Here is a 144,179-nt window from a genome sequence, read left to right on the forward strand (position 1 = left end):
TGTAACTAAAATTGTATCCTTTTTAAGTCTGACAAAAGGTAAAAGCAATATAAACCAACTTCAGACTATTAGTTTTTGTAGCATTTATACAGGTTACACCTTAGTCTAAAGCAGAAAAAAATGATCATGCAAAAAAAAAAAGTTTTTTTTTTTTTTTTTTAAACCTAACCCTAAGCCTTACTGTAATCTCAAAACAGGACAAAAAATATTGAATATTGTTGAATATTTTTCTGAGGACAGACATTTATAATTATTACCTTTTCAGAATGATCTGATACTTTATGCTGATTATTTTTTGTGGACAAATATATATTAATAATTAAGTTAATGATTCATTTTTTTGTATACAGATCCCTACTTCAATCCCAAAAGAGGACACTTTATTTACTATTTTTCTGTGGACAAATATGTATTTGTAATTATTTCTTTTTGAGAAGAGGTCTGACATTTTGGATGACTTTTTGGATTATTTTTTGTGAGCAAATATAATTTCTTTTTTGTAACATCTCTTGCATGATCAAAAAGAAGACCGTTTTTTTTTTTTTTTTTGCGGACCGTTCCAAATGAGTAATCTTAATCAAAAATAAAATGAAAAAAAAGCAAAATTCCAAGTAAGACACTTCTGAAGCATATCAATTTGAATGAAGACAAAATGCGATGCTAATGAATTCATAGCAAGAAGACGCCACTTCCGAGGATCGGCCCCGCGGCGTCGACCTCGGCTACGGCGGCGGGACGCTAACGACGGGACGCCGGCACGAGCGCCGCACATCAAGCCACTTAGAGCGGCGCCCCGGCGGCGGCGGGCGACGGACAATGGCGGGGGGTCGCTCCGGCGAGGTCACCGGCGGGGTTCCCCACGCAAAACAAAAGTTCATTAAGTTTTGCAAATGAAATGGCTTCATTTGCCAAGAATGAAGATTTCACAACTTTATTTGCACATATACATATATATACATATATATATATATATATATATATATATATATATATATATATATTTTAAATGGTCTTACATTAGGTTTGGGGGGGTCATTTGAAGGTTTTATTAGATATTGCTTCTGTTATGCTGCATTTTAGTGCTTTATTTATTTTTAAATTGTAAAAAATAGACCTTAATTACATTTGATTGTTAGAAATAAAATGGCGTCTTTAGCAAAGAACAACTTTGTAAACTGGCCAATTTTGTGTTTTGAGTTTAGTTTTTTAACTGTTGTACATTTTCTTTACATTTACAGTATTTTTTTTCATTTTTCAATTTTTATTTCATTGTTTTGGTTTACGTTTTATATGAAATTTGGGGGTTATTTGGGGGACGTATGAGATTCCTTTTGCCTGGTTACATTGCAGGTCCGTTATTTTTAATCGTAAAATCAGATATATTAGATATGATTGGATATCTGACCTCGTCGGCAAAAAACTTCAGTAAGTGTTGGAAATAAAATGGCGTCATTAGGCGCCAAAAAACAATGTTGCTGCAAATTGGCTAAATTTAGGTTTTTTTGCATTTAGTTCCTTTTTTTTTTTAAATAATAAATGTTGTATATTCTCTTTCAATTTACAACAAAAACAATATTTAAAAAAAAAATCTTCTCAATGCTAGTGTTTAATTTTATTGTAACAATATACTCTAGATGATTTAGGGTTTATATATATCTTTTTTTTTTTTTTTTTTAGTGAACATTACATTTTTTTTGCCCCTCAAATGTTTCCCAAGCTCTTCTAGCATGCCTTCCTTCTCATACTTCATTTCCTGGGAGGCTGGCGGAGTCGCCTCTGGGGGACATTCGGGGGTGTTTGGGTCAGGGGGGGGGTGTTGATTTGACAGAGCACTTGTGACAATCCTGAGGACACCACAAGTGCCAGGCTCTCCATCCTGGAGGCCACATTGCAGGAGAGCAGATGAGCCGAGACCTCGGGCGGAGGAAATTGGGGGCGGAGGGAGGGGGGAATGGGGGTGCGGACACCGCTGCGGATGCACGCCGCCACCCAGAGGCCGACTTCTGCAACTCGAGCCCGTTTACGCCATGGCGGGGTGCTCACATTTTTGAAAACGTTTGTTTGGAGTGACAAACCCTTGTGACACTCTTTCTTCTTGTTAATGACACTAAATGCGGCTTTTTGCTCCATCTGGATGCAGATTGCGCCGAAGCTTCAGTGATTAGAAAATGCAAATAAAATGCGACAAAAAGTGGTTCCAATCCTATCTGCTAACATTTAGTGCAAAGTGTTTTTTTGGCAGACTAAAATGTCAGCTCTGATCATGTACATTGTGACAATTTGTCACACTGGCACTAAAAACAACATATCTCTGTTAACACCAGGAATTCAAAGTCAACAATCTGTGAACGATAACAACAGATGGCACTAAAGCACCTGACTAGAATATATTAACCAATCGGAAAGTCAGATGTGGAAACCGTGCAATCGACAACTCCGATCCAAAGATGCAACAGTAATGCAACGTATTTGCAATTTGCTATTGGTGCAAAAGAACATTTTTATAAAAGTAGTCGCCGGCTAGCGACAGTTGATGCTGGCTAGCATGCTAGCTCATTAAAAGCAAGCTAGTCGCCGGCCAGTGACATTTGATGCTAGCTAGTGACTTTAGATGCCAGCTAGCACGCTAACTCGTGAGAAGCTATCAAGCCACGTTAGATGCCACATAGCCAGCCGGCTACAGTAGACTCAAGCTAGCAACAATTGGCGCCGGCTAGCGACATCAGATACCAGCTAGCATGCTAGCTCATTAAAAGCTAGCTAGTCGCCGGCCAGCGACATTTGATGCTAGCTAGTGACTTTAGATGCCAGCTAGCACGCTAACTCCTGAGAAGCTATCAAGCCACGTTAGATGCCACATAGCCAGCCGGCTACAGTAGACTCAAGCTAGCAACAATTGGCTACAAGAATAAGAAATATTGAAAACGAAAAACAAGCACTCACAGATGCCGTAACGTTTATTTGCTATTATGTTTTGGATTGAGTTGAGCCTCCCTTTATTCTGTATTCTTTAAATTCATTTTGTTTTATCCGGCCTGGTTTTGATATGACTTAGTATTCCTCTAGTTTACGTCGCCATCTGTCGTAGCTTCTCCCACACGCTGCGAGGGTAGCGTATTAGCATTCCCATGTAACGGTTGACTTCCCGTCGTGCCCAAGCGTCGGGTTGACCCCAGTTGGAACACGCCGCCGCCCGCCGCTGTTACTCGCCTCCTCCCGTTGAGGCGCGTGGGCGAGCGAGTCAAGCGAACATAACCTCGTCAAACCTCCCGCGGACAAAGCCCTCCTCTCCCCGCTGGGACATCAGAGTCCGAGCCCCGAAGCGACCCCGCCTCGGCCCAGCGCCGGTCCCCCCCTCCCGCGGCTCGCCGTCACGCTGGGCACCGGGCCATCTCTTCTAAGGAATTGTGGGAATAAATGACGGCCATTATCACAGTCACCTGGGAGGACGCCGTGACGACTGAGAGCAGCGCGACAGGAAGCCATCTTGCGGGACTCATTAAAATTCATTTCGGGGCTTCCTCACCCAGGAAACTGCTTTTAATAAAAAAAGCTTTGTTATGCCTTTGTTCGATGTCAAAAGCGGACAAAAAGACGGAAACGTCTCATGCCGCCATCACGTCAAAACTATCTATGTGATAGACATATACGATTGGGCAATTGACTGACAACTTACCTTGTAAATGACACCTAGCCAAAGCAACTTCAAGAGCCACTCAGCCAACTGACTGATGACCAACTCACTACCTAACAACTAACAAGCTCGCTTAACTACGCAAATGAAACCAAATTTAACCGTCTTACTCTTTGATGACTGACTAAATTAAACGACTAAATGACTTTGAAAGGTGATAAGTAGTCGGCTGGTTAGTTATTCTGTTCATTTGAAATCTAGTTAATTGGTTACAATAGTTGACTAGTAGGTTAATGGATTGCTTTGCTATTCACCAGTTCTTCATTGGGACAGTTAATGTTAATCGGATATGTGGTTAGTTTTTTGGTGGTGGTTAAGATTATGGTTAACTAGTCGCTCAGTCAAGCAATTGGGTGGTTTGGGAGTTTGTAAAATAGTTATCAGCAATTTAGTTGTCATGAGATCATGCTCAGTTGGTAAGTGGGTTTAGTCATAATGGGGAATCAGTTGCATGTTGGTTAGATTTGTTTGTGTGTTAAGTTAATTGAACAACTAGTTGTTTAGTTTGTACATGTTAACTTGTAGGTTAATGTGTTGGTTTGACAGTACAGTACTTTGAGACATTTAATCTGCAGGTAGTTAGTTGGTTTAGTAGTCTTTTTGGCAATCGCTTACATTATCGGTGGTTAAGATAATGGTTAACTGGTTGGTTAATTTAATTGGTTTCTTAGTTGATTAACTTACTGATGACAACCATTTAACTCAGTGACTAGTTCACGGTTGGAAAGTGGGTTTAGTCCATTTCTAATGGTTTATCAGTGATCTTTGTTGATTACATTTTTTGGAGAGCAAGTTAACCCACATGCTGGGTAATTTGCACATTTAACTAGTAGGTTAAATGATTGTTTGCTATGCAAGTGACAGTCAACGGGACAGTTGGTTAATTGGTTTACTAAGATAATTAGCCATTTTGACAGTTACGTTATTGGTGATTAAGGTTTTGGTGTTCAAGATCGCAGTTAACTGGTCGGTTTGTTAATGACCTTTTTTGGTTTTAAAAACTAGTGTCAAGTGTTACGACCAAAATTGTACATCATTAACCAACAACACCCCCCAGGATAAACTGGTTCAACCAATTTGACAAGTGGTTGTTAAGTCTATTCTGTATTTTTGACCAAATAAAAATGTCTTCACACATAACACGGACAGGGCGCAAGCTAACCTTCCACCCGAGCGCTCTTTACTTACGTAACCTCGACGCTGGTGACGGGACCCTCGAAGAACGGCAAACACGTTAATCCAAAAAGCTGCACAACACGCAATCCAAGCCACTTGACGGTGCCAGCGTTGGTTTGTTTGTCCATCTGCGTGTCCGTCTGTTGGCGCCATCCGCCAAATTGGACTAGGTTGCAATCTCTGTCTTTTTTCGTCACCGCGTTGACCTGACATCCGTCAATATGACAGCACTGAGGGAAGACAGAATGAGGAAAAGTTTTGCTACGCAACAAGAAGCAAGCATTTAGACCAAGAAAAAAAAAAAAAGAATACAATGGTGGAAACTTATTAGTTGAATCTGTTCCTTAAGTCAATATATCAATGAACTGCATTAAAAATCATTTAAATAGGCATATTTGTTAATAAAAGCTTTTGTTGGGTTTATTTTCCATATTTATTTCCATTTATACACAAATATTTATGAAGCATGGAACAGGACAACCCTGCTGAAATTATTTTTTTAATCCTTTACTGCATTTTTTTTTCCGTAAAATACACTTGTTGAGAAAAATAACCAAATTGACTGGCGAGTGCGCAAATTTTTCAATTTTTCTGACGAGCCGTTGAACAACTTCACCCAAACATCAAGTATCTCCACAGTTACCTTTGCTGGGTTCAGTATAAAAGCCATTCATAAAATCTTTGCATGATCACTGTGTAAAAAAAGCTCAATAGTCGCACCCCCCCCCCCCCCCTAGAATTTTGCACATCTGTCTTTTTAATTCCATTTTCTGCCCAGCGTGGAAGTTCAAGGACATCGAGACATTCCATTTCCTCTCTTTCCCCCTTGCACTAGATTGGATTTTTTTTTTCCTTTTAAATCTCCTTCTAAGCAGAAGGAATTGCACAGGAACGACTCCTGAAGAAGAGCTATCGATTATAACAAACCTAATGTCTCCTCAAGGAGCGGGATCAATAGCGCTAAGCTGGCTCATATCTACTGCGTGTGTGAAGCTAACGCTTCCTGTTTAGAGGTCATCTGTGCACCGCGCACACACAAAGCGCACCGATCGTGCCTGTGCTGTCATTAATGCTTAAGGGTCATTGATTAGTGCAATCCCAGACTGTCAAAATGTTGCTCGATTAAAAAAAAAAAAAGTCTTTATGGCATAAAAATAGGCGCAAAAATAGACACAAAAAAACAAAATGATTGGGAAAAATAATAATCTATTTCATAATGATAGGATGTTAGACACACAAGCATTTTTTTTTGTCTAATTATATGTGGATATTGTCAACAGGCGTCCAGATATTCAGCCACAAGACTTGACTCCAGATGTTGCCTTTCAACCCTCCTGTTGTGTTTGTTAGACAGGAACAGCAGTGATCTCCGAGGGTCAATTTGACCCGGGGTGTATTTAGAAACACAAATGGATCACAATTGTGTATGATCCAAATCCAATTTTTTGTGTTAACCTGTGAATTATGTCCATTTTAACAAAAATAGTAAAATAGTGTCTTGGGTCAATTTGACCCGGAGGGCTGCATATAAACCTTATTCAATACCAGACTATTTTAGAGCTTCTCCAAGCCGAACATAGAAAACCTTAAAAAAAAAAAAAAAAAATCTATATAACTAGAAACCTGATATTGAATTTTTGGAATCCTTAGAAAAAAATATGAAAAAAAGGATGAAAATGTTTTTGGGAGTGAATGAGTTACTTGTAGTACTGTAGTATGCCATTAATAAAAAAAAAAAAAAAAAAAACAACTGTCAACATTATTGGGGAACTTTGATCTGGGATTAGTTTAAAAACATGCAATTAAAAAAAATACAACCGCCATTTATAATTTAACAGCAGCAACATTCTTGGGTTATTTTGATGCAAGACTTGCTCATTTATCAAAACATGCACATTAAAAAATGCGTATAACTGCCATTCATAATTGGACAGCAACAATATTCTTGGGTCATTTTGACCCGAATTTTGCTTATTCATCAAAAACAACATTCTTGGGTTATTTTGATGCAAGATTTGCTCATTTATCATAAACAAGAACATTAAAAACATGCGTATAACTGCCATTCATAATTATACAGCAACAAAATTCTTGGGTCATTTTGACCCAAATTTTGCTTATTCGTCAAAAACAACATTCTTGGGTTATTTTGATGCAAGATTTGCTCATTTATCAAAAACAAGCACATTAAAAAAATGCGTATAACTGCCATTCATAATTGGACAGCAACAATATTCTTGGGTCATTTTGACCCGAATTTTGCTTATTCATTTACAAAAAATGCATACAAATGCAATTTGAATGGGTTTTTAATGGATATGTTTGAAATGGGTCAGTTTGACCCACGCCATAAGGGGGGATTAAGGGGGGGGGGGGGGGGGGGGGGGGTCAAATCAAAATCATTATTTGCGCCGCCACTATTAATATAGGCAATCGAAAAAAGGGGGGAATTGGAGGGCATTAATTAGCCTGCGTGTATATTTTCACTATTTGCCATTTTAACAGTGAGGCTTCGCTGTACGTCGTAATTAAAATCCCTTTATTCTCATTACTCTTCCTAGGAGCTTAACTTGCAAATGAGGGAGAGTTCAGTCAGGGAACACACACATACACACACACACACTCTCTAAATGAGGCATGTGGGGGTGTAAAATGGAAATGTCGTCGCTGTAATATCAGCCTGCGCGACTCAGCACAATCCACAACTGCAGCAAAGTGTGAGTATCAACACTAAATTATTCATCAAAGGTGTTTTTATTTATTTGTTTTTAACAGTCATATTCTTTTCGGGCCGACGCAGTAAGGACAAAATTCTGATTGTTAGCAAGGCGCAGAAAAATAAGGCAGCTCACTAAATTGTTCAATTGACAGCCATGGGGTCTGTGGGCGGACACTTCAGCTGTTTTTACTGATCCGCCTTCATTCTGCCACTCGCATGCCATATGTTGGGCGTCGTTCAGTCCTACTCACTCTGCCGCTCAGCCATGTGCCAACTTGTATTGCTGATGACATTTTGTAATGCTTTTTGCCCAAACTATTCTGGTTTCAAAGTGTTCCGCTGCGGGAAAATTATTGCACTATTTTTCACAGTAGCAAAAATCTATCTTAAAAGTAGAATAACCGCAACAAAGATTGATAATGATAGGTGTTTAGAGTTATACTTCAAAAAGTTGCTCAATGACTGCGCCACCCTTCAAGTTCCCTCTCTAAGGTCTTGCAAATGCTCCTGGTGTATGGTGCAAAAGGACTGTGTTAAAACCTATAATTGAGAACTGTTTCTATGGAAACTTTTTTGTTTGACACATTCACTGCTGTTAACCGGCAGCTATATTAATCGCGAAAAAAACTGAGGGCTGGCGGGGACGGAGAGCTACAGACACCCAGTTAAGTCATGATTTACTTCATGGATGATCTACCTCATGTTGCAAGCCACCCAACCTCTCCCTTAAGGTGTACCTCCGGAAGTCTCAATTTGAGGTCTTGATTGTAAGAGAGAGCAATATTGTCAAATAAAAACCTTCTGATGTTCAGATTTTTGTGTTTAGTCCTGTATTTGTCAAAACAGTTTGCGCAAAATCATTCTAGATAGTTTTGATGGGCAGCGCCATTTTGGAAACTGATGCAACATCCAGTACAGTACTTGCTGTTATTGCTAATGGGTCAACAAGGTCCTGATCCTTGGAATGAAAAGGGCAAGATAAATTACGACCGGATGCAGTTTTATCCGATGAATCATTCGTGTGTATATATATATTTTCCCTCCGCGCTCCGGAGGCACATTTTAACTTTCACGTGGCTCCAATCTGCCGCTTGCATGTCAACTATTTGCCCGTCGTTTTGTATGCCACTTGTGCTGCATGCCATCTGCGTTCCTCTTATGCGTCTCCTGTGCGCCAATTTAATATATGCTCAAACACGGTCCTTTTGTCACCTGTGTATCTCAGTTTACTCACATGCGTCATATAAAGCCAAGATACTTTAACAACTGAACGCCATCTGTAAAGGAGAGGAAGAGCATTTCGATTGTTTTACGTTGTACTGAACATGCACCTGTTTCACCACACACGATCATGAACAAAGCATGGTTGCTATGTGAGGTACGCCAGTGCCCTCTGCTGGTTTTAACGTGCAACAACAGAGGGCAAAGTGGAAAAAAAACTGCAACTGCAAACGTGAACAAATAACCTCACTTTCTTGTGATGAGTGACGATCTATTCCAGGGGATTGCAATCGATCGTAATGGTGATGGTTGATGCAGTCAGGCTTCTTGTATTCTAGAACGAGAGCAAAGTTTAAGTCTACAAAATGTGGCGTTTTAATCACTGCGAGTTTAAACAAAAATGACCTGGTAGTTGGGCTTTTTCATAGTAGAGGTATTAAAACACCGCAAATATTCAGTGTAAAATATTGCTCATTCACACACAAAAAAAAACAGAGACTGTGTAAATTCAGTGAGCTTTATTTTATTTTTTTGAACAAAACTTTCAATTATTAAGCCCAATATTCATGACATTTTCTTTTTGTGCTGTTTTCAACTCAAATCTTTGTAAAATTAGCTTCACTGAAAATTCTGCCAATTGAATTCTGACCAAATTTCCATGGAAATCAAAATAAAAACTTAAAATTTGGAATTTTCCATTTGAATATCTTTCTTTGGGCAAAAGCAAAACAAAATCGAAAACAAGGGCAACTTTCATTTTCTTTTTCATCCACTCCACGAAATTGCGAAGAGCCGCACCCTGTGGTGTACTTAATGCATCGGCGGCATCCTCCTCGCCAGACGGTGATACTTTTAGTCGAATTGGACGCAAACCGTGTGTGCGCTTTGTTTTGAATTCGTCACCGCTGTCAAGGAGGATTCGTGTGCATAAGGGCAGCAAGCGAGCCAATTACCCCCCCCCCCCCCCCCTCCCCCCAATTTAAAACGACCTTAAAGAATGAGACCAATTTAGCTAGTAAACAAATCCAATTATTAAAGAATCTGGCAAGATGCTTTTGTCTCAGTCTCTAAGGTTCTCAACATGGCGACCGCCGGCAGTACTCGGCATCCCATCATCAATCCTTCTTCGAGTAGGACCCGCCTTCAAAACAAAAACAAGCCGGGAGTACTGCCGCAGGACGCCAGGCCGCAGACGGCTGCCAGGTGTCTGCAAAGTTTTGATCCCCCCGCTCGCTCACTCGCTGGTATTTATTTGAATATTTTGTTCAAAACATAAATCCCTCCCTCCCCCCCTCCCCGCCAGATTAGCCAAATTACATGATAGAACTTTAAGGGCCGACGTGAGACGCGAGCGAGCGAGGGGAAACGGCCGTTCAGACGCAGCGAGGGAGTGAGCGGGAACATTTGGTAAAGTCGCTGTTGGTCAGAACAGTCGGAAGAGCATCTCGCCACAAGAGGGAAACCAAACTTTCCACAAAAAAAAAAGCTCAGAGGAGCATTTTTGGAAAATCAGGACGTTAAGAGGACATATAACCAAACCCCCACACAGGAGAACAACAGGGAAGAAATTGAAGCCAGTAACTCAGTCCAAGTTTGCAGTCCAAGCCTTTTAGTCATCCGTCGCCGCCATTCCCCTTAGTTTTTTTTTTCTCTTTTTCAAGGATCCGCTACAGCAACAAGTTTGCGTTGGCGTGGCAGGTACAAAAAGCCGTCCGTGTTATTGCCTGAACTCAACTCTGTGCATTGCAAGTGCCAACCTGTGCCGGGTCGGTTTATTTTTTTTGTGTGTGCGTGTGAAGATGTTGTCGCGTAGTGATTTCCTGCTACATTTTTCTCCAGGTAAGAAGCGTCACTTATGCTTTTCCACACAACATTCTTGGATAAATCAAAAGTGGCTGCACTGCAAGGAAAGCTGCACTGCAGCGAGTCGGACGATCCGGTCCGATCCGGCGGTGGGGCGGGGGTGGAAATTGCGTGACTCGATTTCAGTGCAACTTGCAGTTATGACACTTGGCCTCAAAACTATTCATGCACAATGGGGGTCTTTTCTTTTTGATTCTAATTCTTCTGCCATTTCTAAAATTATAAATAATATCAGAGGCCAATAGGCAGTAATCAAAATAGTCTCCAGTGCCAACAAGTCCATGTGTGTGTGTGTGGGTGGGTTGCTATTGGTGCAGCCGGCCTTCTTGTTAACTTGCTTTAAAACAATCTTAAAATGAAAGTGTATTTACACAGGCTCACAGAGTTAAGTTTGGCCATCCTTAGGAAGATGAGCAGTTTGGGAAGGGGACAAAGGAGAGGGGGGGCAAAAAAAAAAAAAAAAACTCCACCGGTTGAGGAATCCTCTTGACTCAAGTTGTTGATTTGCTGCACCATCTGATTTTTGCCCTGCTGCTGAAGATGAGGAAAAAGTGTCGGGATTTTCTGAAAGCAAACTTCTTTTTCCAACTAAAAATAACGGACAGTCTGGCTTTCTTCTTCGCTAAAACGAACAAACAAAAACACTCCAGTATGTGTGTCCACTAGAGGGGGGAGGGGGGATCCAAGGTTGTCCTGCAATGTTAAGCCAGACTGAAGCGCAGCAGGCCCCCCGGACAAGCAGAAATGAAAAAGTGGTTATGATTGATGACGACGAGGGTTATTACTTCACAACGAGTTGGACTGCTTTCTTAAGGCACTTCATACAAAATGGTTCCAAAACAAGGAGGAAAAAAAAAATGGCAGATGACGTTGGGCGTTCATTTTTGGGACAGCCAGTTGGGGTTTTGGGTGCTGGCTTCATGTTAGATAGTGATTCACTTCTGCGCGCAGGGATATGCTGTCCACTTGGTCCCGCACTTTTCTCATGGGGTGGGGGTGTCTTCAGTGAAAGCGGTGCAGCATTGAGCCTTGTGAAAAGGGTTAAAGAGTTCTTCCACAACGCATCCAATTGACGTTCACATTCCTGACGAAGGCGTTACAAAAAAAAAAAAAAAAAGAACTGTATATCATGGGGGGGAAAAAAAAAAGGCTGGAGTGGGTGGGGGTCCCAAGGGGAATGGTGGATGGACTTCTCTGCAAATGCCAAAAAGAAAAAGTCAATATTAGCAGCCAACAATTAATGAACAACTAAATTGATTACTTTTGATGATTGATTGAATCACTTTGACACTTAGAATTGTCCAACTAATCAGAATTTCAGATAAGACAGCAAATATTAGACTTTAGGTCTTGTGTCAAAGAAAACTGATTATCATTGTGTTTGATTAACCCTTTACTGGGCACGTCGGCGGCTTTTGGCCGATAGCCTGAACAGGCAAAAACTGCCTTTTAGGTACACATTTTTCCTATATTTAAGTCCTAATTTACAAGGCAAGAATTTTCAGGATGTTTGAGAAATTTCGTTACGGACGTTTTGCCTGTTGAGGCTATTGGCTAAAAGTGGCCACCGAGACGAGGAAAGTTTTTTTTTTTTTTTTTTTTTTTTTTTTAATGCTAAATGTTGGTGTCCTGAAAAAAAAAAAAAAAAAAAAAAAAAAGAGAGAACCCTCCTGTGTTAGTACTAGTTAAGAGTCGTGGAGCACGCGTATACTCACTGGCTCATGGCTTAACTTCTTCGCCGCTCTCGCTGTGGTACTCCGCCACATATAAACTCTTGTCGATGATGCCTGGGATGGGCTTGATCTCAGTTCCCAGCTGTTCCTCGATGCCTTTCAGGTTGAAGCGATCGTCGTATGTGATCAGGTTGATGGCCAAACCCAAGTGTCCAAAGCGGCCTGTGTTGAACATGAGGTTTCATTGTACTTTTTTTTTCCCCCACTCGTTTTAGTAAAGGAGGTAAATGCTTCAGGTGATTTCTCACCAGATCTGCCAATGCGATGAAGATACGTCTCTCCCAGCTTCGGAAAATCAAAATTGATCACAACATTCACAGCTTGAATGTCTATACCTCTTGTGAAGAGGTCTGAAAGAGAAACAATGCCGCACATTGAGCATTCACGTTTGAATATTATAGCTAACAGTTTTGTCCCAATCAGGTCATGATGAAACTATGCAGCACACAATCAAAAAAATGATTATTACCTGATGTGACAGCAGGTGTCAGTCAAACATGTTTTACCTTAATCACAATTGTAGCTAATAAGAAAAAAAACGCTAAATTGTTCTGGCTTGCAGACACCTCCGGGTTCTCCTCAACTCGTTGAAAAATCAGTATTCACTAATCCAAGAGGGTGTTGCGACTCACCTGTGCAGACGAGATTTCGACATAGACCATTTCGGAAGTCGTGGAACACCCGGTTGCGATGTTCCTGAAAGAAAAACGGGGAGAATTGAGGTCAAAACCTCTCTTGCGATGACAATTTTAAGAGTGGCTGATAGGCTTCATTAGTTTCAAGCAACTGTAAATGGAAAGACAGAGAAGTGTATCCAAACCTGTCTCATCTTGGCATGGATGTAAAAACATGAGTAACCAAGCTGGGAGATCTTCTTGGCAAGGAGCTCCACTCTTTGAGAGGAATTGCAGAAGATTATAGACTGGTTGATCTGGAGCTAAAAGATAAACGAGACACAGGTCGTTACATTCAAACTAATGTGTTACATTGAAAAAGGCTGGGGCGATTGTTTGGTCCAAAACAAGCAACAGCTCGCCCATGCTAGTATACAATGTTGAAAAAAAGTTTTAAGTTTGCACTTTGTCATTCATTCAATGTGCTTCGCTACATTTGTTTACACAAGTATTTCATGCAAGGCAGACGTTTTGCTCTTCAATTCTATGAGGGAGTGGGGGTGTAATGTTAAATGCAAGCGAATACAAAAGTAAAACTTGTTTTAAATTTCATTTTTACTCTTTTTTTTTTTTTTTTTTTAAATAACTGAGCTTTGTGTAAAGTCGAACCAAAGTCAGTCTTACCCTGGAGAACAAGGTGTTGAGGCAATGCACTTTTTGCCTTTCGGTGACGTAGGCGTAATACTGAGTCACGCCCTTCAGCGTGAGCTCTTCCATGAGGTTGATCTCGTAGGGCTTCTGTAGGTGTGCGTTCTAAAACAAAAGTGAAAAGTGGTTTACAATAGAGGGAGCGAGAGCGAATTAGGGTGCGTTTGTCAAAAAATACCAACTGCCCTAAGAAAGAACCGTGGAAGCTTTACCAGCCTACTGGAGCTCAGTTATTAAAACTGTGACTAAAACCTAATCAAGACCTTTTCCGAATTCAAAGCAAGGCTGGTCTAAGTCCTAAGAGCTGCCTATTTTATTTACAAAGGACACCTTGTGGTGTGCTTTTGATCGTTCAGCAAGATCACGATTGGAGAACTTACCATAAACTTCTGCACGCTGAGGGGGAAGGTAGCAGAGTAAAGCAAAATCTGCCTCTGCTTGGAGAGGAAGCCCAGAATCTCTTCCATCATGACCACGAAGTCCTGAGACAAGAGTTTGTCAGCCTGTTGGCAAAGGAGAGAATGACCATAGATTAGATAAATAATTGGTGTGGGCTGGCAGAAAAAAAAAAAATACATCTCACCTCATCAAGAACAATCATCTGCACTTGACTGACTTTGGCCACTCCTTTCTTGATGAGATCTAAGATCCTCCCTGGGGTGGCGATGACCACATGAACTGGGAAAAGAATGATGACAAAGAAAAATTGTCAAACGCAATTTAGTCAGCAAGAGTCTCAAGCTGGTGTTAAAAAGCGTTACCGGTTTCGTCCAGTCTCATAATGTCATCGCGTAGGTTCGTTCCACCCGTGGTGGCCATCACCTTCACACCTCCCATGTGTTTGCTGACCTGGATACATATTTGGCTGACTTGTAGGGCCAGTTCTCTGGTGGGCACTATCACCAGTGCTGAGTAAATGAGAACAAAAGACTCAAAATTGTACATTTGTTGTTGAAAAAAAATAGCAAAAAAAAAAAGTGGGAAAATATTTTCTCTCAAATGCAAACTTTAAAGTTTACTTTTTGATTGATGGACCATATCATTATGTAATGAAAACTACACTAATCATTTTTACTTTAGCAATTGCAATAAATTGAGAAATTAAAAGAAAAATGTGAGATTATCGCAACAAAACTAATGCTGTAAAACAATTCATGTTAAACTCAAGCAATTCAATAAAACAAAAATTATACTCATGTTTTTTTTTAATAATTCATGGCCATGTTCCTAATCATATAAATTAACAAGTATGTAAAATTAAGTAGGTGTAAAAAGTCTACAAGTCAATTAGCAAATCACTTGAGAAAGTAAGTAAAATTTAAATGGACAAAGTCTATAATCAGGTAAGTTAATAATTTTTCAAGTACCACTAATACCTTGAACACATTTTTCCAGTTGCTGTCGACTGAAAACGACAACGTGCTTCAAAGCTCAGATAACGACCAATCACGGATCAGCTGGCGAGCGTCACATGACCAAACCCAGACCACAGGTTAGCCTTGAGCATGTGATAGCATTTTGTCAACTGCAAGTGGAAAATGTGTCTCGAAAACTATTAAATTACACATGAGGTTATTGAGCCCACAAAACAGACAAAACATGAACTTTTTACTGCTAAAGATGGCTAAATAAGTGCCAAACGTGCCAGACAAAAGAGCAAAGTGGTCTGTAGGCAGACATTCCTTCCTACCTTGTATGTAGTCCTTCTTCAGGTCAATCCGTTCAAGTAAGGGAATGAGGTAGGCTCCACTCTTCCCTGTGCCGTTCTTGGCTCTGGCCAAGATGTCCCTCCCCGACAGCGCAATGGGAATGCTTTCCTCCTACGGGCGCCACAAAATACTTTGATGACGCGCTCGCCACGCGACATGAAGATGCGCTTCTGGTACGGGGATTAACAACGGACCTGAATGGGAGACGGCTTTTCCCAGCCCATCTCAAATATGCCCATGAGCAGCTCCCTCTTTAGGCAGTAATCTTCAAACTCGTTGCCTTTTGTTGCCGTCACATCCTGTTGGAACGCCAGCGGACGCGTTCGTTAGCTCACCGCCGCACTCAATTTGTAATTGATCACGTGCGATCTTCAGGAATTCATTGGCAGTGTTTGCGCTCTTTCTGAAACACTCTTAAGATGCTCCCGAACCATATCTAAATTTAGTCTTATCGTCCGATTTATTTAATTTCTGTTTTTCCAGGGCATTTTTTTTACCTTCTAGTTTATGTGAAAATACGAATTGGAAGGGCAGCAAAAAAGCGCCGGAAAATATTACAATCGCTGAACTAATTTTGACAATTTGATTTGCTTTATAGCACATCACTAAATAGATCTGATCAGCACAATCACTTAAAATTTAGCAACTTGTCCCCCTTTTGTTTTTCAATATTTACAGCTAAGCTATGTTCTAATATCTGAGAATACTATAGTTGTAAATACACAAATTTTCTATTGGATGAAACTGTTTCAAAATAACCAAACATTCCAGAAGATAGTAATTAACTTCATACATTTTTCCATTTAAGATTTTTGGAAGATTTAAAGTTTAAGGATGATTGAAAAAACTACTGATAATACAAACCGAAGTTCTCATTCTCATGTCCTTTGGGGGCAATTTCAAATTTTTCTTCCAGTCATCTCCAGGCCTGTAAAAGTCCAAAGACCCATGAGGATCACATGAAAGCACACACTTGTCATGTTTCCAACTTTCCCCGACACCCAACTTACTTGATGACAGCGTTAGTCGTGGGGGCTGTCTGAGCATTACCATTGTTGATTATGCCTTTCATCTGGTTTAGCGGCTGTTGGGCGGCTCCGCCGCCGCCGCCGCCACCCGGCGCTCCGGCCGGCTTCACGGAGCCCCGTAGCTGTCCGTTCTGGTTCGACAAACCCAAGATAACTGGGTTCTCAGTCCTGGCAGTGCTCATGTTTCGTCCTTAGCTTCTCAGTCCAATAACGATGAACCTCAAATGAGGAATGAATCCACTCAGCTGGAAAAACTCACAATTAAAGGTAAGCCTTCCTTCTTGGGCGCGTTCGTTCTGTACAATGAGTCCACGTATTTATACCTGCCACTAACTACACAATATTGCCGTTTCTGGGACATGAAGTGAAAACGTCTCCTCAATGTTTTTGAGTCAATTTCCGTTCGGAATAGGGGGAGGGGGGGGGGCTTTAGCAGTTCAGTCTGCGTGAGCTTGGAGCCTGACGGCAGGTGTCTGGAATCCAAACTCTTGAGAGGGTTTAGCTGGCTTTCAAGAACGGGCAGACTTGTACGAGCTGGCCATCTCGTGGAGCTCCGAGCCGCTGCGTCCTCTTTGTCGATTTATAATCAACCCTAAAGCACAAAAGTAGTCAGTCATACAACACTAACAGATGAAACAAGTCAATCATGAGTAAAAGATGCACCCCCCCCAAAAAAAAAAAACTATGACATTAGCTGCTAACGGCTAACACCACAATAAGGATTTAAATATAATGGTAATACGTCCCAGACGATACCAAACGGGCTTTACCCTACAAAAGACATTACATAAGGTTATTCGAACAAGCTGGAGGGCAGTATGGGTCGGAAATCCCGGTTCAGCTTGCCCAAACTGGAATATTAATATTCATAATGACTTCAGCGAAATAAACAAAGTACTTCCTGTTTTTCCTACAAAACACTTCTTTGAAACCATCATTAAAAGGTATTTTCCCAACTCTGTGTGCGATGGTCTCCAACAGTTAGAAGCTAACAGCTAACTTGAATCCCTAAAGTCAAAAAAGGTGAAAACATGAAGTTACGTACACTAAGACAGTAAAAGAAAACACTTGACTATGTATCCGATGATACAAAATATCCTTTGATCATAAAAAAAAACATTAAATGTTCCAATGGAGTTCGGATAATAAACGATGACGTAGTAGCGGCTAGCACCTGATAATTAGCTTGGCCTTTAAGGGGAAGTCGCCGAAACACGAAAGCGTGTCTAATATTTTCTAGATTAAGAAAACAACGCGTGTTAAACGACGTTTAAGCACCATGTGTCCGCTTTCGTTTCTTTTTCCGAAACACGAACGACCAACGTCGTCTTGTGGTCGCTAGTTAGCTAGCTAGCTGATTGGCTAGCTGGCTAGCTAGCTAGCAAACGATGGCGAAATACGACATTAAATATTCCCAAACAACACGGCGTAGGTGACTTGGGTGTCCAGCAGATGATTAAACACGCACGTCGCATTCGAGTATACCCGCTCGTTACCTCAAATAAGCGAAGAAAATCGTCGTTTTTTGTTGTTTTTTTCTTATTTTTTTTTAAAGCTTTGTCAAATGGTAGCCGAGAGCACGAATGAGGCTTCTTCTCATCCGAGCCTGCAAGATGGCGTCCACTCGTATTTGAGCCCGCCTCCCACCGCCGCGATCAGCTGATTTCATTTCTAACCTTTTTAAAAATCAAACATAAAATAGATGTTTCGATCATTATCATATCACAAATGGTTTGGTAATACTTTTCGGAGAAGCGGAAACGTGTCAATTGGAGCCGTCGGGATTGTGTTATTTACACTTTAGCCGAAATGTGACGTCACGCGTGGCACGTGACAATTTTTGGCCAAGTTAACAACTGGAACGCGATAGGCTTGATCACTTTATACTTACAAAAAGCACCTGAAATTCATTTCAAAGCGCACAATTTCTTTTTAAAAATTTGATACCTGACTGCGTCTGTCAAAATGCATTACAAAGGCCACTTCATTAAGTACCGTAACCAAGTGTTTCCCAGCATTTAAAACAAGGCATGGTTTTACACTATAAAAATAAAAGGCAAAACACAACAATATCAGCACAAAAATAATAATGCATGATAATGCAATAATTATAACCAATTGTAATTCTTTCAACATACCAGTAGAGGGAGCCAATGTGCCACTAGTGCTCGTAACCAAACACGGAACAACCGTAAGCCAGTAGCCATCAACCGAGCAAAACGGTTTATTTCGTCTATCTTCATCTTTGTATCCGTTTGTATCAAATCCATCATAGTCACATCGTGATATTGATTCTTTTTAGTCTTTGTATCGAGCAGCTCATTGGCGATGATGGGGTTCAATCGCAAAGTGACACGTATCGCACTGGCTTTTAACTTACATGTCTTGGATTGTTGCTTTTGCTCTCACTTGCTTTTATCTGAGATATGCGACTTCTAATTCGACGATGGTCAACTAACAAGTGTGCAAACATTCATCTTGTGAAAGTCAGACATTAATTTCCGTGTACGTACTTTTATAATAACTGTATGTTTAAAATCATGGTTGGAACTATGCATCTTATTTTGTTACAAAAGCAGTTTTGAGTTTCAGACAAACACTTTCGATTCCTTTGTATGTTAAGCACATGTGAAGAAATTGACAATAAACTTGACTTTGACTTTAAACGCTCTGTTTTATTCCTATTAGTAGCTATGCATTAATTAGATCACTTAAACGCTTGTCTTCTCTTTCAAATTGTTGTTTTTTTTTTTAATTTATTTATGCAACTTGTGTATCAGATGCCACGGATGGATGGACATGCGTTTCAAACGGCTCATTCTTTAGATGTTTGCCACAAGAGTCCTCACACCAAAAGTTATTAAGGCTTTCATTTATTTGACTGTAACCTCGTCCCATTGTCTGTGTTTTATCAAACAGCAACCTCCGTCGCAAGTAAAATCCACCACAGAAATTCTCACGCTTCCATTTCTTTTGGACTTCTATCAAAACACAGATATACAGAATGAGAGTGCAAACAATCACAAATTGCATCTTATATACAGCAGGTATATATTATTTCATATATATATATATATATATATATATATCTATACCTATATATAGATATAGATATATATTCCTTTGCACAACAGTTTTGGTAGCTGGAGGAAAAAAATGGAAAAACATAGAAATTTTAGGCACTCCTTAACTGCCATGTGATTCTGGACAAACAAGCACATCTCAGAAATATACATACTTTACAGTTTCTTTGTATTTGCTTTTTTTTTTTTAAGAAAAGCTCTTCAGATTTTTATTATCGAACCATTTGACAGTGCTCTTAAATATGTCAATGTATAATTCAGTAGCAATCCATCACGGGGAACCTTGTTACTGATGTTTGTAATCCCGCCCAAAAAAAAAGACAAGCAAAAATGTTTAAAAAAAAATGTGCTAAATTTGTTCTCGTCATTTTGAAAAGGGATTCCAAAAGAAAAACTGATTTGTTATGTAATTGTTTATCAAAGCCCCTATTCCACTGAGGGGTAAACGCTGGCCACAAAGTAGCGGCTCTTGCTATCTTCTCAGGTTCATTCAAGGTCACCAGAGGGGGCCAAACTCAGATCTTGTTGCAAGGAAATGTTGACAGTTGAATGTATGGTGACCTTTTGGCCTCCTCTGAGGACCTTGAACCAACAGAAGATTAAAAGAGCCACGCAATTTGCAGATATTTACCGGTGTTACCCCACTCAACAGAATATGGGCTTTACGTGACCCAGAAAAAAAAAACCAGACAAAACCAGGCAGTGGTGCTGGTTTCCCATATTTAAATGTTGAGAGACCACAGGCCACGTCGCGTGGATCAAAAAGGCATGTTGGCCATACCGCCAGGCCCGTAACCGATGGAGCTGTCCAGGGACATCCCCCGCTGTCTGAGGGACTGAGGTCCCATCATTCCAGTCTGTGCGTGGGACGGGGCCATCAAAGGACCCTGAGGGGACATTAAAGCACCCTGGGGGCCAAAGGGGTCAACCGGGATGGGCATGTTGCGCTGCTTGGCCTGCATCATCATCATGTTCTGCCGCGCCATCAAATTGTGCTGGTGCTGCTGAGGTGACATCATTCCCGGGTAGGGCCCGGAGGGATGGTGGAGAAGGTTGTTGGCCATCATGGCTTGCTGTTGCTGAGGAACCGCGCCTGTCCTTCCCAACATGTGTCCCGGGGGGCACATGGGCCCCATCGCTCCCCGGGCGTCCCCCTGTAGGGCGGCCACGTTTTGGCCCAGACCGCCGTGCCCCTGGTGAGGCGGCATCTGCTGCTCGGCCATCATGTTCTGTAAATTGGCCAAGTGGGGGTTGGACGACGAGATGTGCGGAGGACCGGAGGAAGACAAGTGTTTGAGGAGATGCTGTTGGGAGCCGGGCCCCCGGTTCGGATTCTGGTGCGGTTCGCTCTTGGGGAAATACTGCAGAGTGCTGCTGGGTTTATCGGAGGGAATGATGCGCGACAGGTCGAACTCGGGAATCCCGGAGTGCGTCGGTCGTATGACCTCGCTCAGATCCGGGCCGTCGCCCATGGGAAGAGGCGGAAAGGACTCGGAGTGGTGAGCGTGGCGATGGTGGGGGTCTTTCCCAAGCAGGTGCAGCTGCTGATGTGGGAGAACGTCCTCGCCGGAGTGAGAAAAGTTCTGCGACATCCTGCCGACGGGCGAGCGTATCCGGGCCTGGGACGGCGGCTGCATGCGGGGGAAAGCCGCCATCTGGTTTTGAGACATGGGCGAAACATGGCAAGGACCGAGGTCATCGCTTCCTCCCGCCATCATGGCGGAACTCATAAGAGGAAGGCCCATCGGGTTCGGGGAAGACAGCACAGGTTCCGAGGCATCGTGGGACAGTTGCTGCTGACCTTGGCTGGGGATTCCCACGGGGCTTTGAGAATCACTCTGGGCGCCCATGGAGCTCTGGGACACCAAATTCTGGGACATCTGCGGGTTCCCAATGTTCCCTGTTGGAGTATCAAAACCAGTATGTTAGGATGAGACTGTAAATTAGGCCATCCGGATTCTGAACAAATCTCTCACGCGCTAATCTGCCTCATCAGCAGTCACTTTACCGCACGCCCACCTGCACCTTACAAATCCTGCACAGTGCAGGGAAGCTGCTAAATACGTATTTTGCACCTCATATGTATACAGTTTTTTCCACTCAATCTACTCTATAACATGCTTAGAATGTTAATCTATTCTAGTTCATTATTAACGCCCTTATTGCTCTATTACTGTTTTTGCTGTTGTTGTTTTATTGCCTACTTTATTATTTGCTCGATTGTGGAATGTAGCCTGCTCGGGGAAGTGAACAGAATAATTTTATTGTGTAGTATTACTATGTATATGACGAAAAAATTAAATCTTGAATACCCTACTGAAAATTCAACTAAATAATTGGGTATTCATCTTAAAATTGAAAATCCCTATCAAATAAAACACATAATATATTTAAAACTTCAATTTTTAGACAACATTTCTTAATAGGTAAATCAAAGATGTGCATAGCAGCGGACTATTCTATTCTTTGGAAACAGAAATTTGACTTATGGACAACAACAACAACCGTTCAAACTCATATAAATAAAGTTTAGTTACCGTTCAAGTTTGAAAAGTCACACCTAAATAAAAATATAAGATGCGTTAATACCTCCAATGCTGACACCGGGCAGAAGAGGTCGGTCAGGCAGCATCTCGTCGTCAGAAGTTGCTATTGTCTTGATTGCGTCGTGGTAAAGGGGGGTGGAACTGGGCAACGCGTATTTGGACATCTGAGACATGATCAGCGACAAAGGATTCTGTGTTTTCGGAACATCGGGCGAAGTTGCAAATGTCATACTGGGATTCATGGAGCCCGGTTGGCTACTCGGGGTGGAGTTGGAACTTCTGGGGGGCATTGATCGCCCTGCAAACACAACAAAAAGTATTAAAGTGAATGTTAGCGAAAGCATCAGAAAAAAAGTAACGCCAATCAGTGCGTTGTGAAAAATGTCATCATTTTGAATGTACCCGTCTCAGAATGACTCCCTCCGTTGCCCGGTGCTCTCACGCCAGTCGGACCGCCTGGACTTGAAGGATCGGTTTTGGGAGATATCCACGCAGGGGAGCCCATAGCCATGGCTGGGGACTTGAGTCGTCCAGGTGAGATGGATGGGGAGTGCAAGTCATGGTTCGAAGACCCCATAATCTGGGGCGATTTCATGGAAGAAGAGCAAGGCGTCCCTGCGCCGGAAGCGGGGGGAAGAGGCTGATGTGGGCCTGCGGGGGTGATAATGGAGGGCGATTTCTGGCCTGGAGCAGATGGAGAGGGAAGATGAGCCGATGACGGCTCTCTGTGAAGGGATGGCGAATTGAGCTGGTGAGGATGCTGGACCGTAGGGGCGCTAAGTGGGTGAACATTGACTGACAGGTCGGGTGGATGGCGAGGACCGGGACCCACGCCTCTGATATCTCCAGTCATCGGGATATGACTGAGCCGCGAAGTACCGCCCATGGGATGACGGCCCTCCTGCTCAGGCCCAAACATCTCTGGACCGGGCTGGTGAGGATATGCCCCTTCGCTCGGTCCGCCGGAGAAAGGGCCTCGCGCCGGAAAACGGAATGGTCCGTCAGGTCCTGAGACCATTCCCAAATTTCTTCTCTCATTTTGCGCCGCTCGAATTCTTGCCATCTCCCCGGGGCTGAAGAACTCACTAAAAGGTCCCGCTCTTCCTGGGGCCCTTTTGAGCTTTTGTGACAGAGTCATATGCTGCTGCGGAATATTCATCTGTGGGTTCATGTTGATTGAAAGGTTGCTCCCCAGAGGAGAGTCTATTAAATCTCTGATCTGGGGCCCTCCTCCCGGGGAGCACATCATATCCCGCGACCCATGAAAGTCCATAGCATCCCCTTGATTGGATGGCAGGCCCCTGACCATACCCATGTCGGAGAAGTGCGGGCCCCCAGGATTTTCCATCATTCTTGATCCCATATTAGCCTGTTGCTGTTGTGCGATGATCCGGTCAAGTTCAAACCTAGGAAGCCCCTGCATCTGCCGCTTCTCCGAAATGCGAAATAACTCCTCTCGAGTTAACAGATGCTCCGGGTCATCCTGCAAGTGTTGAGGGGGGTAGCAACCGTGGAACGGAGCACCGCCGTCCATGTTGTTGGGCATATTATCGAGCCAAATCCCTGGTCTTGTGGGCCTTTGGGGTCCTAGGCCGTCGACAGATAACATGCCCCCTGGACTTCCGGGAAACCCTGCTCCACCAGGTGGCCCTCTCTGCACATGTCCTGGAAACCTTGGACGCCCAGGTCCTTCCTGGTGCATGCCAGTCATCCGTACACTTCCGGGCATAGCGCCCCCCATCATATTTCCAGCAGTCCACTGTTGATCTCCAGGCTTGCTGTGGTATGGGGGAGGAGGTCCCCTGATCATCATGGGACCTCCATGCAAGCCCATTTCAGTCATCATCCTAAAGTGCTGCGGATTTTGCATTTCCTGTTGCCTCCTTTTCTCCTGGTAGTACTCTTCTTGGAGTTTCCGCCACGCAATTTGCTCTTGAGTCAGTCCCTCCGGTCCAAGTAAGGGGCCCATGTCAATGCCGGGTGACGATAGCTGATGATGAGGGTGCTGCGCTAGATTTTGCTGAGGGTTCATTTCAGGGCTGTGAGTGGCAGCGCCGAGCGATTGCGTCTGAGACATGATGGACTGCAGCGGTTCTTCAAATTTCTTCATGGCTCCCAGAGAGGCCAACGCCGAAAGCGCCATGCTACCGCTACTGCAATCTCCAGTGTTTGTACCGTTATCGCCGTCCTCAAGAACGCCGCCTCGATCGCTACTGCCGCTGTTAATGCCGGCGGAAGCGTTATTTGGAAGGTTACTGTTGGAGCCCCCCGTGTCGCCATGGGGGTCCCCTCTCTCTCCGGTACGTAATAATAACCTCTCAATGTCTCTCAGAGTCTGCAAAGAACGCTCCCTGTGCTCCAGCTGCTCCTTGGAAAGACCGGCTGCGTTCCCAGCGCCGCTTCTCTGTCCCGCGTCGCTCTGTAAATGCGCGGACAGAATGGAAGGACTCCCTGATGGAGAGAGACTAGCATTGGGAAGACCCTCGACGTGAACGGTTCCTGAGACAGGGCCTAAAGGGGTGCCTCTGCCATCTCCCTCTGGCCTATGGGAGTGAACGGAGTTACTAATGGGGAGGCCACCGTGTCTGCTCCGAGGGGAATCGCCGTCAGAGTGGCCCCCCGATGTCGGCGTTCCCACCGCCAACGAGGAGACGCCGCCTCCTGCCGAGCTGGGCCGCGGGGTTCCACTTTTGGATTTCGGGGTGCCCGCGGGCGGAGAGGTGCTGGGGTTCATCTTCTCGGCGATCCTTGACAGTGCGGCGCCCTGCGTCAAACCAAAATAGATGGTATTTAACGGAACACGTTTCTTCATGTACACGGTTCTTCATTTACATTACCAGTTGCATTTGCAACTTTTTGTCAATCAGTGCATGTGATAGTGAAAGTATATGAGTAGATTGATTAATTTGTCATTGGCTGACCTGGTCCAACTTTGTTCGTGGAACATTTTGCTGGTGAAACTGAAGAATGGAATCCATCTTTCCTTTCATTACAGCCTCTGCAGCACTGTTGAGGCAAAAAAGAAAGGATCGTGGCATACAGTCTCCATTTACATTTTATTACGTTAAAGCATAATATACATTTGTGAACGCTGGATTACCTGTTGGCCATGCTGGTTGTGAAGACATACAACAACTGCTGCGAAGACTGTGGTGCAGGAGGTCCTGGTTTCAGTCCAGGTCCTGGCCCACAAGCTATAACCGGCTCGGACGCGGCGGCCCCTGCAGGCGGATGCTCAGGTAGCCCCTGCCTGGGTCCTGGCAGCACTCGCTCTCCTAAAACAAACAAACAAACAAAAAAGAAAAACATTTCAAAGAATTACACTCATCCTGCAAAGTTCACCGGCTCTGTTGTAGCTACAGCAACACTAATAAAGCCACCTGTAAACTCATGGGGGGTTCTGTGAAGGTTCACCAATGTTCCCAGTTTTCTCCATTTGTGATTAATGGCCCTTAGCGTAGTTCCCTCGAGTCCCAAAACCTTGGAAATTAGCTAGTAACCGATTCCAGACATTTTGTTTCTCATGTTCTTGAATCTCCTTGGATTTTTGGCATCTTTGGCATGTTTCGTTTGAGCTTTTGTAGCCAACTATGATGTTCGAAAGGTACTATGTGAGGAATTTCTCCGTTCTAATAATCTGGTCGTGTTCAAGACTCGGGTGTGGCCAGCGCAACTGAACATAAGTTATTAAAAAGTGTATGTGCTTTGTGAGACATTTAAATCAAGCTGATGACCCCAAACTGAAAAAAAATCAAAACAAAAAAATCAAATCGAAAGCTGTAGAAGAAACACGCGTGAGTTCTGACTCACGTTGAGCCGTCGAGCGTGGCTTGTCTTCGTCATCCTCAGTGTCGGGTCCAGAGCACCACTCGTCGCCACTGTATGGCTGCTTCTTCTCCAGGACGCAACGACGCTTACTGCGTGTGACACCCTCTTTAACGCACATACAGAAATAAAATGGTGAGAATATTGTCCTCTCTTTAAAGCGGGGATTCTAATACCTTTTGGGTCCAAAATTTTTTGCAAAGATCCCCCATTGTCATCACACCAAATAAAAATGAATGACAAAGTGTCGCTGAATGCTCAAGAGATGAAAAAGGTTTTTTTTTTTAGGAGGAACAATGTCAGTCATAAGTTTTGAGGGGTTGAAAAGTTATGAGAAAAAAAGACAAGAACAAAGATTTATTTTGTCTAGTTAAAAAGTGGTCGCGTCATATTTTGTTGGTGTAAAAAGATGCCATGTAACAAAGTTTTATTTTTTCCAAGATAAATGTGTAATATTATACAGTATCAAAGTGAATTTAACAGGGAATGAAACTCATATTTCACCAAGTTTCGTTTCAAAATGGCCATTTTATTTTTGTACTATTATTTTTCTAGAAAACATGCCTTTCTATTTCTTCAGAGAACAAAATACGAGACATGCATGCATTTTCAAAACGTAGTTTTTCAGTTTTATTAGGCAACTGTTACCAACTCTATCGTCGTGTGACAGTTAAAATTCTAATAGTAATAAAAATAAAGGCAGTTTCAATGTGAAACAATTGAACTGACTTCATATTAGTTGATTTGAAATGAAAACATTCCACTTTTCAAAACGTAGTTTTTCAGTTTGATTAGGCAACTGTTACCAACTCTATCGTTGTGTGACAGTTAAAATTCTAATAGTAATAAAAATAAAGGCCGTTTCAATGTGAAACAATTGAACTGACTTCATATTCGTTGATTTGAAATGAAAACATTCCACTTTAGTACAGGCAGTACAGGATTAATACTCTCGATAGACAGCAGAGGGAGCTCCAACCAATTAAACGCCAGTGATGGCTTATTTTCCTGCCAATGTTATGTTGCCAAGGGCTACAAGATTCTTTTCACAATAAAGTCAGTGGTTGAGCCAATTTGTTTGCCTTGGTCACTGGCCTAGTCCTGCTTTTTGCAGCGCAGATGAAGGCAGGCTTGACCTTCATTTAAATTCAACGCTCGTTGATTCGGCTACAAAATCAAGGACAGTGGGACAAAAAGTGAAAGAAAACTAGATTTTTTTTTGTTTATCAAAGACATTCTGCTTGTAAACGTCACATGGTCAAACCTTGAATCTAGGTGAGCCATGATTGGTTGATAGCAGAGCCTTTAAAACATGCCTGCGGTGCTCAGGAAGAAGAATCCATAAGGTTAAGAAAAAAAAAATGCATCCAAACATGTTTTTGGTTTTGCTGGCTGTATTAAAGAAATCTTGTAAATGCTCGGGGAGACAATTTGCCGAGACAACACGCACGCAGCCGTACTTGACTCCAAAGAAAATGGTGCAATTTTCTTAGTTAGATTCTGATGAACGCAAGTCAGTCTCAAAATTTTCCAGTCAATACCGACAAAAGGTTTTTACCTCTGTCAATACTGACTGGAAAATTATGACATCTGTCATATCTAACCAAGAAAATGCTGCACGTTGAATGAGAGAGAACAGTTGTAATTTGCAAGCCAGTACAGCTACGTGCATGCTGTCTCAACAAATAGGGTCCCCGAGCTATTCTAACCACACTTTAACAAAGCAATTGAGAAAAAACATAATATTTGGATGCGTTTGTTGACAAAATATATATATGTCCTCCTGAGCTCCTCAGGAACACTTCAAGAAACTGTGAAGTCATCATGAGGCAAAATGGCCTCTAATGAAATGGATTATTGCTGATTAATGCATATTCCATAAAGCCAATATTAACCACAATGCCGTATTTAGACGAGTGGGCGTGCACGGAACTTATTATTGCAAAAACATTTAAGATTTGGATTTCCCCTTTAAATCTAAAGGATGATGATATTTGAAGCATTTTACTGTTGGACTTGGGAGACGCATGTGAGCCCAGAAACAAGTACACTAAACAGTAATCTTTTTCAACGAGGGGAACTGAAACCAGCTTGTGCCCTTGTGAGCGAGGACACCCGACGCGTTTTCATGTGAAACACGTCATCGGCGCTATCAGAAGCCTTGGGGGAGTGGAGGGAGGAAATTCTGGCGCTATGCTGAAAGGTCGGGGCATTTTCTGCGCTATTACGTCCACTTCCTGTCATGGAGGAGGTGAAGAAGGCGCGTCATGAGTTTTTTGCTTGATTAAAAGCGATAACAGGGCAAAAGTTGGTGAACTTTTGCGTTTTTTTTTTTCTTCCGGAATTTTAAACGGTTCCCAAGCGTCTAACTAAGACAAATTTTGCAAAATCTGTCTTACCTGCTTTGGCATCAGCCTCCAGGGTTTTAGCAGCGGCTTGCCGCGGTTCCCCGGCGTCCAAAGAGATGCTCCTCTCCCGCTTGCTTTTGGTTTTGAGCATTCCTCCGACGCTGCTCGGCGATTGGCCGGCGGCCTTGGGCGCGGGGTTGCTCTTGTTGACGCCGTGGCCGCCGGCGCCGAGGCGGCTCTTGGGGCCCGGGTGGCCGGCGGCTCCCTGCTGCTGTTGAGCCTGCAGGTTAACGGCGGCCATTTGAGCTCGTCCGTCACCGGTGACCTTGTTTGCCATGATAGGCCGGTTTATTGTCCGTGCGCATTTGATTGGCAGCTGAGCGAGGCTGAGGAGCGGCGTGGAAAAGACGTCGGCCAGAGCTCACATTTCGATCAGGCGACACTAGGGGAGAAACAGTCATTATTTTAGACCGCGGTCCTTTATTAACTTTTTCACAGATTGACTTTGAACCTTTATGAAGCGTGCAGGTAATGTTTTTAGTTGGATTTTATCATTCTTAGATACATATCAAACTAATGAATTTATAAACTATGGGGCGAAAACTAATAATTATTGCAATTATCCATTAGCTGTTGGTGATTTTGTCAATTAATCAATGAGTCGGACTTAAAAAAAAAAAAAAAACATGTTATGATCACTTTATTATTTCTCGAAATGACAAACACATTTTTTCCAATTACTGGTTTGGCAATGTCGGTAAACTAGGCTAAATCACTGATAATTGTTTTCCATAGTAAAAGCAGATGCTTTTTAATATCTTATTTTAACGATACAATCAGAATCAGTCTGCTTTCATAAGGGAATAAATCCGAAAATATTTACTGTCATGAGGCTAAAATGGATCAATTTGGACAATTTTAGGTCTGTAAAGGAATAATGGACCAAAAACTAGTAACATGATTATCGATTAGTTGTCAAATAATCAAATATTGCACCTCTAATGTACTGCAATAAATCTTTCTTCATATAATCACGTTAGTGTTGTGGTGCCATGCAGATTTCCTTTGAATGCTGTTCAACTAAACGCACAACTTATACAATTAAAAACGTTTTTTTTTCACATGCTGCAAATCACATCACATGTGCTCGAGGACCAATCACAGCTGTGTGTGTTGTGAAAGATATTACTTGTACACTGAAAAAAGTATAGCTGGAATATTACTTCATACTGCTGAAAGGAGCTAAATAAATTCCGTATCCCTTTAAATTAGCCAACAATGTTTACGTGAGTGTAGAAAACCTTTCTTTTTTTATTTAAACCACACTTGCATTTGCGAAATCATACGAAACTTTGGAGCACCTGTCGTTAAAAAGTCAGCGTGGAAAAATAATGGGAGCAAAATCCTCCCATATAGCAAGTAATTTGCGACATGTAAATAGTGAACGGCAATATAGCGAGGGACCAAAGTACTGCAGATTTAAAAAAAAAAAAAAAACAGACTTGACAAAAAGCATCAAATCAGTTAAAAAAAAATACATATATCCAACCTGTCAATTATTGTGAACACACTCAGGTTGCGGATGAGGCCCGACATCGCCATTGCTACTCCCTCGTTTCACGCTTCAGTGGACACATTCAGACCTGGACACAGGGAGAAAGCGGCAACGTGAGTCATCTCAACAATCATTACTGTGCTTCTCGGCTTCGGTGTCAACATGGACGCCGCCATGGAGGCAGACAAGAACAGTGATAAGAGAGCAAAGGCCTCACGCAGTCACCGCGGAACGTCGTTACTAGTGAGCCGGCCGACTGTTGTGTTTGGGGGGGGGTTGTAACTCGCCTCCGTCCGAGTAGCCCAGCAGCATTCTGGGTCCACAAAATCTTCAGCGCACATTCCACAACGCTTTGTGTAGCGATACCTGACTCACACGCCTCAGAAAACAAGCATGCCTGACTCATTACGTGTATTGCTTCGAGCCTATTTGAACACATGACCCGCAGGAGGCATAACGGAATGATTTTTATTTGCCCGTGTCAGGATACGGTAAACCCTTTGCGAAATCACCAACAGGAAACCCCCATTGATAACGGGGAATACATTCCACATCTGAAAAGAGTGAAAATGACATTTAGAGACGAGAGACCAAAATCTTCAGATGCGAAGGAGCGGTAGGTTTAGCCCGGGTTGTTAGTGGAAGTTACCTCAGATCACGGCTCAGTTTCCTCATTTTTAGGTTTGACTCCGATATCGAATATCTGTCTGATATCAGACAAAGAAACAGTATCGGACGAAATTAAGAATTACAGAGATTAATATTAAAATGTCAGGTATTAGCGCGCTCCAAATTGTGGCGCCTGGACCTAGCATGCAGCGACAACAACCTACACAACCGCAAATCTCATGTTTGAGGTTTAAATGTATGTAAAATGTTTGAAATAAACACTTTACTCATACTTACTGTTTCTATTGTTCCTTCTGATGTTTTTGATTATTGTTTCTTCTAATGTTGCATACTGCAAAATTATAGGGAAAGCTGAGTATCGATACCAAGTATCAAGCCAAGTCGATACTCATGATGGCAGCCGATACTAGTGTTAACTGCTCTCATAGGTCCCAAACTAGAAATTACAAATTAGCACAATGGAAATTTACTGACAAACGCTATATTGGAATAGATTATTTTTATTCATAATCCACTTTGTTTTTTGGTAGGAGATTTTCCATATCAAAAGTAAAACACTATTATTGGTACCCAGACTGGTAAATTGGCCTGAATAAAAAGTATTATAAAACATCCCAAAAATAAATCAATCAATACAAATCGCGTTATTCATTGTTGATCGATATGGGATAGGATCTGGGTTGCATTATCAGTACGGCATCAACGATCAATAAAATATCTCATGTTCAGTCTCCCCGTGCTGTCCGGTACTAAATACCCCCAAAACAATACGGCCATTAGTCATTAACTAACCAACTAAAGTCAAGAAGGGCCCGGGACACGCCTTGTACACAGGGGCCAAGACCTCATCACTTATTAACCTAAGCGGGGGCTGGTCCCATGTCGCCCCTGTTGACAAATGTGACTCACTGGCTTTGTGCATCACATTGCCGGGGGAGGGGGGGCAGAATAATCACAAGGCGGGCGGCCGACCTTCAAATAGACGACCGAGACGAGATAGGGCCTATCTAGAAGCGAATGCCGACCCGGGGTGAGAGCAGCCAGACGCTCACTTCAAGGAGAGTCTGTGCAAGGCTGACACCCTCAGCGAGATGAGATGAGATGAGATGAGATGAGGGATGTTTCATAGATTCCTTTTTGGTTGTCATTTCACTTTCAAGGAGTTTTTCTCAACTTTTAGGGAACAAATGACATTTTTTGGGACAGACGAGAAAGGCTGTCCCCTCGCTTTGTGAAACTCAAGCTTACTCACCGCTGTAATGAATAAAATACCAGTAGATGGCGATGTTGCACCGCGCTGGATAAGAAATCAGCACAGCTTTCGAGTAGAAGATAAAGATTGGGATATAGGAGTTCAATTAGGTCAGTGGTTTGATTCGTTGGTTCATTGGACCATTTTTTTCCCAGCTCGATACAAGAACAATCAAATTGAATCTAAGAAAAATTAAACGATTATAATATTGTTGAGCAGCTCTAAATTGGAACCGTGTGCTCGATATAAGAATCGAAAGCATGAAGCCTTGATCACGACACCCCGATTAAAAACATCTGGGAGGTGTTATAAATTGTTTAAAATACACCATTGAGGCTCAGTCAACAATGGAACCCTCTATAAAAAAAAAAAAAGTTAATTTCCTCATCCACTGCATATCAGATTTCAATTCACCGACCTGCTTTGGAAATGCACACACACCAGTCGAGCTTGTTATGCAAAGGCAGCCGAGAGTAATCAGATGTAGCAGGTGCATGCACACTTGCGCAAATCTCAGAATTAATATGTGAGAGGAAAAAAAAAAAAAAAGTCATACAATTCTCTTTTGAGAGGTGTAAACAAGCAAGATTTTGGATGAACAGTGAACTCCACCAAGGATTAAGAAATCTCATTTTTTCATTTAAGAAGTGACACAGCAACATTTTTAGCCAGTCATAGCTTGTTGCTAGCTAGCTGACACAGCTCAGTTTTGCAATTCACTGTGTTTTGATGAGGTGCAAAAATGCAAATTTTACCTCACATACCGGAAAAAATATTATTTTGAGCCTTGCTATGTATTAGCAACCAGCATACACACACACACACATATATACTGTGTGTATGTATATATATATATATATATATATATATATATATATATATATATATATATATATACACACACACACACACACACACACACACACACACACAAAGCAATTCGTCGCCCTTCTGTTGCGCTGATGAGTGTGAAAATAAAAAAAATTACAAGTTCAGAAAAAGATCAACTCTCCCTCCTGTACACCATATCTTTAAACTACTGTGACTTCTGAGAAAAGCATCTGGTTTTTTTTATATTCGGGTCATGAGTCATCACCTGATGACAAAGAATAAAAATGAGTACAAGAAACAGCATTTACCATTAAAGGGCATCATGCAAAAACGTTTTGCCAGTAATCGCACACTATTTTGCTTATACAACCTAAAGGTAAAGATAAATTTACCATTTTATTAAAAACACAACAAATGTTCTGCCTATAATACATATTTATATACAGATATATTACATATATATATATATATATATATATATATATATATATATATATATATATATATAAACATTTATATATGAATGTAATAATATAAAATATAATGAATACAGTATATAAAAAAAATATACAACTCATATTTCTGTGACCAAAAGACCTTATTTCATTCATTGTATATTTTCTTAAATTCATCGGCTATTTAATTGGTTATCAAAATTTTTTTCAGTCGAATATTGAAATTTACTTTGGGCTGAAAAAAAACAAGCCTTATTGGTGGGGCCCTAGCATAGATGGGGACTCGCGGCTCAAACTCGTGAGGGATTCAAATCTCTCCCTATTCTTTCGCTAAAGACTCGAGACTTGACTCAGAATGATCTTTTGGACCTCGTGAACGTGGCGAGTCTCTACGGTGTGGCCATGCGGAAGTATACAAAATATTTACTGAAATACGAGTCGCGATTCATAATGTTACTCAATTTGACAGAAAAAGTACTGATCCAAGTCAAACAAAATTGACTGGGGGGGGGGGGGGGGGGGGGGTAAAATACTTGCATAAAGATCTGCTTGAGTACTGTGAGCGATAAACAACTGAGTGTTAAAGTCTGGCTTATATTTTAGTTGTGACATAGGAAAAAAAATTTTCCGCACTATAAGGCGCACCGGATTATAGGGCGCACCCTCAATTCATGACATATTTTCAAACTTTTTCAATCACAATATAGTAATACTCAAAGTAATAGCAATAATAACTCAAATGATAACTCTAAACTCTCAATAGCATAATAAGTCAATGTCAATATGAGCAACCTTGTTCAACTGTAAACATACAAAAGAAACAGGTAAATCTCAATCCCAATCTCAATATTGATACATATATAAGGCGCACCTGATTATAAGGTGCACCATCAGCTATTTAAAAAAATTAAGGCACCTGATTATAAGGCACACCATCAACTTTTTAAAAAGATTAACACTTTTAGGTGCGCCTTATAGTGCGGAAAATTCGGTACTGTGAAAATCCTCACATTTTAAAGTAAATTCCATTAAAAAAAAATCATTCTTGATATTTTTAGTGGACTCGTGGTCCGAAAATTGGAACCAAAGGACTAGACTTGGAATCGTGGGTCAAAGACTGGTCTTGGCTTTAGAGAAATGTGCCCAACGCTGGGCCCTTAGGTTGCATCAGCAAGCCACTATATTTAGAAGACGCTGATATTATTACGAGATGGGAGACTGTCTGGAACAGTGATGCCCCAGTGAACGGAAACGAATAAACACGCTTGCTGATGAATGACACAGAAGCGCATTCATCGACAGCGGAGGCCTTTCATTTTTTTTCCTCCGAAGGATTAGCCCATTACCAAATATGGGGGCTCCGCAGGAAAAATAAGTAAGAGGCCAAAACAACATGCGTGACCCTTGACGGAATGAAAACCCAGTGTTTTTCTTCCCCCTCGGTGGAAACTTTTGAGCCTCGTTTAATCTGTGTGATTAATCGTTGCGGTGATGTCATGTGACAAGTTCAAGAAAAAAACACCAGGGGAAATAATTTGCAGCCACAAAAGATAATACATGTTGGACTAATGTTTTTTAAACAAAAGAAGTTAACGGCAACTGTTCCTGTCCGCTAAATGATTTTTCCGGTGATTGACATGCTGGCTCTGCAAGTCTGCGGAGTTTTCTTGCTTTGAAAGATACCATCCAGTGCCAACTTGAAAATTTCAAGGGGGAGGGAGCTATTATGACAAAAACTGAAAAATATTACTTAACCCTTGGGGCATGATGTTAAAATTTATGGAAATTCCTTTGATTTTTGTATGAAATCATAAAGAATCAATGGGGGAAAAAAACATCAGGGAGATGAAATTTCCAGAAGATGATTAAAACGTCAAATTTCAAAATGCAACAATTTTGATATTTCTATGTGATTGCAGCAGGTCGTGCGAGATCTTGTGTACAAAGATAATAACTGTCCAAATTTTGGACCATATAAAACAATTGTATTTACAAGAGAGAGGGAGCTATTATGACAAAAACTGAAAAATATAACTTAACCCTTGGGGCATGATGTTAAAATTTATGGAAATTCCTTTGATTTTTGTATGAAATCATAAAGAATCAATGGGGGAAAAAAAAAACATCAGGGAGATGAAATTTCCAGAAGATGATTAAAAAATGATTGATGATTCAAAATGCAACAATTTTGATATTTCTATGTGATTGCAGCAAGTCGTGCGAGATCTTGTGTACAAAGATAATCATTGTCGAAATTTTGGACCATATAAAACCATTGTATTTCCAATTTTTGAGATGCATTTTAATAGGATTTATGACATTGATTTTCTTGCGATTTTTGCAACATTCCGTTGAGCGGCGCTCAAACTATCTCAGCAGACAAAAAATTCTTTGTTGACTTGTGTTTTACCTCAAGCCATTAGGTGGCGATGTCTTAAAGTGTCATCATCTCGTCAGACTACAGACCATACCAGTTTTCATTTTTTTTTGTTGGTGTTAATAAATGTAACCTTCAGATGTGAGGATAAAACTGATACCACTGAAAAATTTGAGTGGTTGAAGGAAAAAAAATAAATAAATAACTTTAATGATTACGCCTTTAAAAGCATTTAGAAAATGTGGGAAAAAAATGCTATCTATGGGCATAGTTTGCAAAGTGTGTGCGCAAGGGTTAAATGCAGTGAATCTTGACTTCTTTTTATTCGGATAAATGATTAATTCAAGCATGAGTGTTGTTGTGTAACATTTAAGCTTGCGTGGAATTAATGTGAAAGGCAAGTTGCGACCCGCCGGCGGCATTTATGCGCTGGCTCATTTAACGCTCGTGCTTTGACTCGCCCCCGCGCTTTGACTCGCCCCCGCGTTAGCCGTTAACGATAACGCCGTAACGGGCGAGGACGTCACAGGTTTGCAACATCGAACCGACGCCGGCCTATCGCGAGCCCTCGACCTGCCGGTTGGCCCCCGCGTGTGGCGTTGCCGCGGAAACACGTTTACTTAGCCGTTGTTTGCCCGCGGCCGCGCGGCGCACTTTACCCCCGACCGGCACAGGATGGCGACTGCGCGGACGATAGACGCGGGTCGAGTAATTCGCCGAGGACGGAACCGATAAGGCGGAACCCTGTGTCATCGGGAGATGTTTGTGCTTGACGACCTCGAATAACCTCTCGAAAAATATTCTCTGACACATAAGGCAGGAAGCGGCAAAACACACAGAGTGTAACAAACACATGTAAAGAGAAGGGGGGTCGTGTGAACAAATGTTTTGGGACGCACCTCTAGGCCAATGAATGAATTATTGCGTGAGTGCTAGAAAAGAAGCTACGAAGTCTCAAATTTTAGAATTTTTTCGATTTGGGGTCCTTTAGTGAGATACAATGAGATGACTGCGCAACGTTTCTAATCAATCAAATCACGGTAGGAATTGTAAACGTCTTTTTCTGGAAGGTACTGAGCAAATCTGAAGTAAAAATGATACTCCTGATTTTTTTTAGTATTAAAAACTACCATTGTGCCTGTTCATCCCTGCATGTTGAACACTTGATTCTTGAAGGCTCTAATCTTTTTGTCGAGTACAAAACGACCTTGGAAATATGTGAAATTCAAGCCTATTGCAGTTTCATTCTGCAGCAGTCGCACTTTTGCCGACTTGGATTTTTCTTCCATTCAAATTGAGAACAAACATCTTTCTCATCTCTTCCTCATATTTATTTGATCAAATTTATGTCTTGTGACTTGTGTAAAATTCCGTAAAATCTTAACATAACTTCAACATCAAACAAAATGTGTATTTTAAGGTTAAAATAGGAATATAGTCAAATTAGCAGCATTCTTAGGGGCAGTGCGTCAAAATTTCACAAATCCAGATTGAACAAACCAAGAGTTTTATTTGTACTTTCTACAAATTAATTATGGGTTGGTTGCTAGTTTGGTCATGTCAAGCAGTTTTCAAAAGTAACAGCAGATGTGTGCTACAAAAGGAGACTTATAAGAATATATCAAAACTATGAATCGCTTATGAAAATAGTCGCCCGTGAATTTGATCAGTGATAAGTATGCAATTTCTCAACACCAATTATTATTTTGATGCTACCGCGTGACATTTTGGCACACAAAACCAGCAAATAGGTGAGTTTTTTTTCTTACGCAATACGTGAGGCGAGATTTTCTCAAGAAACGCCGGTGTGTTTTTCCTTGTCACGTGTGGGGTCACCCACATTTACAAAACGGGTTAAGATGTTTAAACTCGTTATACGTGTAGCAGGCTACAGCCGAGCCTCTGTTCCAAAACGAGGAAGTAGCGGTTGATTTTCGCACTGCGGGTCAACGGTCACATCCTTTGCAAGGCATGCTTTGGAGGCCTGCCAATTAGAGCAAAGGAATGTCTGAAAAAAAAAAAAAATGCAGCCTCATCATCACCAGAGAGGGCAGAGAAAATAAACCTCTCTCTCTGCTTCACAGACAGTCATAAAAACATTTTTTTTTTGTAATTGCATTCAGTGCGAACGGCTCCAACTCCCACAGCTAGTTAATTTGATGATCGAACAGCCGGCGTTTTGCCTCCGCAGCTGGCAAATTTCATTTCTGTTTGGCGAACCGCATCGCGTGACACCGGAGAGCGGACGGTCACGCCGCAGTGTCGGCGCAACACCAGGAACGGTGAGAAGGACGCGGGGACGGCGCTAACAACGGCGGGTAGCCAATTAGCATTAGCCCACGTGCTAACATACCTGCCGGTGTCACCTGAGGCCAGTTAGGGAACCGCGCCGGTTGCTGACACACAAGTGCATGACTACAATAAACATTTGTTTTAGTTTGGGATGTCGAAATGTTTTCCGGAGGGCCACGTACCGAAAATTTGATGGCGTTCGTTTGTGTTTATAAAACCAATTCGATATACGACAGTTTAAGATACACTATGCAATTAAAACATGTTTCGAGAAGAAAAAGTCCTCTTAGTCTCAGCTCATTTGTATTCATGCAACACCCAAAATTGTATTTCGTGCAACAATTTCATTTTTGACAATCAAACAGTTTGCAGACTGATTAACAGCAAATTGTTGACAAGTAAAAACTTTCTGCAGTCCTCCGAGAAAGTGTTTTTCATTGACTCTAATCAAAATAAGACATTTGCAAACATTCTTTTTTTTTGCATATTTTTTGACATGCTCACGGAAGAAACCCTAAACTGATTCATAATTGATTGTTGGTGCATTTTCTGCACTGCAGATATAAAATAATTTCTTTTTTTTTTAATGCTGGGCTTAAAATACAAATTTTTCTTGAAGTCAATCCAAAGGGAAAGTGGGTATTTTTGCCACGATCGCCATATTGGATCATATTTGAAACATGGTGACTGTGCACATTCAGTAAAGCAACGACCCCCTACCTCCTGCCATCTGCAGATGGAATTTCATTTCATCATAAATGAACCGACTGTATGTGACCACTTTTTCCTTCCAAAATCAATTGCAGACAGAAGACACAAGAGGTTGTGTGCCCTTCCTGCCACCCGTATGATCTGAATTGTGCTCTTTATGTGCGGCAAGGTCAAATCTACTAATGATCAAATATATGACACTTAAAAGCGAGGCTTGATTTTAACTGCTTTAGATATCGGTGACTGGTATTGGCAGCTTCACCACAGTAGCAAAAAGGTGGCCACGGCAAACCTTGGGGACATTTTTGCCATTGCTCTTGGCTACTGAATCGGTGGATGAGATACGACTAGGCCACACGAGATCCTCCATAAAAGTCAAGCGACAGCAAATAAAACGGTAGTATCTTGATCGCTCTAAATGGCTGATAGCAGACATGAGATACCTTCAGAACAATACCGCAGGAGATACGCCACAAAAGCAAAGCAATGGCAAATAAAATTAAAAGATTAACAGTGACAATTGATCATTGTGATTGGCTGCTCGATTGTGAATGAGTGCATGAGAGAACTTTACCAAAGAAAAGTAGAGCGACGGCAAATAAAACGGTATTAACGAGTGAATAAAGCTCAGGGGAGAAAAAATATAAATCACTGGTGAGAATTGATCACCGACTGTCTTTTAGCTAGTGAATCGGTGCAATAGAACGAGACCGTATGAGGTACTACGCAAAAGTAAAACAATGTAAAAAAAATGGCAGTATCTCGTAAATAAAGGTAAAAGGTTTTAGTCGTGACAATTTAACACACATTGGCTGTTAGCTAGTGTGAGATGAAAGCAAAATAAAATGGTATTTTCAAGTAAATAAAGCTCAGGAAAAAAAATACTACTGACAATTGATCAATCTGATTGAGTGTTTGCAAGGAATTAGTGCATGAGATAGAAGTAAAGCCAAAGAAAATTGTATTATCTAGTAAATAAAGTTCAGGACGAAAAAACAAAGCAACAGCAAATAAAACAGCAGGAGTAAATAAAGCTGATAAAATAATAGATAATAGGATCAATGTTAGCGAGTGAATCAGTGCATGAGAGCAGCAAACCGCATGAGATACCTTTGGGAAACATCGGTTGAGGTGTTGTGTCACCCTGGTCACCCCAGTGAAATTTTTCTGGCTACACCCCTGCTCCACGAGTGTCAGATCCAGTAAAAAAAAAAAAAACACCATATTGCCCTGATACCTATTGGTAATTGCCCACCCCAATCATATTTCTAACCATATCCATTTTGAACCGAAACAGCGATTTGCGGTTCCATTATGTCATCCTGATGATTTCTATAATTGCAAAACGATAATGCAGGTAATAAGCAGTAGATTTAGTCAGCTAAATCCCAACTAAAGGCCACGTACCAAACGCTCTAGCCGCAACTGAGCTGTGCAAGACAATTCGGATCAAGTTGCAAACTCTGTTAGTGCGCTAAATATAGCTTAGCCCGGGACATGGGAGCTACAACGCGCAGTTCTGTGCGTGTGTGTACTTAAAGCCGTAGCAGCAGCGTTATGGCAACCATACGTGCAACAGGCTGCTTGCTGGCTTGTTGTCACGGTCGACGAACCACGCACGCACGCACACGCGTGGCCGGGAAAGACGAGCTCAGAACCGGACTGGCAAACACCCCACGCCGGTTCTTACTCGCCACGCTGCGTGGAATATTTTGTAGTAATCCGAGGAAAAGTGATAATAAAATGTGATGTAGCGTTGAAATGTCACAAGATGTCTACGAGCGGAGGTAACGTCGCAAGTGGTACCGGCTGTGCGTGGAAGCGTCAGCCGCCTGTCACCCCACACGACTCGGCGTTGCTTCAGCGCCGCTTCCGCTATCTCCCTAATTAGCTAGCCCGCGGGCTAACAAGAAGCAGTAGTGACGGAGCGTGATGGCTTTATGTCATCCGTCGGGCTAGGGCTAAGATCGGCGGAATAGCTCTTCCGTTGCCCGAGGGGGGCGCGTGGGTCTTTTCTTTTCCCCAGCGACGCTGGCCGGTGACATGGAAGCTCGCTCCGGCGAAGCTGGATGCGTCAGATGCTAACAGCTAGCATGCTAATTGACGTCTGCCCTCGCTAACTTTTTTTTTTTTTTAAACCAGCGCTAAACATTTAATTGAAAATAAGCACAAACAAGAGCAAAGTTTTTTTGCTTAAGCGAGACAGCGGCGTGGGTGAAATAGTTATAGGTAAAAACATGCGGCGTTACACTACCCCATCTGGCTGCCGTGTGACACCCGAGGAGGAGGAGGCCGACGTCAGGGGCCGACATTCCCCGAGGGTGGAAGCCGCCGACAGCGCTCGCTGAGCCGGCTCGCGTCGCAGCCACGGCCGCTTCCCCGCTGGCTGGAGTAGAGCGCGGGAGGGGGGTGGTGAGAAGCGGGGGAAAAAACGCGAGGGAGTCTCGCCCAACGCGGCTAACGAAACGCGGAGCGGCACGTCTCGCTGGAAGTTTTCGCTGAAATCCGGAGACGCGTCGGCTCGCCGAGGTTTAAGACTCGAAGGCAAGACGAGTCGCCATTGACGGGCTTGACAATCACGAGAGTGTCCACACGGGCATCCGTAAAGTCACTGACGAAGTGTCACTGCGTGGACTTCCCACAGTGACACTCTCTGGACACTTCATTAGGTACACCCGCACTGTCCAAAAGAAATAAATAAATCGGATTTTCCGATCTTTATAGGACCAAAACCCGTGTTGAAGAATCTCACGGCACAACACGAAAAAAAATAAAAAATAAACCAAAAAGATGTAAATATTCTGAGAAAAAAATCCAGTTAATTAATTCTAAAAAGTTTTTAAAAAGTGTTTGTTTTCAGTCGAAGATGAAGCTATTATTCTGTTGAATGCGTGGCAACAGGTGGATACACAGGTTAATTGTAACTTCCGCCATCTAGTGGAAGAGTATTTAATTGTTCCCCCTGTCATACGTCACTGGTTTGAAAACGTGAAAAATTACGTTAGTAAAAATGTATTTTGCACAAATTTATTTCTGTATTTCGTCAGTGTAATAAAGTTTTCCGGATCCCTAATCAACTCGACGTTATTTATATTGCACTTTAAAACGATCATTGCTGCGTACGTGTTGAAATTGGTCATGCAATAAGATACGCCGCGAAAACAAAGTTAAATTTAAACAAATCGATCATATCTTACATGTATTTCTTTATCATTTTTAATTCATTTTTGCCCTGTGTAGTAAAGTTTTCTGAATTTCTAATCAACTCAACTTTATACAGCACTGCGTACATGTTGCGAAATCACCGATCAAACCAATAAACAATGTTAAAAAAAAACACTCTCATTCTTAAATTATAGATAATTGTTTAAGAAGAAATGTCATTAAATTATATGCCCTCGACACATTACTGCAGCGTTCAAGCACCCTCAAATTGAATCTTGGCGTATATTTAAAAAATATACATATAATTTGAGTATTTTTAATGTATGCCCTTTTTAAACAAGCTTGGGATGTATATTAGCATAAAGTTTGTCAGAATGTAACATCCTTAATCGCACAAATATATGCTGTCTTAATTTAAATATATTTTAATTAACCAATTTCAGGGGGGACGCGTTTCAATTGATGAAAGAAAACTTACAGGATATTCAATAATGTAAATGCCATTTTGGGTGGATTAATCTAAGAGGAAATAACAGTTGCAATAAGGATGTTCACTTTTGATGGACACTCTCAGACGAGTAGTCATTTAACAATGTGTTTATTATTATTATCATTGAGGTTCTGGAAGGCTGTGCCGCATCATGCTGAGAGTTAAATGTGGCAAAATATGCAAACCGAAATATCAGAAGCAGCTGTTGCTGTGATGCGGCGCAGTCGCACACGAGGAAACACAATTGCAAGCATATTGTCAAATAAATACAGAAATGGCTTCAATTGTAGTTCGCCCTCGAGATTGTGCAAACAAACCAAGCGTGAGAAAATGGAAGATTTAGACTAAAATAATATAAGCACTGAAAGAGTAGTAGTTTTACTTTTTACTGTTTTACTGCTCTGAAACATATAAAGTGTTGTGTTAAAACAGCAGTGCCTTGAGATACGAGTGACCTGACGTGAGAGTTTCATGCTCCTGCCAGATGAAGATTCATGTCAAATTAAATATAAATAAACAAAACAAAAAAACACACGTGCATTCAAAACGAGCAAATCATCAACTGGTTTGCTACATAATGCTAACATAAAATAGCAATCTCCACTGGCATACAGGTTAACAATTAGCATGCATTTATGCGGTGGTGCGATTACATCTAAAAAAAACAAAAAAACAACATCCTAACACAAGTGGTGGGGCAACACATGTTGACAGACAATATTAATAATCACAAATAATTTGTTATTCTCTTCAAAGAGCGGCTAATATTACTGCCTTACTGAGAATCCCAGAGAGGAGTCAAAGGTGTTTTGATCTTATATTGCCACTGGGGGGGCCAAGGCAAACCTGAATTAAGAGACTATACATCAGGTTCAGCCATGTTTTGGGGGTGACTGGGACAGATTACTTGCATTACTTTCGGTTCAACTACCTAACGTGCTTGACTAAACCCGATTGTCTGTCTACATGTGTTGCTCCACCGCTTGTGTTCTTAAAAAAAAAAAAAGAAAAAGATTTGCTGAGAAGGTAATGGCAGCACCACAAATATGCATGCTAATAGTTAGCCAGCTGGATGGATGAATGGATAGATAGATATAGATAGATAGATAGATAGATAGATAGATAGATAGATAGATAGATAGATAGATAGATGGATCTAACAGCCTGTTAATACTCGATCTTGATAGATAGATAGATAGATAGATAGATAGATAGATAGATAGATAGATCTAACAGCCTGTTAATACTCGATCTTGATAGATAGACAGATAGATAGATAGATAAATAGATAGATAGATAGATAGATAGATAGATAGATAGATAGATAGATAGATAGATAGATAGATAGATAGATAGATAGATAGATCTAACAGCCTGTTAATACTCGATCTTGATAAATAGATAGATAGATAGATAGATAGATAGATAGATAGATAGATAGATAGATAGATAGATAGATAGATAGATACATAGATAGATAGATAGATAGATAGATAGATAGATAGATAGATAGATAGATAGATAGATAGATAGATAGATAGATAGATAGATAGATAGATAGATAGATAGATAGATAGAAATTGTTGTGCGGCATTATGTCAGGAGGATGAAGATGGCCTACAGGTAGATTTGTTTGTCATCATAAACATGTCATCCACTTTATGCACGTCCATCATTTTTCCTGCCGCTATGCAGCAAGCGCCAATTAGAGTCGTGGAATGAGAGGAGGATGGGGCGAGGCTATTTCTTCTTTTTTTTGGGCGGGGGGGGGGGGGGGTGAAGAAAATGAAAAGAGCGATGGAAGGTCAGGAGAATGCACGGCAGCAGAGGATGAGAGAGTGAAGTCGTGTTGTCATGGAAACTGGCACGGATGTGAGGAGACAAACAAGAGTGTCAGCGGGGCGCACTGCAGGAAATAAACGACGAGGTGCGCCCGCTTGGATGACAAAAGTATCTGGACACTTTGCCAATCCTTAACCGGCCATATGGCGATTTTATTTTATTTTTTTAATAGCTGGAGTCTTTGCCAACTTTTTTTTATTATTATTGGTTTGACATTTAGTTTATTGAATTTGTGACACAGATTTCTTAGCTTTGTTTTGCGCATTTTAGTTGTTTTTGTTTTAGTATGTGTTCTATTTTTTTTTTAATCATATAGAGTATTTGTTGATGGCACGATTAAAAAACAAAAATAAGCCCACGGAGTATTGTAATAAACTACAATTCCCAGTTATTGTTTGACTTTACAGCTTCTGTTCATACAGAAATAGTTTTATAATAAAGCCCAAAATATCATGTTGGATAATATTAATTGAAAATGTCAATAACAAAGGACATTTTTCCAATAAATAACACAGGTGTTTAATACCAGTCTTTTTTCAGACCAATATCAGCACAAGCACTCAACAGCATTCACATTTCAGCTTTCACTGATACCGATACTAAGTACCGATACCACAAGTAATTTTGATATAATATTTCCACAAAAAAAAAAGACAAACAACTTTAAAGAGACCGACCTATTCCAATATAGCATTTTCCTGAATGTTTAGCCAAGGATGGGCGAGTACCAAGTATTGGTATCAGGCCAATACCGAGCTTTACTTTAAGATATGAGCTGCTCTCTTGGAGCAGTTTTATGATCAGAAACTAGAAATTAATATCTAGAAGAAAATTGTTTTTCTTGTCATGACTTTGTAAGACAAAACGCCACATTATTTCTTATGTAATAGTTTTATTACTATTACTAGTATAATACACTGACTCATCCCTAATATATATCTACAGCGCAGTATGCAAAACGGTCGGTTTGTGCATGCTCCGTAAGAATGTTGAAACGTCCTCATGAGTGTTGGCTACAGATGATGATGAGGATAATAATGTGATGAAGAAGAAGCTGATGGTTTCCATGGTGACACGCTCTGCCCTTCTAATGCCTTTGTGCGGGAGCCACTTTACCTGCAGAAGCATCTCCGCTCACTTTTCATGCGTGCTGCATAATTTAAGCTCGCCATTCATCCCTCAATTCCGAATAGCAATTTGTATTCGCTTTAGGTTTTTTGATATGCTGAATGTCACTTCATGTCAAGCAAATATTTTGGCGGTGTTTGTTTTTTTTCTTTAAGATAAGAAATACTGGGAGGAAACAGACACACTCAGTCTCATTTGTCTTAAACAATAAAACCAAGGTGGACAAATTCTCGCGTACAAACAAACACAGTCTGCCATGATTTGAAAGATAAATCAAAATTAAAAATCTTGTTAAATACTAAACTGTGTTCGGCGGTCCGTGGGGGAAATACAAGCGGCCACTAGATGGCAGCAGAGTTTGTTTTTGGCGCACAGGACAACCAAGTAGCGACTTTTTTATTCACGTTATCCACGTCGCAATTAATTATTTTGTCTACAGCTGTCATAACTGTTATCACGTTGGTTACCTACAATTATGATCGCAAATCTGACAATGAATATAATGACTTCTCGTCATAAGTAGCAAATATGAGGGTGGTTAACATGCAATTTCAATTGTTTGTTGAAATGTGATTTGAAATTATTGGAATTTTCCCATTGCCTCCGTTTACGTATTCATTTTCATTCCGTTCCACGCCTTTTCGTTCTTCCAACTCTTTCCTCTATCCTATGCATCCCACAATGCACAGCCGAGAGGATGGCGTGCAGATGTTGCCACAACAACTCTTGTAAAATCCTGGAAATTAGACATCAAATCAGATCACCACGCTGAGAGTAAATTGAGACAACTTCATCATTACTTTAGAAGCTGTTAAGTCAAGTCAAATCTATTTATTGTATATAGTCGTCAAAAACTAACTAACTAACTAACTAACTAACTAACTAACTAACTAACTAACTAACTAACTAACTAACTAACTAACCAACTAACCAACTAACCAAACTTACTGTAAGACACATATTGACAAGCAGAAACTAATTTCCAACAAACTAAATAACCTCACTCTAAGTCACATATTGTAAAAAAGAAACACATTTCTAACTAACTAACTAACTAACTAACTAACTAACTAACTAACTAACTAAACTTGCTATAAGACACATATTGACAAGCAGAAACTAATTTCCAACTAACTAAATAACCTCACTCTAAGTCACATATTGTAAAAAAGAAACAAATTTCTAACTAACTAACTAACTAAACTCGCTATAAGTCACATATTGTAACAAGCAGAAACTAATTTCCAACTAACTAACTAACCTCACTCTAAGTCAGTCACATATTCTAAAAAAGAAACAAATTTCTAACTAACTCACTCACTCACTCACTCACTCACTCACTCACTCACTCACTCACTCACTCACTCACTCACTAACTTAAAGTTAGCTTCAAAGTTAGCTTTAAAGTTAATTCACTCCAAGCCACATATTGTAACTGATAGAAACTAATTCCTTTTTAACTAACTCGCAAACTCAACACACAGAAATAACTCCCTCTAAGTCACATACTGTAACTAATTGAGACATTTGTTTTTAACTAACTAAATTACTCGCAATGGTAACTGGCAAAGTTAACTCAAAATTAACTCCGTCACATGTTGTAACCAACTAGCTGCTGAACTCGGATGTCGGTTCAGTTTGCTCGCTTCTTTTAACGCTTCTAACATCCCACTGTCTAGCCCGTCTCATTACAGTAATTATCGCTAAGTAAGAATACGGCCAATTCCAATCTTTACGTTACCGTTTGTGTACCTTCATTTTGGGGAAAAAGTGCGTCTTATATTTGAGGGATTGCGGTCATCGATTCCTTGCATCGCTACTCTGGAGCTACCGTAACTCTTGAGTGCGGCTCGCTGGCTTTCGATCCGGCAGGCGGGCCCGTTGGCAACGGGCACATCTGGGCCTGCCGCAAGTTTGTCGTTAAATGGCCCAGGAGGCGGGGAAGGCGGAGAAGGCGGGGCCGTCCGAAAGCCACATACATACACTGAATATTCCACGCAGTCGCAAACACACACAAGCTGTTTGTTTAGCGTCTGTTTGTGTGTGCGAGGATCCACATGGAGATATACTATCTGCCCCCCCCCCACCCCCCCACCCCATCTCATTTCTCCATAATTGATCCCAGACTGGACATTGGCATTCATATCGTCCTTACTTTATCTTCCAGACAAGACTTCTACTGCTTCCAGATGCCGACACCACTCTTGAGAACTCCGAAAGTTCAAGTTAGCTTTCCGGGGAGGAAAAAAAAAAAAAAAAAAAGTAAATGCAATGCTTAATGCGTTCAGCGTCCCCCAAAAATGCTGGAAGCAAGACGAGAAGCTGACACAAGCAGAGGTAGACTACATACCTGGAATCGTGCTTTTACTGAGTTGAGTTTTTTTTTTTTTTATTGTTCCAAGTTCTCTTCCAATGGCAACAAACAACGAAAAATGTTTGCCGTTCATCATAAAACTTCACAAGTGAAATAAATCACCATGTCTCTAGCAGACGCCGCAGCGTAAATCAACAGAATTTGCAGGATTCTTTTTTCCAGGCCGTGTCACACGTCCATATAGTCGCTTGTTGCTAGGCAGAAAAAAGAAAATCGTAACAGTCCCAATCAAAAACAAACCAGGGCAAGAGGAATTCCAATACATTAATTACAGTACACCATCACTGCTCTGTATTAAAAAAAAAAAAAAAAAAATATATATATATATATATATATATATATATATATATATATATATATATATATATATATATATATATAGTGTCCCTGGCTTACGTTTTATTTCATGTTGCAATGTGGAATGCTGAGTTTTTTCGTACCCTCTTTAGGGTATTTTCCCGGCTTTGCGACAAAAACAACTGTCATGACCCCAGGGTCTTGGCTGTATTTGTGTTGTTTTGTCTCCATCTGCAGGCGTTTTTAGGGAATTGCACTTATTTCCTGTTGCCGTCACATGACGGAGATCCTGGTCTGCCATTGGTCGGCCTCACTCGTTTCAAAATGGCGGAATGGTAAAGCTGGAAAATCCTTTCTATATTTTTTATTTATGATGTTTTCTTATTGTATACATGTATCATATCATGGAGGACATGATATTTGCAGGACTAAACCAATAAATACACTGAAATTTGATGATGTTGCCACTTCTGCGAGGCGATTGGCTGAAACTTCACCAATCAAAATCAAGTCATGATACTTAGGAGGACCTCTGTGCCCTTTTTAGCTCTTACAAGTTAGCTCTCAAAACAGTATGTGCTCATTTTTTACCAGAAACACATCATTATGCTCATGCTCGTATAACGAACTTGCTTTAAAATAAAATTTGAAGTTATTTTGAAAATATATCGCCATTATTTTAGCGGGTTGGTGATACGCTATCACTAGTGCTTGCAGAGTTTTTTTTTCAAACACGATTAAAGTCAAAATAAATTAAAAAAAACAACATACGATTATTAAAAGTACTCCTACTTGTGGGGAAAAAATAAACAATAAACACTAACATCGTCATACTTTTGCTCACGTTTATCGCAGCGTCAGAATGCAATATTGGCCCAAAAGCTTTTCGAGATCCAGTAAAGGCTTTCAGGTGCTCCCCGATGGCCGATTTTTGTTTTTGGCAGCAGATGAGAGAGCCGACCGAAGGTATCTGCGCAACACATTATGGCCTCCCAACAGGCGCGACGCACTCCGCCCTCTACGTCGTCCCGCGCGGACTAGGCGAGGACCACCTGCGTGCTAAACGGCACCAGGCAAGTTCAATTGCGCCCGTGTCGGCGCCGCTAGCATAACGGCGTGATCTTAATCGGCGGTTTTCATACTTTTTGGCTCCCCGGGTCTGCCCACCGGGGAAAAAACTTTCAAAGACCGCCCCCATAATCCCAATGTCATTAGAACTTGCCTAATTGGCGCACTCCTGGCCCATTTATAGGTCTAGCCTGTTTAAATATGAAAATAACACGATGAATGAAGGATCGGTAATAAATAGTCATTTATTGCAAATTATTTTTGGAAAGAGCCAATCTACGGCAATCCAGGGACCATGGGTTTGAGAAGCGCACGTTTAGCGCTTTACGATCCTCGCCGCTCAAAATAAACGGCGCTCTCGTTCGCGCTCTCACGATCGGGATCGTAAAAATACGAAGGGAGGGAGCCCGTCGTGTTGCTTCAATCGGGCTCGGGAGGTTTCGCTTGTATTTCACAGCGTTGCAACGCTGAGCTTTTATTTCCTGCGCTTCCCACGCGGACGTGATCGCTGGATTTTGGGGGATTTTTTTTTTTAACGTCGGACGAACCGTGAAGACGACAAATATTTGGCTCTCGTAAAGCAATTTAGAGCCAGCGCTTGTAAACGTGAAAACATTTACCAGTGCGCTGTATACAGTATGTGGTTGTCAGTGATTGAGTCAGTGAGTGAGTAAATATTCAGGCAAATGCTAAGTTAGTTAGCTAGTTAGCTTTGTTAGTTTGTTAGATGTTACATGTGTTACAATACGTGATTTAGAGCAGGTTACTTTTGCGAGTTAAGTAATTAGTTAGTTAATCAGTTAGATGTTGCATCTTACATACTGTATGTCACAATATGAGACTTAAACGGGTTAAATTAGTTAGTAATGGATGGGTTTGATGCATTACAGTAAGTGACTTACAGCTGGTTTCGTTAGTTAGTTAGTTAGTTAGTTAGTTAGTTGTAGATGAATTTACATGAGTCACAATTTGTGAGTTAAGGCGGGTGAACTTTTTGAGTTGATTAGTTAGCATTGGATAGGTTTACTTGTTAGAATCTTGTGAATTTGAGCGCGTTAACAATTTTGTTAATTTATTCGTTAATTGGTTAGTTAGTAACTGTGTTTTTTGTTAGTGTGTAAAGATGTGACTTAGAGCAGTTTAACTTAACAGGTTAGTTAGATAGCTAGCGAGCTAAATAGTTAGTCACATGATGGAACTTATTAGCCCACTATAAGTTCCATCATGTGACTAACTAAGTTACTAATAAGGTAGTGAGTGGTTAATAATTTAACATGTCTATTGGGAAGTGTGACAGTGGGTATGCATGTGTTGGCTAGCTATTTAGTTAGTTGGAAATGGATGAGTTTACGAGTTTTACGATATGTGAGTAAGGGCGGGTTAAGTTTTCGTTGGTTGGTTAGTAAGTGTATAAATGTGACTGAACAGGTTAACCTAACAAGTCAATCAGTCAGTCGGTCAGTTAGTTAGTAAGTGTATAAATGTGACTGAACAGGTTAACCTAACAAGTCAATCAGTTAGTTTGTTAAATATTGTGTTTTGTGTTAGTTACTAAATGAGAATTAGCGGAAGTTAGTCAATGAGTTAGTTTTAGTAATAATTGTTTGCATCGCTAGACTGAGCTCTGCAGTAGTGTGTGACCGTTGATCATTAATACTGAGGTTTGTGAACAGGTTCAGCCATGGTTTCTTGTGTGTTTTCCCTCACATAATTGTTGCAATCAGGTTTCTCTGAAAAGGAGTTTTACAGAGTTGATATTTTGCGACGCTATTTTATAATTATTCATCAAATCCTGTGCACGACATAAATAAGCCCCTGTAGCATTTTACAGTCTTATTGGCTCTAAATATGAGATAAGAGTATAATTAAATGGAATATGGAATGATTTAAAGAGATGTAATTGGTCCTGCGTCAGAGCCTCATTGCCAAAACTACCAAAGATCAACGTTTTTGCAAACGCCTTCTGCTTGTTTGTGTTGACTTCATGCAAACAAGGCCAGTTTGCTCTCATCTGGAAATGATTACAACTGTTGACATTTAATAACAATAAATGAGCCAGTAGGACTGATGATTCATTTTTATTGAGACAATAAGAAACAATACATTTGTTGTTCCTTCTCCATTTCTGACGTTCATGCTCGGCTTCCACTCTGACGTCTTCATTATGCGAATTCGACACAGTAGTACTGCAGCGTGCAAATACTGTAGAATGCAACCCGATCTTTTTTTTCCTTTTTTTGGGGGGGGAACGGATTTATTTTTTCTCAAACGAATATATAAAAGTTAGAGCTCAATCACATTATTTATGGTCTCGAGTCTCAAGTTCAACTGAACTCAAATTTTAAACAGGTCGGTTTGAATTAGAGCGGCATGTTGTTAGCTTAATGCTAACATATAATAGGAAGTGCCGTTGACATGCTAACGGTTAGTGTTGGTAGTCGCGGTTTTACGCTTTAAGCAATATGAATATATAAATATAAATTTGAACACATTTACACGGATAACATAAAAATACTCACGTTTTTTGTATCCTCTACAGAATGCGCCTAATATTGGAATAACTTGAGAGCACAGTAGCAGGAAAAGAAAGTTATTCTTCTTTGTTTTTGCCTGAGACAATAGTTTATGAGACAATAGTTTATTTCTGCCCCCTAGCGGCCAAAGCGACAAAAACCCGATGGAAATGAACGGAACCCCAATTCTTTTATCGACTTTTTTTCCCAAGCGATGCTACAGTCCCCAATGTTGACATCCCTTTATTTTACTGTGGCCCCCACCGAACCACTTCCCCATCCTTCCTTCTTCTCAACCAAGCCACACCGCTTAAGTGGCATGCGGCTTGCAGCTGGGAAGCTTCTGCTCCATTTCAGGGACCACACATCCACAAGTACTTTTATTAGTCATTGTGCCTTTGGGTGTACAAAGCTTTGTCGTAGGGGTGGTACCCTCAATTAGTTCTGCTTTTTATTTTTATATATTTTTTTTATATTATTTTTTATATTTTTTTATTGAGTCACAAAAAAATCACGCTAGGTCAATTGAAGTTGTTTATGTGCGTCACGTTTCCGATTTTAGCCTATTTAATTGCTTCATAAAAGCAGATGAAATCGTGAACTGAAACATTGTCACTCACTCACTCACTCACTCACTCACTCACTCACTCACTCACTCACTCACTCACTCACTCACTCACTCACTCACCCAAACACATTGACTAGTCACTAGAGCATAACAAGCCAATGAAGACATGAACGCATCCACTAGCGTTCTCCCATCGACGCCACAAGAGCTTGATTGAATAAAACATGAAGTACGGCAGCAGTACTACTAAATATTTGAGAAGGCGGCTCCAGCGCGGCCCAGAAAGAGTCAGCCCGCCAACAGAAATTGTGTCCGCGCCGCGAGAGCATGTTGTGGAGATTTTCGCTGGTATTCCTGCTGGACACCTGGATTCTGCTTCCTCCGCTCCGAGGTGAGCACCCTACTCCTAACCGACCAACCTTATCACTCACTTACTCACTGAAACCAACTTATTCACCCGCGAAAACACTCACTCACATATTGTAACTCATTCACTCGCTCATTTATTTTATCTAAAGCACTCACCAACTTAGACAGCCACAAATTAACTCACTCACTTTTAACCAATGCTCTATCATTCACTCACTTTCTCACAAACTAACCCAGTGTCACTCTCAAACTGTATAACTCACTCACCAATCTAGTCACTCACAAACTAACTCACTATCCAACTTAGTCATTCACTCACTGGATCACTCATTCACCCACTTAGTCACTCACAAACTCACTCACTAACCAACTTAGTCGCCCACAAGCTATATCACTCTCACAACTTAGTCGATCACAAACGCCACAAACGCACTCACTAAACTACTTAGTCAGCCACAAACTCTGTCACACTCACTCACTCACTCACTCACTCACTCACTCACTCACTCAGTCACCAACTTAGTAACCCACAAACTCACTCATTCACTCACACACACACTCAAACTCACTCACTAGCAACTTAGTCACGCACAAATTCTCTCTCACTCACTCTCAAATTCACTCACTAAAAACTTAGTCACTCACTCGACTTAGTCACACCAACTGAATCACCTACTGAATCAACTACTGTATATAACTCTCACTCACTCACCAACATAGTCAGACTCTAACCAACTTAGTCATCCAAACTGTCACACTCACTCTCGCTCACCATCTTAGTCACTTAAATTCACTCACTGGCAACTTAAGTCTCTCACCAACTTACCTCACTCATAAACTCACTCACTTTCACCAAGTTAATCACCCACAAACCATATCACTCACTCATCAACGCAAGTCACTCTCTAACCGACTCAGTCAGCCACAAACAGTCTCGCTCTCTCTCATCTTGCACCCTCAGCGCTGGATCTTTTCGACCCCGAAGAGGTGGAGTACGTGAGCTTCAATGCGACCGTGCGCTCGGGGGCGTGGGTCCGTTTGGACTGCGGCGCCGACCCGCCCTCCCTCTTCATCTGGGGCTTCACCAGGGCCGGTTCGGAAAGCAGCGTGGCTCTGGCCTACGACTACGGCGACGGTCCCAAGCTGCAGGCTCATCCCGGCGGCGCTGTCCACCTGCGCGTGCCGGGCAACACCTCCGCCCTGGTGGTGGAGGAAGTGCGGCGGGAAGCGGAGGGCACCTACACCTGCCAGGCTTTGTACCACCGGGGCCGCGCCGCCAGGGTGACCTTCTACCAAACCAAGCTGGACGTGGACGATGACTAATGATGACATTAATAAACCCACGGGCGTCAAGTTAATCAAGTGTCACTCGCTCTTGAACTAACTCGCAAACTCTCTCGTTTAAATTAAGTCACAAATGGGATGGAATTAATACACTCCGTAATTAACTCACGACTGACTCATTTGCCCATTCACAACCAAAATACTCTAACTCACTAACCAACTTGACTACCCATAAACCTTCATTAAAACTTAGTCACCGACAAACTCTCACTCATGCACTCACTCATTACACAATTCGTTCACTCACTGAATACTGAACTTATCAACCACAAACTAACTCGCTCGTTCGCTCTCTCACTAACAAACTTTGTTACCCACAAACTTTAATTCACGAACAGACTTAGTCCCTCACAAACTCATTCATTCACTTGTTTTTTAACCGTTATCCAAAAACGTTCTCACTCACTAACAAAACCTAATCAACTTCCAACTAACTCATTCTTGCTTACCCGTTAGCTCTCTAACTAAACTTAATATGAAAATTGTCTTTAACTGGATGACTCACTCACTCACTCACTCACTCACTCACTCACTCACTCACTCACTCACTCACTCACTCACTCACTCACTCACTCACTCACTACTGTGCAATTAAATATCAGAAATGAAGGCTGACACATTGTGTTGACTTACTCTTCCTTATCTTCTCTTTATATTATTACAAAACTTTACAAGTCGCTAACTCTCGGAAACACAACGAATCTCAGGCAAAAAAAAAAGAAGAAAAAGCATAAATAATATAAAAGACGGACAACTTTGTTCTTTGACACAGATACATTCATATGAAATAATAGTTTACTACTAGAAAAAAATAAATAGTCATCTAAGGAGTCTTTAGGAGTTCCGTCTTAGCCTCCGGTGGCTGCGACGATTCGTCGCCCGTGTTGGACAAAGTCCTCTGAATGTCTTCTTTTAGGTCCTCAGAGTGTCCTCTCTCAGATTCTCCGACTGTCTCGCGTGAGGTCAGACTTCCTGGAGGCTGGCCTGGATCAGCTCGCCCCCGCCGGAGATCCAGCCGGGCTTTTCGTCGCAGTCCGAGTCCGGGAGGCCCAGGCTGTCCCAGCGCAGGACCGGACCGTCCTTGTCCGAGCGGTTCAAAATGTCCTCCGCTATGAACAAAAACAACACGTCAGTCATGCTAGAAGGCTTGCGTTATTGAATCGAAAAAAAAAAAAAACCCAAACAAATCAAGACACCTGTGTCATCTGCCGGACATTCCGTGCTGTCTCCGTCGAGACAACACGAACGTAGCGAAGACGGGGATTCTCGGCGATCGTCGGGCGGGTGCGTGACCTCGAGTTCGTCGAGGTCCTCAACTTGTCGCTCGCCGACGGGGGGACAGTGGTGGCCGCAGGGTGATGTCACCGCCCGGTTCAGAGAAACCATCTCAAGACCGTCTTGCTGGCATGGCGTCACACGATGCATGAGGGGAAGTGTCCCGCCCGAAAGGACGCCGTTCGTCTTGTTGTAACACCTAGAAGTCAGCGCAAAGATGACAGTTTTTTTTTTTGTTTTGGTTCTGGTCCTTCTTGGAGGAATTTTGTGTCTTAAATCTGACATGTGGAGTCCCTCAAGGGTCAATCCTTGGACCCTTTATTCTTCAGCTTGTATATGCTTTCCTTGGTGTGTAGCGCAGAGATGACGATTTTTTTTTCAGGTCCTTGGAAGAATTTTGTGGCTATTCAATGTTTTTAATCTGACCGAATGGCCATGACATATGGAGTCCCTCAAGGGTCAATCTTTGAACCCATTATTATTCAGCTTGTATATACTAGCCTTGGTGTGTAGCACAGAGATGATAGTTTTTTTGTTTTGGTTCAGGTCTTTGGAAGAATTTTGTGGCTATTTAGTGGCCATGACATTTGGAGTCCCTCAAAGGTCAATCTTTGGACCTTTTATTCTTCAGCTTGTATATGCTAGCCTTGGTGTGTAGCGCAACAGTTTTTTTTTAATTGGTTCACGTCCTTGAAAAAACATTGTGGCTATTGAATGTTTTAAATAGGATTGAATGTTTATGATGTGTGGAGTCCCTAAAGGATCAATTCTTGCACCCTTTATTGTTCAGCCTTGCTGTGTAGCGTAGTTTTATTTTTATGTTCAATTTGACGATAAACTTAGTAAGTAAAAATGAGACTATCATTCTGTAGATTTCTAACCAACGACCATTAAGTTCCTGTTCAAATCCATACAAACGTCCTTTTTGTAGCGCACCACTTTTTTACTAAATCCCATTGAAAAAAAAAAAAAAAAAACGGCATCGGGTTTCGACACGCCTCCCGCTATCGGAACAAGGATCCCCGGCAGCGATCCTGGTTTTCTTTCCCGCCTGCGTAAATAAATAAACAGGAGGCTCATTAGCGCGGGCCGTGTGTTGGCTGGTTGCACACAGGATAAACTGTGATGCTGCCGAGGCTTGAGCACATAAACAAGGAGCAGCATGGGAATGCGGAGTGCCAAAAAATAGGCTAGCTGGCCTCGATCCCATGACACGCTATGTGAAAAAGTCCTATACAGACCGCCGCAAATGGACTTGATGGAAAAGTCACGAAAGAAAAAAAATCCCTTTGAAAAAATGATCGATAAAAAATATTTTACCTTATTAAATGTTCCCTAAATGTATTTGGAACTGTTGAAGACGAAGACCACTTTATGCTCACGCGTTTCTGTTTTTTAATCTATTTAACATATACAGTATTTTGACCATTTTTGGGTCATTTTCTCCCATATCATTCTCACAGTATTTTAGCCAACGGATGGCACACTCTTGCTAGTGAAAAAAATGCCTTGTTGAATTTTGACATGTTGTCACCATCTGGGTGAAATTTCAGCTACCTACTGTCTTCTTTCAATGATTTCCCATAGATGTGAAATGTCTTTGATGTAAAGATCAAAGGACTGGACAAAATACTGCACGAGGGTTAAAATAGGCTATTAAAGTGCATGAGAAAAAGGCGTTCCACAAGGCTCCGTTCTCCTCCCATTCCACTTCACGTGCATCGAATATCTCGCGTCATCCAGAATGTACCTGTTATTGTTGCACAAGTTCTGACAGCTCATGCAGTCTGAAGAGTCCGACTGGGGAAGAGCTGTGTACATGCCGCCTCCCTAAAACAAAAACGACGGTGTTTAGTGGGGATGAAAAGGTGTAAGAATAATACATGTATGGAATAATGGCAGAAAAAATAAACATTTTCCCCTTGTTATGGGGTTTGATATAAGGGTGGTCAGAGTGTGAAAAAAGGTGGTCATGCCCCCCCCCCCCCCCCCCCCCCCTTGAACCCATCTAGCTCCGTCCCTGAAATCAGCTTGTCTTAAAAAGTCATATAAAAACGTAAAAAGTACATACGTTTCCACAGCAAAAAATGAATAATGAAAATAAACGTAAAATTGCATTTGAGTATAACCTCGTTGGTTTCTCACTCACATTGTGGTGGTGGTGAGGGTGGGGCAGGGTGCCGTCGTGGCCGTGGGGGTGTCGGCCCGGGTACAGACCGCCGTTGCCGTTGTGCAGCGGCAGGCCGTTGGGGTGTTTGTGGTGCAAGTGGTGGCACCCCGGGGGCAACATGCCCCCGCCCCCGTAGCCCCCGTGGACCGCCCCGTTCATGCGGCCCGTGCCTGCCAAGGCGGTGTAGTCTAGAACGTGTCCGTTCATGTCAGCCGGCTGGTACAAGTAGCCCGGGGGGTCGTATTCTGCGGCGGGAAACATAAGGTGTACCACAAGGTTCAATTCTCATCCCATTAGGTTTTGATAGTAAGAATACAATTTATCATTAGCCTTTTTTTTTTTTAAATTCCAACAATCACGTGTTTTTTTTTTCTGCCAAAGACTTGGAAGTTTTGATTTTGTTTTTTGATTTATTTGAAAATAAACAGCATTTTTTTTGTATTGGATTTTACTAGAGTTGTTTTCCTTTGAGAATGAATACATTTGATGTATTTTGTTGATTTCAATCATCATCATTGCACCCACTGAGCATGTTGTTGTGCTGTCGGTTCCTCCACAGGCACATAGCGATGAAGGCCAGAAGGATGAAGACCATGACGCCCAGCACGCAACCCACGATGAGGTACAGCAGCCCCCCGGGGGGGCCGGACGGCTCCTGCGGGTGAGCCCACGGCGGCGTGACGGGACGCTGGCTTGGCGAGCCCGGCGACTGGCGGGCTGCGACGCAAACGGCGACATTACAGGGAAATGAATGGCTTAGATCAACGGTCCCCAAACTGCGGTCAGCGGGCCATATCCGGCCCGCTTCCGCATTTTGTTTTGTTTCTGGTTTCCTTCCATCCTCACCTCTGGTTTCGCAGATCATGACGTTGCTGTAGTCGCTCTCGCCGCCGTCGTTGAAGCACTGCATCTTGATGTCGTACGAAGTCTCCGCCTGCAAGTGGCCAATCATGTGCCAGTCTTTCACACCTGAGGGGGAAAATAGGCGGGGAAAGGGGAGGGGCAAAAAGAAGGTTTCCAGAGGTTTTAATCCTGTCCAGCAGCAATGTCTTATTTTGCCCCAGGTCACGCACTTTTGTGTGCGCTTGTGCGAAGCCTTCACACTACATGTGTGAGTACACACACACACACACACACACACACACACACACACACGAGCAAATTCTTGTGAGTCCCGTGGGCCTTCACACAGTTGCTGCCCTCTAGTCCAGCTCCATATATGGCAGCTGATGTTTGTCCAGGCTCACCGCCAGTATTAACACACACACACACACACACAATGAAACACGTATATAAAAGACACGCTTGAGCCCAACAATAGAAAATCAAGATACTTTTAGCCAACGTAGACTTTTTTAAATTATTGTTGTTACTTCTCACATTGTTTCCCATTAGCGTTGCTCCACTGAAAGGGAAAGTCCCATTTTTGTCAATTATTCTCACCTATAGGTTTGTTTGTTGAGATTTTATCGTGTTATTGTTTGACTATTCCGCATAATTTACCTTTATAATGTTCTTTATGCTTTCATGCATTCATTTGATTACTTTTATTCATGTAAATACTATCCTTAATATTTCATTGTTATATTCCAGTTCATACGGTATTTAATATTACATTCATTTCAATTTAAATGAACAAATTAGAACTCATAAATAAATGATACAGAAGTGTAAAAAAACTGAAATAACAACTATAAAACATAAATAAGCAACCCAAATAAATGCATTAGTTTCATCTGTTTGATAGTATTTTTGAAATGACTTTGTTTTTTCTTTTAAATTATTAATGCCATTGTAGAGATGAGTAAATATGCTATTTATGTGGTTAAAAACATTTCGATTTCGTAGTTAGCTTTCATTGGAGACAATATTAGCACATGTATTTTCTCAAAATAAAGGAAAATTCGGGCTGCAAATCCAACTCGTCGCTACAATCAGTTTTAGGTGTTTGCATTTTAACCAGTAGGGGGCAGTCGAGCACAAAACTTGCTCAGTCTGCTTTTCAAGAAGCGGGAGAAGAAGAACAGGAAGTTATTGACCTGATTGTAATTAAAAGGAGCAGAAGCACCAGAAGTACCTTTAAGGCCACAATTACATGCGTAAAGTACACATAAGCTCACGTAGATGTGAACTAAATGTTAGTTAGCGTTTATTGACATTAAATCGCACTCATGCTAATTGCTAAGCGGTTAGCATAGACAAAGCCCTAAGTTTGACCTGCGGTAAAAGTGGAGGATATCATAGATAACCCACAGGGCCCACCAGCAGCAGCACCACTTCCTTTCCTTTCCTTTCCTTTCCTTTCCTTTCCTTTCCTTTCCTTTCCCGCGGCGCGATGGCCAGTTAGCATTCCAGACGGCAACCCGAGCCGCCGCGCAGCTCTGCCGCCCGCTCTCGTATTTCAACTCCGGCCAATTAAGTTGAAAGGAGCTCAGCCAAACCGCAAGCGGAGAAGCTAACGCTACGGAGTCAAGTATTTACACTATGCATGTCGGGCTTTGCTTTTGGGCCTTTGTTGTTTGTGTCTTCGCCCGTTTCCACGCACCTTCCACCACGTCGCGCTTGTAGTCGCTGTCGTTGTCGCTGTCGGTGGGCCGGTAGTAGATGTAGAAGCCTTGGATGGGGGTGTTGTTGTTACTCGAGGGGCTGTACTGAAAAAAAAATACGGTTACATTAGAGCACAATTAGCCTTTTTTCCTCCGGCGGCTAATGGAGCGGCTCGCTATCAGCCGCCCGCTCTCTGATTGCGCGGAAGTCGACTGGAGATAATGAGTCGGAGGTTACGGAAAGGGCGGCGATTATCTGCTCCCGTCGGCTCTTGAGGGTTTGCGCGATATGAATTAATCGCCATGGGAACGGGAAGGGAAGTCGCTGTGTTTTCGGTCCTTTTCTAATGGCCTCTACTTAAGCTTTCCATAGTTTGTAGGTACTTGTTTTCGCAGGTGCTAATCTTGCACCTGTATCGAGGCACCATGTGACCCCTGGATGACTTCTCTTCTTTGTTTAGTAGGCAAAAAAAACAAAAAACAACAACTATTGGCCAATCTAGCTTTTGCTGGTGTAGATGAAATAGTAATGCTTAAAATTTTCAAAAACAATTGTAATTGAATTACATATTTTCTCCTAGTGTTATAATACAGTGGTTTTCAAAGGGGGGTACATTAAGGCAGGGGTTCTCAAATTCTTTGGAAACTATTCATATATAGTTTTTATTAATAACCCAAATTATTTCAGGGACCCCTGCAATCAGGCCAGGGACCCCCGGGGGTCCGCGGACCCCACTTTGAAAACCACTGCTTTGAAATTTTACAGAGAATTCTGAGGATATCACTAAAATTGATGGAATTCTTTTTGATGCCATTACAGCAATGGTAAAGTTCTCTTTTCAAATTAAGGGCAAATTAATTTGCTTATTATTTTAAAAATGAAAACGAATAAAATAGCATTTTTTCTTTCAAATACATTTCAGTAGGCGTCAATTATACTTACCTGGTACCTACTTCACTCAAATAGCAGGGATAACAGTAAATATCCGATTGTAAAAAACTCACTTTGAATGCATCGCGTGGTGCAATTAATAAAACTCGTTCACTCCCAAAGCCGTCATTTTTGGTCAGCACGCGAAGCGCTATAATCGTTCAGAGCCAAAAAATAAATAATAAGGCCGACTTACAGTCCAGCGCAGCATGATCTGCGTGTCGCTGATGGCGTCGGTGGCGGAGATGTGCGGGCCCACCACGGGCCTGTCGGCCATGCGGGGGCTGGCTTGGGGCACCTGGTACGGCCTGGACGCCACGCTGTGAGGACTCTCGCCGTACAAGTTCATGGCCGCCACGCGGAACCTGTAGGTGGCGCCTGAGGGCGGGACGGTGGAGAAACACGAGTCCTTAAGACATTGACTGCCATTGACGGCTATAGACGTCAAAGATCCATTTTACCTGGGCTGCGTTGACAAATGTATAACTAAAAGGTGTATTTTAAATTGGATGGCATTGAATGAGTTCAATTCTGCCATCTTGTTTTGATAGTCGATGCTAGCTGGGTCTAATAATTACAGCTTAAATATTATATGTTATACTATAAAGTTAAATTCAACCGAGCGGTAAAAAAAACGGTAAAATGCAGCGCACTGTTTGAAAAGTGAAAAATGTCTGCAACATGAAAAGCATACTGGATAGCAAAAAAACCTTGAAGCCACTTATGAACAGTATGAACCAAATTCGATACTTAAACTATTATTTTATTAAAATGCATTGCATAAAAAAGTTTTTTTGGAGACAGACAATATTCATAAATTTCACTGTAGATGCAATACAATGACAATAAAGCCCTAAAATTCAACTCTATTTTTCAATGTATGTTGTCTTGTAATATTTACTTATTTTTTTTATTGCTTTAGTTGAAGTAATATTAGTGAATTTTATTTACTTTTATTTTATACGGCGATGTATGTGACATTTATGTTCTGAATAAAATAGTAAAAGGAAATAAAGTTACTCACCAGTTCGTTTTTTTTACTGAATACTAATATAATAATAATTCAATAATTCTTTTAATAAAAGAAATGAAAATTAAATAATAATAATAATAAGCATTATTATTTGTAGGACTTTAAAGTTTTTTGTAATTATAAAGTAACAATAGTCTAACCTGACCACAATTTTGCCTTGAGTTTGACATTTATGTTCCAATAGTAAATAATAAATGAGTTAAAAGTTACTCGAGTATTTTTTTACCTTGATTTCAATACTTACTCGAGTAATTACTCGGAGGACTGAAAAAATACTTTTTTGTTGTACTCCATCCGCCTCTGTGCATCGTAATTTTTTCAAAAACCGACAATTTGGGATTTAGTGGTGCAGAAGGATGCTAGCGTTAGCCAAATGACATTATTGCACATTTTTAACTCACAGTCGGAATACCAACGAACAAATAAGAGTGGTCGCTAAAAATATGACCAGAACTACGGGACAAGCAGTAAAAATCCCACGGAGGCTCACCGGGCTCCAGGTTGCGAACTTCCACCGACAGCTTGAGCGGCGAGATGTTGTCGGCCGCCACTCCCCACTCGGCGTTGCGGCTGCGCTTGTATTCCACCCGGAAGGCGGTGATGGGCGAGCCGCCGTTGGCTCTGGGGATCCAGGTGACGTAGGCGGAGCTCTCGGTGGCCATGGAGATGGTGGGCCGGTCGGGCGCCTCGGGCACTGGCGAAAAAAGGCGGGACGGAGGACGCGTCAACCTTCTCGCAAAGGGTGGGAGGAATTAGCCGAGGAGGAAGCGGAAAGGATAAATCGCGTACTTACGGCGGCAGCTGAGAGCCACAAAGTTAGACGGGCGGCAGAGGAAGACGGAGATAAGGGTTAGCGGAAGGTTAAGTGACTTTTGTTAGTCCTGTTTGTCGCATCCAGACAGGAATTGGAAGTCAAAAGATCGTAAAAATACTCAGTTTCCTTTCCAGGGCTTCCCCAAAGTAAAATGAAACGAATAAATGAATAAATAATGAAGCCGCAAAATCAAAATGAATGGAAACGCCTGTTCCATGTGAATTTGAACTCATTCAGTGCCAGAGACGTATTTTCACGTTTTTGAGAGTCCACACAAATCAAGTATGGATTTATTTCTCCAAACGCCGCCTTGAAATGAATAAGTGAACTCTGATTTCACACGTTACCTCTGTCGTGGATCACCACCCCGAAGTGCGTGTTGGGCATTTTGTCCTCGGGCACTTTAGGGGGCATCATGACGACCGGGGGCTTGTTGGACGGATTCTTGTTGGAAGAGGCGCTCTTTTCTGTAAGAGGAGGAGGAGGAGGCGTAAGGAGGAAGCCAAACAGTCCCACACATGTTCCCAGTTGTCGCCCCCCCCCGACACCGTTCCCCGAGCCGCTCTCGTTTGATCAGAAGACGGCTCGGGTTTCTGCCACTGTTTTACTTTGAAAGGAAACTTTTTAAGCTCAGTGACGGCTGTACGCTCACAACTGGATTTAACAGATTCGGAACCTATGGATTCTCAATTTAGAGGACAAAAAAGAGTGGACAGTCTGCTTAAAATGCATCTTTGTAAAGCGCGGCCACAGCGCCAGCAAACTATTCACGTATGCGCATACCTGGCAGCCATGTTGGTAGGGGCAATCTTACATTCAAGTTCATGAAAAAATACTGTGTTAAAACGCATTTTAATCGTGGGCCAAATTGTACTTTTAGTTTCTGTCGAAGGCTGTGAAGTCAAATAAATTTGAGTGTGATCGTTTTGAAATTGGTAACTGGGAATTGGTAACAAAAGAAATTGTTGCTGTTTCCTAAAAAAAAAAAACTTAGGAGGTTTGAATAAGGAGGAAAAATATAAAAAAAAATCACAAAGTAAAAATGCATTAGACGTGGTCATTGATCAAAGTCCATGGTTCTTTATTTATTTTTAATAAATAAAGTGGATATCTTTTGATTGTTCTGAGGTAAAAGGGATAGAAATTGCAAGAGAATTCCCAACGTAAACTTACATCATAAAAACTTACGCTCATAAATTAAACTTAGTATTAGAGTGAGGCCGCAATAACCAAATGGCGATATAGGAATGTATTACATTCAAAATTGAAAGGAAAATTATGACGATGGCTATAAAACGGTGCAACATAATGAGGCATAGTCATTTTTGGTGCCTAACTTCATTTTAAACTTGTGTGCATTTGGAAAAGTACGGCTTTCTTTTCAAATTAAGAACACATTAATTGGAACATGAAGCCAATTCCCCCCCCAGTCAGCACCAATCCTAAAGCTACAAACCTTTTCCGGTGCGAAATGTGAGCATGGCCGGCTGGCCCTCGCCCGCCGAACTCCGGGCCACCATGAGCACCTCGTACAGGCTGGACGCCTCCAACTCGGAAAGGCGCAGCGAGCGCTCGCTGCCGGGCACTCGCACCGTCAGCCAGCTCTCCATCAACGCCGCCATCTCGTCCACCTGAGCGACAACGGGGAAGGTTAGAAATGCCCTTGAGAATATTCGTTGTTCTCCGTGTGGATTTCAACCCCACCTTGCGATATTTGACAAAATAGGCGTTGATGGGGCTACCGCCGTCAGGCCCCGCCCTCCACTCCAGGTCGTACACGTCGGGTTTGTGCGTCTGGGGCGGGCTGGTGATGATGGGGGCGTCGGGGGTATTACGGTCGCCGCCCGCCTCCGGCGGCGGCTCGCCCGCGTCCTCATCCGTCAAAAGGCGCTCGGTGCCCTCGTCGCTCTGCATGGGCGGCGGCGAGGCCCAAATGTCCACGTCTGAGTCCGCTTCTGGGAGGGAAACATTTTCAAGTGGAAACACACTACGTATTTGGTTGGCCAATGCTTCTTAAACTGAGTTTTTTTTTGTGATTTCAATGTAATAGTGTTTATTTAAGGTCCCATTTTATGTTTTTGAAAACATTTTCCTACTAAATTGCTTTATGTTCCAATTAGTTTGCTCTTAATTTGAAAAGAAAACCATCATCTTTCTGTCACTGCATGAATCCCTGTGGCGGAAATTTTGACCCAACAAAGGCTTTTTGATGTGTGATAACAAAGGAAAAGCACACAAAGAAACCAAACAAACAAACAAAAAAAAAACAGTAGGGCGATCAAAATATTGCAAAACAATATGACTTTAAACATGCCACTCTGCCGTCCCTTCTAAATGCTTGCAAACGAGAAGTTGAGAGGTACACCCTACAGCTGTCAAATTTAGCCAATGTCGGACTCGTTTACTGCCATTCGAAATAGAAACATTGTCAATTATGGACATATTGAAAACCCGATGTTTTATCATGCATTTCCCTCAATGTTTGCATTAATCCTTTCAACGGCAACTCGCGAACAGGGCACAATGGAAATATTTGTGTTGACAGCCCAAAACCGCGAGCGGCTAACTTTGCGACTTCCATAGTTGGCTTAGCCTGGACTCCCATAATGTAGAGGCCTTCAATACTCATAATACTCTAAGACTTAATATATATCTCCATTTCAATTTCATAAATATATAAATAAACAATGCAGTTACTTTTGCTATTATCAATTTTACCATTTTTGTACAGAGTGCCCCCCCCCAAAAAAAACGCTAATATCGCCGAGGATCAGCGTCATTAATGCTAGCAGCCAACATTGTGATGGCAATTACAACACTCAGGGGTTAAAAATCTTACGTAGCATCTAAAGAAGCTTCACGTACTGAACCAGGACTAACAATAAAACTTCAGCTGGACCACAGCACCGCCTTACATACTTTGTCAGAAACGATGCACGAGTGAGTGTGTATGCGTCGCACGGCTACACTTTGCAAAAGTAAACATGCTGGAAGCTGGTAACATTAAACCTGATTCCCGGGAACGCCGCCAGCTGCCACACATTCCGCACGCCGGCCATTAAAATAGCGGGGAGAGATTCTGTACTGTACAAAGTCTTTTGCCACACCAAAGGAAAGACGTCAAGGAAGTGATGCCAACCTTAAAGGAAGTCTTTCAAGGCAGAAAATGGGAATAAAGCCATGAGGGATTCCTGACAAAAAAAAAAAAAAGGGAAGTACAGTGATGCCCTTGAGTTATGACTTTCATTCCTTCTGCAGCCAAGCTTGCAAATCAAAATACTCAGATCTCAAATTATCTATTCCAACCCGAATTCTCATTCACCCGCTTTTACTACAGCCAATTAAATTTTCCATCTACATTCTGGCAAAAATTCCTGGCCAGGCATCCACAGCAACCGTACTGTCAATCTTTTTGTCTCCATTTTGGGTTTGATTGGTCAGGGTCGCGACAGACTTACAGGAAGGCCAATCACGTGACAGCGACGCGCCTTGTTGCCATAGAGACGAAAGAAACAACATCACATATAAACTTTCTTTTTTTCCTCGACAAGTCGTCTTAAAAAGTATTGGCGTTAGGAATATTTCACTTACTTTCAAACGAACGATTTGACAATAGAAGAAGAAAATTTGACCGGATCAAATCTTTTTTTTTAAACTACCTACTGTACGCCGAGTGAGTTAAGGTATTTAGTTTAAGATAAACTTACACGTACCCAGTTGTAAAATCTCAAGAACCTTATCAAGATTTATGAGGGAAAATGCTTGAAGCAAGTGAAATGCTTACACAGAAAAACGGCCTGGTAAGAAGAAATACAGATGTGCTCATAAGTTTACATACTTGCTTTGTTTTCGCCATGTGAAGGAAAAAATGTATTTCTAGCATTTTGATGCAATTTTTTTCACTTTTAGACTAACCTGTAATCTGTATTAAGGCAGTAAAAAGTAGTTAAGTTCTTGAAAGTTGCTTAATGTTGCTTTTTTTCTTTCTTACATGTTAAAAACATACAACTTTTATAGTAAACAATCATATTTCTAATCTGAGCGGCAAGTGGGGGGTGCAAATAGTTTTCTCTTTTTTCCATTTTTGACTAACTTGTAACCTATTGTTATTGTTGAAAGTTGATTTACATTGCTTTTTTCTTTTATTAATATTAAAAAGGATACAATTTTATTTTCTGCAGGTATCAGCAAATTTAATTTGTAGCTTTTGAATGCCACAAGAGGATCAGAGCAGTTTTCTTTTCAAATTAAGAGCAAATAAAATGGAACACAAAATGCTAAATTGTGTCATAGTGACTCCTTTGCAAAACCCTTGTAGTAATTCGGTCATTATTGTAAATAAGAATACGGCTGATTATGAAAATGCACATCTGTGCCTTCAAACTCAGCTTCTGTGGCTGACGGATCAATCTTTCTCGAACGGCGTCGATTCTATCAAATAAAAAAAAAATTCTAATCTTTCCCCTTACATTATTTGGGGAAAAAAAAAGTGTGTCTTATATTTTGGGGAATTGCGGAGAATTTGCTCTTAATTTGAAAAGAATTGCATTACAAAACATTGAATTAGACCTGCAGAATCTCTATTAAAATCTCATACATCTCACGGCATGTTTACACTCTCCACTGAGCAAACTTATGAACACAACTGCAGACATACAGTTATACACATACGTTTGGGTCATTTTCATGTCATGTCATTTTAAACCAAACTCGATGAGATTTTTTTGCAGTCTTCGATAGGAGTGTAATTTCTTAGGGGTGCTGTTTAAAATCCCCGGCTGGTACCCCCCAACACAAAAGGTCCTTATCGGCTCGGCACGCTTCCCGGTTGCGTCTCCCAATGGAAACGCCGCGCAGGGATGGAAGGAGGAGCAGCTGGAGGAGCGGGAGGACGCGGCGACGTATATACAAGGAGGTTGTGTAGCACGTTGACAGCCGGGTGGTCTGCTCCCCGTCCTAACCCTTCACAGCTACTCCTCGCATTCCAGCGTCCGCGGGGGCTTATCCCCGGGCGGCGTGCACAAAGCTCACTCTCACGATCCGGCTCGGGGAAAAAGGAGGGCGGCCTTGGTGCACCCCCCACCCCCCGACGCGGACGGATGGCTTAACTCTTTACGGCGCAGCTTCTTTTGAGATGTTTACTTTCGCTGAGTACGTCACTGTACGAGTGACCTCAAGTAACTTTGAGCGCTCAATTGGAGACTTTTGGGCGAGCGTGTGTTTTTAAAAGGCATGGAAGTCAGCAGATGTATGGGTCAGGTGTTTAGTGATATTGATGTTAGACACTGAGCATGAAACATCATGGCAGTTGTGTCATTTAAGCCGCTTGTACTTTGCACGTTAGCGTTTTTAACTGACTGTGAAATTGTTTAATTCTCTAACAATTCCTATGAGGGAATTTGCCCAAATAAGTCGGTCAAGTTCATTTTAAGAGCCCTGAATCACTGCAGTCAAAACGCGCTTCACAGGTGAAAAAAAAAATGTCATGAATGCACAAGGGCATCCCCTGAACAAAACTCCCGGAAGAGGAAGGAAAAACTCAAAAACATCATATGGGGAAAATAAGAAACCTTCAGAAGGGACCACAGGTGGGAGGAGCCCGTTTCCACGCTCAACAGTGCTTCTCAATTATATTTTACAAAGCCACCCCTTTGACAAAGAAAACCTTGCGTGTCCCCCTCCACTCGCCACGCCGACTTTAAATACGATTATTATCTGTAAATATTGTTTAAGTATTGCTAAAACGGTATGCTTTTGAACATCAACAAAAGCATTATAAATCAACAGGTACATCAAAGTGCCTGAATTAAAAAAAATAAATGCCACTCCTTAATTTATTACAATGAAACTTCACATGGTAAAAACAAAGCCTTTTCCTTGCGCTCAACCGCGCCCCGCAGGTGGCCCCGCCCCACTATTTGAGAAAGACGGCCCTGGGGGTACATAAAGGCACTTCAAATAATAGTTAAAATTTTAACAGAAATTCTTCATGTATCAGCAAATCTCATTTAATGCTTGCCTAAATTATTGTCGTGACAAGGCGAGTCATGTTTCTTTTCAAATTGAGAGCAAATCAGTTGGGAAATGAAGCAACTCAGTTCATTTGTTAATGGAATTCCTTTGTAAAATGTTCTAGGTTTTACATACCCTACACCTAGAGATACCACTACATGTTACATACGCTACATGGAAGGGTTCCGACATACCTGACTGCACCTTCAGCATCCCCGACGACTGCGCCGACCCGACGCCATTGTCCGACAGACACTGGTACACGCCTTGGTCCCGCGGGACCACGCCCACGATGACCAGCCGGCCTCCGGAGATCCGTAGCCGGCCCGAGGCGGCCACGGGCTCGGCGTTAAACAGCCAGGTGACATTGGGGGCGGGGTTCCCCGCGACCACGCAGCTGAAACGAGCGGTGGAGCCCGGAGAGGCGCGCTGCAGCTCGGCCAGGCCCTCCAAAACGGTCGCGGGTTCTGCAATTCCCATCAGACTTTTAGGACAGCGGTTCTCGAGCTCAAAGGTCCGCCTTTCCAAACTTGAGAATCCTCACCGAGAACGTTGACGGTGTAGTTGGCGCTCGTCACCGTCCCTCGCTCGCCCTCGGCAGCGCAGCTATATACTCCGATGTCGTCCGTGGTCACGGAAACAAATTCCAAGTTGCCGCGGAGATGTCTCAGCGACGGTCCCAATCGGACCTGCTCGCCATTCTTGAACCACGTGGACGAGGGTGCCGGACTTCCGGAAACTACGCATTCCAGCGTGTACGACTGAGACCGCTGCAGTGTCACATTCTTGGGGATGCTGGGGTAAACTATCCGGACCGGAGTGGAGGCGGAGTCTGCATCTAATTAGAATAGAATAGAACAGTCAGTGGTACGGCGAACTACGTCGTTTTAATAACCGAAATTCCGGCGGGACGGACTTACGTCGGACAGATATTTTGGTACCGTGGGTCTGCGTGACGGTTTCTCCCGTGACGGGATTGTACGAGCCGCACTTGTAGACGCCTTGATGGCGCGCGGACACGGACGGGATCTGCAGGTTGCCAGACGGAAGGACTAAGTAGTCGTCTGAAAACGAGAGACAAAACCATTCAGACGTCGAACAACTTATTAGCATTTGAGGTTCAAGGGGAAGGCAATTAAAAAAATGTCTTTAAAATATCCACTGTCTGCTGTTGTGTCCATTTTTGTCTAAGAGAGACAGCAAAGTTAATTGTATCTCCTCCAAATATAGCTGACACCGATAGAAAGGCCAGGATGTCCTCGAATGAGCACACTAGGTCTTAGTAATGTAGGTCAAACGAGTTCAAAGATATAGAGCAAAAACAAGTGTCCACTGCAATGGACAAAAATTATTGGCTGGGTTTCAGGAGGATCACATGAAACATCAGTCCAAATGCCAGGATGTCTTCTAATGAGCACACTAGGTCTTAGTGAGGTGGGTCAAATGAGTGAAAAAGTATACAGCAAAAATAAGTGTCCGCTGAAGTGGACACAAATGAATAGACTGGGTCTCAAGAGGATCGCATGAGACATCATTCGAAACGCCAGGATGTCCTCGAATGAGCACACTAGGGCTTAGGTAGGTCAAGGTAGGGCTAAGGTAGGTCAAACGAGTTCAAAGATATAGAGCAAAAACAAGTGTCCACTGCAGTGGACACAAATGAATAGGCTGGGTTTCAGGAGGATTACATGAGACATCATTCCAAATGCCAGGATGTCCTCTAATGAGCACACCAGGTCTTAGTGAGGTGGGTCAAATGAGTGAAAAAGTATACAGCAAAAATAAGTGTCCGCTGAAGTGGACACAAATGAATAGACTGGGTCTCTAAAGGATCACATGAGACATCATTCGAAACGCCAGGATGTCCTCTAATGAGCACACTAGGTCTTAGTGAGGTGGGTCAAATGAGTGAAAAGATATAGCCCAAAAATAAATGTCCACTAAAGTGGACACAAATGAATAGGCTGGGTTTCAGGAGGATCGCATGAGACATCATTCGAAACGCCAGGATGTCCTCGAATGAGCACACTAGGTCTTAGTGAGGTGCGTCAAATGGAAGAAAAAGTATATATTTTTTTAACTTTCAAAAGAAGGAAGAGACTTAAAAAAAAAAAAAAAAAAAAAGGAACCTGTGGAAGTCTCCACGCGCTCGCCTCGCACCCGGAGCCTGGGGAGGGCCGGGGGCACGCTAGCGGGCAGAGGACACTCGATGATTGCGGCGTGGCCTTCCCGGACGGACAGCGAGCGCCGCCGGCTGTCTTGGTACAGGGAGATTTCTGCAAGGCCCGACGGAAAGCGAACGTTAGGAAGCGCCGACTTCTGTTGCGACTGATGTAAGGAAAACCCAAAGCCCCCCCCCCTCCCAAAAAAAAAAGGAACTTGTATTCATGTATACCTTTAAGGGATCATTTTTTTTTTTTTTAATTTATTCTGGACTCAAAAAAAAACCAACAAAAAAACAACAACAACACATACATTAAAAAAAAGGATGTGTGGAGTTTGCCTATTCTCCCCGTGCCCTAGCGGATTGTCTTCAGACACTTCCTCCAACATTCCAAAAACATGCATGGTAGCTTCATTGTCTTAGTTATGATTGGGTGAGTGAATGGTTGTTGGTCCCTGTGTGCCCTGCGATTGGCTGGCAACCAGTTCGGGGTGTCACCCGCCTACTTCCTGTAGACAGCTGGGATAGGCGCCTGCGACCCCAGTGAGGATACGAAAATATATAGAATATATAGAAAATGGATGATTGGATGGAAATTCATTATAGACAAATTCTGAACTTTTATCGCCAAAAACGGCTAAATACGTAGACTGTCCCTTTAAGAGCCGGAGAGTACAATTAGCCAATTATTGTGCCACGTACCTGCCAGGTCCACGCGCGCGTAGCGGCTGACGACGGCCGTCCCGTTGCCGGAGCGCGCCACGCACTGGTAGACGCCGGCGTGGGCGCGTTCCAGCGAGGCGATGGTGAGCGTCCCGCCGTTCAGCTCCACGCCGGGCAGAGATTGGACGAGCAGGGGCGCGCCCCGGAAGCGCCAGGAGAGCGTCGCCGACGGGGGGCTGACGGCGCAGCGCAGGCGAGCCGCCGAACCCGGACTCTGCACCAGGGAGGCGGGCTCAGCGCGGAAGGACGGGTATTCAACTGAGGAGGGAGAGAGCGGGTGAAGAACGGAGGAAGTAAAACCGCGTTTCTGCACGCGAAGAGGCGGGACCAACGCTGCCTGCGTCACTTTCGTAAATAGACATCCAAAGACCAGGATGGTAACCGTAATTTTTTGCTTTTTACAGACCGCCAAACTCAATCTTTATTTACTCGCTTTGAAAAAAGTCTTTTTTTTTTTTACGTTGATCCATTCATCCATTTTCTATAGCCGCTTATCCCCACAGGGGTCGCAGGCTTGCTGGCGCCTAACTCAGCGGGCTACGGGCAGTAGGCGGGGGACACCCTCAACTGGTTGCCAGCCAATCCCAGGGCACACAGAGACGAACGACCAATCACGCGCCCAATCACACCTAAGGACAATTTAGTATGTCCAATTCACCTGCCATGCATCTTTTTGGGGAGTGGGAGGAAGTGCCCGGAGAGAACCCACGCGGGCTCGGGGAGAACATGCAAACTTCACACAGGAAGCCAGGTGGATTTGAACCAAGACCTCTGAACTGTGAGGCAGACAAGCTAAACCGTTGATTAATCAATAAAATAATACTTTAACAGATTATTAAGATTATAGTGAGTTGCAACTCTACAATGATGCTAATGCTAATTCTAAAAAATATGTCAAAAATGACCTTTTTTTTTTGTATTTTTTTTCCTTTTAGTGGCATTTAGGAGTAGACAAGGTCGTTTGTTTTGGGGATTCTGAGGCGGAAAGACACATCCGGTTACCAAGTGACAGATTGATGGATAAATCAAACAGACTGACGGTTAGCTAGCGAGACCTTCTTCGTGGAGGTAAATAATTAAAAGCAACTGACGTGTGCAGCTGGCGAGCAGGGCGTGGCTGAGACACAGCAGAGTGGACAAGAAGACCCTGAGGCCACCGGCCATGGCGCCCTCGGAACCCTGCCAGCTCCGTGATCGCCCGGCGACGTGCGCGCCCACCTCCGATTGGCCAACCTGGAAGAAGGGGAAAAAAAAAAGTAAGTGTGGTTAAATATTTTTAAGCATCCTTAATTAGCAAAATTCACAACTGAACTTGATTTCAGGACATCTTGTTGATGTCGGTGATGAGTCAAGTCAGCCAATGCACCCAACGCGCTACCAGGATCTACTTCAAAATAAAAGCGTTCAGAGAAATTGGTGCAAATATCCTATTTCGGGAGGTAAGCTTTATTTTCAAGTTTTAAACCTTGTTGGCGCCATGTTAATGTTATGCTTAGCATCAACACATTTTCCGCAGTTAGCTTGATGTCTCCCTTGCAGTGTTTTTGCTAGCTAAAACAGAAATGAGCTAAAACATTAGCAAAACATAAAATGTTAGTAATCAGAATCATTTTTTTTCTGTTAAACTGACAAAGTAATAGAATGGCTCTCGCCGACCGATATGGGGCAGTTGAGTGCTGTTCGCTGCTAGCATTTAGCGGTGGGACTTAACGGTGCTAATTGCCGGCAACAGGCGCCATATAATACAATGTCAGTGTGATCGAGTATTTTAAGCATCCTGAGTTAGCATAATTCACCGCTGTACTTGAATTCAGGACGTCTTGTTAATGTTGGTGTGAAGTCAGCTGCAATGCGCCGCCTAGATCTACGTCAAAATAAAATTCAGTCATGCTTAGCATCAACACATGTCCTGCAGTTAGCTTGATGTCTTCCTGACGGTGCACACATCAGATGCATGATTTAAAACAATTGAATTCAAAATACGTTTTTTGATACATGGATACAATAACCGTATATCTCAAGGCAACACTGTACTTCCTTGATACCAACTCCCATATAGTGAGCATGCAGCTTTCTTTATATCGCTCTCTTGTCACAGCGCTCTGCGTCCTCACAGGTGCACTCTAGCCTGACGTCCCTCACCGTTCCTGGCTGGACCAGCCAGAAAAACAAGAGGGCGTAATAAGAAGCATTCTCCCATCCTTTTCAAGCCCCCCGTCTCCTCCTCCTCCTCCCCTTTGGGAGGGTAATCCAAGCCAAGCTTTGATCCCGGGGTTCCTGCTCGGTAACCAGGGCTGGAGCTCCACAATGGCCGCCCAGCTGTGATATTGATGCCCGGGCTTGAACGGAAGAGGCAAGCCGAGGGGCTAAATTAAAAAGATGACGAGTGTCGGGACGGGGTCCTGCGGGGAGCGAGAAAGGGGGTGCTAAAGCTAAGCTAAGGCGATTCATGTAATGCTACTTAAAAGCCGCATTTGGCCAAATGTAAGCTGTTAAGTCTTCAAACTGCCTGACTGTGATTTGAAAGTAATTAGTTACAGTAGAATATGATGTTACACTGCACACACACACACACACACACATTTCTGCAAAAACAGGTGTAAAAGCACTCTAAGAACCCAAGCGCTAAAAGGCCACGCAGTTTGGATTTCAGCGTGCTACTGTGCTATCTGGCTTCAAGTATATTTTGTGGCGTCTCACTTGAAACCCGCATCGCCACGCCGCATGCTGCGACAGGCCCCCAACTTGCTGGATTCATCATATATAATTACAATAATAAAGCACGGGCGCCTACAAAACATGTGGAAGGTAATATCATCCCTCTACTACTGTACAGTGGGCAAAATGGTACATTAAATTCATTGTAAAATTTTAATACACTTTACATTTGTGGAATAGTATACTAATTTTTAGTAATTTTCAGTTAAAATGTGAATATTTTGTCCAGAATTAGATGACATAATTATTTTACAATTAAAGTGTTTAAAAACACACTTTTTATTTGTTGTCGACTGAAAACAACATCACTTGTGCTCAGGTGATGATCAATTATCTTAATGGTCACGTGACATTCACAAGCTGAGCTGTGATTGGTTGTTACCTGAGCTCTCAGCACCTATTCATGGTGAGTTCCCAGAATGAGTATGTTTTCATGGTGCAATTAAATCAAGATATAAGAACAACAATCCTTGTCATATTTTTATTTATTGTTTTATTGTTATTCTTTTTAAACCAAATTGTAACGTTAGCCCCTGCCATATTGTCCCGATTTGGGCCATTGATCTAAAAACATCCGAACCAAAGCCTTATACAAATGTTACGGTATATATTTATTGATATAACGTTAAGATAAAAATATACTGTATGCGTGATAATAAAAGACACAAGTGTTACTTGCGTATGGTTGCTGTAAATGACATATATTTGCCATTCGGTCGATTATTTTAGGTCAATGTTTGAAGTGCCATATTCCTCCGATTTATTGGTCCATGCTGATTAATAAGCCCAGCCCTATTATAAACATCAATTTCCAAAGATGAGACAAAGATTTTCCACGATTGTTGATCAGTGTCTTCATATTAACCGACATTATAACAAGAATTACCCGTAAAATCGTTATCTTTTACAGTATCTATTCAGTATGTTTTTCGACCAGGCCCATCTCTCAGTCATAAGATATCCAACAGTGGCCCCAAAAAACCTTTTCCGTCGGTTCCCGCCAGCGCTATGGCGACCGGTTGCCCCTTGTGTAAACACACACACAGCTGCCTATCGGCCCGTCCATCTGGCGCTGCGCGGAAACGCACGAGGGCATCCATCTTCCCGCTTATCTGTTTGACTTTTCTCTGACATCCGCCACCATGTAGACACACACACACATCTCCAGGATATCTGGTGTCAACCCCAAAATCCCATTAGCGAGGGCCCGACTGATGCTGGTGGCAACGCATGCTGAGGGTGAGGCTACCTGTTCCATATATATATATATATATATATATATATATATATATATATATATATATATATATATATATATATATATATATATATATATATATATATATATATATATATATATATATATATATATATATATATATATATATATATATATATCCACTATTGTAGCTTCTATTCTATGCGCTTTACATTGGAGTGCGGCTTTCACATGAAAAAAGTTCTATAATAGATTGGTTGAAGGTGTGCCTTATTATCCCATATAAACACGGTACTTTGCTATATATACTTATCGATTGATTGTAAGAAATGAGAAATAAGTCATTGAATTCTATGGGAAGGTTTTTAGGGAGGATTGCTGACTGAGCTGATGTATGTTTAACACATTTTTCCCTGGGACTTGGCTCAAGATCACGCAGACCAAAAATCGTCCATTTCTATCAACAAACGTCATAAATCTTAACATTTATCTCTTGTGCCTCCATTCTCTAAATACTCATAAATGAAGCGGAAGGGAGGTAGCGCCTTCAAGTCAGTGTGCTGCAGAACTCCAACGCAGGGATAGCACCATCCACCCCACCTCCTCATTGGATAAGAGGGAGTTAAGGTCCTGACACAAGAGAAAATAAACACACTGACAGGTTGCCCTCAGGGAAAGCAGAAGAGAGGCGGGGGGGGTTCAAGTGTAGGGGGGTGTTAGAGCACCTGCAGGAACTCCTTAAAGCCCCACCGGCCCCCATGTGGGCTCGGCCCATATCCCTGTCCCATTGGGTAAACAGGGACAATAAAAGGCGATGCGGTGGAGCATCAAAGAGCCGCGGGGCAGAGGCAAAACAGGTCGCAACTGGTGCTCTTGACTCGGCTTCACAAGACGGCACAGCCGAGCGAAGGCCGACGACAAACAATGTGGGCCAGCGGGAATGCGATCAAATCTCCTCGCCGCACTGACACCAACACAGAAACCAAATCCAGAGGGAAGTAGAACAGAATTTGGCACCGAGGGGACGAAAGATAGAAAGTGGATGATTTTAAGGTGACTCCTGGTGCGGCAGTCAACTAATCTGACCCATGAGCAGAATCCGACCAGCGTGCTATACCCCGAACCTGCCTGCACTCGCCCCCTCGGATCCACGAAGAGAGTCTGCATTCCTCAAGTCAACACGGAGGCAAAGCCGGTGGAAGGGACAGACGCGGTGATGGGAGATAAACTCAAAAGCAAGAAGACGAGAAGCCGGAGAAGGAGATGAGGGTATAAGAGGTAAATTTTACCAAGACCTCAAGTCTCCTCCTTCTTCAACACCACCCTCCAGATTCGCATCTCAAATAAAGACCACGTTCTCATCTACTCCAGCCATTAAATGTACTGATGATTCTGTCCATGCTACAGCGGGAACTTGACTTAATTCACTTAATTCCGTGATCCAGTTCATGAAAAGTGATTAGTACGATGAGTGCGACAGTCATTAATGTTTCCAGTATGTGCCAGGTGGAGTAAGATTGAGCTTGTAACTAAAAAAAAAAAAAAAACGGTAGGGCATTTGTAAGTCAAAGCACCAGAAAGGGTCTTCTTTGTCTCTAGGGGACTCTTATTTGGCAAGGCAGCCTGAGGCCAATGAAGGCGGGAACTAATGAGGGGAGGCAGCGGACTAACGCCGCCTGTTTCACCCACTCAAGAAAGTGGTATGATTTGGAACCGGCATCTGGAATTAGCAGCGGAGGAAAAGGAGACCTTTCTAGAAGAGGGGAAAGTCATTAAACTGATGGAGAGTGTAAACTACAGGATGACAGAGAGTCGACAGTTGTGGCGGCACAGGGGTGACCGGGAGGTCAGGCGGGTCTCAGGGCCCAAATACGCCGAATCCGCCGCGGCGATGCGGGATCACGAACGAAGAAAGGAGGCCCCGGGGTATCAGACGGTCACATCCCACAAAGCCCTGTTTTGCAAGGACACAAAGTCCCCCATTTCCTTCACCTACTATCCCCACATCAACGCCTCCCCAAAAGTGCCAGGACCGAGACCGGGGAGACCACGCTAATTCCGCCCCGAGGCTTTTTGGCCGAGAAAGCAGAGAGGCAAAAGAAGGGGAGGAGGCCAGCAAGACCGAGGCTGAATGGTACAGTATGTAAGGCTTCTCTTAATTGGAGATTGTTCTGCAATGTCTTGTTTCCCTTGGGAATCGGCGAGGGGAGGAGGAGCAGGGGCCGGTGGGAGGTACGCTCGTTTCCCAAGGTCCTCCGAGAGCCGGATTAGCCAACAGTGACGAAACTCAATAAGGGCCTCGGACACGGGAAACGGATCTCAGGGTATCGCCGCCATACAAGGCCACCTCCGGACCTTTTGCAAAGTAACTAACAACCCGACGCCTTTGTGGGAGCGCTCGGGGTCCTTCCAGCTGACTTCACAGGCCTTTCAGCCCTCAGCGGGACGCCCGCTCGGACCAAAAGGTAATTCCGATGTAAGGGAGGAATGCCCGAGGGGGCCCTCTTGCCCGCGGGGAGTGTTATAATACCCCAGACATGTGCCAAGAGTCTGATTCCCTGCGCCAGGTGAGACATTCCTCCAAGTCAGCCTTGACTCCAGAGATGATGGGGAAAAGGCGTTGATGCAAGGGGAGGATCAAGTTTGCCAGAAAGTCCACCTTCGCCGGGGGGAGTCGGAATCAGTTGTGTAGGGCATGCGGTGATCTGATCCAGCTGCCATCCCCCCGAGCCCATTCCCTCCTGGATTCCATCAGTGCACATGTCTCCGCAGCAACAAGCGGCAGACAACAGACTCTGGTCAGCCTCCTCCTGATAGTTTTGTGGCCGATGCCCAAAAAGTTTAAAAACAAATATTATTAATGTATTTTTTTTCCGAGTGAGTCGAAAGAAAACAGACTTTGGGAGAAACCGGAGAAAAATGGGTCTGTGTGGCGGATTCATGGTGCGCGCATTGTGAGGGGAGGGGTAGGGCGAGGATTTACAGGATGGAGAAGCTGCTCTGCAAACGCTCGGGTTGGCCCGTCAGAATAAAAACAAACATTTGTAAAGAGGTTAAATATAATTAGTCTACCTCACCGACACACAAATCTCTTTCAAAAACCCAAACAAACCAGCACCCAAAGACAAATATGCATTCCCAAATAGAGCGAGCAAACGCTTCATATAGTTTGTCTAAATGTTTATCCCCGCTACTCTTGCTAGTTGCGCGCCAATCGGGAGATCACAAAACAATCCGGCTGGTGTCAATAAACAGACGCATCGGCCGCATCTCGGCTTCCCGGCGCTGGCTCGGGGCGTCTGAAAAGTCCAACGTGTTTCATTCGTGGCCAAGAATAGCAAGACTTTGCGACGAGAAATGAAACGTAACACAAAACGCGTGGTCTCGTCTAGCGCGTGCCATCTTTTGTAAGCCGCTACCGTGGACCCCGATTGTGCCGACAGTGATTGATTGTCACAGTGGGCCGTAATTGCGCGGGGGTTTGCCGAAGGACCGTGGTTACGTCGGGCAGGGAATAAAACGGGGTTTCGCAGATATCAAGACGTGAACAGTTGGAATGAACAACTGGAACGAAACGGTTTACCGATTAACCGTAATCAAATACCACAGTAATATTCAGAGTGCGACTTGAACTATACTTATTACTGTATATAACGCCTACAGGCGTGGTTGTTGTCTTCTAGCCAGTGCGGACCACAACTGTAGAAAATTGAGAACACATGAAGCGTATAAAAATACAAAGAGGACTACAGAAGTATGTTACAGTTATGGCAGAAGGAATTTTGATCACTGTGATGTAAAATGTTCGCACTGTTTCGGTTATAGGTGTGGGATCATTTTAAATTTAGAAAATAATGACTCCGGGACAGAAATATTCCTTCAAACCAGTCCCTTGGCTGACATTCGTTTTGGGCCTTTCTCATTTTGGGCAGCGGGGAAAAGTAAACAGAAACGAGCTTGCATATAAATCAGAACGCTTAGTGGTTTACGGATCAAATGCGATTAAGTATCACAGATTGTATCATTATTTCAAATCTTAACTGCCAAAAATGGATGTAGCATGCTGATGGTAGCATCGCTGAGGTAAGAAGAAAAATACGAAATTTCATACCGTTTTAGCCTTGATGCATGATGTGAACATGACAAAACTGTACATGGCGTTGACAAAGACAAGTAGAAAACGAATTGAGTGCAGTTTCACCAAACTGGAAAAATGTGTTCAGCAATGCGTTTGAAGTTTATTAAATTAATAGAGAACGCATGGTTTTGTGTAGATTGTAAGCTGCTACCGTGGACCGCAATAGAGACGGCGGTGATTGATGGTCACGGGAGGCCAACATTCCGCAGATTGGCGCCAAACAACCCTTGTTGCCTTGCGCCGATTCATTCCGATGGGAGCTGCATCTCGGAACAAAAAAAAAAACTCAAAAAGTCCCTTCAAACTAGTCGCCATTGGCCGTTCGATTTGGCCCTAATATAGTCCCGCTGGTCTCCGCCAAAACCAAAGTCAGATGTGACTCGCTGGCTTTCGTAACATTTGAAATAGAAAACTGCGGTCTCTCGCGAAGAAAAGGGCGAGCTCGCTCGGGGCCTTGACGCCGAGGCATATTTAGTCGGGTCACTTTCGGGAATCTCGCAAACAGGAAGATGCCGGGGATACGGCGGAACTAAAATCCGCACCAGACACAATGTACCGCGACAGTTCCCGATAATGACAAGGTTTTTTTGTTTTGCGTCAAAACCCGCCATTTCCCTCGCCCGGCCCGGTCCGTGCGGCGCTCTGCAACATGTTCGACGCGCATACGGCACATTACGGCTCGCCAAAAGGCGCTCCCTCAGATGGTTCCAAGTACATAATAAAGGGTATTTATAGTCACTTCAAATAGCGCAGCTTAAGGAGGTGGCTTCACGCAGCTCAGACTAGTTTGCAGCCGGTCGAAGAAGACCCGGTTTGACGTAGGCTTCCGCGATCAGTTCTTGAGTTGTGCGTTTGCGGTTTGCAGCCCCTTATCTGACTCGGTGTATATTTAGAGCTAGTCTGTATTTTCATTACACCAACAAGCAAAACCTCAGAGAAGAAGCAGACCTCCGATCCGGGCCCGCGTCCAGCCGGTACCGCCTCGCCCTCCCTTGCCTTCCAGCGGCTGTTGCGGAACATCTGTTCCCGCCGCTTGAAGAAAAGCTGCTTGTTTGCCTTCGCGTTGAAAAATGTCTTTGATTGCCTATATAATAATAGTTTCAAATCATAAATATACAACAAACGTTGATATCAAATCACCAACTAAACATCCTACAGGATTACCCTTAAGTATAATTGGCGTACAGATGATTCCACTAACAACCCGAAATGAACTTTAAGGGGCCCTATCTTCAAAAGTCAACTTTTTGGAGCTTTTAACCATGATAAAATGTTAATTTCTCACCTTAAACATCTCCAAAGATTTATTTCCTTCATTGTATGAGTTTCTAAGCCTTCCCTGCTTATTCTGCACCCTCACACTGGCCCCACCCGAGCAGGTAAACATGACTTGAGAAAAGCTTATGACGGCGGAAGAAATTCGTACTTCACCTAACTCATATCACCCGTGCATGAGAAAACCGTCTTTTAGTTTCGTTTTGATTACAGAGTTGAAGGGGAAACTTTTTGCACCGAGTCAGCCAAGTAAACAACAACGTTTCATTTATCGGTTACAAGGTTTTACTCGAGAAAATGCCTAAGTGGTGAAAATGCGGGTTTTGGAGCACACGGCGGGATTTCATTTTCAGTTACCCGCAAGCGGTAATGTTGTTATGAATACTGGGTTCCCACCAGGATCGATTTTTTTTTTTTGCGGCATTATTTCCGGAACTAACTCATTTTGTAAGTGGAAATACCACTGTATTTATTTTCGTCATTTAAACGGTAGCATAAATGTTTTTGAATGTAAATTTCTTTCTGAAGGTGTGTCCTTCACGTGGACTCAAATTTTAAAATGGCTGGTTCATTACCCATCGCCCCCACTTTCGATCCTCCTGCCTGCTGGGTGTTGTCAATCAGCACCCAGAGGCTCCTTGATCACGGGGGCTTTTTTGGCACAGCGCCCACTACTCCCCCCCCTCCCGCACTCCTACTTCCACCCGGCCGGGGGGGCGGGCTGACGTTAGCTCGCAAGCTGCACTCGTGAGAAGGTCAAAAAGCGGGGACGTTGAGTTTGAATCATTTCGCTATTTTGCATTCGGATTGCCGGTCATTCTCTATGTCAAAATATTGTGACGGTGATGAAAACAAATCTGAGATTTATCTCCGCTTATTAACGACTTTTTTGACGCGTCTGAGGCAGGGGTCAACTCAGTGACAGAATGAAAGTGTGAACACAAATAAACAAGCGAGTCATGCTTTGATTTAGGCCCTCAATTTGCATAATGAGTTCCGCTCTCTGGACACGAATCTGTTAATTGCAAAACTGTTACAATTACTAGAATACTATCTAATCTGGGCTATTTGTATGCTGTTTCTGTAACAATATGTAAAAAGAAGAGAAAAATGACAAAACACGCGTTAATAGTAGTCTGACTTGACGGTGAATGAATAAGTCTGAATAATCGGTCTGGAATGGCTAGGTCCTCATAATTTGTACACGTAACTAACGATTAAAAGATGCAATAAATAGAATTTCAAAAAATGGTTGAACCATGTATTTCTCAATCAAAAACATAGGGAAATCACTAGTTTTACAGCTTTGATGACAGGTTTTTGGTGACTTATTCTTGAAGGACATTTTTGTTAGCATAGCAAGCAGGCTCGTTGCCAAACAACATTCATCTAGCTTGATTAGCGGGGTTACTTGTCGGTTAGCAAAAAATATTACTAACGTGATAGTTTACAGCGACTGAATGGCGAGTTGTTAGCATAACATGCTAGCATGGTTAACATTGTAACTTGTCAGTTTGCAAAAATTATTACGAACGTGATAGTTTACAGCGACTGAATGGCGAGTTGTTAGCACAACAAGCTAGCATGATTAGCAGGTGACTTATTTTTGATAGCGTGCTTTGCCGGCAGTTTATAGCTTAAAAAGATGACTAAACGGGGGGTAATGCTAATAGCTATCGCACGGAGTAACGGTACATGTCATCGTCGCTACCTAGCGGGTGGACTTTAAAGTTCTTGTGTGGTTCTAATGGCGCATGTGTGCCTGTGTGAGCTCGGTACCATTACACGCTCCCATAGAAAATTGCCCACTTAACATAGCTCTGCCATAGCAACATGTGTTTGTCATTAGCAGGCATGCTAATAGCCAAAAAGTGGATCTGCGCAGCCTTAATGGCATCGTTGTGCTTTGTTCCCGGCCTGCCCGATAAGAGTCGGGCCTGCTAATGGATTATTAATTGTCCCTGCAGAAGCATGGAAACAAAAAACAGGATGCTGGAGGGTCCGCTAATAGTAGTGTTAGCATCGCAATGCTAAAAATATGACGCTTAGTTTGAACGGTAGACAAAATATTCGTGCTTGTGCAAATACTAGCATGGTTTACAATGTTTGGGAGAAGGGAATAAATAGGTAATAAGTATGTCTAATTACCTTGAAAAAACAGAAAAGAACTAGGTTTTTACTTTTATTTGAAGTTTACATGAGAAAAAATTAAGCGTTTTGCTGCTGCTAGTGAATAAGGTTTTTTTTCCATTTATGATTGGACTGTAAAAAAAGGGTGATCAACTCAATTGAGATGCTAAATTTAGACACAAACTCAAGTTATTAAAAAAAAAAAAAATCAGCAGGTTTGTAATAATATATGTAATAATAATTTTAGCTTCAAGAGCTAGTAATGGCTGTTCTTATCTTCTTTTTTGATTGAGTATAGGGCATGGGTGTCAAAAATACGGCCCGCGGGCCGGATGCAGCCCGCATAGAGATTCAACCCGGCCCGCAAAATGTTTTTCAAAATCACAATAACTCTTTTTTTGATTCCAACAGATTTTAAAATCGGAGACGGGGTTTTGTATCAATAACACATACGTTGCATTTGGGAAGAGGTGCGTTGTAGTGGTGAGAGACGCTGGATGCATCTTAGGTGTTCTAAAATATAAAATATTTTATGAAGGAAATGGAAAAAAAATGATAATAGAAAATCGACACGGAATTGATATAGGAGGTGCGCTAACGCAACAATAAAGATTCTAATGAGGGAATTTGTGTGAAAACATTAGTTATAACGAGGGAAAAAAAAGCGCGTTTGCGTGACTAAACATGACGCCTTTAATGGTTATTGATATCTTTGTTTTGACGTGTTTTTTTGTTTGTGAAAGGTGAATCCACAGCATAACTATGTTATAAAAAATATCTTTATCTCGCAAGCTATCTCTTGCAAGGATTCAAACTGCGTGTGCGCACCCCCAGTGGAACACGAGAAGTGTTTTTAGTCAAGTTCCACTTTTCCATGACGACCAAACCTGATGCATCAACTGTCTTTGGTTTTATTTATTTATTTTTTTCAAGTTTTCCCCTAGTGGTGCGCACTAAGTGTGTCACTTTTTTTTCAATGTTTTTTTTTAGGTTTGCAATCAAGCTATTATTGCTTCATTTGTTTTGTTTTGGAAGACGGGTGGGAGACGAAGGCGGTGCGCCATTTGAACCATGAAAACGCCACGAGGAAATCGGTGCGAAAACAGCAGTTATAAACAACATCCGAGGAGGCAAAAATTGGAAGAAAAAGTCATAATGGGGATTTCCACGTGGATTTCCGCGCCACAAAAGAGCAACCGGTCGATATCAGCGATCCCTGAAAGGATTTGAAAAGCGTCGGAAGTGTCTGCTTGTCGCCCATTGACACCACAAAGCGGCGGCCGGCGTTTGAACTCTGAGGCGTTTTTTTTATGCGCGGGCGGCCATGTGTGTCGCAGCGACGCTCCGCTCCCATTGGATCCTTTGTTCCCGATCACTTGTTCAGTTTGCCAGAAAAAAAAACATTCAATTGGATGACCATCAGTTATTCTGCAACGTACTTAACTTCCAACAGCAATTATGTTGATTGTGACATGTTAATCAGTGACAGGGGAAAAAAATTGTTATTTCAAGAGTTTAATCTGACTTCAGGTGTCAAATGGAAGGCCCGGGGGAGAAGATTTTAGTCCTGGATAAGGGGAGCTAATGCAATATACATAAATTTAAGATACACATTGTCAAAATTTACTTTATCTGAAAATCGTCCATCTTTTTATGTTAAATCCACTTTAATCTATGCTGACTTGACTACAGTCAATCAAAAGTGGTCTTTGGACGCAGAATCGTGTCACACACTCGATTTAAAACAATCAAAACGAGGAGCTGAGAGAGAAACTCCAAATGTTTCTGCAGCAGATTTAATGTGGCGGAAATATGGCTCCCCAAAGTGTAAGTCCAAGTTTTCTTTTTTTGGTACAAAGTGATGATTCAACGCTCCATGTTTGGGCTGGCTTTTTTTTTTTAATTCATGTTGTTGACACCGACACACCTTCTGAAGATGTACTAACCATTTTTAGACATGATCTCTGAAGCATAAATACTTTCTCTGGTGTCTCAGTCACCTGGAGTTGTCTCACAAGTATTATTGTAGTAATCGGATGCCAATGTGAGTAGCAAAAACTTACTATGTATATATTTATTTTATTTTATTCTTTCCCCAAAATGTCATGTTGAGCCATTGGCTGGTACCAAACGAATTAAGTGATTACTTGAATAAAGTACGATAATAATTGATAATTTTATGTGTTAAAGAAACTTCTTGTTAGGATTAAATGATGTCAAGCAATTGATTACAAACTGGCCTAATGACTTAAAGTAATCGATTATTGTAGTACTTAATTAATTTAGTATCAGTAATTTTTATACACCTTCTGTCCAAAAACCTGAAAATTTAAACATTTTAAAAACCTGGATTCTTGGAAAAAGTAAAAATATGTCTTTGAGATTGAATGAGTTAGAATCATATTATTCTTATAATTTCAGTTCACCCATACAGTATGTTTTGTATTCTTAAAATTCTTTACTGCATTTCCTTATCGTGTTCAGTTTGTTCAATACTGGATAAAAAACAAAAAAAACAAAAAAACAAACAAAAAACTCCAAAGCTGCATAAAGTTAAGTTTAGAAATCCCATCATTTTAACCAACCGGAACCTTGCCCCGGTACTGATCCGAAATCTCCGCGGGCTCCAATGCACCTTCCCCGGCCACTCGGCAACCACGGTCCGGTAAATCAGCACGCTTCCCCTCCGGGCCCCTATCCAAACTTTGCCCGCGCCTGAGTGAGCCTTCCACGGCCACTGCAAATATTGCCCGGTCGTTCACTCATCAAAACTTCCGTACAACCTTACTGCAAACTTTCCTCGGTTCCTGGTGAAACTTCATCGTCCACTTAGCGAGTTTCTCCCCCGGCCCCTCTCAAAACGTTCTCCCACCTACTAGCAACATTCTCCGGTCATTCAGCGAGCCTTCCCTCCGTTCTCCCCGGGCTTTTCTCCGAACTCAAGTCTGCTAGCCAGTCTTTCGTGGCCCCCCCTCTTGAGGCACCCTCTCGCGGATGTACTTACCTTGATTCCAGGAGCGCTGGTCGCCGTGTGCTCTATCAGCAGCCCAAGGCATTCTCCCGGTGAAAATTCCGCGCGGGGCCCTCCATTCCACGCGGGCGACACGGAGACCACCGCACCGGCGAGCGTGGAGCCTCTCAGCCCCGCTGAAGAGTCGCGAGCTCCCGGGTGAAAGTACGACAACTGTCTTGGGGGGAAAGCCGGAGCTGAGCCGCTGGTGGACGGTGGAGCACTCTTCCACAGGTGTGGACGTTATTCCACTGGGTTTATTTTGTATCGAAAAAGAAAAATAAAGTGATAAAATTCCCACTGTTGGTTAAGACACGTTGACTTGAGTCCGCCGAGCGGAGGTGGTCGTCGGCTACGCTCGCACCTCTAAAGCCAGTGGCGAGTCGCTCCCTCCGTGGATCATGGTAGCTGCGGAGAGGCTGGAATGTCCCTGCCCAGCTCGCGCGCTGCTCCCTCCCGGGGGAGGAGGGACGCTGGGATGGAGGGAGGCGGAGAGAAGGTGGAATCTTGGAGAGGCGGGACGCGGAGGTAGTTAGTTGTCGCATGGATTGTACAGTATATGCATTAACACGTTTTATAAGTTTTCGTTACAGTTGTGAAGACCCGGGCTCTATTTTCGTGCCGACTTGCAAAATGTGCGCAGGGGCAGGCTAGACTAAGCATTGGTATTTTCACAGCCTTGTGTAGCACATTAAAAAAACGGTGTTTTGCGCTGTTGTGAGTGTGAGCACAGCCGATTTGATGGCCTGGCATTCACACACGTACCTCTAAATGACTTTTATTGCTACGTTAGACATCCTTGTTCTTAATATATCAAATTGAAAAATCCAAATGGGCATGTGACTTGCTGCACAAAAACAGATGTACTCGCCTCAAACGTGAAAAGCAAATATGGCGAAGAAGCATTTTATGCTGCAAGTGTAAATCCAAGTTAAAACGTAGCTTAGCTTCCCCCATATTGTTTCTTTTCAAATAATTTCTGAATAAGGATAGTCTTTGAGTAGTTTTAGAAAAATATTGAATTTAAATGCTTTTAAAGTTTTTGGTAATGCGTTATCAATGTACATTCTTGATAGTTTTTGTCTTTTATAATACTTTTAGGTGTTTTTATGTGAAGCACATTAATGTGAATCGTATTGTATGTGATGCAATAAAATTAGTGCTCTCAAGTGATTAACTGCAAAAAAATTCATAATTATACCATTCAAATTAATTTACAGTTAAAATGTTAGTATTAAAAGTATTTATTAGTATTAAAAGTATTATTAAAAGTATTATTAAGTATTATTATTATATTATTATTATTATTATTATTATTATTATTATTATTATAAGTATTTTAGTGGGGGATTTACTACAATTTTTGCTATTATTTTACTACACTTTTTTGTCTTGTTGAGTTCTTAAGAATTAAGTCGGTTACCTGCCAACTGTAAATGTTTTTTGATGATTTGAAAATTAATGAAAAATATTTAAAAAATATATGAAATATATAATATATATAAATATATTAAAAATATATTAAATATTTTTACTTCTTTACAGTATTCTATCTTACAACCGCTACTTCGGTTATATTTATTTCTATGGTCAAAAAAATGATCATAATTATTCGTTTTATGACTAGATTGAAGGCTGTTTTTCCAAGCTGTTATTGTTGAGGTTTAATTAGTCATTAAAGTGAGCAAATCTCCCGACGGTTGCGTCAGTGACAAGCACACAATCAAATAGTGTTCTCGAGCGGGCTCATTAAACTCCGAGTGGGTGTGGTCACTGGTGAGGGGTCATTTTTTTGGCACTGAATGTTGTTTGGCGAGGGCTGTGACACAAGCATGTGTTGTGCATATGGACGTGAGTCAACAATAAGATCACGGCGGCCATTACACGAGGTGGCGGGTTTCAGACGGCAGGTGCGGACTTTGTAAATCCTCTCCAAAGGCAACAGAACAGCAAACGTCTGAAGGAAAAAAAAAAAGCGAAGGGAAACAGCCAAGGAGGAAGAACGCTACGATTTGCCTGAATCCTGTCATGATCCGGTTGCTACGGCAACCAAACTACACAGAATTTGACCTCAGTCCATAAAGCTCCTCTAAGTTTCACACGGGTCTACAGAAAAAGTAGACATGTTTGGAGTCCCAAAAATTGCGCGATAAAAAGGAAAAAGTAAGTCTAAGGTTCAAAATGTATTTACAAGATGTGAGCAAAAATCAACAACAGATAGTAACAAATGTCACAGTAAATTAAAAAAAAAAGATAGAATGAACTTATATGTAGCATCCGTCATCACCTTCTTCGTATTGCAACCAGTGATATGACGAAAAGTCAGATTTTTATTTTGATTGTTCATTTGTTTAGCTTCAACGTGTCCGTTTTGTTCCTCTTCTCGAGCTTCTGAAGTGTTTTGTTTTCGCTTTTTACTTTCTGGCTCATTGTATATTATTTAACTTGTCACTGATCCTAAAAAAAAAAAAAAGTATAGAGTTGACATTTTATTTCTTTTATTTCCACTAACGAGATCCTACTTACGAAATCTCATGAGAATGAGATCTCCGTTAAAACGAGGTGTGACCCGCAAGACCAAAACAATAATAGCAGAAGAATTGGTACCAAATGTTGGTAAGCGGTCAAGGTTTGCTGAATAAAAGAGTAAATGGACGATGATTTAGATGTGGTTCTGGCAGATGTATAAATTTAGTCTACTTTCAGCCACCAAATTGTCACGCACATGTCAGAGCAAACCCCAAATCGCTCAACCTGGCGCAGAGATGAACCAAATTCCTCTCTCCCAAAGTCAGCTGGGATCAACTCCAGCTCACCCGTGACCCTGAGCAGGATTTTTTTTTTCTCCGCGGAGCATTAAAGCAAGTTTGCACAAAACGCGAGCGGCCATTATCGTCCGGTTAGTCGTGGCTGACGAGGGGGGCGTGTTTTATGAGAGCTTCATCTTTTCGTCCTTCTCCTGGGGTGACGGGACGCTTGGAGACGTCTGAAGTTTGGGCAACGAGGGGGCGGCGGTGATTGGACACAGTCGCATGTGAAAGGCCAGAGTGTCCGCGGGGGAGCGGGGGTCCGCACACAAAAGGCCAGGGAGGGGCCGGCCGTGCGGGAGGGGCCACCGCTGGGAACCAAAGCCGACAGCACAAACACCGCCCTCGCCCTCAACCCGCCCCCATCCCACAATCTCAGCGGTATTTACTCACGTATGTGTGCCGGGACCTCTGACCCACATATAACTGATAGGAGGCTTGTTTGGTTCACGTCAACAGATTACGCCACTTTCATGTTGCGTTCGAGGACCGCGGAGAAAACGGAAATATCGCAACGTTTTTGCAGATAGCGACCCCTTAGCTCGCTCGCCACACCTGCACTTTGATCAAGTATCTTCAATTCCGATATTCTAGAATGTTTGCTTTAGAGCGCCTCGTTGTCAGCCATGAGCGCACGTCACGGAAAATTGCGAGTTCTTTTCGAGCGCTTGGAAAATTGGTGAATCCATCTCAGGTTCTCGGGCCTTCCTTTGGCACGAGGATAACGAGCTGACGAACGGCGTCAACGGCGTGTTTATGAGCTGAGCAAAGCAGCGCTAGCCTGTTGACTCTCTCACCTCCCGCGCTACGAAAAGACACTTTGGGAGCGAGAACGCACAAACGAAAACAAACATGCTCCATCTTTTCCTTTTCATTGAGTGTCCCGATACTTTTGCTTGTGAGCTAGGCTTAAAAACGTCATATTTTCTCACTGACTCAATGCAGGTGAAGACATAAAGTTGCAGTGTGAAAACGTCACCTTTTACAGCGTACACTCAACAAATCCCTCAACACAGAAGCAGTATGCGTATATATCATCATATAGACAAGAGTGTGTGTGTGTGCGTGTGTGTGTGTGCGCGCGCGCTAGCACCTCTTTCCATCTGCTTTCTGCATCACTACAGTGGGATCACACTATCCGCCGTGGCCTCCTAGGGAATTCCATCAGTGTGTGTAACGTCTCACTCGTTCACCCTCGGTCAAATATATACAAATAAATATGAGTATAGAGAATACTACATAGAGATTACATTTACATTTTATACATATATATATATATATATATATATATATTAGTGTGTGTGTGTGACAATATTAGCTATGTATATGGATATGAAGACGATTTGTTTAAAACACAGGTGTCAAACTCAAGGCCCGGGGGCCAGAAGCGGCCCGCCAAATGCTGATTTGATTTCAAGTTTCGAGCTAAACTTGCAGTCTTCAAAAATAACCATTTTCTGTTCCCGATCTATCGTCTGAACAGTTTTTAATCGGGCTCTGTTTTCAAAACTAGGTAAAGATGTAAACCAGCAAAAACGGCGTTTATTAGACATGTTTTTCTATTTTTAAGTCATACATTTTCAAGATTTTAGAGAAATTAAAGGGGGACGTTAAAATTGAAGCTCTTTTAGATTATTTTTAGATTTATTCCGGCCTGTAACAGACACTATAAATGTCCCTCCATAAAAATCAGTTTGACATCCTTGGTTTAAAACTACATTCAGGTGAGTGAATAAAAGTCTTATTGTCGTAACTTGTATGAAGTGTGTGTACGGGAGGGCAAGTGAAAGAGAGTGTGGTGACCTGTAAGAACGCCGTGACTCCTTGGAAAAAAAAAAAAAAAACACGTCGGGGGTCCTGGAATGAACCCTGGCCCTTGCAGACACCAGGCCAGCCCCAATGGGAAAGCGATTGTTTATTTAACTAGTCTTTTATGGAATAGCGAGTGACAGGAAGTCCTTAAAACAGCACCGGCTACTATTTATTCAGTCCCCTTTGGGAGTAAACACCCTCTCCACCACCATCAACACCCCCCCCCCCCCTCCCCCAAACACCCCTACAAGCAGACACCCCGCCGTTGAGGAATGTGCGTATTCACCAGCAGACCGCCATCTTGGGAGCTTGGGTCTTGCGTCCCGTTGCCATGGCAATCGGCTCTCATCCACTGCATTTTCCACATCCTGGGAAGACATCAGAAGATTTGGATAGAAAGATTTGTTATATATATATATATATATATATATATATATATATATATATATATATATATATATATATATATATATATAAGATATAAAAATAAACAAATTAAATTTAAAAAAATATATATCATAATTAAATAAAATATATATATGTGTGTGTGTATATATATATATATATATATATATATATATATATATATATATATATATATATTTAAATATATATATATGTATATATAGATATAAAAATAAACAATAATTAAATTTAAAAAAATATATATCATAATTAAATAAAATATATATATGTGTGTATATAAAATATAAAAAGATATAAAATAAACAATAATTAAATTTAAAACAATATATATTATAATTAAAAAAATATACATATATATATATATATATATATATAAATATAAAAAGATATAAAATAAACAATAATTAAATTTAAAACAATATATATTATAATTAAAAAAATATACATATACATATATATATATATAATATAAAAAGGTATGAAAAAACAATATATATATATATATATATATATATATATATATATATATATACACACAAAAATATAAAGATATACAAATAAACAATAATATATATATATATATATATATATATATATATATATATATATATATATATATATATATATAGTGAAGTTTAAAAACTTTAATTCATTACTCAAGCCGAGCAACACGTTGAAAATGGATGGCGAATCCCATCAAGTTCAATCAATGGTACACTGAAAGTCGATCTTAAACGCAAGTGTAAAAGTGCAGCGTGCATTCTTGCGTCGTGAAATTGAAACCCAAACATTGGACGTCAACACAAATCTGTCACAGAGAAGGAATAAAAGCAGCGAGATATATTTGCGTCATAAAAACCTACGGATGTGTGCTCAGCTCTTGAAAACGCATCTGCTGCAGTCCAGGTCACAGGCCAGGATAGAATTTTGGCCTGCATGCACACACATAAGCTGTTTGCGCACCCCCTGCGGAAAATATTCTCAACCTGTCCTCCACATGAGACCCAGTATTGTTCATTTTTTGGACAAATTGTTCTACATAACTGTGGCAGTATTTTAGCCAATGGATGGCAAACTCCTGCAAGTGCAATAACTGCCATTGTAAATTTTAACATTATGTCACTATATGGGTGAAATTTCAGCTCCCTGGAGCCTTCTTTCAATCTTTCCCATTGCTGGGAAATGCTTTTGATCTAAAGATCAAAGGATTGGACAAAATAACGCCATACCTTTTAACTGAATCCGCTGGAGACATTTTTGAGGTATTTTTCAAGTAGAATCATGTAAAATTCATATGATTCTCTCATTTTTAGTAATATTGCTGAGTGTGAAAAAGCTATGGACTGGGGCGTTGGTTCAGTTTGCTCGCTTCTTTTATTGAAAATAAGGCCATAACAACCGCAGCTAACAGGGAACTGACGTCCACCAGCCGGCACCCTTACGGTAATTATTGTAAGAATACAGCGGATATAAAAACGCGCGTCAAAAAAGACGGATTCAATGAAATCTTGTCCCTCATTGCACCAGTTTTGTTTGTGCGCTCCTTCAGACGTGGCGCGAGGCAGGAATCCTAATCGGCAGCAGATAATCAGTGCGGAGCCGCGGGAAAATGTCAACAAAGAAAGACACTTTTTGTTGGATACTTGCAGGTTGACGGGATCGGGGTTGGGGGGGGGCAAGGGGGTGCGCTGCGTTTTGTCTGTACGTCCACATTGCTGACAACCCGCCAGAGCAGAAGTCAGCGACAGGACGAAAATATGTGCTGGAGCGGGCCTAATCCCAGAGGTGTGATTTCCTCCCCGGAACAGGATGAGCTTTGTGCGGAGATTGGGAGGCAGATGTGAGGTGAAGACAGAAGACAAGTGATGTCTTCATGATGAGCCCCGGCTTTGCTTCCGACTTCCCCCGACCCGTCCTTGCGCCGTTCAAACCGCGACAGAGCCCCGTGAACAATCCGCCCGATCCCACCTCCTGTCTGGGCTCCATAAATTGCTCGGGCCCGAGCGGGACAGCTGGAACCGGCTGGGCCCAGAGGCTTCCGTTTCACATGAAAAGCGCCGCGCCGCGAGGGAAGAGGATCCGTATCGGTGACCGTCTCGGGAGTGACCGGTGGCCGCGATTTTACGAGCCTGTTACGGCAAAAACGGACCTTGAATCGTTTGTATACTACGGTGGTACCTGGAGATTCGAAATTAATTCTTTCTGGGATGTTTTTTATCGTCCATCTCATCGTCGTGGTCATTGACGGATCTTCATTATCGTCTCATCGTCGTCTTCGTTGTCGTTATCATTGCAATCGTCGACATCGTAGTCATCATCGTAGTCATCATCGTTGTCTTCGTCATCATCATCATGGGCGACATCTTGGTCGTCGTCATCTTCATTTATCGTCGTCATTGTCATCGTCGCGGTTGTCGTCATCGCCAACGTCGTTTTCATCCTTGTTATCGTCTTAATCGTCCTCATCGTCGTCTCCATCATCATCAATGCCATCGTTGTCCCCTTCGTCGTCACCATTGTCGTCGTCTTCATCTTCCTTTTCATCATCGTCGTCAAGGAAATTTTCATTTCTAATTTTTTTCGTATTAACCTCTCCAGGTGTCGTGTATTGAGTTTTTCGTAAACTGGACCATTCAACTCCCACTGTATTTGGTGTGTGTTTATATATATATATATATATATATATATATATATATATATATATATATATATATATATATACATCATATATATATATATATATATATATATATATATATATATATATATATATATATATATATATATATATATATATATATATATATATATATGATGTATATATATTGATGTATATATATATATATATATATATATATTAGTTATTTGATATTTTGCTGTGAAATGGCGTCTCTTCTGAGAAGGAATTGAGCGTATATGACAAATGGTGCTGATGAGGAAGAGCAGGTGCACGACAAGGCAAAAAGAAAGCCTTTTTTTTAAATGATATATTTTTTGCAATTGATAAATTGAAGGATGACCGTGATAACCTGGGCTAGGCCAGTTTGAATTTTACTGTCAACAGCTAACCTATTTAAAAAGAAGAAGAGAAAAATGCTTCCTGTCAGAGAGGAAGAGTTATGGTCAAACTTGGCTCCTGCGCGCGCTTTGTGGCGAGTTTCATTTCAGACTTCATACTTGCATAGCCGTCAGACGCTGCAGATTTATCATTTGTGCTGTCCTTTTTCGGGGAATTTGACTTAGAGGCATTATAAACTTTTTTTTATGGATGTATGTTCTGTTTGTGAGCTACCCTGAATGTCTAAAACTTTTTTTTTTCTTTTAAACATCCAGATCTTCGCTTTTGATTTTGATATGTGACAAAAAAACAAGTGTTAAATTTAAAAATTCCTGAATCGTGCAAATACATTTCTAACTTTCGAATCTCAAAGCGATTTGTTTTTAAGCTCCTCTCAGGACGTCCGGATGGAATTCTCATGGACACCGACACACTTAATCTCCTCTCGCTTAATCTGCCTCACGGATATTAGGAGCGGCCTCTCCGGCCGCCGTCCCCTCACCTCTAACCCGCCGTGTAATCCGCCTGCGCCGCGGGCTCATTAAGCTCGGGGGAGTTCACACCTCTCGCCATGTTGGCCGCAGCTGCCCGGGTCCGAAAAAAAAGGCCGGCGGCTCGGCGGCGGCCTCTGATCTGCGCTGCGAAACAAAAAACAAAACAGAAAAAAAGTCATAAATCAGCAAGAGGAGGTGAGATGGTCTAAAGTGCTCATTAAAGGGGCTGCTAAGAACATGTGCGGAGAAGCACGGAGCCTAATAAGACAAGCCCGTCACACTTGGCTAATGACTGATGATGAGGAAGGGGCTGGATGGAGTGTTAACTTAACGTTGAAGTGCGGCAGGGCTCGTAAAATCCACGATAATGGACGCCGCGAGGCGGAAAAACCTGCCATGGACATCAGCAACATGAATGCATTACCTTGAAACGGGAGAAACCTCAACAAGGACCTTTGCATCACCCTAATGACCATGTGCATTGTAAATGAAAAAGGCTGACGAATTTCGAAAACAAAAATCTGATTTGTAATAAAATGGACCAACCAAATCCTCAGATTTCGATACAGTTCTACAGAAGTGGAATTTCTACAGTTGGGTCAAAAGCAACCCAAACTAGGTCATAAATAGACTGAACTAAGCATTTGGGTAAAACAACCTAAAAAGTTGGGTTGGTCCTCTTTTGAGCCAATTTGGGGTATTTTTCAACTAAAAAATGTTGGCTGAAAAATTACACTCCAAAACAATTGGGTCAAAAGTGAGGTAAAAAATTAGGACTGATCGAACGTTTGGGGGAAAACTATGAACTTCAAATGTTGGGAAGGTCCTCTTTATACTAACTTATACTAACTTTTAGAGTGTAAAAAATGCTGGTTAAAAAGGTACATTCTAAAGAATACGGGGTCACAAATTTCGGGTAAAAAATGGGCAGATGAAAATTGTTGGGTAAAATTAGTCACCTAAAGAGTTGGGTTGGTCCTCTTTTGACCCAATTTGGGCTATTTTTGATATAATAATTGTTCTGACTCTTCTTTTTGGGGTAACATGAATGTTTGAAATGTGAGTTGGTCCCCTTGTGACCCAGTTTCAGTTATTTCTCACTACAGTGTGCTGAGAATGAAGTATTGAAATTCCAAAACTCAAATATGGTCTTTTCCGCACCCTCAATGAATGGCCTATTTTAGGACTGTTTCCTTATATAGGGTGCATCGCATTATAGGGCACATAGAATAGAAGCTACAGTAATGGCTGCGGTTGCCTTATGCATCCACTAGATGGAGCTACGCTTAGGGGAATGTCAACAAAACAATCAGATGTGTCAGTCAAAATGTATTAATAGACAATCAGGAACTGAGAATAAAGACGATTTGTAGAAAGTACCGTCTGAAAAATGGGCAATAATATCTCGATTACATTAAGGCTGTTTGGATCAATTCCGAGATTGACTTTTTTTTCAAATTGCTACAAAAAACCAGTCAGCTTTTAGGTTGCAACTTATAGTGCGGAAAATATGGTCATCCTGGCCACAAGTTCCAAAAAGCGGACATGTTCAGAGACAAGAGGACTTGGGGACACCAGTAACATTTTTTCCGTCCCACAAAATGATCATCTCAAGAAAATAGCAGTCAGCAGTTCTGACGAGTTCTGTTTTGTACAGCAAACAAAAATTGGGCGCCTTCGTTCCACCTCGAAAAAAAGCCTTCTCCACACCGATCCAGATACAAAAGGAATTCGGGCGACCGTACTAGAGTTAAAAAAAAAAAAATCATCACTTCCCGTTTTTGACACACGACACTTGTCGGGAGCTGAGCTAAAACGCAGGCGAAAACGCCAACGCACATTGACAAATAGCCTTTGTGCGTAAGCGTGTGTGCGCGGACGTGGCCTGGGAGAAGGTCTGGCTTTCCAAACCACGTGACCTCCACGCTGGGCCTTGGACAAGCCAAGCGGGAGCCGGCAAAGCACATCTGTGCCTTATTTTGTTGCTGTTCCAATGTTGCGCTGGTATGCGCGCCGGGCAACAAACAAAGCACAGTTCCACCTTGTTTCCATATCCAGAGCCCCGCCCCCGCTCCCGCCCCTCACCCCGGGCTCGGAGACCCACTTGGACACACGCGGAATTAGCGGGAATGCAAAGGTACAGATCTGATATATTGGAACGGCATTCCAGCGGAGCCCCCGCGGGGTGGATGACAGGCTTTTACTTAAAAGCGAGCAGGCATGAAGGAGGGGGAGACACCGAGTCTGAAGAGGATATTACAAAAATAATCGGGGGGGGGGGGGGGGCGCCTCTGGCAAACCTTTTCACTTTCAGGAACGATTTGGAACCTCGGGATGAAAAAGAAAGGAAAAAAAAAAAAAAACGTGCGGGGGCCGGGCGAGGCGGCGCAAAGTAAACTGCGATTCCTAAAAGATTTGAAAATCATTTTACATTCACTATAAGGTCAAATAATTAGCTTATGTATGATTTGAAGGCTCTCGGGAACTTCTGCTAATAACCCGGGCTAAATTAAGCTCCTTATCTTAACTTAAAGCAGTGCTTATGTTTTGCAAAGAGACGCCTAGGAAAGAGAAAACCTTACATACATCCCTACCCAGCTATAAATAAAATCATCTAAAAAATTGTATAAACATACCTAAAACAGTATCCTTTTTAACATTAACGAAAGAAAAAAAACAATATAAATCAACTCTCAACAAATGTTATCCACTTATCCACTTTTTTACAGAATTTATACAGGTCACAGCTTAGTCTAAAACCGAAAAAAGTGCATCAAAATGCTTGAAAAAAATAATAATTAAAAAAAAAATGCTAATCAATTAAACTTCACTTTTCCCTGCCCCATTTTTGAGACGGATTGATTTAAATGGAGTACTCATTTATTTTTTTCGATCATTAATTTGATAACAAAATGTTTCTCATTTCTCATATTTCTCATATGTCACAGTCGCTCAAGGCTCAGGTAGCAACCAATCACAGCTTATCGTTAGATTCAAATCATTTACCATCACAATCGAGAGCTCTTAGTCTGGTTTTAGGTGGCGGTACAGCCGAATAAGGCTAGGGGACAAAAATGACCATTTTGGGCACCCTACTTCGGGCCTCTCATTGGTCATGTGGGCACGCGATGGTGGGAATGACATTCGGACCCAATCAACAGTCACCTTTCATCCACGTTTTGAATCAACAAAAACTTGCACAATCCAACTTTTTTACCAACTGAGCCTTTGCATATGGTATTATTTTGGGACATTTTTGGAGAAATCCCAAGTCCGGAGTTGAAATTGACTGTTGTTAAAACTGTCTGCTCATGTTTATAGCAGTAAAAACAGGCCCGCAGAATCGAATACGGAATAAAACAAAAATAATAGACGTACAGGCACGTGACTCCTGTAAGAAGGGAGGCACTGTGACCTAACTACAGGACAGAACGGTCTATGGATGTCCATTATGCTCTTGAAAAAGAAGAAAGCAGCTGTTGTATGAACTGAGAACTGTAGGCACACACACATATACACACAGACACACACCACTATGATGGTTGTCACATTACTGCGGTGTACTCACCTAAACCTTTAGAGCAGCCACGTTTGTAACTACGGGCTACTCGAAAGAATAAAAATGGGATTCAATGGGATGTGTTTCAGGGTGGTAGGAGATTGTGACTATGAACACATCTCTGTCCATTCTCCTCGTGAGCAAAAACAAACTAAAGTCTCTTGTCTTCCTTCCTTGTGTGTTGTTTATTAAATGTTCTAGGTTGACTGTACTTTGAGACCAATTACTAAGACTTTGGCGGTATTTTGTGGCATTTAAGGACATAAAAGAAAGTACAAAAACACTCGAAATCCGTGAACTGGTGGAATATTTCCGATTTATAAAAAGGACTGGCTAAAAACGGAAAAATGTTAATATGTGAACCGCAAATGAGAGGATTCTTGAATTTTGACAAACACGGGGAAAAAAAATTATAACTCGATACGCATCGGGGGACATCGTGACCAATCGGTTTATAATGACTGACGTGTCGACGACCCAATGACAGCGTGAACAAAAAGAAGACCGCGAAGGAAGGAGGGACTTAATCAGAAACACGAGTCACACTGGAATGAAAGCGTACGTGAAGTCCGAAGAGGATATGAGAAAAAAAAAATGCCTCTAGCAACCTTTTTCACTTTCAGGAGCAATTTTGTACCTCGGGATGAAAAACGGGGGGGGGGGGGGGGGGGGGGGGGGGGGGGGTGTCTCGGAGTGGTTTTGAAGTGCAGGGGGCGTAATGAGAACCAACTGGTCGGCCGTCACCATCCATCCATCGGGCCACGGGAGAAATCTGACGTACGGAAGAAGTGCAGGCCTCTCGCTGAATGCATCCAGACGCCAGAATATTTAAAAGGCGGGACGACGATGATGATGATGAGGATAATGATGAAAATGGGAGCTGATGCTTATTAGTTTACGTTTGATCAAATCCACTTCCTGAAAAGTGTCACTTTGAGTTGAGATAACAGGTCCACACTTTTGGATGTGACTCTGACAAAAGTTAAAAAAAAAAGAGGAAGAATGTACCGTATTTTTGGGACTATAAACCGCGACTTTTTCCTCGTGATTTGAGCCCTGCGGCTTATAGTCCAGTGCGGCTTATCTGCTGGTTTTTCCCACCGGTCAAGCAAATGTGTGTTCAAGGGGTCAGTTGATGGAAAAAATATGAAATAGAACTGAAAAGATGTGAATCAATGGCTGTCCTCAAAACCAGTTTTAAAATATATATTAAAAAAAAGTCCAAATTTAATAAGATTTTGTATAAAAGTTTGTGATGTTTAAATTGGATATACAGTACACAGTATATATGATTGTATTTATAAATTTATGATTGTATATATTATTTATTTGCAATGTTCACTAAAATAATTTCTCAATTAAACAACGGGAGACAGAACGCCATCAAAGTATTGATTTCGAGTTTGAACTCTGCAGTATTCTATTGGTAATATCCATCCATCCATTTTCTCGAAATATAATGTTGGGACTAAATTTGTAAGCATGTTTAGTCTGTTAAAAAGAGGATGTTGCAGTTGGTAGACAATTCAAAAATATATAAAGACAATGTACCGTATTTTCCGCACTATAAGGCGCACCGGATTATAAGGCGCACCTAAATTGATGACATATTTTAAAACTTTTTCAATCACAATATAGTAATACTCAAAGTAATAACAATAATAACTCAAATAATAACTCTAAACTCTCAATATCATAATAACTCAATGTCAATATGAGCAACCTTGTTCAACTGTAAACACGCAAAAGAAACAGGTCAAGCTTACTTTATCGGTTCATTCCCCATCTACCAATCCCAATCTCAATATTGAGCCATATATAAGGCGCACCCGATTATAAGGTGCACCATCAGCTTTTTTTTTTTTTAAATGAAGGCTTTTAGGTGCGCCTTATAGTGCGGAAAATACGGTAAGTTTTGTATTACCACCTGCGGCTTATAGACCAGTGCGGCTTATCTGTGGCAAAAGATTTTTTTATTTTTTTTTTGCTCAATTTTTGCTGCTGCGACTTATACACCGGTGCGCCTTATAGTCCGGAAAATACAGTATTTTATTTAGGCGGGATGATTTGTGTGGGACCCAAAAAAGTAGGGTCACCCAGCAAAACCGCAGGCTCAATCCCAGTGATAGGAAAACTATGCATCAATTTAAGTCAAGATTTTTCTAATCTTTGTTAGATGCTTTTATAAGGCCTCATTTTTGCCACTTATCCAAATCGTCACTTGAACCTCGCCATGCAAATCCGGCCTTGGACTTCTGACCTGGTCCCCGTCGGGGCCGTCTTACGTCGGTCTTGTTTTTACAAGCAATCGAGAACAAGATACAGTGAAAGCTTGTCAAGTCATTACAGATGAGATTCCGTGTTTGCTGATTCTGTTTCCTATTCTGGTTTCCAGATAAGAAGCAGCTAGCGTTTACACAGTCCACTAAGTAAGTGTAATTGCTTTACTTTGTCTCAGCAGGCACTCTCCCAAAAAAAAAAAAAAAATCTCCATGACTGTGGAGTCTAAGGAACTGATATGTTATCGGGAGGAATCTGGGGAAAAGAATTTCCCAGTCCGACCCGCCTCTGCTTGGCCCGTCCAGCGGAGGATCGAGCCATTTGGACGGCAAGTCTTCTTCCTGACATCTGACAACGCAAAAAAAAAAAAAAAAAGATCTGAAGAAGAGGAAAAGGGAGATAAGAAATGGTTCAAAGTGCTGACACGGCCAACTGGATACAAGCCACCAGAGAACAGCCATGGTCAGCCAAAGGTTACATCAGGTCACAACAAAACCGCTTTGATTTATTGCAATACTTTTCGGTCATGGCGTACATATGAGATAAGATTTTTACAATTTTTTAATGTGCAAATTCTTTTATTTCAGCCTCCGAAATGTAAACTTGTGTTCGGATTATAAACCGCTACTTTTTTCTTGTGCTTTGAGCCCTGCAGTTTATAATCCAGTGCGGTTTATCAGTGTTTTTTTTTTTTTTTTTTAACTAGTCACCAGAGGGAGATTCACCTGTAAACAAAGGAAGGCAGAAGAAAACGCTATCAAAGTATTGATTTTGCGTTCATTCGCTCGTAAACGCATTCGGGCATGTTACTGTTGTGTTAGTGCGGTATTTTAACAATCCAAGTGTTATGTTGAAGATATGTTGGCTCTGTATCTGTTTCTAAACGTGGAGGCATGTGTTGAAGGCATGGTGTTGCCGTAACCAAAGTTTTAAGTGAAAACAAACATTTTAAAAACTTTCATGTACCATCTTTCTGCGAGATTTTTCAGCTACGTGTCTTCCGAAAGCGGTATATAGAATATCGCTGGATCTATCCGCCCACCTCACACAAAAACAGAAGGCTCATACAGTAAATTTTCAGATACTACCCACAACGCCTAGGAGGAAGCGCATATGATTGTCTACTCACGAGACAGAAGCTATAAGCTACAAGCTATAAGCGTCCAAGCCCCCTGCTGGAGGTCCAACATCTGCTGGACCGCCGTGTCCAATCAGAGGGGGGCAATCTTGGCCGTGACCAATCGAGCCCACTCTGCGATCTTTTCAGGGGATCCTGCCAGAGGAGTGGGAACAAAAGCCAGAAGCAGGGCTTCAAACACCACCACCCACCCCCCGTTCCTTGCTGCATCCATACTCTTTGATATGTTAGACCCCTGCATGGAGGAAAAGCCAGCCCCCTCCTAAAGCGAGTATGGAAGGTTTACGTCAACATCTCCATGAAAAGTGTCCATCCTTCATCAGGAAGGGAGACGCTCCCTCAGCGGAATTCCAGGGTCATCTCTTATCTTCTTGACCCTGGGTGACATCAACTCCGGAGGCTACACAGGACTTGCGCTACAAGATGTTAGCAGACACAAAATTCAGAGTACGCTGCAGATTCTGAAAAGTTTGCAATCAAATATATTCTAGACAGTTAGAACCCTAACCCTTAACCCTAACCCGCAACCAACTCAACCAATTCCATCAAACACGTCACAAAAACACTAAAATCACACAGTAATCCAATAAAAATGGACAAATGTTTAGAATATTAAAATCACAAACCATTTTTAAATCTAACTTTGGTACTTTGTCCAATCCTTCCATCATTACATCAAAGGGAAAGCATTGAAGGAAGACACTCGGGAGCTGAAATTTCACCCAGATGGTGGCAACATGTCAACATGGCACCGCCACTTATCACTCTAGCAGAAGTGTGCCACACCCTGCCAAAAATACTGCAAATATTAAGTGAAGGAATTTGCCCAAAAAATGGACTAAATCCTGCACAAGTGAGAAATACTTTTGTATTCCAATCTGTACTTCAAACTAAGACTAAAAATACATGAAAAAAATAGACTAAACAAAGGGTTAAGCTACATTTTTGCCCACTTAGCCATTGCCATCCTCATGTTATAGTTATACACTACAGTGGGCCCCCCATTTACGAACCCCGTATTTTTCATCTAACGACGTGGACCGCGGCGTTTTTTTGTCCCCCTCTTACGCAAAAACCTTTTGTTTTACAAACCATCCAACATGCCGGTCAGTGTGTCTGCACTATTTTTTTCGCTTGGCTGCAGACAAAAACAACTTTTCTCGCATGTCACGGAAATGCCAATATTTTATTGGTCGATTAAGGCAGTCACAAAGATGCCGATATGCTATAGGCCGGCATCAGGTCAATCACAGAAATATGATACGGCGAATTCAAGTTACGAGCCTAGCCGCTGAACGGACTAAGGTCCTAACACGAGGGCACACTGTACAGTAGTATCTTCGACTGAGTGTGTGTGACTTTAAAAGGCGGGGCCTAACTGTTGAGTGATGTCTGAGACAGCGAATGACAGTGTTGGCCTTTAACAGGTGAAACCACAAGCCACTTTGTGAGATTTGGTGCCTAGCATGGTAGCTAGCATGTGATTATAAAATGTTTTATAATAACATAGAGTAACAGAGTAATAGAAATAATAGAGAGTAACAGAAGTAAATCGCACAAAGTAATCTATGACCCACCGAAGCTGCAAAAAGTGAACCACTCTACTACAAAAGCTAGCTGTGTTATTATGCTAATTGCTAGCCTGTCATATCTCAAGGCGCGGCTAAATGTGCTTTGGCTCGATAAAGATTAGGAAATTAATTAAGTGGTTTTAAAGGGCCCGGATTGGAAAACGCCATGGCGCAGTCGTTTTATATTAGCATTACCGATTTCGCCCGGTGAAAGCGGATGCGCGAGCAGACAGTCGGTAAGACCTGTCTCGACAGCGGATCAGCCCCCGACTGGAACTGCTCTCGGCGCGCCGATGACAACATGTGAGGAGTTGGCACACGGGCAAAGGACGAACGGGAAGGACGGGATTGTGTGCGCGCAGGGTAATTATGGGATGGAGTAATGGTGAGACGGACGTGGAGGGGAGCTGAAGTATGTGGCGAAGGCCTCCGTTGACACGAAGATGACACATGATGGGCTGTGACCGGCTAGAATTACGTTGCGATGAAATATGTCAGCGCTGACCCCAACAAGGACCCCCTTCGCTATCTCACTACGACCCATACGCTCACTTCTGCTGTTCTCTCTCTTAAAAAAAAAAAAAAAAAGGGCAAGTGGTCATTATAGCAAGGGGATGCAACCATGCCTAACAAATTTGAGATCAAGAGGCATCAATGAGCCAGGAATTGATCATCCATGAGATTGATTAAAATCTGTAATCGTTTTAAATAATCTTTGTAATCTCATTTCAAATTCAGAAAAACCTTCGACTGTTTTTTAGAATTGAGATACAGTGGTACGTATCTCTACTTAGGAAATAATTTCGTTCCAGAGGCCATTTTGTAATTTTTGTAAGTAGAGGCGCTTTTTACATGTAAATAGCCTAATTCGTCCCAAGCCCAACAAAAACGCTTAAACACTTAAATGAATAACATCAACTGTAGCAGTTGATAACGTCTCAAAATATCTCATAATTCTCTACCAAAAATTTTCGCCATTCGTTTTCTGAATTTCCTTTCGTAACAAGAGGCAATATTTTTCCGCAGGCGTTTCGTAACATGACTTTTTTGTAATGAGGGGCGTTCATAAGTAGAGGTACCACTGTGCATTGTATTTTTGCAGCAGACCAAAAAATTTATGTAAAAGATCAAAAGTAGCTTCCGTCATTTATTCCCTTTACTGTTGTAAGCAAATATCCTCTGCTGTAATTGAGACGAGCCCCAATCACTGGTTGAATCCACTTTGTTATTATCGTTAGCTCTGGCTGCATTCACAACCGGGTGCTTTGGATTTATGTCGTAGGCTAAACTTGAACAGAGAATGCCTACCACTCTGTCCATAGTCTGTTCTTGATGCTTTCCAGATTTCTTTCTGCACTTTAACTGTGACTGGAAGTAATTGCTAACACTTAATATGTACGTAAACAGAAAATAGTAGAAAACAAACGGAAGGATGAATCTGTAGTTAACATTGTAAAGCTAAATAGACGAGGAAACTCAGGACAGATGGCGTCAAACGGTCGTCCTACGAGGCTCCGGTTTCGGCACGGATGTAATTCCAGAGAGAGGGGATCACCTGCGAGATCTTCCAACAGGTGCCTAATGGCTATAAAATCAAGTTGCCGTGGTCGGACGTGACCACTGGGATTGTTGCATTAGTCAATCCTCTGCTTTCATCCTGGGGCCTGTCAGCTCGTATTCATCTAATTGGTGTTAGTGGTGAAGAGGCAGTGACCTCACACCTCCCTCCTCCAACGGGCCCGGCCCTTAGCCTGAGCTCTTGCCGAGACCTCCGGTCTGCTTGGGTGCCGTACACGCAGCGCTTTTATGCACTTATGTGCATTGAACTCTTCTTGGCCCCCGACACTGATGAGCCTCTGCTCATCACGAGTGACAGGCCCGACCGGGCAGACCGTCTCACTGCTGCTGGGGGTTTGGGGGCCCGCAGTGGGCCACATTCCTACAGGTGCTGTGCAAAGGATGAAATATGAACGATCCATAAGGAACATTACCAGAAGATAGTTGCATTTGGCTCCAATCAGATAAACCAGACTACTACAACTTCACATTAGTTAGCTAGCATGATAGCTAGCTAGTCGGACGGATAGACTTGTTAGCTAGCTAGATGGCTTGATAGATAGAATAGCTAGCTCGTTAGATGGATCGATAGGTACATTAGCTAGCTAGCTAGATGGGTCGAAAACTAGATTAGCTAGCTAGATGGATCGATTAATAGATTAGCTAGCTAGCTACCCGGATCGACTAATAGATTAGCTACCTAGCTTGACGGATCGATAAATACAGCTAAATATACAGATTTCCAGGCTAGTTAGATAGATTGAGAGATTAGCTAGCTAGCTAAATGGATCGATATATAGGTTAACCTTGTTTTCAGGGAATACGCAGTACATACACAAACCATTGTCCGTCGAATCAAATCACAAGGCTGACAGTTTTATTTCAAACAAAATGATTTCCTTCCTGGCTGAAACATTTCATTTTTTTGTCTGCCTCCGATTAGGACTTTGTGCTGCGTTCGATTAGCGACGTGTTTTATTTACCTACAAGTGAACTCTAGCAGTTTTTGTCTTGTGTTTCAGTTTGAACGAAGGACCTTCTTGGCTTCACAAATGTGTGATATCGTACAAATAATGGCGGTTTGGCCAGATGTGCGCCGCCTGTCCACATTCTCATAAAATGTGGCCCAGAGCGACAGAGACTTTGGAATCCCAGAATAATTCCGCAGATTTCCCATTAGACTCTCAATGGCAAGCACGCTTGTCCTTTTGATCCCAAAGTTTACAATTATATACTACTTTTTTTACATGCAAACACGCAGCTAGAACATAAACACACAATATATTATCGTAAATCTATTTTGTCACTTTTTAGAGTCTGCGGGCTTGCTCAAGGGCACAAATTCCACATTTGTTAGTTATGAACCAATCACCTTCCAATCCCTGAGGCCACGTCCTTAAAGACAAAATCAAAAAAAAAAAAAATCAACTCCTGCCAAAAGAGGAGATGGAAGGTTTTTTGCGGGGAGGAATCTGGACCTGGTTTATGGTTTGTGGCTGCGAGAGGTCAGTGATGGGACAAAACCGGCTTGACTAAACGTAATAAATCTGCTTTGAGTTTCTGCAATCATCCTAAACTTCTTTGAGAATCCACTAGCGTACGTGAGGAATGGCAGGAAACAAGCAGCCCTTATTTGGATTTATCTTATCTACCTTTCTTACTGGAATCCCAGATACTGTAGATATTGACATTAAATTCAATGATTCCCTGTAGTTATTGCTGACAATTTGGTCTATTGGTAGAGCTTGGTCACATGATGTATAAACGGGAAGTGTTGGCAAGACGGAATTTTACAACATGCTAGCAGTCTTGTTTACAAGTTGAATTGCTTTTTTTTTTCTGTTCTGGTCTTGGAAATGGCTGGCTATAATTGTACAGTCATGCATTATCCTTGTACCTTGGATTTGTACGTTTTTTTCTTTACATTTTTTGGTGGGCTATTTCTCAGTTTAGATTAGCTCGCTATCGTGCATTGGTTGCTAGGTCGATTAGCCGAGTAATTTAGATATCAGATCTAATACAAGTTTATTTTTGTGTCATTTTAATGTTCTTTTTTTGTACTGAATTTACCATAGGAACAAACTAATTCCCACGTATTCTGTTAAATGGTGCGTCCGTAGGTGCTGCTGTTTGTGTTATCAACAGAGTATAAATGCAGTTCTTAATTGAGGAGCCACATCTTGCCTGCACGCTGTCGCCTGTTGATGGACGACAGGAAGGAAGGCCCATTTTACTGCAGGGCGAGGGGGGGTTGGGGGTTAGTTGAGTTGTCTTCAGCAGAAACACAAAGTGGCCCCCTCCAATGGCTTTCACTGAGTGGCTGCTGGGTAATTTATAGCACAAAAAGGCTTGTCGGGTGAAAAACATTATTTTAGCGGCCTCTGCATCCCAATAGAAGCCAGATGTGGAGGGATTAGCAAAGACCCCCGACTCCCCCCCGCGCACCCCCCACCCCTCAAACTTTACCCGGCTAACTGTCTCCTTTCCCGGGCTTCCCTCTTGCATATTTGTCCTTGAGGGTGCGCTGCCGTGCGCTGGGAATACGGAAGGCAGTCATCGCTCTGCTTTCGAAGGCCAGGTCTGGTTATGCGTTCCCCAACAGATGCTGTGTTTACGCCACATGCAGAACGAGAGCAAGGCGTCATTGATGTCACTTTGTTCTCAAGGGGGAAATGGCAAGGATGCCAGGCCGCTAATATAATCGTCTTTCCCGCCACGATGGAACGAGACTGCCCAAAATGGGCTGAAGTAGATGACCCTCATCCATTTTTGGGCCATTTAATCAGATCCCATATCAAATGCGAATGAATATTGAGACCTCGAGTTTAGGGAAGGAAGTCAGGTTATGGTAAGGATAAAATATCTGAATGGATGAAAAAGATTATACGGTAGAGTAATATAACTCCAACAAATGTAACGTAAACTTAACATAGGAGAAATAAATGTTTCATATGATATATGTACCTAAAAAGATAGAGTAATGTGACTTTGTGTAACAGAGTGTTACAATATAAAGTTACGAAGCATAAAATAGTATAACAGCGTAAAATAAAGTCATGTATCTTGAAGAAACGCACTGTAAAAAATATATCGTACGATAACAATGTATTGCAGCATGTTATGTAACTGAACAGTGTAATGTAACATAAAATACCGGGAATCAAACATAGCATGTATACTACACAATGCAAATGGGTATCATCATAGCATAACATAAAGGTATAAAATAAGTAAGATACTAACAACATTGTAAGGTAACAAAGTTAAGTAACAGTGTTACCGAACACCGTAACACAGCGCGACGTAATTCAGTGCACATTGTATGCGGCTCATACGATCACAGTGTGTCAGTTGGCGGTCAAAACGTGGAATTCTCTAATGTGATCTCAGAGTCTCCTGCCTCCCAGCTGTCACTGCGCCTCTGGCAGCCCGCTCCGATGCCCCCCCCCCAACCCCACCCCCACCCCCCACCAAGCTCCCTTTGAAGACGGCTACCCAGGAAATTGAAAGCTGTTTTCAAACAAAGCGGGGATGAGAAAGGAGTACTGTCAAAGTGGAGAGAAAGGGAGGGAGGCTTGATGGAGAGGTGGAAAGGGGTCACTGGTCCCTCCTGTCTCCTTTCCACTTAAACCAGTTTAAAACCAGTTAAACACTCGAAATTATGAACTGAGCAGACTGCATCACACGCGCGTAAACCTAAAGTGAGAACCCATAGATTCTCTCTCTCTCTTTCTATACATGCATTCATTAAAAGTCCCATTTCCACAGATTGAAGTATAACTGACAGCGAAGTGACAAGGTACATCTAGGGGTCACTTTTTGGGAACATTGCTCCCTTTTGCGTTCCAGCTTAGCTCACTTTTACACATTTGACAGGGGGGTGACATGTTTTTCACTAGGGCTGCATTACAAAAATCAACTCAGGGCTTTGCTGATGTTTTTTTTTAACATGTTGTCAGCGGCTCCACGAGTGCTCCGTTCTTTTCCTTCCAAAAGACGTCACATGGCTCTCGTTCAACCAATGATCCAACATCAAAACTGAAAACACATTTGTGTGTTTGCTTTGCGCTCAAAGTTGCCCCACCTGCGATGTGCAGCGTAGAGCTGTTAATAGTGACGTGAGGTCACACGCAATTAAAATAATCGCACATAACCTGTCATCTAGCGGCCGCTAACAATTATCTTTTATGTTTTTGTACTGGATTTTTTACACGGTCAGTTTGTGAACGTACAGCATTCACGAAACACAAACCCGAGCATGTTTGAATATAGTTTGTTGACAAAGAGGATTTATGCGTTACAGTCGTTTTTTATAGTTACAGTAATGTTTCAGCAAATAAAACATGAGTGCATATGGTCATGTAAACAGTGTTTCAAATTTGTGAGTGTATGTATAACGCTGTTTAGCATAAAGCAATATATGCTAACATGTCAAGTGTTATGTAATGTAATGGTGTAAAGTGAAAACAATGTAACGTAAAAAGTATGCTAACATGTGAAGTAACACTGCACAATGTAACACAAAAGCGCAACGAAACTATGTAACATAACAACATCTGCTAACATGTCTCGTGAAACTGCACTATGGATTGTAAAAACATATCACACCATTGTAACTATGTAGAGTAACAGTGTGGTCCAACAATCTAACGTAACAATTTAATGCAACTATGTCACGTAACAATGTAACATAAAAATGTATGCTAACATGCCAAGTCACATTGCACAATGTAACGCAACAACGCAATGCAACAATGTAATGTGACAATGTAACACGACAATGTAACGTGACATTGTAACATAATGTAACCTAAGAATATATGCTAACATGTCAAGTAACACTGCACAGTGTAACGTGACAATCAATGTAGCATGTTATGTAATCATGTAGCTTAACAATGTAGCACGTTTAAAAAAAAAATATGCTACCATCATGTCAAGTAACAATGCACAATATGACGTAACAATGTGACCTCGCACAATTTAACATAACGCAACATTAAAAAGCAGAACCTTGTGTAATAAAACACACATAACAGTAACTACAGTGACTGTGTAATAGAACAAAAAAAATGTAACGTATCGAATTAAAGTTACAAAATGTAACGCTGTACAGCAACAACAGTAAAACACAATGTAATTTCAATTTAACATAAAATAATAGAAAGTAAGATTATGGTTTGTACCGTATATATTGATGTTCAAGTTGTAAGATCATATTGGTAAAAGTGATTGAATGCGTTCAGTAAAGTTATACAAACATATTGGTAAAATGTTGGCTAAATCAGCAATACATAGCATTTTCTGGCATAATTCCACTGGATATAGACATAGCCCAGTGGAAAAACCTTTAGTTCACAATAGTAGTGCCACATTTCCGGGAACAATACCGTAACGAAAGGCAAAATAACGACGGTAGAGACGGGTAGTCAACAAACTTAAATGTTAGCTTAACCAAAATGTAGCTGAACCAAGAGATCTAACCAATCAGCTACAATAAAAATGAAAGCAACTAGGAGACCATAGACGAGTTCATTATTTTATTGTTCAGAGATTCAGAACTCCCGCTAAGGGAAAACCGGTCTTCCCTCCAAACGTTCCCTCGCGCTGTCGTCACGGAGACAGTGGGAGCGTGCGTCAAACTCCGGGGCTCCACTTCTGTCGAGGTTTGCTCTGGAATAACATTTTGATGATCCGTGTCGGCGGGGGCAGACGGGTTGTGTGGTTTGGCCCTGGGGCGAGCTGGCGGGCGGACGGCGTTCCCGGGGGAAGCCAAACAAGCGGCGACGGGCAGGTGGAACGTCCAGACGGAGGGCGGCGTGTCCAGAGTGGCATCTTGGCACCGACCCTCACTGGCACGTGCCAACAAAAATGTCTGCCTCATTAGGAGCGCGCCGAGCGAGTCTGGAGCGCCGGTACCGGATGCAGTCAAGAAAGTTCTGGGTACAACTTTACATCAGAAAACTATTACAATAAAATCCTATTGTTTAGTTTCTAAGGAACTTTATGGACAAGAAAAAATTGTTATTGTTAAAGTGGTCCGAGAATGGACTCTTGTGGAACACCGCATATAATCTTAAGTCTTCCGAAATGGGTAACTACAAATAAATCCTGTCATAAAAATTGAATCATTGACACACAGCTGAAGGGTGTGGAGCTTAGAACTGCTGACAAAAGCAGCGAAAAGTGACTGCCGGTGTCCGATATAAGAATGGAGGTACGTTTGTTTTGTGCGTGTGTGCATGTGGTGTGTCTTTCTGCGAAAGATAAGTGGTGCGCCAAGTGTTGTGATGTTAAAGCGGAGTGCTTGGAAAGGCGAAAAGCTGCTGTAAGGTGACCTTGGGCCTGTAAACATTTCTGAGATGTTTAGGGCTCTGAGGGGGTATTTGTGTGCTATCTATCTGCTCTAACTCTATCTCCTACACATTCTAATGGACCGTTACGACCTATGTCCGCAGGTGTGGGGGTCAGGGGTCTTCGCTTTATGGCGCAGAGGGAGGTGGTCGGGAACAGGGGGTCGGGACCTGTGCTCCGTGGAATTCAGGAGTCGCCATGGCAATGGCAACGGAGCAGCCAGGATGACAGGTAACCCCCAGGGGCCGTAAATAACAGCTAGGCTCCTCATACTTTTGTGTGCGAGGACTCAAAACAGGATATGAACACGAGAGGGACAGACGGTGATAACAAAAATGATTGTTTTGGGAGAGCGAGTCTAAAAGTGCTGTTGAAAGCAAACGGCATTATTGAACTTTCTATGCCAAGCAGGTTTTTTTTCATCCAGGTTTAGCCCATCCTGGCTCCCGAAAATGATTAATAACCTTTTCCTGATTTCTGATACACTTTCAGAATGAAACGGTCCTATTGTTAGTAAAGGTTCACAATTGAACCCCAAGGTACAAAAAAAGTACTGTTTATATGATTAGTTCAAACTGAAGAGGGACCAAGCCTGTACACTTGTAGTCAAGACCACAACAATTGAGACCATGATCTTTGACTGAGAATCTAGTCAGATATAAGACCGTAGGGTTTTGGAGGTTCAGACCAAGACAAGACAAAGACTTTGAGCTTGAAACGGGGACAATACTAAGACTTTTAGAGGTTGAGGCTGAGATAAGACCAAAACATTTTGAGGTTGAGACAGAGACAGGACCAAGACTTTGAGGTCGAGACGGAGACGAGACCAAAGCTTTTCGAAGTCGAGTCTAGGAGAAGACCAAGACTTTTTGAGGTTGAGACAGAGACAATACCAAGAGGGTTTGAGGTTGAGACCGGGACAAGATCAAGACTTTGACGTCGCGCCAGGGACAAGACCAAGACTTTTTGAGGTCGAAACCGAAGCAGGCCCAAGACTTCCGGAGGTCAACCTAAGGAAAAGTCTGCAAGTTAAAAGGTGTTGTAATTCTCAAGATGAGTCTTAGTCCCAAAACCAATCTTGAGAACTACAATATTAGTAAGGGAATGTCTTTTCGAGTTTTAAGAAATAGAGAGTCGTAAAAATATGGACTGTGATAGTCCAAATTTTTCCCGTGAAGTCTAAAGAAAGACTGGATAGTGACCTTGGTGTCCAGAGCTAGCACACCCCCTCGACCCCACACACACTACCTGCAAAAGAACATAATAGGCACCTTTATGGATGTCCACAGTAATCCTGTAGAATCTTTTGTTAAGAATTTTATTCTGGAAACGTGCCTATAAAGTTTTTTAAGGGTGTGTTTGTAAGACATGGGGTGCACCAAGTCTGAGTTGTAATATAGGGATGATTTATTTTTCCATGTGCTGATTCACAACCTGGCACAACAAATCTACGCGAGCACAAAGGGTTCATAGAAAGCGTGGCTGGATGACGTATTGATCCATGCGAACAATCCAAAAGCGGGCGGGGATGGAGGGTGGAAAGTAACCAAATACGGCGGCTTTCTTTCTACACGTTGTCACCGGATCTGTGGGCCCAAAAAGAAGGGACTCAGGTGTGTACAAAATAAAGAGATGGCAGGGGTGAAGCGGGCCTTTTTTCACAGGAGAGGGGATGGGGGTCCTTCACCCTGGCCCCGGGGTGGGTCGCGTTCCCTGACCTGCGACCTCGCTCTGAAAGAAGGGAATGTCGAGGATGGAGCCAGAGACTTGTCTGAGCAAAGCCAGGAGAACAGACAGAAGATGAGGCAATGAAAAGAGCACATTTCAAATACAACATTGGATGACTACGGGAGCTTAATTCACGTGACTTGGTTTGAGTCCATTACTCGGGAACTGCAAGAGTATTTCAAACCTAGAGTGGTCAACTGAAGGGTCCTAGTTCCTGTAGAAAGACTTTATATGATAGACAATCTTGGTCTTGTCTGGGTCTTAGAATTCAAAACTCTTCGCCTTTTGTCAATCTCGACCTCCAAAAGTCTTGATCCCGCTTTATTTTCAACCTCCAAAAGTCTTGGACTTGCCCCAATCTGGACCTCCAAAAGTCTATTTATCACCTCAATCTGGAACCTCAAAATTTATGATCTTGCCTCAATCTCAACCTTCAAACGTTGTGGTCTCGTCTCAATCTGCAAAAGTCTTGGTCTCATCCAGACCACCAAAGGTATTGGTCTCGTCTCAACCAACAAAAGTCTTGGTCTCGTCTCAACCTGCCACGGTCTTGGTCTCATCTCAGCCTGTAAAAGTCTTGGTCTCGTCTCAACCTGCAAAAGTCTTGGTCTCGTCTCAACCACCTAAAGCCTTGGTCTCGTCTCGACCAACAAAAGTCTTGGTCTCATCCAGACCACCAAAGGTATTGGTCTCGTCTCAACCAACAAAAGTCTTGGTCTCGTCTCAACCTGCCACGGTCTTGGTCTCATCTCAGCCTGTAAAAGTCTTGGTCTCGTCTCAACCTGCAAAAGTCTTGGTCTCGTCTCAGCCTCCAAAAGTCTTGGTCCCGCCTCGACCTGCATAAATCTTGGTCTTGTCTCGATTTTGGCTTCAAAAATTCTCGGTCGCCAATGGTTTTGGTCCTGTCTCTGTCTCTACCACCAAAGGTCATGGTCTTGACTCTCAATTTCCTTTATATTGTCTTGATCTCAAACTCTTAAACCCTTGTCTCAGTCTCAATCATATCTTGGTCTCGGTTAATGTGTTCTTGACCGCAAAACTACTCACCAATGAGTTTTATGGCATTATCTCTCGAACTATCCACGGCACCTGAGTTAAAGTTTACCATATTTTACAATCACTTTCAAGAACAATTGAAACAATTTTGAGTGTTTTAAGTCTCAAGTTTCATTGTGAAAGATTAACAATTTGGGTGTTTTTATTGCCGCCAAATGTCGAAGCCGATTAAATTTGACCCGAGCAGTATGTGGGTTTTGTTGAGGTTTTTTTTCAACTCTGTCTTCATGACACACTTCCGCCATGTCCGATTAGGATGGCTAACAAGCTTAGCTTCGTGGCGAAAGGCTGACTTGGTACTACTGCCTCTCACACTGACAATTCTGCTCATAAAAAAAAAGTTCGCACTGCTTGGTCACGCTCCACCTTCCCCCGATCCTGCTCCTCCACTCCCAACTCCTGCTCGCCGGCTTCCAATTCACTCCCAGAGAGAACGAGAGAAAACGAGAGAGAGAGAGACAGCCTTGTCCTGATGGAGGAGGCGAACGCTGAGAACAAGTCGCGGCGAGAAAGGAGGCCATTGTAGGGGGCTGGCCCGGGTACAAGTCACCCATTCAGATGCGGCCAGCCGTGTACAATGGCTAAACTAACATCATTGACATTTGGAGTCAGCCGAGCTTCGAAAGCGGAGGAGACGTCGGGGTGGGAAGCGGGGGGGCGGGCCGGGGACGGTTGTCAGGGGCGCTAATCATCGATCAAAAATTTCATGTCAGCATCGGGGATCAAACCCGAGCTTTAAAGACATCCGAGATGGCCACTTCCCCTCCAAAGGCCGTCCCCCGTGGGGCCGCGCGGGGGGCCGCCAGAGGCCAGCGGGGCCACGGAAAACAGGGCCGGATCAAAGAGCCGCTCGCTTCACTCTACTGGCTGCCATTAAAAGACACTTTGATAGAGCATCAAGTGAGCTAATGAGTCATTCCGCCGCTTTTTGTCGGACGGCCATCGGTGACACCATGATAACGACTCAGATGCTTCGTTGCCCGTCACGGTTCGTCGCTACGCTTTGAATGTTAGAACTGTGAGTTTCCTATGCATGGAATGACGTTTCGCTCTCTTTAGTGAAACGTAAATATGTCCCGAATCTAAAAATGACAACAACAACAACAAAAAAGGGACAAACCTCACCAATAAAAACTTTACTACGATTACGATTCAGTTCTATTGAATTGTAATGGTACGATTCAGGTTGAAATGAGTAGTTTCTAGGAATTAATTTTACATTTTTTATATGTATGTGTATGTGTGTGTATATATATATATATATATATATATATATATATATATATATATATATATATATATATATATATATATATATTAGGATTTTTATAAAGAAGCCTGACAATGGTCTTAATCATTTGAAAGGGGTGCGTTGGAGGGCAGAAATATCAAAACCATGCAGAGGAGAAGCCTTTGAGCACAGAATTTGGACTACCCTGACCGAAATGTTTTTAAAAATCTTAATATTGGGCTATTATGGAAAAAAATAGTGCATTTACACTGCATATTTTTTCAGAATGCATATTTCAAACGTTCTACCTCATAAAGTCACACGCGTTTCTGATGCCCCCTTCCATGTCCCCAAATACCAGCAGCGAGCCCACGTGCGCCCGCTTGGTGACGTCCCCACACCGGACGAAGTGCAGCTCATGAAGGCGTCGCTGTGTGTCCCGACAAGCCCTCGCGCGCCGTTGGAATGGGGTAAACACGGCCGGACCACCTAGCCCGGTCGAGCTCGCCAGCCTGGAGGCAGCCGGATCCGCTTGGGCGGTGCCCGATGCCATCCGGCAACCTGCCCACCCCCACTATGACCCTCTAGTTGGGGAAGGGGGCAGCTGGGTCTGTTAAATGTGATAACAGCTGCTGGAAGCAGCTAAGCGAGAACCTGATCTACGCCGGCGAGGCTTAAACCGTGCTCATGAATCAGCTCGAGACAGGCGCTACTTGAGTGCACCTCATAAACACAATTCCCAGCAATGCGCTGGCTGTCGCGGCCATTTGGAAAACTCGGGCCTATTTTTGGGTCGGACCCCTCGACGCATTCAAACGTCTCTTGGGTGTGGAGAGAATGTTTCCGGGTGTATTTAAAGGCAATGATTTGTTTTGGTTAGGGGTGCAAGGAGAGGACGGCGGACTAGGGCGATGACGGTTGATGGTTGTATTAGTATACGGGTGTTCAAAATAGAATTCTGGCGACGACATACGTTGGGCTTGTGTCGAAGTGCGGGGATGCCGATGCAGAGTCAACGTTTTTGAGAGGCAAATATCTTTAAGTCATACTTGCAATATGTTCAAACATATACAGTACATGTAGATTGAAACATGTTTGAATGTACATGCAAATGTACTTGTAAGCCAAATGCTGAATACAAATGTATTCGAAAATATTCTTGTAAATATCCTGTTATCCTGGAATACAGTGGACCCCCAGGTTACTGCGTCCCTGGCTTACATTACAAAGTGGAATACTACGATTTTTTTGTCCCCCTTTAACATTTCTTCCGCTTTATGGCATCAGCAACTGTCTTGACCAGTGGGGTTGGCTGTATTTATGTTGTTTTGCCTCCCTCTTCAGGAGTTTTAAGGTAAATGCTCTAATTTTCTGTTTGCGTCAAACTGCCTGAGCTGCAATGCATCACTAAGGTGCTGGTCTGCTATTGGTCAGGGGCCCGGTGTCACTAAGATGACAACATGCTAAAGAGGTCTAGTGTGAGTGCTCACAATATCGAATTTATTGTGCAAGATTGTACTTGTAAATTCATCCAAACGAACTTGTATGTTAAAAGCTGAAGAAAAGAAAATTAAAAAAGCATTTTTCCCATAATACTATAGGGTATGCTCGTCATTTTGGGAACAAATGTTTTGATTTTGTTTGATGTTAACATATTTAGAAGTACATTTGAACATATTTCAATATAATGCCCGAATATACTTGAAAATAGGTACTTGTAAGCTAAAGGCTTAAAAAAAATATATATATATATATATATATATTTTTTTCATACTGTTATGGGGTATGCTTGTTAACACAGTGGCATTATGGGAACAAATGCTGTTTTTAGTTTTGACCCCAACAAATACATCCAAAAGTACTTGTAAGGACATCTGAGCATATGTAACAATACACTCGAATGTATTTGAAAATATGTTAAGACATATTGTAAATATGTTCTAAAGCTCTTATATAAACATTTTGCTACAAATGGACACGTATTTTCTACAGGCACAAGTTGGTATTTGTATTAAAAAAAAAAAATTAACAAGTTTTTTACTTGGCACAGGCAACATGTTACTTTTGCACAAGTCCAGCTGGAGTTGATCCAGCCCGGCGTCCAGCTCACCTTCTGTGTCATGGGGGTGGGGTGGAGGGGTCACCGGAGTTGGGGGGTGTTTACAATCTGAGCTCACACTGTACGCCACAACGGGGGCTCACAAGGCCTGGCCACCCCCTGAGCGGCGGAGCCCACCCAACAGTCTTGACTTGACACTCCGAAGCTGTCAAATGTTTTTCCACTTGTTGATGTTTGCGTCCCGGGATTGCGGTTTGTGCGTGTGTGCGCACGTGTGTGTACTTTCAATTTAATATGACGGGAAATGGCTAAAACATCCGCGCGGACACCTGCTGTGGACATTTCTGCCGCGCGGATCAGGACGATGGGAGTGAGACCAAGTTCTGCTCCACCTGGTCAAGGTCTACTTTTTGGAAAAATGCCACCTTTAACGTTTGAGCGATATTTTCTCCAAACCTTATATATATATATATATATATATATATATATATATATATATATATATATATATATATATATATATATATATTTCATATCAAAGGGAACACATTAAAAGAAGACACTAGGGAGCTGAAATTTCACCCAGATGGTGCACTATCAATTAGTTTATCACACTAGCACAGTGTTTCTCAACTATATTTTGCCAGCCCCCCCCAGAAAAGAGAAAACTTTGCACGCCCCCCCAGTTGATGCACTGAATATAAATAAGATTATTATTGATGAAAATTGTTGAAGTATACCTACACATGTATCCTTTTTAAAATTAACAGAAAAAATGCAATATAAATCAACTTTCAACAACTGTTAATTATTTGATCGTGTTTACACGGGTTATAGCTTAGTCTAAAACGGAAAAAAAAAGAAGCAAGTGCACCAAAGTGCCTGAAACTAAAAGAAAATGATGAAAAATATTACTTGATTGCAATTACATTCCACATGACAAAAACATAAAGCCTTTTTCCTGGGATCATCACCCCCCTGGGGGGGGCGCCCCACTATTTGAGAAGCACTGCACTAGCAGGAGTGTGTCACCCCTTGGCTAAGATACTGCCAGAATGATGTGGAAAAAAAATGACCCATAAATGGTCAAAATAGTGCACAAGGGTTGAAATTGATCTGCGACATCTGTCTAGTAGAGCATTGGGTGGTCTATCTATTTTCAGTTGGAGTTGGACTCGTAAGGGTCTCAGGTGAGCTCAAGTCGATTGCAGCTGACGTTGAGCAATAGTTGGGACAACTTCTGCATCTTTGTCCATATTTCCTCGTTTGCGTAATTGGTAAATTATCCATTAAATGTTGCTAAAGACTTGGATGATCTAATTTCGGACTTTTTCGCTAGAGAGCACTTTGTCTCTCTTTTTTTTTTTTAGTTAGATGTTAAAGATTTAAACTTGAGACACACCTGAGCACAATTACAGTGCCGGAGCTTGGCTCAGCGTCGAACTTGAGTCAGGGTGGACAGTATGGGATCCTCCCAGCTCTGTTTTTCCTCAGGATCATCCTGCTGGCTCTCCATCTTGGCCCTTTGTCCGAGAGAACAGGAAGCATGCCAGTCATTAAAAATACATGTTGAATTTGCATCATCTACCATGAAAAGATCCGAAAATATAAAAGTCTCAGGCCACAATAAGCCGCTACTTTTTTTCTCACACATTGAACCCAGCAGCTTAAAAGTCCAGCCCGTAGTTTTTTTGTTTTTGTTTTTTTTGCCACCAGCGGGCAATTTCACAGTAAACAATGTGAGACAGAAGAAAACACTGTTGATTTTGAGTTTAAACTGCTATCATACTCACAAACAGGGGGCACTTTCCACTAGTAGATGCAGTCATGCATGTTACTGTTGTGTTGGTGCATTATTTTAACAATCAGTGTGTTGGTATTATGTTGAAAATATGTTAGTGCTGCTCTTATTTTTAAACATGCATTCATGTTCAGTCTGTGTTGAAGGCACAATTTTGCTGTAATAAAGGCAGTTTGAAAAGCATCATCAACCCTCAATTTATTTCAGCTTTTTGTAATAATGAGCATTTTAACTGCTAAAAATCTGAAAAAAAAAAAGTAATTTATAGAAAACGAGTCTTTTCAAGAGTAAAAAGTCCACCATTTGGATTTGAAGCCACATTTGTTAACCTTTGAACAGAAATTTAACCATTTTTGGGTCATTTATTCTTGTTAATAATTAAGTGCTCGTACGTGGGTGAAATTTCAGCTCCCCGGTGTCTTCTCCTAATTCGTCCCTTTTATGTGAAATCCCTTTTCAGTATAGTTTAAATGATTGGACAAAATACTGCACAAGAGATGAAATAAAATTGAAAAAAAAATTGTGGGGAGCAAAATTCAGCCAGTTTGACAGTCATGCATAAAAACAAAACAAAAAAAGCAGTCATTTTGGTCTGAAGCTTCTATTTTAATAAAAATATTCCCACTTCATTTTGCTAACAGTAACAGAAATACTACATTGACTCAATTCATTTCTAATGACCTCATGCATGCTGATCCTTGGTGTTTTTTCTAATGCATTCAAAAATATATATGACAAAAAAAAACCTATGCAAAAAAAAAAACACAAGCAGTTACCTCAGTACTTGGCAAGCGCTCTAATTAAAACCAAACTTGTTTCCTTCAGTGAACAAACATGACAGGCTTTTTTTTTCTCCCAGCTAAATATTAAGTGGGTGCAGGTGCTGCTGGAATGCCTACAAATGTGTGTGTGTGTCGTGTGTGTAGTTTATTTATGTATTTGTGCATGTGCTTCCTCTTTGCACACTCAAAGCACATAGCAAAGGAGTCGCCGTTTGTCTTTGCGTCGCTCTGTTGCCGTGCAGGAAAATTGGAGGAAATGATTGAGGTTTTTTTTTTTTTTTTTGGTGGGGGGGCAGCTGGAGTGGGTATGGATGGGGGGGGGGGGGGGGGGGGTATAAGCAGGACCAGATGCAATGGGGTCTCTTTCCAGCTCCTGATGGGATAGTCGGTAGCCTTGCAGATCTGATCAGATTTGTGAAAAGCTAACGCCTCCCTCAAATAGACGCTTCCCATTTTCCCACAGATATAAGATTTTTTTTTTTTTTTTTTTAGATGCATTTGTTAATTTCCAGGAATGTCCGTTTCAGTTTTGTCGCTAATCAAAACAGCAACACCTGACGAAGGAAGCGCTGTCTCTGGTGTTGTGATTTCATAAAACACAATATGGTCAAATTTGTTATGATGCGAGAAAAATCGACACTATATAATGTACACTGACACGATTCTACGCTGAAATATGATACAAAGTGATGTCTAATGAGATGATGCACTATGGTACAGTAAGTTAAGATAACCAATGTCAGTGTAAAGTACAAACAACTATTATTAACAACTATTATTAAAAAGGGGTAACATGATGTGACTTTTAGGGGTACTCGAAATTTTAAAAGGGTTTCTGCAGGTATCAGCAGATCACTTTTCAAATTAAGAGCAAATTGATCAGAACATGAACCAGCTTTTTGCTACATACTGTGATTGTGATTTCTGTTGCATGCCTTTATTTTGTAAGATTCTAACCTATTTTCATTATTTTTATTACCGTGAGGCCTGTAACAGGAATAGTATTTTTTTTCTTCAAATTAAGAGCAGATATTTGGACCATGAATTGACTTATTGTGGTATATATAGCAGCTGCTTTGCATGCTTTATTTTGCTATGTTTTTCACAGATGCGCATAGTAATTAGTAACACAATTTGTTTAGTTGTACTTGGCTTAAAATCTATTGACAGGTGCTACATCATTGAAAAAAATACTGCAATACAGTATGATTGATGACGGTAGGATACGATAATAAAAAAAATGGTCATTTCTTCAAACGACACAATGGAAATGGTCTAGTGTCATGTTTGTACGCACATTTATCACTTGTGCAAAAGCACTCCACCGCATCATCTTACATTCCTCACCAATCCCGCCTCAGACGACGTCCAAGACGTCTTGGCGCAGCACCGACGGGAATTTTCCACAGGTCGTCACACTCACAAGTCTACCTTTGTGCGTACCCCGCTCGCACACACACGCACAATGTGCCAACATACACTAACTCACAAACAACGTCATGAAGCCCGGTCCAGATGTTGAAAACTGGCCGGCGTTGTTTCGTTGGGCCTCGGGCTACGTTTAATATGGCGGCCCGCACGTGAATCCTAAGCGGGAAGCATTTAGTGAGCGATTGTGGCACGAGGTGATGCATAAATGGGAGTGGACGCGTCCAGCTGGGCTCGGGTGTCGCTGACGTCATTCCTGGCTGTCGGAATGGGAATGTTTGCCTTTGGTTGTTGTCAAAGAATGGGCAGGTGCTGCACGAAAAGGGCAACGCAAACGTGCTTGCTGTTCTTCAGCATGTTCAAGTAGTAAAAAGGTGTTTCCCCACATTTATACAGCCAAGGTATTATTTTGTTTGCTTACAAACAGCATATTTAAAACCTAAAGAGAGCTTAAAGATGATAGGTAAGTAGGAAGCTAGCTAGGTGGGTAGACTACCGCTCAATTCATTGTGTGTTAGCGTTAAGCTAGGATAATAAAAGCTGAGCTAGGTTGTTGCGTTAAATATACAAAGTGTAATTCTAAAACTACGCAACGCAAACGTGGTTGCTGTTCTTCAGCATGTTCAAGTAGTAAAAAGGTGTTTCCCCACATTTATACAGCAAAGGTATTTTTTTGTTTGCGTACAAAATGTGGTGCAGCATATTTAAAACCTGATGAGAGCTTAAAGATGATAGGTAAGTAGGAAGCTAGCTCGGTGGGTAGACTCCAGCTCAATTCATTGTGTGTTAGCGTTAGCGTTAAGCTAGGATAATAAAAGCTGAGCTAGGTTGTTGCGTTAAATATACAAAGTGTAATTCTAAAACTACGCAACGCAAACGTGCTTGCTGTTCTTCAGCATGTTCAAGTAGTAAAAAGGTGTTTCCCCACATTTATACAGCCAAGGTATTATTTTGTTTGCGTACAAAATGTGGTGCAGCATATTTAAAACCTGATGAGAGCTTAAAGATGATAGGTAAGTAGGAAGCTAGCTCGGTGGGTAGACTACCGCTCAATTCATTGTGTGTTAGCGTTAAGCTAGGATAATAAAAGCTGAGCTAGGTTGTTGCGTTAAATATACAAAGTGTAATTCTAAAACTACGCAACGCAAACGTGCTTGCTGTTCTTCAGCATGTTCAAGTAGTAAAAAGGTGTTTCCCCACATTTATACAGCCAAGGTATTATTTTGTTTGCGTACAAAATGTGGTGCAGCATATTTAAAACCTAATGAGAGCTTAAAGATGATAGGTAAGTAGGAAGCTAGCTCGGTGGGTAGACTACCGCTCAATTCATTGTGTGTTAGCGTTAAGCTAGGATAATAAAAGCTGAGCTAGGTTGTTGCGTTAAATATACAAAGTGTAATTCTAAAACTACGCAACGCAAACGTGCTTGCTGTTCTTCAGCATGTTCAAGTAGTAAAAAGGTGTTTCCCCACATTTATACAGCCAAGGTCTTATTTTGTTTGCGTACAAAATGTGGTGCAGCATATTTAAAACCTAATGAGAGCTTAAAGATGATAGGTAAGTAGGAAGCTAGCTCGGTGGGTAGACTACCGCTCAATTCATTGTGTGTTAGCGTTAAGCTAGGATAATAAAAGCTGAGCTAGGTTGTTGCGTGAAATATACAAAGTGTAATTCTAAAACTATATTTCGCAGGGGGTGTATATTTTAAGAAAAAAGGTCGAGAATCACTGGATTAAATATTATCCTAAACAGCATCAGGGTCAAAAAGTTTGTCGGTGCTAAGTATAGCCCGTCAGCTTTTCCCCACTCTGGGCTTGTTACCCACGGGGCAGCCGCGAGGCCCCCTGGTGGCGAGGTAATTAAAGCGCCGCGGTTGCAGCCGGCCGGCGGTAACACCCACAAATCCACAGAGAAAGAGCGGGGACTAATCCTGTTTGAGGCCATCGGGGAGCAGCCGGAAAAGACGGGGAGGTCGCGGCCGCCGCCCACAAAAGCTCAGCGGAGGCAGGAGGGGGAAGGCGGGTGCCCGCATCGGGCCCCGCTCCACGACGGGAACCCAGAAAAGCTCGAGGGGCCCGGCCTTGTTCGCGTCGCCATTGTGGTGACGTGTGAGGTGCGGGCAGCACTCGCATTCAGTTGGTTCATTGAACAGGAAAAAGAACATGAGCGCAACAAGCAGCTTGGATTGGCGGTGTTAGCGCCTCACATTTAGGTCAGTCTTGTTATTATTAAGTATTGTTAAAAGAGAGAACTTTTTGGTCTTCACATAACCGTAGGATTTCATTTTTGCCAACTAAAGTATCTGCTATTTCATCATACATCGTCGACAATGAAACTGATACTTATGGAAATTTTACTGTAAATTTTCCCACTAGACGACTACCTAGCTAGCTAGTTATCAATCCAGCTAGACGACGAGCTAGCAAGCTAGTTATTCATCCAGCTAGACGACGAGCTAGCTAGCTAGAGTTATTTATCCATCCAGACGACTAGCTAGAATTATCGATCTAGCAAGATGACTAGCTAGCTAGCTAGAATTATCGATCCGGCATCGCTCCGGCTAGCCGACTAGCTATCTAACTACAACTATCCAGCTAGCCGACTAGCCAGCTATCTAACGATCTCACGGAGGTAAAAGAACGACAAGACGATCGCTCTATTAAGCTTGAGGCAAAAATAAATCATTCGACCTTAAAGCAATAAATAAATCATTTGTGTCAGGAGATGATGTTTATCTTATCCCGCTCAGATGTCCTCCTGATGTCTGCCAGAGGAATCCCGACATTCCAAGAGAATTTACGGAATCAACAGGCATGAAATTCATTTCTTCACATGGCTGCTTCCGCGCCTCCTAATCATAACCTGCGCTGACAATTCAATCTCTCCACTCCAGCGCCTTGCTGCACTTTTTTTTTTCTTCCCTGGGCTTCCTCCGCCTCCTTTTCCTCAGCCGACCCTCCCTTAATTGCATCGTACCTCTTCTCACCTCATTAGGCCCCCACGGAAAACAATTAAGCATGCCAACGTTCATTACGGTAATGGGCGTAAGGCAGCAAGTGACCCGCTTCTTCTCCACAACTTCACCGGGCCAGACGGAAGAGGAAAGGGGGGGGTATGTTCGTGTGGCGGATGTGGTGTCAAAAAAAAGTATGAAGTGACTCCCTGGTGGCATCTCGGGTTTGGTGATTAGCATGTATGAAATCGATTCGGGCAGTCAATCAACCCAACAAAGCCCGGGCAAAATTTTACTTTTACATTCATACATGTGAAATGTTCATTTTATTAAGCTAAAAAAAATTGAGCATTGAGTTACAAGAGCTGCAATGGAGGCTCAGCTCCTCTTATATTTTTAGTGCGGCAGTAATATCAGTTTTCTGTGCAGAGGATAAAGACTATATGTCAGTGGTCCCCAACCTTTTGATCACCACGGACCGGTCAACGCCTTAGATTTATATTGCGGACCGCGGGGCAGGGGGTTGCGCTGGCTCAGGGGTGGGCAGGGGTGATTCGAGGGCCACGAGAGTTCTGAAATTTGACAAATGTTTTTAACAAGTTTTTAACATTTCTTCCTTTAAACACCAATTGTTCCGTTATCCTTCAGGTTATTAACATTATCACTCTTTTCCTGACTGATTTTTTTTCGTTTGACGGGCCGCATTAAAAAGCTTAAGGGGCCGCATATGGCCCCCAGGCCATAGTTTGCCCACGGCTGCGCTGGCTGCTCGAAAAACCACATCCTTCTCACTATGTATGTAATAACAACAGCGGCCAGAGGCGGCGCCAAAAAAAAACAAAGATCAAGCACAATCGTATGAACTGTTAAACTAAAATTTCTAAATCATCTCCAAAACATCTCAGGTGCAGCCCACGCGACCCGGTACCAGTTGATCCGCGGACCGGGGGTTGGGGACCACCGCTATATGCAACTGTTCCTAAATTACACAGAATTTGATGAAAAACTATGGAAAAATATTACGTCAATAAATAACGCAGTTAAGCGTTTTCTGGAAGCTTTTCTTTAAGCAATCAGTCGACTGTACAAGGTGACGGTTTCTCCAAGCCACTCACTGCCGCGGACGGTGATTTTTGTTTTTAAAACTGGCTGTGAATGAGTTAATAGTGCACAGTCATCATGTTTAGCAGACAAAACTTTAATGACTCGACTGTGGGCTCAGCAAGATCACTTCAGTGATGAAGTGCTTTTCTTTTTTTCAAGGCTTCTTTGATGATAGTACGCCATTAATGGCCGCCTTTGATGGATGCCCTTCATGCTCGAGCATTTTCTACAAGACAATAAAGCGCCATTAAAGGACTTGCTTAGTGTGTGAGTGTGTGTGTGTGGTGTGTGTACTGTACGCTGAAGCCAGGCCCACTTCACTCCCTCCCTGGATTAATGCCGATTGTTTGGGAATGACTCGGAGCGGCGGACCACACAAGACGAGCGGCGAGGGGAGGACGACGAAAGAAAAAAAAAAAAAGGAAGAAAAAGGGAAGCAAAGGGGAGAGATGACGGCGGCTACTGCTCATTTACCTCCATCAATTTTGGCCATGGAACGCACAGTCTTTCGAAAAGTTGCAGTGTGCTGGGAATGAGCGGGAAAGGGATTTGGTGGTTTAACTCGTTCAATGCCAAAGACGTATTTTTACGTTTGCTTTTTAAAGTCCAGGTATTCATTCCGACGTAATTAGTAAAATCTTTTTTTTTTCCTAACTGTTTAACCTATAGACAGTCCAAAATACAGTTACACCGCAAAAATATATTTTTTTCCCTCATGTCTCTCTCACTATATATATATATATATATATATATATATATATATATTTTTTTTTTTTTTTTTTTTTTTTTTTAAATACAGGTACCCGTGATTGGAAAAAAAAAAAAAAAAAAAAAAAAGTAAAAATTCGGCCATTTTGCACTCGTCGACTGTAAATGACATCACAGTTGTTCATAACCTTTTTGCAGAGTTCGGTCACATGACATGACCTTAGCCCTGAGCGACTGTGATGTCATTTTCAGGGGGCAAGTGGGCATAATGGCCACCCCCCTTAGATGGATTAAAAAACGTGTACATGACATCGCGACAAACGTATTCCACAAAAAAAATATGAAACAAAATGCCAGGTTTATTCATGTTATTTTTTTTCGAACCTATGACATTCAACATTTCCGATAAAAAAAAAAAACAACAATATGACAATTGTTGTTGTAAAGTTAAAAAAAAACTGCCTGAGAGTCATTTCTTTATTGTTGTAAGCATTAATTGGCCCAAAAAAAAAATGTTTTCATTACTACTTAAGACTTCAAATCGATTAGCTGATTAATCAGTTATTTGAATTTTACAGGATCAGCCTGAAAATATTTTCCATTTTCATATTTAATTTTCTTTCCATATTTGATCAGTTTTTACTATTTTTACATTTTTTTTCTTTATTTATTTTATTATTTTAATTTTATTTCTTTGACCCGAGTGATATTTTCTTTTTTTCTCCCCAAAACTATTAATTTTAATGACACACTATGTCGCTATTAACTCAATGAGTGATGACAGATTTTTATGAACAATTCATGTGTCCAAAAAACAAGTCTGTTTTATGTCAACTCCATTAAATGTCCATTTCAAACTAGTGCAATGTGTGTGATGAAAGGGGGTTGCAAGTTTTCTTTTGTCCTACTTTTTTTTTTTTTTAATATCAGAAACAACAATCGACTCGGATTAGTACGCCTGTGTGTTTTTTTTTTCTTTTTCGGTTTGCGTGGGAGGTCTCGCAACAACAATATGGGCGCTCGGGGAGGGACAGCACGAGGACAAGCATCCATCCAACTCATATCGCTGGCTTCAATTAACGAAGTGAGTGCACGCCTCTGCTCCGTCAGCAGCTTGCTGGATCTCGCTCGCACTTCTTTCTAATATTTCATCCATCATTTTAATTGCTCATCTATTAACCAAAAAAAATAAGGGGATTCCCATCATTATATCAGGGTGACGAATAAACGTCTTCCGAAAAGAAATGACAGCTTTTTTTTCCCCTCATCTGGGAATGTGGTATAGTGGGCGCTAATGTCGTATGAAAAAAAGGGCAAAAAAAAAAAAGGCCTCCTCTCAATAGGTTAGAAATAAGTACCTCTTTTAATTAATAGTGTATTTTTTTCCATAAAAAATTAAGGGTTTAAATGTAGTACCAGAAAGTTTTATTTAAAAAAAAAAAGAATAAATAGAATAAATAACTAATAACTAAATAACTAAGAATAAATAATGGCCTCCCTCAACTAAAGGTGCGGCCGTCAAGAAAAAAAGGCAATAAATCTCTTTTAAAAAAAAAACTGACAAAAATGAACACATCTTCTCTAATTGACTAGGGTGAGAAATAAGTACCCACCTCAAGTAAAAATGTGGCATTTTTCATTAAGTAAAAAGAAACAACAAAAGTAGTAAGGTATCTAAAAAAAATAAAATGAAAACTAAAGACCTCCCCACTGAAATGAAACTCAAATGAAACACAAAACTCAGTAACAAAATATGAAAACAATTAACCTTCTTTTTTCCACACCATGAAAAACAAAAGCATGCATTAAATATAACTTTCCTATTAAAAAAAATAATCATAACAAAAGCCGAAATCTAACAGACCAGGAAATTCAAAGCCTGTACTCTTATAGGTAAGGAAATACAAATAAATACAACTGAAAAATCTCATGTTTACAAAACAAAAACACATTTCAAAACGACTTCAATTTCACTCACCATTCGTTTGTTCGGGCGACGAATTCCTTTAATTCGGTTAGGTATCTTAAGGAGTTGATAAGATAGAAACAATCGTCATTTTGCAAGCTTCAATTAGATAAGTCTGCCAAATATCGATTTCATTTCATGCTAATTGGGGCTTGAGCTCATTGACTACACCGGAAGGCAAGGCGGCCATCTTGTTTTTAAACTTCAGCCGCACTCCTCTCAATGCAGTAGCCATATTTGGCCAGTGGAGGGCATACTAAACAAAATCTACCATACCAGTCAATATTCCAACAGGTACAACTGCTGCAATTATTTATATCAATTTTCACTCGTATATAAAAAGACAAATACACACAAGCCACCTGTCATGTCATCATGAGTGATTTAGCGGCAATGTCATGTGGCTATTCTTTGTGCGAGCAGGCTGACATTTCCTGAAGGAGAATAAACAATTTCTCCGACTCCCATTTTTTTCCCTCTTCTACACAATTTGGGGGTGTGGATGTGGATTAAGAAGCTTCTGTTGCCACATGTCGGCGTCTTTCTGAGCGGAAGACACGCCGTGTTTGTTTTGCCTCACACGCCGCCACATTCCACGTCAGATACAGATAAAGTTTTATGAAAACAATGGTGCCTTGACTTACGAATTTGCCCCAATTTAGGAGTTTTTCACACGACGTTTTGCAGAGGCCTTCATTTTTCTTTTACTTTAAAAAGAGGTCAAGCGTGCGTGCTTCAGGCTGTCGATTACCACTTATTATTTTTAGTATTTGATTTTCAGCAATCACACTAAAATCAATAAAGCAATTGCATATTTTGTAAGCTTGCAGGGTTTCTGTTTTTTAAACTGTGACCTTAACAGTTTTTTAGAAGGCGAATCATTGTATGTTTTGCAGGATTTTGGGGTGATTAGAAACCTAGCAACCCACCAGAAAATATCTAGACCTGCACTGAATCGCAGCTTCATCTGATCACTCTCAGAACAAAAAAAAAAGAATATACATTATGGCAATAATTGTTTTTTTTTTTTGCTTGTGAAAAAACCATAGAGAAACTAGTTTAGTTCTAATTTTTTCATCTATGCTTTTGCATATTTAGAAAAACCCTAAAATAGATGCAATAAATTCCTTAGCAGCAAATGAAATTGTTGGTTTATGCCACGGGCCGCTTAAAAATAGATGGCGGGCCACAAATGGCCCCCGGGCCATAATCTGGTCTCCGTTATTTTTTGATGACTCCAAGGTCATTTTTTTCTCCAATGCAGCATCTTGACAGCAGCTGCATCTGCACATTTAAAGTAGAAAAAAAAATTACTTCGCAGGGATTTGGAGATATGAAGCGGTCCACATGTTTGGCAGGGCACATAGAGAATTACTGAGAGATAAAAGACAGGTGCTGCCATGAACCAAAGGAGCTCTTAAAAACATTCGCCTTCCAAAAGGGATTAGAAGCGTGCTCGGCCAAAACGTTTATCATGCCATATTTTGCGCAATTGCAAACATGTGCATCAGAAAAAAAAACAAAAAAAAAAAACAACTGTCTAGTTGACCATCAGTTTTAAAGAGATACACATTGCGGGTTTATGTATGTCTCATTTTTTAAAGTGTCTACTAATAATTCAGTTAGTTCATACAAAAATACTATTTTCATAATAAATTATAAGAAGAGAGCAATCGGTATGTGGTAATTTACATTATAGTGTATTATAGAATAGTATATACTATATTATGTTAATTATATCATTATATAATATTGTATACAATACATAATTGAAAAAGGTAGGGTAATAAAAAATATTTTTGCTTCTTTTTTCTCCTTTTTGAGTCATTTTGTTGTATTGACTTTATTTTCACCTTTTTGTTTCACATGTACAAATTTAATATTTATATACAGCATATATGTTTGAAATTAAATAATTAATTCGCTCCATCTTTTTTATTCTCTTAAAAATCATGACCTAATAATGACGTAATTCTTGATTAAAAAAAAATGTCATGGACTTAAACATTAAAAAAAAACTTTGTATTTGTAAGATTATGTTTATATTTTATTTATATTATTAAGAGAAAGTAAGAAAGAAAAAAAAAATCTTTCCCCCTGCTAATGATCTCATGCGAGCGCTGAGGGCAGGTATAAAGATTTAGCAGGAACTTCAAGGAACGTTTCCATTAATGTCACACGGCCCCTCCAGCCACGTTAGATGAAGCATAATAATCTGCCACTTTATGGACCTTTGCTCCCCTCGAATGTCTGCCATGTTGCTAATTGCGTACATCTGTGCGTGGCCTTTTTGATGTGACGCACGTGTCCGCGGGCAAAAAAAAGTGGCAAAAACACATCTTGAATGAACGCAGTATCACAATATAAATAAAGCCTGTTGGGTGATTTTATGATGTTTCCAGACATCGTTTTCACATTGAATGCAACGCAGGTGTCGTGACAAACAAAACAGCAAGTGGATGATGCCATTAGCGAGGGCTAGCTTCCATCAACTAGCCTCATTTTGTTCAAATTTGCTGACAATTAAAAAAAACATGTTTGAGTGATGTCAAAACATGAATTCTCATTCATTTTGAATGCCATCTGATCCAAAAAGACTGAGGAAAGTAGCTAGATTTGCTAATGCTAATCGGAATCAAGGTTAGCTCCCATGAGCTAGCTTAATTTTGTTGAAATTTCCTGTCAACATTTCTAAAAACAGCTTTGAGGAATCTCAAACCAAGAATTCCATTTCATTTTGAAGGCGATCTGACCCAAAAAGACGTAGAGACACGAAGACGTAAGAAGTAGCAGCTAGATTTGCTAATCAGAATCAGGGCGAGCTTCCATTTACTAGCCTAATTTTGTTCTAGTTTCCTGTCGACGTTTTTTAATACATTTTTAGGGATGTCCAAAGAAGAATTTGTATTCATTTTGGAAGCTATCTAATATACTATATATATATATATATATATATATATATATATATATATATATATATATATATATATATATATATATATATATATATATCAACATCAAAAAGGCTAAGTAGTATGCTAATGCTAATTAGAATCATCTTTACCGTCTAAGTATGTAAAAAACACAAATAATTTGTCTTAGTAGCATGAGCTAGATTTGTACAAAACAACAAACAAAAAAGCAATACGTACATCTGAAACATACATATGACATTAACCGATACTAGCTTCCCGTAACCAGACAAAAAATAGCTTAAAATTTCTTGGGAATTTCTTGTCGTTGTCTTTCAACATTCTGCGCATACATTCCAGTGATGTCAAAACAAAAATCTTACTCATCTATAAACAAAAATAACTTATAGCTATAGGTCTAAACGTCATAAGACTTGCTAGGTGCTAATTGGCAATTAGCATTGTTTCTTAGTACGTTAAACTTGAACACAGCATTCAACAAAGAACCACCACCAAAGGACCCCATGAAGGAATATTAGCTTTAGCTAGCTTAGCGTAGCTTTGGATATCAAGTTTCTCTTCACTCTCAAAATGCTAGGTTAGTTTTGCTAATGTTAACTGAAGACACGCTGCTAGATTGTGAATCACATTAACTTAAAATATTTTTTTTGTTACTACACAAACATAATATCAGAATGTTAAAAAAGACAATTAGGTTATAAATATTTAAATCTGCTATTCAGTAAACAAAATAATAAGTGGTCACTGCAAGCTATCTTTACTAGCCTAGCCTAGCTTAGCATTTTAGTATTTGCCATGTAGCTTCTTTTTTGTTCAGGTTTTCCCTGCGAAAGATCTTGAAAGTTGTCCTCCCTTGCGCTACTGTAACATCTGTGTGAAACCGGAGCCGGAGTAATTGTGAAGCTAAGGCCAGGGATTGACCTTTGCCATCAAGCTTATTTTGTCAAACAGCGGCGCACTTGACGTGCTTTTGAGACGGCCTTTTCTTCACAACCACAACAGGAAGCTACTCGAACTTGACAATGAGGAACACTTGAAAAAAAATAGAAAAACTCAACTCCGGGATCAATTTGAATGTTTTCTTTGGACAAATGTATTTTTAAAAAAGGGGGCGGAGATAAAGCACTTTCTTTTTATTGACCAGCAGCTAAATCATCTCCGTATGGATCCCATCTAACGCGCTGTCATCTTCTGTCCGTGCTATAACGTTCCTTTCATCCCAAATCCCCCGAGGCCCAAACGCAACCCAACGACACCGTCGCCCCCTTCAAAACTCCAACCCCCGCCCCTCGTCGGTCCGACGTGGATGCAGTCAAACGGCATGTGCGTTTACTTTCAAACGACTTTTCTTCAAACTCGACAAGGAGTCCGGCGAACATTCGCCGACATAATTGAATTGGGGATCAAAGTCGTTAGGGTCAAGAGGGCTGCGTCGTTTGGAATAATAACAAAAACGCTTCCGGCGTTGACCTCTATCGCCCTTCGTATATCTTAAGTTCTATTCCTTGCGGGCCCTAGCTTAAGTTACTTGGAATGAAAGGAGAAAAGCCAACATGCAGGGCACAACAGAAAGAACTAAGTTTGAATCAAAATAGGTTTGATATTATTAAAACAAATGAATGAACCTTATTGCGCCCAAAGCCATAAGTCATAACAAGATGCACAAATATGGCGCAAGGACTACTTAAACTGAACAGGAAGTCAGCCATGTTGGTTTGAAGCCACCATTTTGGGCCAAATCCAAGCCTCATACATCATAAAAAAATCTAGAAAGAAAATCCCTGACTAAAGATTCATTGATCGACACAAATCGGATGGACATATTTATCATAACAAGATGCGCAAAAAAAAAAAAAAGTCTCAAGGAGAATATTGAACAGGAAGTCAGCCATGTTAGTTTGAGGCAAACATTTTGGGCCACATCCAGGCCTCGAAAGAAAATCCGCCGCAAACAACAGTTTCATTGTTCGACACACATTTGGATGGACATGTTTTATCATAAAAAGATGTGCAAAAAAGTATCAAGGACTCATGCACAAAATTGACCAGGAAATCTGGTTAGTTTGAGGTTAACATTTTGGGCCAAATCCAGGACTCATATTTGGTAACAAAGTTAGTAAGAAAATCAATTTCCGACAACAGCTTCATTGATTGACACGATGTTTGTTGGACTTGTGTATCATAAAAAATCTTAAGGACTAATGCCTGAAACTGGACTGGAAGGAAGTCAGCCATTTTGGTTTGAAGCAATCATTCTGGGGCTGATTCCAGGACTTGTACTTAGCGAGAAAGTTCAAATAAAATATATCAGCCCCTGAAAACAATTTAACCTCGATGCACAAAAATGCCTCAAGAAGTCACGCCTGAAGCGGAACAGGAAGTCAGCCATGTTGCTTTGAAGTAACCATTTTGTGGCTAATTCTGGCCCACATACTGTCAGAGTAGGAAGAAAACAAAAGTTCCACCATTTGGCATGAAATTTGGTGGAGACATCTATCATAACAGGACACAAAAGTCTCATGGTTTTATCCCTGAAACTAAACAGGAAATCCACCATATTGGTTTGTAGCAACCATTTTGGGCCATGTTGGCTTGAAGCAATTATTTTGGGGCTAATTCCAGGACTTGTACTTTGGGAAAAAATATCAGCACCTAAAAAATGTGTCAAAGATTTCTGTAAAATGGGTGGGCGTGTCAATCCTAACAGGATGCACAAAAATGTCTCAGGAACTCATGCTCGAAATGGAAAAGGAAGTCAGCCATTTTAGTTTGAAGCAGCAAATTTTGAAAAAATTCCCGCCCTGAATCTAAATCGGAAATTCTGGGGATATAATTTTTCCAACCGGAAATGAGACTTTGTACGAGAAAACAGAATAATACTGTGATGCACAGTTGTATCAAAGCCGTTTCACATTCACAGCTAAGGACCAGCCTAACGTGTTTTCTTTATTAATGTTTCTGAATATTCCCCACCTTTGGTTCTAATGTCCATTCACTTCTTTTTTCTTCCGTCCCGATTTCCGCAGGCGTCCAATGGTGGATGAGAGCTGATGCGCCGACCTCTCGCACAAGGAGAGGCGAACGTCCGCCTCGCCGTCCGAATCGGGACGCTCCGAGGAAACTTCACTGGAGAGTCCGCTGTTGAGGTCCGGCGAGGACGCCCCGCTGACTTGTTCCCCGTCCTTACCTGTGGACAGCCCCTCCAGGTGGGCCTGGAAGGTGGTGGTCTGCTGTTCCAGGGACAGAAAACTCTCTTGCACTTTGTCAAACTGCGAGACAAGAGACATTTTTTTTCAGTTAAGACTGAAGAGCAGAAGCTAAAAACATTCATGAAAAAAAATGTCCACCTGCTCCATGTTGGACTGAAGCAGAATTTCCGGCCACACCGACTCACTATTGCAGCTTCTGAGTGTGTTTCCGGCATGGCTGTGACTCCATATCAACTCCTAGAGGACAAGGGAGGACTGAGCTGAAGAAGAAAAAAATCCCAGGGGAGACAGCGTTCCTCAGGGCTCAGAAGACAAAGTTTACCTGAAGGAGCTGAGTGCTGTCTTTCAGGAGAGCTTGGCAGTCGTTTAGTTGCTTCCTGTGGTGGCTGAAAACTGCAAATAAGGTCTTTGCAGATACATGAAATGTTAGGATGGACGTCATGGGACTCCAATCATAACAGGACAGATGAAAAAGTCTCAAGAAACCATGAATTTGGACTATTTTTTATTTGAGGCAGCCACTATGGGCAAATTCCAGGCCTTGTGCATTATACAGAAACATTAAGTTTGGTGGAAATGTCTTTCAGAAGAGGATGCAGATAAAAGTCTCTCGAATCCACAGCGGAAACTGAACAGAAACTCAGTCATGGTACCATTTTGGGCAATTCCAGAACTGGCATTTTTAACTCATTCAATGTCAGGGATGTATTTTCATGTTTTTTAGGAGTCTGGACATAAAATCCCAGATACGTCAGTATTAAATTGATACTTAAGGACATTAATTTCCAGATACTTAAGTATTAAATCGATCCTAAAGATAAAAAAAAAAAAAAAACGTGAAAATACATCCCTGGTATTGAATGATTCAAGAAGGCTAGAAAAAAAAAAAGTCGGCCAGAGCAACAGTTTTACCAATAGACATGAAATTTGGTAGATACGTCTGTCAGAACAGGAAGCATGAAAACGTCTCGAGGACCAATGCCCAAAATTGAACAGGAAGTCAGCCATTTTGGTTTGAAAAAGCCACAATGGGCAATTTCAGGACTTGCACTTTTAAGAAGGACGGAAAAAAAAAAAAATCAGCTATAGGCAACAGCTTCACCAACAGACATGAAATTTGGTAGATATGTCTGTCAGTCCAGGACGCACAAAAAAGTCTCAAGGACCCATGCCCAAATTTGAACAGGAAGTCGGCCATGTTGGTTTGAAAGGGTCGCTTAAAAAATTCCAGGACTTGAACTTCATTATAAAAAATAAATAAATAAAAAATGCTTACCTCAGTGTCCTGGTGAGCCAAGGCCAAGTCTTCCCTATCTTGACTGCCCTCTCTCGTAAGTGTAACTCCGGTGTGAAGTTCCTCCAGTCGGCCCCATCGGACCTCCACGCCTTCCTGCAGCTCCTTTACGGCGGCCTCAAACTCATCCTGGACCTGGAGCAACCTCCTCAACGACTTGCTCCTACAAAAATGGAGAGAAGCTTCCTTGAGAAACATCCACTTTATCAAAGCTAATTCCACATTTTTCATATCTAAGAAGGAACCGTGATTTACCTTTTCCTCAGGTAGCTTCGAATGAATGTCACTTTTTCAATCAGCAGACCGTCCTCCTCCGTGGATTCCGTCTGAACACTCGCAAGTGTGTTGGACACAGACTGCAATGAGGAGAAGGAATGAGGCCCTCACGTGTCACCTGAGAAAATGAAGACTCACCTCCAGCCTGGAGAGAAGATCCTGCACGTGAGGCCCGCTGGGATCCGCCAAGGGCTCCTGGAGGATGCTCACTAGCAGTCCATCTGCCAGGGCAAGACCCAGAACAATTGGGACACCTGAACTTGGTGACCTGGAGATATGAGGCACCAACATTTTTCATTAGCCTTGCTATGGCATTTCACTTTGTGGGCTAGTATTAAGCGAGCATATTTTTGAAAGGTAGGTGGTCATTTTATTGACCACTAGGGGCAGTATAAAACAGACAGTCAAATTCTACCAAGAGTTTTCACAACTAAGTGTGGAAGGCTATCATAAATACGCAATTATTTTACAGAAGATAAATAAATTCATGTTGCAATTGTTATGTAATATGTAATGTTAGCATATGTATGTTACATACATATGTATGTTATGTAATAATGTCTTTACTATAGAAATCATTTCCTCACCACTCATTGGCCGTTATCTTGCTTTGGGTGATAATTTCCTCTCGTAACACAGGAGCCGGCTCCCGTCTCGCGGGTGACCTCAAGTAGCACAGCAGCACATAGACGCAGCCCCCCAGAGTCCCCCACAACAGGCACAGTATAGAGCCTCGCAAACACAGCTCTTCCGTGGACTGTGGCGCCTCCATATGGCAAAGAGACCATACTGCAACCACTGGCAAGAAGGTCCGGCATCCTGTTCTGGAGAAGAGCTTCCAGAATGTCTTCCTCAACGTTTGTGAGTGTGATGAGGTCGACGGCGTTTGAAGATCACGTGATGACTGCGCTGAGCTGCAAAGTAAACATTTTCAGATTAAATACAAGTGCCAAATTTGGACAGTGAGGATACTTTGTCAAAGAGTTGTAAATGATCATTTTGAGGTCATGAAATATATTTGATAACTAATAATCATGTCATTTTTTTGTCTGTGCTGCTTAGTAGACATTTTAAGCATGGCGCCGAATACCTACTTTTGCACCCTCTCTCTTGTATGAATCATTTGTAGAGTAGCAAAGCAATACATTACAGATAAGATCTCCACCGATTAATCGGACAAACACGTTTTTTTGACTAATATAAGACAAAAAATACTGTTTTTTTTTTTAATTAGCAGGTTAGAATATAAACCAAAGATACATGTTTATCTCAGTTGTAAAACAGTCATATGTTCTGATTAAAAGTCAAAAGTTCTAATTATTTAAGAGGCAAAAACTATGCATGATGAATTTTGTAATCGGAAAATTATTGGAATTTTATTATGAATTCCATACCGGTCGAACACTGGTAGAGATAAGTAGAGGCTCACTATTTGGCAAATCTAAGATCCAAAGAAAGATCAAAAGATCCAAAGAGATAAACAGTGACACACTATTTCGCAAGTTCAACAAAAAATGTATAAATATACATACATACATATACTTTTTTTTTAAGGATGTTATAACATAAGCCAATTATAACGACATTCACGCTTCCTCACATAAAATAAAGGCAACTTTTTTCCCTACGCTGAAAAAAATCAAATGTTCTGGCCGAAATTCTTATAATCTAATAATCGCCTTATTAATCGGTTATCAGAATTTTACTCCACTACGCAAATGCATAGTACCTCATTCCACGTACAATGAGCAAAGGGCCAAAAAGTGACTCACTATTTGGCAATTCCAAACCACTGCATACCATTTATAACTTGTCACGTGGCAATAGAAATAACAAGGGGATCACTATTTGGCAGAGCAAGACAGAAAGCACTTTGGATGATTTTGGCATCTTATTTGCTCAACATAACATTTGTTGATAGAGGATGTACACCATAACCACCATAATAACACAATCTAATTGTTCATTGATAAATGTAAATAATGTACTAGCTGTTTCTAATTCCTCATATTTATGTTTTGAAATCATTGGTTTGCGATGAGATTGATATGTGAAGCTCACCTGCCGGTCTTTTCCTGGAGAGGTTCTGCCCCCCAGCCCACGTGGGCGACCCGGTCCAGGGTCCGGTCCAGTGCCGCCCTGACGCAGGGTCCCGGGTCCGCATGACCTCCGGCAGCGCCAAGCGTCAGCCGTGCCATGTGCGACGGGTTGACATGCTCTGAAAAGAGGAGGAAAGTATGAAGTGAGACTTCGGATTTACTCGTCGAACTTGTAGAACAGGTACAGCACTTACCTTGAGATTGATGGGCATGCCGCACCTCCCACCTGTCCTCTTAATCAAAGTGAACTAAGATTAGATCACATTACAACATGGCAAGGTCACGGAAGTGCATAAAGTGACGTCTTGGCCAAGATTTCGCTACATTGACATCTCATTTTCTTGTGCGGGTGTGCACATTCAACACGTTTTTTTTTTCCTCACATTGTGAGCTAATTTGAGGAAATTAACCAATAAAGGCATCAGATTTGTAAAAGATACGATTACTGGACGTATTGTAGTGCTTGTAAGGTTTAGTACTTATCTCAACTAATTAATTACTTTTGTACTTCATGAAGTAAAAGCTACTTTCAGTCCTTTAAATAAACACCTAAAAAAAGGTAACAGTACAAATAAGCAACTGTGATCGAATACCTGGACTTAAGAAAAAGAATAAATTCCTAAATTAATGAAAAAAAACTTTAAAATATGTGTCTTTGGAATTTGAATGAATTAAGCAACTAAATGAAGCTTTAAGCATGTTATTGCCCCCTAGTGGGTGGCTGACTTGGATTAAAGCAAATATATATATATATATATATATATATATATATATATATATATATATATATATATATATATATATATATATATATATATATGTGTGTATGTGTGTGTGTGTGTGCGTGTGTGATTGTGTGTGCACACGCAGCCTAGCTACAGCTGAGAAAAAGGAAATAAGTATTGCTTTGGCGCCATCTTACGGCAGTGGAGAAAAACACAATGACTGTGCCATGAAAACTGGAAGATTTTCATTTTCTGTCATGATTTTCATTCACAAATAAATGACTTTTCGAGCTACTTCCAAAGCATAGAAAGTTTTTTTTTTCACATATGCACAACATGATGCTTGGAAAGCTGTAAATAATTTTGAGAATTGTCTTTTGTTGACTTTTCTAGCAGCAGCGACATTAACAACAAAATAATACTTTAGAAACACATAAAACTGTGCTGGTCTTCATTTTGTCCTCGTTTGATATTAGTCGGCGTGTTTTGAAAGCTGCCGCCGTACGGGACTGGAGAAGAAGCAAAGAGGGTCAAAGTTCAACAGGGTGTTTTTAAGGTTTGGTGATGTGGACCTCACTGGCGCCACTTCCATTGGTGGTGGTGGTTATAATGTACTGCGTGGTGCCTTGCTGACTCGCAGGTGGTTCCAAGTGTTCGTTGGGGTTCGAACCTGAGCCGACAAGATCCGAAGATTTGGAGTCCAGCTCGGTCTGACCCTCAGAGATGACGTAGTGCGTCTGGAGGAGCCAACAGGAGAATTACTAGCGTAAAACCCAGCAGATTGAGATGTGTGTGTGTGTGTGTGTGTTTTTTTATTTTATTTTGGAAGCTGAAACCGTTTTTTGGCAACAGCAAAAATGACTAATTAATCGGCTTATCAAATATGGAATGCATAAATGGCTCTGCTGACCTCTATTCCTCCATAATCGCTTGGTTGGATTTTCAATCTGGATTTGATGTCCACTCACCGTTTTTACTTGGTTGCTGCTGGCTCCCGTCACGGGCGTGGCAGCCTCGGCGATGACGTACTGAGTGTGTGGTAGTGTCATCATTTGGATCTCTGAGGCTGCTTAAGTAGAAGTATCGACAGAAGAGTTAAAAACAAAAAAAGACTGGGGGCCAACTTGTGTACGAGGTCTGGGCAATATGTCCAAAAAATAAAATCTTAATTTCATTCTATCATTCCGGACAATTACAATTTTAATGGAAGAAATAAACCAAGAAAACATTCATTGAAAGAAGACACCAAGGAGCTGAAATTTCACCCACTTGGAGACAGCATGTCCACGCTCAAGATGGCACAAACACTTACAGTTATCACACTAGCAGGAGTGTGCCATCCCTTGGCTAAAATACTACGAGAATGACGTGGAAGAAAATAACCCAAAAACGGTCAAAATACTGCATAGGGGTTCAAAAAAACACATCGGAAAATATCGAGACAAAATAATTAATCCTGATTTAAAACAAGTTTTAAAGCAAAAATGATAGGTTGTGCAGAACTTGCCAAAGGGGCAGTTCAGTTATTTTGCCCTTTTTAGCAGTTAAAAGTTATTTTGTCTATAATTAGATGATTGAATTGTTTTTCATTCATCTTTAAAAATACATTCTGCTGAGCCTTCAGCCCAATGGATGCCACTTTCAGCGGACATTAAGTAAATAAATCAGTTTTTAGAAATATTATACGTGCAAAATAATGTTAAATCCAATCGACTCATTCAATTTCATAGACCAAAGTTTACGTTTAATGCTGAACTCACGGTAGCTTCGGTAGTTCCAGTTTCCGGGTATGTAGGCATGCTGGACCGCTCCCTGTTGTTGTTGTTGCTGTTGTTGCTGCTGCTGCGACTGTTGTTGAGGAGGACCGCTGCCCTGAAGACTGTGGTTCTGGGCCAACGTCACTGGTGTCAGCTGGGCAGGGCTAAGCTCCTGATTGGTCTGTTGGGAGTTGGGGCTTAGTGGCTGACCCGTCACCTGGGCAAAGAATTCAGAGATGTTAGCTAAAAAAAACAAGAAAGCCGTGTATAAAACTTTTTAGAGCCACAGCACATATTTTAATTGACCTTACTAGCGCTAAGGTCAAAACTTATACCTGGGTAACAGTTTGCCCGGGGGCCGAGGGCTCTGCGACCTGAACGTGCTGCACTTGGATTGAGTGCTGGCTGTAGCCGTGCGGGTCGTGCAGTTGGCCCACATCCACTGTCTGCTGCTGCGAGTGCGGCGAGGAAGCCTAGGGAAACACAAAAATATTGAAAAATCATGACCATGAGGTTTTTAGTAGTAGTTAGGGCTGGACAAGAAATCCAATTTATCCCATTAATATACTGTATATCTATTAAAAAAAAGTTCAATTGTTTTTCAAGCGTTTGGCTAAATGATGGTCTGGAAATGGAATGAAGTAATAATAAATTACTTAAGGTACATAAGCAAGCTATATGGTGGGCAGGGGTGGCCATGGCCATGCATTTGGATGTGTGTGATAGTTCAGCCATTTTTACATGCATGTTAATACCTGTCAGTATTTATTGTTTCTTACCGGCGCCACCTGAACCACCTGCAGCTGAATGTGCTGCGGCTGGGACAAAGTGCTTCCTGCCTGGGACACGGGGATGTACTGGATCCTCTGGTAGTCTCCCTGCGGTGTTCTGTAGTCCGTAGTCAGCGTCTGCGAGAGCTCCGTCATGGCCTGCGTTAATAGGTCAGTGGTCTGCGGACAAAAAGGTCAACGGCCGTCATATTAACCTCAATACCAAGAATGGTAGGTTTCGTTTAGTCATTTTGACTGAATAATTTTCCTTCCTCTTGGAATGTTATTTTTTTTTTTTTTTGCAATGTCAAAGACTCACCACGACGGCCTCAGCGGTGGCGCCGTCCGTGCTGATGACGGCGGGCGTGCTGCTGATGACTGTCGTGGCCAGAGGAGCTTGGATGTTGTTGGCCAGCTGAGCAAACTCAGGATGCTTTTTCCGGATGTGCTGCACCATTTTAGTCTGACATGCAAACACACAATATATGCGGTCTTGCCTTGAGATACGAATACTTATTCCTAGATTGTGTTATAGTGACTCCTTTGCATAAAACTGGATGCCTTTATTTTGTTGAGTTCCGTAAATCGTGAATCATGGTGCAATTTCCCAGCAGGCGAGGCAGAAATAAATCAAATAATAAAAAATGCTGAATCCCGCTTACTACAAATGTTGTTCCAAGCTTTAATAAATCAGACAGCTCTCAGTTTTTTAAATCCAAAAACGCTTTGCACTCATTTGGAGGCACTTGACTGAACAAGCATTTTCCCAGAGAAGCAGAGCAGCTAGTCTAAAGCGTGACTTGGTTCTGATGGGCTAACCTGACTCTCAACTCACCTTGCTGCTGTACTGCTTGGCGCAGTGCGGGCAGCAGACCGGCGCGAACGCGATGGTGCCGGCCAGCTGCGTGTGCGTGGTCAACATTGGGTCGGGCTCGCCCGGGGCGGCCGGTCGCAGCTTGCGGATGCTGGGCGGCAACTCCGCCCCCGGGTGGTTCTTCAATATATGCGACTTCCTCTTACTAGCACTTTTGTACACCTGCCAAAAGGATGAAAATGATCCACACTTTAATCAATATCAGATATTTCTTTGCCGAGAGTATCAGTAACAAGTATTGACCGGTTCCATGAGTGCTCGATACTTAGAAATAAGTCACTGCATTGTGTGCTAAACGCTTCTAGTTTACCAGAACCCCAACGAGGACATATAGCTGAAAAAAAAAGTGTTTCGGTCCGGTCACCTTATCACAATACTGGCAGAAATAATCCCGGTTGGGCTTGATGATGGGCAGCGTCAACTCGGGGACGTCGTTAACGCGCATCTCAGGGTGACGCTTGGATAAATGATTAACCTGCCAAAACAACGAAAAAAGATGAACTCATTCATGCATTTTTACATTTATATCTATATCTAAAGTGACGGTGATCATTCTAGGCTTACCAGCATTCCCCTGCGTCGGAATCCCATCATGCACAGCCGGCATTTGAACATGAAGCTCTCAAAGTCGGTGGTGGGCGTCTTCATTTTGTGGCTTTTGGAGCGCTGGATGCGCTCGGCTTTCTTGGCTTCCCGTTCGGGATTGTGCATTCGCTGCATGTGCTCACGCAGTTTATCTTTCCTCTGGAGCAAAAAAAAACACACTATGTTATGCATATGTAACAAATACATATTAGAATTGCATTAGTGCATCATAATCATGGAATTCATAGTATATGATGTAAATGATAAAAAGTGCTCCTAAACCTTTTAAATAAATAGTATTAATTGTAGCAGTTGAAAATATGAAAGCTCTTCATTTGTTTCCCTTGAGATGGCGCTGGTGTATAGGTGGTGTGCGCAGAGACCCTTTTTAGGTCGTTTTATTTGTATTTTTTTATTTTATTTTCAATTTATAGTGATGTAGGCAACATTTACAAGTCCACAGGAGCAACAATATTTATTTTGGGATCATTTTGAGCATGTAAGTTTATTTAAGTTTAGGTTCATATGAAGTGATGGTGTTTAGCCCTCTTGCTAACAACATGCTAATGATGTGCTAACATCAAACACGACAGTCCAAAGTGTTATGCATGTGTTTTTATGTTAAAATGTACTATGTTTAGCTATATGTGTTTAATTTTATGTTTGTTACTTCGACCGTGTGAACTATTGATGGAAAGTATGGATGACGCGGGTAAAGAAGAAAAAGTGTAAGACCACAGTAAATATCGGTGCAAAAATAGTATCTTGTTTGTGGACAAGCCGACATATTAATAAAATACAAAAATGCAAAAAAAAAACTGAAACAAATAAACATTGGTGCCTTGTGTCTCAACAATTTTGCTTTTCATATCCTGAATTTTCCTTCGTAAAAACGAGAAACTATTTTTCTGAAGAGACGTTTTGTAAATAGAGATAACCACAAGACGTAAAAAGTCCCGATAGGGCAGTACTTAATGATAATTTACCCCGAGCTCACCTTAAACTGCTTTCCGCAAGTGGAGCACAGGAAGTCCCTACGGTCAGAGTGGCGCAGCATGTGAAGGCGGAGCTTGTCAGGACGGCAGAAGGCCTTGTCGCAATTGGGGCACTGGAAGATCTTCTCAGAATGGAAGCAGCGGATATGCTTCTTCACCTGGTGGTAAAGAAAAAAACTTAAAATGAGACACGGTACAAATTACAGTGGGAATTTCATTTCAGAGTTTCATTGATTGAGTGTCTCGTAATCTAACCCACCAAGCGTTAACATCATTAACTCATTCAGAGCCAGCCATTTTTAGATGCGACTTTATCCTAAAATTTGTGGGGGATGAAATAAATAAAAGTGTACAAAATCTTGTATTGGCTTCGTTGATGCCCCAAATGGTTCAGAAGTCATGCTGATTTGAAAAACATCCCGCTGGCCGGGTTAAACATCTTTGCGGGCCATATCCAGGCCGCGGGCCGTATGTTTAACAACTATGTACATTTTAAAGAAACTTTTGGGGCTGACGTTTGGTTTAGTTTGGCGGCACACCTGGTAAATTCACCGGAGTCCAAGACCCAAAAGACCTTGCGTTTTGGGACACCAACCTGAATGAAGTCGGGAAAGGTCTTCTTGCACGACGGGCAGGTGAAGACGCCGTCCACGGCGTGCATCTCGATGTGGTCCCTGAGCGCGTCCAGCCTGTCGAAGGCGTCGGCGCACAGCAGGCAGGCGTACGAGCGGTTCTCGGTGTGCACCAGCAGGTGGTCGTCCAGCGCTGTGTCGGTGCCGAAGGTTTTGCTACACAGGTGGCACGGGAAGACGAAGGAGTCGCGGCCGTGCACGCGCAGGTGCTGCTCCAACTTGTCCTTGTCGCGAAAGGCCTTGTCGCAGTGTTTGCACTTGAAGGGCCGGAAGCTCTTGCGGATGAAATGATGCTGCAGTGCTGCGTTCTGACAACACACCCACAATGGCATTTAAGATGTATGTTTTATTTCAGTTGGTATACTAGGGACGGGCGAGGTAAAAAAACAAAACAAAAAAAAGTTTACACAAAGTTTATAAATAGTTTACTTGTTTAAATTCAAAATGATCATGCATACTCATGAAATCCCAC

General features: G+C 41.9%; 6 protein-coding genes and 3 long non-coding RNA genes across 15 annotated transcripts in view; 3 read left to right on the forward strand and 6 right to left on the reverse strand.

Moving 5' to 3' along the window:
* Positions 1–9,313: 9,313 nt before the first annotated feature.
* On the reverse strand, positions 9,314–18,623 carry ddx6 (DEAD (Asp-Glu-Ala-Asp) box helicase 6). 2 transcript variants are annotated; one of them, XM_088427387.1, is made up of 14 exons: positions 18,604–18,623; positions 16,448–17,057; positions 16,302–16,365; positions 15,632–15,736; positions 15,419–15,548; positions 14,490–14,636; positions 14,312–14,406; positions 14,109–14,231; positions 13,705–13,833; positions 13,227–13,343; positions 13,039–13,102; positions 12,655–12,756; positions 12,389–12,568; positions 9,314–11,867 (listed from the first exon to the last, which is right to left on the reverse strand). In XM_088427387.1, exons 2-13 carry the CDS (start codon positions 16,645–16,647, stop codon positions 12,393–12,395), a joined length of 1,452 nt encoding a protein of 483 aa, XP_088283513.1. In that variant the 5' UTR covers positions 16,648–17,057; positions 18,604–18,623; the 3' UTR covers positions 9,314–11,867; positions 12,389–12,392. The 2 variants fall into 2 exon arrangements, with proteins under 2 accessions (XP_088283513.1, XP_088283511.1); XM_088427385.1 differs by lacking the exon at positions 18,604–18,623 and adding an exon at positions 17,962–18,124.
* Positions 18,624–19,322: 699 nt separating this feature from the next.
* On the reverse strand, positions 19,323–40,991 carry bcl9l (bcl9 like). The gene is given in 10 exon segments (XM_088428330.1): positions 19,323–21,448; positions 22,138–22,392; positions 22,497–24,858; positions 25,016–25,100; positions 25,195–25,369; positions 25,905–26,027; positions 28,319–28,592; positions 28,594–28,709; positions 29,817–29,910; positions 40,625–40,991. Coding segments are annotated over 8 exon segments (4,455 nt in total). The 5' UTR covers positions 28,633–28,709; positions 29,817–29,910; positions 40,625–40,991; the 3' UTR covers positions 19,323–20,306.
* Positions 40,992–47,144: 6,153 nt separating this feature from the next.
* On the reverse strand, positions 47,145–51,307 carry LOC148415462 (uncharacterized). Its single transcript, XR_015867185.1, has 3 exons — positions 51,254–51,307; positions 47,346–47,563; positions 47,145–47,225 (listed from the first exon to the last, which is right to left on the reverse strand). It is a non-coding gene; the product is annotated as an uncharacterized LOC148415462 (long non-coding RNA).
* Positions 51,308–52,123: 816 nt separating this feature from the next.
* LOC148415463 (V-set and immunoglobulin domain-containing protein 10-like 2) lies at positions 52,124–54,106 on the forward strand. The gene is made up of 2 exons (XM_088427176.1): positions 52,124–52,206; positions 53,146–54,106. Exons 1-2 carry the CDS (start codon positions 52,143–52,145, stop codon positions 53,505–53,507), a joined length of 426 nt encoding a protein of 141 aa, XP_088283302.1. The 5' UTR covers positions 52,124–52,142; the 3' UTR covers positions 53,508–54,106.
* A 41-nt stretch (positions 54,107–54,147) lies between these two features.
* Positions 54,148–85,822, reverse strand: cdon (cell adhesion associated, oncogene regulated). The gene is made up of 19 exons (XM_088427172.1): positions 85,681–85,822; positions 72,288–72,429; positions 71,176–71,454; positions 70,439–70,585; positions 69,230–69,373; positions 68,854–69,147; positions 68,504–68,776; positions 64,002–64,252; positions 63,754–63,928; positions 62,645–62,764; positions 61,974–62,177; positions 60,647–60,828; positions 59,519–59,624; positions 57,820–57,942; positions 57,499–57,690; positions 56,953–57,218; positions 56,554–56,633; positions 54,725–55,002; positions 54,148–54,637 (listed from the first exon to the last, which is right to left on the reverse strand). The coding sequence occupies exons 2-19, from the start codon at positions 72,358–72,360 to the stop codon at positions 54,492–54,494; spliced, it is 3,333 nt and encodes a 1,110-aa protein (XP_088283298.1). The 5' UTR covers positions 72,361–72,429; positions 85,681–85,822; the 3' UTR covers positions 54,148–54,491.
* Positions 71,195–74,326, forward strand: LOC148415465 (uncharacterized). Its single transcript, XR_015867184.1, has 5 exons — positions 71,195–71,573; positions 71,700–71,839; positions 72,296–72,452; positions 72,519–72,635; positions 73,313–74,326. It is a non-coding gene; the product is annotated as an uncharacterized LOC148415465 (long non-coding RNA).
* An 8,584-nt stretch (positions 85,823–94,406) lies between the features above and the next one.
* LOC148415466 (uncharacterized) lies at positions 94,407–137,503 on the reverse strand. Of its 3 annotated transcripts, XR_015867183.1 has the most exons (10): positions 137,332–137,503; positions 135,858–136,184; positions 135,409–135,538; positions 135,250–135,350; positions 134,977–135,157; positions 134,023–134,106; positions 133,839–133,937; positions 133,465–133,760; positions 118,219–118,339; positions 94,407–94,427 (listed from the first exon to the last, which is right to left on the reverse strand). XR_015867183.1 is itself a non-coding variant. In XM_088427175.1 (9 exons), exons 1-8 carry the CDS (start codon positions 137,466–137,468, stop codon positions 133,473–133,475), a joined length of 1,347 nt encoding a protein of 448 aa, XP_088283301.1. In that variant the 5' UTR covers positions 137,469–137,503; the 3' UTR covers positions 117,534–118,339; positions 133,465–133,472. The 3 variants fall into 3 exon arrangements, 2 of the variants coding, with proteins under 2 accessions (XP_088283301.1, XP_088283300.1); XM_088427175.1 differs by lacking the exon at positions 94,407–94,427 and having other exon boundaries at positions 117,534–118,339; XM_088427174.1 differs by lacking the exons at positions 94,407–94,427; positions 118,219–118,339 and having other exon boundaries at positions 130,591–133,760.
* Positions 122,694–125,139, forward strand: LOC148415467 (uncharacterized). The gene is made up of 2 exons (XR_015867235.1): positions 122,694–123,039; positions 123,577–125,139. It is a non-coding gene; the product is annotated as an uncharacterized LOC148415467 (long non-coding RNA).
* Positions 137,504–138,317: 814 nt separating the features above from the next.
* Positions 138,318–144,179, reverse strand: part of prdm10 (PR domain containing 10) — a 12,164-nt gene continuing 6,302 nt past the window's right edge. For 3 of the 4 annotated variants that reach the window (XM_088428496.1, XM_088428498.1, XM_088428497.1), the window contains exons 13-23: positions 143,671–144,015; positions 143,078–143,233; positions 142,060–142,239; positions 141,860–141,970; positions 141,457–141,657; positions 140,941–141,084; positions 140,631–140,801; positions 140,187–140,324; positions 139,855–140,068; positions 139,063–139,163; positions 138,318–138,831 (exon numbers count right to left, since the gene is read on the reverse strand). In XM_088428496.1, coding sequence (XP_088284622.1) covers positions 138,646–138,831; positions 139,063–139,163; positions 139,855–140,068; positions 140,187–140,324; positions 140,631–140,801; positions 140,941–141,084; positions 141,457–141,657; positions 141,860–141,970; positions 142,060–142,239; positions 143,078–143,233; positions 143,671–144,015 — 1,947 coding nt within the window. In that variant the 3' untranslated portion in view covers positions 138,318–138,645. The remainder of the gene's footprint in view (positions 138,832–139,062; positions 139,164–139,854; positions 140,069–140,186; positions 140,325–140,630; positions 140,802–140,940; positions 141,085–141,456; positions 141,658–141,859; positions 141,971–142,059; positions 142,240–143,077; positions 143,234–143,670; positions 144,016–144,179) is intronic. The other variant, XM_088428499.1, reaches the window with a different exon arrangement.

This window comes from Hippichthys cyanospilos, chromosome 11 (genome assembly GCF_059441005.1).
Source record: "Hippichthys cyanospilos isolate Australia breed blue-spotted pipefish chromosome 11, RoL_Hcya_1.0, whole genome shotgun sequence".
NCBI classification, from domain to species: Eukaryota; Metazoa; Chordata; class Actinopteri; order Syngnathiformes; family Syngnathidae; genus Hippichthys; species Hippichthys cyanospilos.

Excerpts from the sequence above, each read along its gene's own strand:
- ddx6 (XM_088427387.1), bottom strand. The coding sequence starts at position 16,647 with ATGAGCACTGCCAGGACTGAGAACCCAGTTATCTTGGGTTTGTCGAAC. Across the intron at positions 15,737-16,301 it reads ACATGAGAATGAGAACTTCG|GATGTGACGGCAACAAAAGG; the intron begins GTTTGTATTATC and ends GCGTTCCAACAG. Across the intron at positions 12,757-13,038 it reads TCGAAATCTCGTCTGCACAG|ACCTCTTCACAAGAGGTATA; the intron begins GTGAGTCGCAAC and ends TTTCTCTTTCAG.
- LOC148415463 (XM_088427176.1), top strand. The coding sequence starts at position 52,143 with ATGTTGTGGAGATTTTCGCTGGTATTCCTGCTGGACACCTGGATTCTG. Across the intron at positions 52,207-53,145 it reads TCTGCTTCCTCCGCTCCGAG|CGCTGGATCTTTTCGACCCC; the intron begins GTGAGCACCCTA and ends TTGCACCCTCAG.
- cdon (XM_088427172.1), bottom strand. The coding sequence starts at position 72,360 with ATGGCCGGTGGCCTCAGGGTCTTCTTGTCCACTCTGCTGTGTCTCAGC. Across the intron at positions 71,455-72,287 it reads CCTGCTCGCCAGCTGCACAC|TTGAATACCCGTCCTTCCGC; the intron begins GTCAGTTGCTTT and ends CTCCCTCCTCAG. Across the intron at positions 68,777-68,853 it reads CTACACCGTCAACGTTCTCG|AACCCGCGACCGTTTTGGAG; the intron begins GTGAGGATTCTC and ends TGGGAATTGCAG.
- LOC148415466 (XM_088427175.1), bottom strand. The coding sequence starts at position 137,468 with ATGGCACGGCTGACGCTTGGCGCTGCCGGAGGTCATGCGGACCCGGGA. Across the intron at positions 136,185-137,331 it reads CTCCAGGAAAAGACCGGCAG|CTCAGCGCAGTCATCACGTG; the intron begins GTGAGCTTCACA and ends TTTACTTTGCAG. Across the intron at positions 133,938-134,022 it reads ACAGCACTCAGCTCCTTCAG|GAGTTGATATGGAGTCACAG; the intron begins GTAAACTTTGTC and ends CTTGTCCTCTAG.